The sequence below is a fragment of the Pinus tabuliformis genome, chromosome 5_2 (assembly GCF_031772625.1).
Source record: "Pinus tabuliformis cultivar Carrire ecotype Pingquan chromosome 5_2, CPIR1, whole genome shotgun sequence".
NCBI lineage: Eukaryota > Viridiplantae > Streptophyta > Pinopsida > Pinales > Pinaceae > Pinus > Pinus tabuliformis.
This window is the reverse complement of record NC_142306.1, coordinates 1,070,658,962-1,070,803,140: the sequence shown is the minus strand read 5'-3', so window position 1 is coordinate 1,070,803,140 and position 144,179 is coordinate 1,070,658,962. Positions and strand designations below refer to the sequence as shown.

Here is a 144,179-nt window from a genome sequence, read left to right as displayed (position 1 = left end):
GAAGGCAGCCCCTTTGATGCTTGTGAAGTCCTTGTGGGTAACGAGGTCTTCCTTTATTTCAGTTATAGAGTTAAAGGACCTTCTAGCTTGGGTTTGCTTGTGGAAGAATGAGGTATTCCTGTCTCCCGCTTTCAACCACAGACTACGGGATTTCTGTCTCCAATATTCTTCCTCTTGCAAGCAAGCTTTGTGAAAGCTTTGCTGCAGATTTCCTTCTTTGGCTATAGATTCCTCTGAGGGGGGCTCCTCTTCCATCTGCAGTTGGTGCTTCTCGAGGGAGGCATGGGCCATCTTCCTTTCATCAGCTGGATTGGGAAGAGATTTAGCCCATCTCTTCAAGACAGCCTTTACTCTTCTTAATTTTTCCTCCCACACAAAAAAAGGAGACCCTGTGACAGGCTGATTCCAACTTTCTTTAACCTTATCCATAAAGTTTGAATGCTTAATCCATAAAGGATTGAATTGAAAAGGGATGGGCCCAAAGTTTTTGTGCGCTGAGAGCTCCAACCTTATGGGTTTATGATCCGAAATACTGCATGGCAGAATGAGCATCCTAGCTTCTAAACCAAGGAGAAGATAGGAACTTTGAACAAGGAATCTATCTAATCTCGCAGCAATATGGCCAGGACCAATTCTTTTATTTGACCAAGTATACTTACCTTTCAAGGGTTTGATTTCAAGAAGATCCCAATCTTGCATGATGTCCTCCACCCATTCCCTCGTTGGATCCCTTACTAAGCTACCTCCTCACTTCTCGGAAGGGCTTAAAGTTATATTTAGATCGCCTGCAATGATAATATTTCCCAGAATTTCTTCCTCAACCATGAGTTTGATTGAGTCCCAACACTGCTTCTTCTCCCCTGCATTTACCAACACATAAACATTGAAAAGGCTAAAGGTCTCCCTTGTTTCTCGGCTTATGAATTGCATAAGTTGCCAGTGAGTGTTTTGTTTTCCATTGACCAATTCCAGCTTGGCTTCATTCCAGAGAGCTCCCAGCCCTCCCGATGCTCCTCGGGCTGAGACAGCTTGCCCTCCACTTTTCCTCCAAAGATTCCTGCTTACACAGAGGAAGATCTTCTCCTCCAATTTGGTCTCCTGGATCAGTAGGATATCTGGGGTCTCTATCCTAATCAAGCTTCACATAGCTTCTTCTTTTTGCTTACTCCCCAACCCCCTGCAATTCCAGGAGACAATATTCATTATTTACCTTTCTGAGATTGGGTGGCCCCTTTGAGGCCCTGTCCCTGACTTCTTGTAATCTTTGGTGTTTTTGCTAGAAGCTTCTCCAGCGTTGGTTGATTGCCTTGGAGCTTGTCTTTATATGTTTCTTGCTCTCTTTTTTCCATGTCAGATTTCCTTCCTCTTGTTGATCTGTAGGACAATGTTTGAGAGTTTCCTATTTCTCCTTCCTCCTCAGATTGTTTTGAATCTTGTTCTTTCTCTTCTATCTCTGTAGCCTTTCCCTTAGGGCTTGCTGCTGCACTCTCACCTTGCCTGGAATTTTCAATGACCTCTTCCTCATTTGCCTCCTTTTGCTGCTGTCCTGTTTCTTGCACTTCAACTGAGGTTGAGAAAAGGGGTTCAAATGCATTCTCTTGTGCCTTTGGATGTTGTCCTTGACTACTAGAAGGAGGCTGCTGCCCTTTTCCCTTTGTAACTCCAAAAGGGTTTGAGGGCTTGGGGTTAGTCCTTGTTCTTTTGACTTGCTTCCAACCTTCTTCCTTACCTTGCACCGCCTCTTCATTTTTGGTACAATTCTTGACGAAATGTCTGTATTCCTGACACTTGCGGCACTTGAATGGGAGTTGCTCGTAGTCAAGTTTTTGCACATGAGTCCAACTCCCTACATTTATCTTTATGGCCTCAGACAACCCCACTTCCAAATCCACTTCGACACATATCCTAGCGCAGTTGTATTGGTCCTTGGTACCTGCACGATCTATGAATTTTCCCAGCGCGTTGCCTATATGTTTAAGGGAATCCCAGTTCTAGCAGTGCACAAGAAGATTCAGAAGCCTTACCCACACTGGAACTGCCGACGGAATGTCTTCAGCTGGATCAAAGTTGGGAGTCCATCTATTCAAATAGAGACCTTGAGGGCCCATAAAATATGGCTCGTTCCTGAAGATTAGATCCTTGTCTTCTTTTGAAATAAACTCAAACAGAAAATAGCCTCGCCCTAGGAAGTACGAGGTGACACTTTGCTTGATTAATGGCCTCCAGTTCCTGCAGATCCAGGCTTCTGTGGCTTTGGGAGAAGGCCAAAGGCCAGTGAACTTTCCTACCAGGGCCCTCTCCACCAGTGACAAAGCTACCTTAATCGGTCCCTCTGGAGGAAGGGAAACCACCGAAATGTTTTCCAGTTTTTTGACAAACTTAGAAGCATTCGGTTTTTTCTTGACTGGCATCGAAGCCAGAAGGGTCTTGAACGCAACATCTTCAGCAGAAGGGGAGGACGGTCAGGAGATGGGAGGAGCCTGGGACGAGCCCAGCTCATCCATGGCGGAGGAGGCGCATCCCTAACGCGGCCAACGGCAACCCGTGAGCGCACGTAGAAGGTTGCAGAGCTCTTCTTACACAACAATTCGGTATAGTTCAATATTACTTAATTATGTATATTAAAATATTTTATCGATTTTTTTATTATTATTATGATTTTTTTAAAATACTATAATTAATTTTATATTAAGAGTTGAATGAATTATACACCTTTTATTCTTTTTATTAGGGAGTACTTGACATTTTTTTTTTTTTTTTTAACTTTCAATTATTTTTTATCTATTGGGAAATTGAATATTTTATTATATACAACATTAAAATATTTTATTTATACATGAAATTGATATCACCATCAATTAGTTAACATAGATCTTTAAATAGTTCATTAAATCACGTGTTGAAATATTTTTGAAAAGTATAAGGTTTAAACGATTTACTTATTTTTTATTATTTCTATTTTATTTTAATTGATATAAAATTATATGAACATTAAAATATTTTATTTATGATTAAGTGAATAAAATATTTTTATTATATTAAATTGTGATATCAACCATAAATTAAATCACTATGATAAAATTAAAATTATTAATATTTTAATATATATATATATATATTATTTATAAAAAAACATATCAACTATGAACACAAAGAAATCATACATTACCTTCATACTACATTTAAGGTTTTTAAAATGTTGTGATGTCTTTTACAATGTAAAATTTCACACGTTCAAACCAGCCAGCGTGGGCAAAAATTAGAAAAGGTTCTGAAAAAAAAGAGGGGAGAGAATCTAATTAAAAATTTTAAAAATATTTTTGATAAAATAATATTATAAAAAGTTATAATAGATTAATAAATAATTAATTAAAGCTTTTTATAACCTCTTATAACCATATTATTGAATATTATTATATATAATATTCTAAAATGGTTTAATCCTATTCATATAAATATTAAATAATTTTAGAGAGTCATAAACTAGATAATAGGTGGATTAACAAATAATAATATTATAAAAATATATACATAATATAATAATATTCTTTAGGGTAATAAAATTAGTAAGGAAAACTAATTAAAGAATTTAAAAATTATTTTGATAAAATAATATTATAAAACAAGTAGTTATAATAAGTTGATTTAATCAAATAATTAATTTTTGTTAAACTTTTTGTAACCCCTTATAACCTTATTAATGAATATTATTATATATAATATTCTAAAAATATTAATATTAAGGTTAAATCTTATTCATATCCTCAACTATAAAAATAATTTTAGAGAGTCATAAACTAATCAATATGTGGATTAACCAATAATAATATTATAAAAATATAAATAATATTTAAAAGAAATAATATTGTTTAGAAGAATAACGAATATTAAAATAATTAGTAATAATATTAAAAAGTAATAAAATTGAGAGAGAAAAAAAAATTAAAATAAATAAATAAATACATTTTTAGGAAGAAAGCGTAGGAATCTAGCATCTACTGATACTCCAGCCACCATCTCTATTTAAATTAACAGGTCTCTCTTCAATTTCTAAGGCCTCCCTGATACGATGATGAAAATGGTCAATCCTCGCAATGACCTTAGCCTCTTCAAATCAGATGCGATGATTGGTTTTTTCTGCATGCTCTGCCAAAGCAGAGGAGCAAGACCTTCCATGCTTGATGTTGGCAGCATGTTTACAAATCCTTTGGTTTATGGATCGACCGGTCTCACCAATATAAGGAGTTCCACACGAACAGGGAATGATGTAAACACCCTTCCCATCCTTGGGGTTAATTGGGTCCTTAACAGAACGAAGAGAACTCCAGATAGTGTTAAGGGGTCTAAAAGAAGAATGAATCTTATGTTTCCTCAAGATCCTAGCGATTTTATCTGTGATCCCTTGAATAAAAGGAAGATGAACACCAGAAGACCAATCCTTGGGGTCAATCTTACTCTTAGGACCTTTTTCAGTATTTAGAAAAGCTCTAAGACCTTGAGACCTACTATAACAATTCTTATTAAAAACTTTAAGGAGGTGGGTTTTCTCATCTTCAAGGTGATTTTCATTAGAACTTGCAACTCCCGAGTGGCTAAGGTGTTGAGAACACCTAGCTTTTGAGCAAGAAAATGATGGGAACTAGCATGGAGATATTGTTTTGTGTGAGTTTTCTTCTGAAAAACTTGATGAGAAAGAGAACTGTCATCTTCCTTTGAGATAAGAACATCAAGAAAAGGCAGGCTACCATCAACTTCAGAATCCATGGTGAACTTTATGTGACTCGATTAACTATTAAGGTGATGGTAAAACAGCTCCAACTTCTCTTTACCATGAGACCGGACAACACAAGTGTCATCCACAAACCTTTTCCAAAGTTTGGGTTGGTAAAGAGCCGAAGACAAGGCTTTGTATTCAAAATGCTCCATGAAGAGATTGGCTACAACGGGGGAAAGGGAAGAACCCATAGCCACACCGCAGGTTTTCTCATAGAATTCACCCTCGAAACTAAAGAAAGTAGAGGTGAGACAAATATTAACTAAAAAAGAAATATCGGGATCAGTGATGTAATTGATAACATCAATGGCCTCATTAATGGGGATATTAGTGAATAAGGAGACCACATCAAAACTCACCAACTAATCCTCAGGGTCAAATCTAAAATCCTTTAACTTGTTAATGAACGAAGATGAATCTTTAACAAGGGATTCAGACCAGCCAATGAGAGGTTTGAGCTTATTAGCAAGAAATTTCGCTAAAAGATAAGTAGGCCCACCAATGGTATTGACAATGAGGCAAAATGGGACCCTTCCTTATGGAACTTGGGGAGACCATAGATCCTGGGAGTAAGAGGGTTGCCTTCGATAAGCTTCTTGATAAGGGAGCTAACAGTGTTACTCAATTTTATGGCAAGAGAAACTATTTTGGAAATCTTTTTTAGGGGGTTTTTAGCAAGCTTTCTATAGCTTCCGCTATTACAAAGGTGATCTAACATCTTTTTCCAGTAGTCCTCCTTGTTAAGAATGATAGCTGCACCCCCTTTGTCAGCGTTTAGAAAAACAATGTCCTCGTTATTTTTCAGGGTTTTGAGAGCTTCAAAATCAGGCTTGTTAAGGTTGCTCCTAGGGGGTTTAACCTTTCTAAGGATCACCGCGCAATCCTGTCTAATAATAGCTTTAGTGGAATCAGATAAATCTCGAATCTCGAATTCAATGTCACAGATAATATCATTCACAAGAATTTTTCTAAGAGCTACAACAAAGTTTAAACCTTTTTCTAAAAGACTAAAAACATGGGAATCAAACGAGAAATTGGAAAGATTAACAGCCTTATTGCTTGAATAAGAAGGCTTTTTATCACTAGCACTATTTTATAAAGAAATAGAAGAAAGATTATTACTATCAATATTATTATAATTACTATTAAGTTCAAGGTTAATAGAATGGTTTTCATTATTATTGTTACTAATAAGTTCAAAAATTTTATTACTATTATGTTATAATTATTAAATTCATTATTATTATTAGTTTTATTATTATAGCAATAGTTATTAGAATTAACAAAGGAAGAAGTTTGAAAGGGAGTTGGAGAATTCGAAACCCCAATATTTGGGATCTCCAAGTCAACCCCCGATCGATAACTCAAAGGAGGCGAGGGAAGATTGGGAAAAACCAAGGGAAGATGATTTGAGTTGACTCAACTCCCGGATTTAACCAATATCTTTTACTTTCGTGATGTGATTAGAATTGCAATTAAAATAGCATAAAGGAACATAAATGCATGCTGTAAAGAAGAAGGAACATGACAATCATCAGCAACATAAAACTCAAGACGTTGATAACGGAGTTTGTCCAGGAGGGACTACATCTTCGGGCCCCAATGTCAAGATGGTGTAGGCCGCTGCATTAAGTGCTATCAATAGTGATGATGTACATAGGTGGTGACGTCGCTATCATATAAGGAAAATGCCTTCACGCAGGAGTGGCTCCAAGAGATGTTCCGCTGTAGGAACTCTCATTCAAAAAAGGACTCCTATCAGTATGAACTAATATCATGCATGATGATAATGAGCATCCCACCAACATGGCATAAAAGGGATCTCAATGCAAACATACATGGCGACACATGAGTATCCCATCAACATAACAACAAAGGGATCTCAAACAAAACATGATGAATCATGACAAAAAGTACATCCCACAGATGATTCCACATCACATCAAGCAAGAATCATGAAACAGGTAAGAAAACAAGATCCCACATCAAACATCAAACAGGGATCTATGCAACACAATGCATCTCTTAGCAAAAGAAGTACATGAACGCACTGCATATACCTCACATCCTAGGGCCATCTGAAGAAAAGGATGCCAAACTGTTGAAGCTGGCCATACCATCAATCTCACGGCATCAAATCTCATGGAAATGATTGCTCACCCATGAATGCTGACACCTGCACTTCACTTTGAAAAGTGGTTGAAAAATGAAATGATCAAATGGAAAATCTGAATGCACCATCAGATTTGTGCCATCGAATAGGGTAAAATCGACTGTCAAATTTCTGAATTCTGAGAACATGAAAATCTAGGGCTTAAGGAATCTTTTAGATTCCCCCTAGATTCCTCAAAGATTCCCTCCTCCGGGTCATCTGAAAATCTACTGCTCAGATCAAAATTATGACTGTGCCATCAGGTTCGTGTCGCTGAGAGGTGTAAGATTGACATAAAATTTGTCTAATTTGGACACTGGAAAATTTTTTACCTCCTGAGAATTTGGCTCAATCATGGTTTTGCCTGTGTTTCTCCAGGATCATGGTTCCACCTGCAAAAATTAATAAAATATTACATGTCTAAAAAATTGTGCCATGTTCTGCCTTCCTCCTCCTCGGCACACTGAGAAAATGAGGGTTTATATGAATGAACGGGCAGATTTTCCAAAGAAGTTGGTTGGCGTGCTGGCTAAGATAGGCAATTTGTTAAGGGTGGTTCCAGGTTCCAAACCCGCTCACACCTATTTTTAACATAGTTGTATTTTTTTTGTTTTCAAAATAAGGTGTGGTTATGATTTGACGTTTGGGGAACCGCGTTATGTTTTGGCGTGTTGTTTTAATGTTTGATTTGTATCAAGTTTGGGTTGGTTGGTTGGTTGGTGTATGCCACCATATGGGGCAGCCCGATGGGGGCTGGCCCACATGGGCCAGGCGGGTTCAATCCCCGCCGGATCCACTTTAATGAATATGCATATATGGTGGTTTCGATGGAGGTGGCAGGGGTCATGGCCTGCCACCCTTTATATATATATAGCCATTTTTTGAATTTCCGAAATTTGACCATAGGAGACATTTTAATGAGGCCACAATTTCATCTGGAAGTTGGCCGAAATCTGGTGGCTAGATTTCAGCGAAATTGTGCCTCCCTTAAACTTGCCAAGTCACCTGGTCAACCCTGAACTTTGACTGCCTCTAACTTTCACATACGAGATCGGTTTGACGAACTGTTCACACCGTTGTGATCAGGACGACGAGATCTCTGCTCTGGTATAGGTTTGAAAACATTATAATCACTTTGATTTTTGCCCCTTTCTGAGTCCTCTTGGACTTCTGCATGTGTCTGGTGCCACCTAGATCAATCCTCCCCACTAAGGAATAATCTGCAACTTCTTTGTACCTTGTCTGCATCACAAGCATCTTGAAAGTTCTCACTTCCATCTCCTTCACCTTTATTCTTCAGAACCTTAAGCGATGACTCGATACCTGCAACCTCTGCAACCTGTAGTACATTGTTTTGCAAATTACATGCTTGACTTACATGACCAACTAATGACCCAAGCATCCCATACTTGCCACGAGTTTATAACACATAATTGATGGTCAAGTTTACATCAAGATGGTGTTGGAAATAATACTGAGAGGCGGGGTGAATCAGTATTATCAAATCAATAAAAAAATTTCATTTCCATACTTAGATACATATACGCTACTTCAATTAAGGGAACCCGCGTGTATACGCAACTATGTCTAATGCAACTAGCGTATATCCAGAATACTTATGATTCAGTTAATCCATTAAATGTTGATCTTTAGTTAGTGCATCAAAACTTCATTAACCATATGTACAGTAAGCAGGTGCAGTAAAATAGAACAGATCATCACACACAAGAAGCACACATGAACACCATGATATAAGGTGGAAACCCAATGTGGGTGAAAACCACCTGCTGCAAGTCGTCTCTATCTTCTTTTAATAAGAAACTTCATTTTACAATAGTTCTGTACTGGTGCAGTCTTATACCAGTACGCAGGCTTCTACCTGCAGAGGGCTACAACCCTCTCTCGTTTTCTAGACTCTCCTAGATGGGAGCTACAACCCCCTTAGCTCTTGTACTAGCTGATCCATTTACTAGTACGTAGGTGCCTGCCTACTGAATGCTCCAATCTTCACTCGTTCTCTAGCTACTACTGGAAGGGAGCTACCACCCCCTTTGCTTTTGTACTAGCTGATGTACTAGTACGTAGGCGTTGGCCTACAATCTCCTTTCATCCTCCAGGGACCACATTTCATACATTTTCAGACTGGATACTCCTGAAGCACAACACTAAAATCTGAAGGCCACGTTTCATCCAATTTTCATACTGGACCCATCAATATCATGAAGCACAATAATCAATATTAGCATCATCAATCTCTGAATCACTGAAACACTGAAACCCAGTCAACAACACAATCACCAGAACCCAGAGCAGACAACAGAACTCTGCAATAACAATCAGACCCAACTGCAACTTCAAATATCATACTTCATAATGTATACACTACTACGATGAACCAAACTCGCGTACATACGCGCTTTCACCAAATCCAACCCGCGTACAGATCTATAAATATTCAACCATGACTTACAACTATTTCAGACTTAAGTTATACCCAATTCAGAACATTACATGTGTCAGTATACAGATCTAGAATACACATAATCAACCATATAGATATAGTTCATTTCAAACCATTTGATCTCATTCTATCCTTAGATCTTGTTCTCCATCAACCAGTGAAATCCCTCCTTAGCTCAGATCAAGTAATGCATCATAACCCAGATCCTGCATACTAGATCTCATATTACATCAGATATTCAAGACTTTCTGCTTCCCCTTGCCTAATGATCTTCTTCTCCTTTTATAGCCTTAGGCCTTACTCAATACCATGGTCCAAAACCATAACAAATCAATACCATGGACCCAATACTCGGGATCAACACTTCTGACGAGATACTATGGTCCAAAACCATAGCTTCAAATACCAAGGACTAAATACCACAGACCAAAAGTAAGTTCTCCCACATGTACGCGCCTTTCCATGCATGAATGTGCATGCATACGCATACGCGACTTTGGAATGTCTAACCCGCGTGTATACGCGACTTGGTCACGATGAACCCGCGTATATATATTTTTCCTTCATTCTTGTAGGCAAATCATCAATTCCTTGCTACTGACCTACTGCACTATGATCTGTCATCTGTGTGATTTGCCATCAAGGACAACACTTGTCTCATAATGCCAACAATCTCCCCCTTTGGACTTGATGGCAAAGCTAACTTGTCATACTCAGAACTGTCATCTGATTTCTTTGAGCTGTCCAGCATCCCATGCAGTCAGTCACATCTGATATTTTCTTCTGTAAATTCATCTAGTTACAAATAGGTGAGATGTTCTTCTATGAGTGGGTTGCCATCAAGTACAACACATGCATCATAATGCCAACAATCTCCCCCTTTGGACTTGATGGCAACAACACCAAACCACTCTCCCCCTTTGACATCAAGGGCAAAGGGCGAACCAAGATATTCTCTTTCCTTGATAATCATTCTGTTGTCCATACTCCCCCTGAGTACCTGCTGAAATCTCTGAATGAACTCCCCTTTTGTATATGCCAAGGTGTACCAATATGACCATGCTCCCTCTGAGTACATGCTGAAGTCTTTGCTCTGCTGAAGTGTGCCATTCATGCTCCCCCTGACTGTAAGCAAGGTCCGCAAAAAGATGTTCTACAAGAACATGACTCTATACATCATAAGTGACCTTCCTAGCACCAAAGATTCATACATACATCCATCTCCCAACCAAGTGGGGATATACCAAAATTGACTTATCTACCCAACCAAGTGGGGATACACCAAATGTTTACATATGACAAATAAGAACATTACATCATCCATCCCAGGCATAGTGGGGAAACCAACATAGGCCGTTACATGTCCTTGATAAGAAAAGATATACATGACATAGAGATGAAATGTTTAAAACAATTCTATGAGAGTCATCAGCAGCATCTGTCCATCATCATTCAGATTAGCTATCATTTTCTCCTTCTGCACCTATTCCACCTGAAATCAAACCAACATATACACGACTGTATCCACAGAAACAGGCGTATATACGTGGATCCTTCATAAAACTCACGTACAACCACTTCTAGATCAGCAACCTGTAAATGTCCTGTAACAAGGTATGTCTGCATATAGATATCAACTCATCATCATAAAATCATTATACCATTTGTGAAAAACACCATGGTCATCTCATCATCATCATGATCTACATGATCCAAGTATCATCACTTTGGGAACATCTGCATAAATCAAGGTAAGAACTCATCATCATCATGTCTCCAACAATGCAACTTTGAGTAATCATTCATGTATCCAGCACTACGTATCTTGAGCTCAAGATCATTTGTCAAGATTTCTTTATATCATCAACATCAACAATCCTCATCCACATGAGCGCGAAGAACTATAGGAATCCATGTAAACACCATATATGCATCATCAGAGAATCAACCACAAATCTGATCTGAACATCAACTATGTAGCCCCAAGAATCATATGAGATTTTGTCATGGATAACTCATAATCATAGCAAGATATATCATTTAGCCATATAAGTATCATCACCAAGGACTACTAACCATAATGCCAACAATGCATTATTCAAAACATAAACTCCCCTTGAACCTGTGCCATCTATTTACTACAAGATCTGATCATGCATATATCAGCAAGAAGTATCACGACATCATCATCATCAAGTTGGGATAAAAAACACTTCTAAACATATTATGAGTATCAAGACATTTCCACACATCATTAGCAGATTGTAACCATTATCAAACAGAGCAAATAGACTGAATCATGTCAGACCCTTTTTTTGACCCTGTCCCTTCTGCTTTTCCTCAGACTAACATATACGCGACTGTGCAGTGTCTAACTCGTGTATATACGCAACTTCCCTTTATGTAACTTGCATATGAGATTTAGGACACTGAAGTTTTACACTTTCAGCTCCCCCTGAGTCTGTTATGTCTGTATATGGTGTTGTGCCACATCTTTCTGACTGTACTTCCTTCTTCTTCCACATCGTCAAATGTGATGATGTTTTCTCCTTTTGGTGTGGTGCCCGTACCTTGCTCCTGCATTCATTTGCTATATGTCCAAGCTTGTTACATGCATAACATATCATATGTTTCATATTCCTCCTGTAGCAATTAGCAGCTTTGTGACCAAACATATTGCAAGAAAAACAATATCCATTAAAGTACTTGGAATGTGATGATATTTCTGCATGATGGTCTTGAACCACTCTTCTTCTGCATCTGGCTGCAACATGTCCAAGATTATGACATACATAACATTCAACCTTATTCGTTGGAGGAGTAAAATATTTTCTTTGAAGAATTTCTTTCCTTGGCTGTTGATGGGGTTGACCTCTCATCTCCTTGTTGAGCATTTCAGATTTTTCATTAGATTCCCCTGTCTTACTTTGTGAACTAGATTCTTCTTCAACAGATTCATGAAAACCAAGATCAGCTTTGATAGCAGGAGACCTTTGACTACTAAGAATATCATCCAATATCTTAGTACTATCTTGAAATCGTAAGAGCTTATCTTTTTCTTCTAATTTTTCTTTTAGAATATTTACCTCAACCTGGAGATGCTCTTCCTTTTCATGATATTGCTTCTTCATGTTTTCTTCAACATTTCTTCCTTCTTCCAACTGATGTCTTAGATCAAGAACTTCATTTTCTTATTTTTCGTGAGCTTGGAGTAGTTCTTTATTCTGCTTCTTTGATTCTTCAAGATCTTCCTTTAGTGAGAGGATCGTAGCTTCAAGCCGATCATAGTAACTGGATCTATCTCTGAGTTTCTTGATTGTTGTGCTTCTTTCATTTACTTCATTTCTTAATGATGTCACTTCATCCTGCAACTTTTGATATTTTTCCTTGAATAGTTTCCTTACCTTGTTACCTTCCTCTAATTGAGCTTTTAGTTTGGTAGCTATTTCTTTGAAGACGCATTCCCTTTTGTTCAATAGATCTTGTTGATCTCAAATTTTCTCTGTAAGACTTTTAAATGCTGCCTCTATTTGATATCTTTCTTGTTCACCCATAAGAGCAAATTCAGTTGTTTCACTATCACTTTCATCATTTTCACATGGATGGATAAATGTATCACCAGAGGATAACAATTCATACATGATAGATCTTGTTCATCTTCATTATGAAGTGATTCTGAATCTGAAGTGCTTCTTCCACATAATCCCCAATCGATGCTCCCACTGTCATGGTCTTTCTGAGATGTCTTCTTCTTCTTAGGTGCTTTCTTCTTGAGCTTCTTTCCCTTTGTTCTACGGATCTCCTTCAAGCGATCAAGCTTCAACCAAAGGACCTGCTCTGATACCAATTGTTGGAAATAATACTGAGAGGGGGGGTGAATCATTATTATCAAATCAATAAAACTTTTTCATTTCCATACTTAGATACATATACGCTACTTCAATTAAGGGAACCCGCGTGTATACGCAACTGTGTCTAATACAACTAGCGTATATCCAGAATACTTATGATTCAGTTAATCCATTAAATGTTGATCTTTAGTTAGTGCATTAGAACTTCATTAACCATATGTACAGTAAGCAGGTGCAGTAAAATAGAACAAATCATCACACACAAGAAGCACACATGAACACCATGATATAAGGTGGAAACCCAATGTGGGTGAAAACCACCTGCTACAAGTCGTCTCTATCTTCTTTTAATAAGAAACTTCATTTTACAATAGTTCTGTACTAGTGCAGTCTTATACCAGTACGCAAGCTTCTACCTGCAGAGGGCTACAACCCTCTCTCATTTTCCAGACTCTCCTGGATGGGAGCTACAACCCCCTTAGCTCTTGTACTATCTGATCCATTTACTAGTACGTAGGTGCCTGCCTACTGAATGCTCCAATCTTCACTCGTTCTCCAGCTCCTACTGGAAGGGAGCTACCACCCCCTTTACTCTTGTACTAGCTAATGTACTAGTACGTAGGCGCCGGCCTACAATCTCCTTTCATCCTCCAGGGACCACATTTCATACATTTTCAGATTGGATACTCCTGAAGCACAACACTATAATCTGAAGGCCACGTTTCATCCAATTTTCATACTGGACCCATCAATATCATGAAGCACAATAATCAATATTAACATCATCAATCTCTGAATCACTGAAACACTGAAACCCAGTCAACAACACAGTCACTAGAACACAAAGCTGACAACAGAACTCTGCAATAACAATCAGACCCAATTGCAACTTCAAATATCATACTTCATAATGTATACGCTACTACGGTGAACCAAACCCGCGTACATATGCGCTTTCACCAAATCCAACCCGCGTACAGATATATAAATATTCAATCATGACTTGCAGCTATTTCAGACTTAAGTTATACCCAGTTCAGAACATTACATGCGTCAGTATATAGATCTAGAATACGCATAATCAACCATATAGAGATAGTTCATTTCAAACCATTTGATATCGTTCTATCCTTAGATCTTGTTCTCCATCAACCGATGAGATCCCTCCTTAGCTCAGATCAAGTAATGCATCATAACCCATATCCTGTATACTGGATCTCATACTACATCAGATATTCAAGACTTTCTGCTTCCCCTTGCCTAATGATCTTCTTCTCCTTTTATAGTCTTAGGCCTTACTCAATACCATGGTCCAAAACCATAACAAATCAATACCATGGACCCAATACTTGGGATCAACACTTCTGACGAGATACTATGGTCCAAAACCATAGGTTCAAATACCAAGGACTAAATACCACGGACCAAAAGTAAGTTCTCCCACATGTATGTGCCTTTCCATGCATGAATGTGTGTGCATATGCATATGCGACTTTTGAATGTATAACCCGCGTGTATACGTGGCTTGGTCACGATGAACCCACGTATATATATATTTCCTTCATTCTTGTAGTCAGATCATCAATTCCTTGCTACTGACCTGCTGCACTATGATCTGTCATCTGTGTGATTTGCCATCAAGGACAACACTTGTCTCATAATGCCAACAGATGGACACAATACCCCAGTGATGAAAACAAGGCCAACATATCATTGTTGCTTCAACAAGTGATGGAAAACACATCATCACTGCAACACATGATTTACAACAATAAGGCCAAACAATATGTTTTGCTTTGACAAGTGATGGAAACACGACATCACTTTCACAGTTTATCATGCAACTCAAAATAAGACCAGACATCATTTTTTCTTAACAAGTGACGGAAAACACATCATCACTTTTTACATTTTAAAATGCAACAAATGATTTACAAAAGCACGACCATGACAAGCTAACATATCTAGAAACCATTTTTCACTTATCGTTGTGAATGGGCCATCCCCCTGTGGTAGTTTTACTTGTCAAATAGCTGCTTCACCTGGTTCATGCACCGAAACTTTGTCTTTAAGGCGCTGCTCTGGATGGAGCTCCCAACATGTGGCTCTTTGATGGCCACTTCTGTCTCAATGACTGCAATAGGTCTTCTTCCTCCAGATTTGCTTAACATGTTTCTTTACCTGCTGTTGAGAGGTTCTTTCACACCTCTTCCTTTTATGTGCTGCTATTCTTTTCCAACACTTAGAAAATGTATGGTTATGTAATCCACAAAAGGTACATGTTTTTCGATGCCATGTTTTATGTTCATCATTAACAACATGATTACAATCGAAATGAATATTCAAATATCGAAACTGGTTATACATTTCCTTGCTACCTCTGGTGTCATTATGGCGATGAGAGCTTGCCTCAGCTCTTTCCCCACAATGGACATTGCCATGGGATGATGGGAATGTGTTCCTATCATTCTTTTTCCTTGACAATTTCGACAATGTCTTGAAAGAATCTGACACCTTCGAGCATTCCCCTTCGGTGTATCCCAAGCCTGCAAATTGAGGTCTTTGCACAACCTCCAATGGTTGAGTTATGTCTTGGTTATCAACACCAAGTTATTTTCCCTCCTTGTACCTCATCCTGGTAAGGAGCCTCATGTTTGTCCCTGTAATCGGTATCTCCACATCTCCAACAGAAATCATACTATGTGAAGACGAAACCGAAAGGAAATCAACATCTTTTACCTCCTCTATCGATTTGGAAAGAACTGATGAGGGCTTCTCATCATCTGTTGTTGGTGGTTCGCTTGTTGTCTCGACGCATTCCCCAACTTCCTTTCTGACATACCCAAGTCCTGTCTGACGGGGTAATTATTCTACTTTGATGGGATTGACAATGCCTTGGCCTTTAATGCCCAAGCCTTTTCCTTCATACCCCATTCTCTTCAACAGTTTGGAGCCAATTCCTGTGGTCTGATTTTCAAAAACAACGAAATCATCATCAGGAAACATACATGAATTTGGAGAACTACTTTTTACCTCACATGGGTCACGTTGTAGCTTTTCCAAGGACTCGTCCTTAACTTGCAGCGGTCGTAGAAAACTTTGTTTTTCCTCTTTCTCTTCTTGTAGAAGCATCTTCAATTCAGCGTTCTTTGTTTGAAGATTATGTTTTTTGTGCTTTAGTTCTTCCAGGGCCTCTTCCATGGCTCGCAACTGAAGCTGCAATCGCTTATTTTCCTCTGTCTCTTTTTGTAGAGCTTCATACATTATTTCCAAACATTTGGAAATTTTGAGCATGGTCTCGTACATCGCTTTTTCATCCTCTATTATTGCACGTTCCATTGTTCATGCTTGCAATTCACATCCATGGTAAGGCCACTCTGATACCAAACTTGATCCAAGTTGACTCAAATCCTGGATTTAACCAAGATCTTTTACTTTCATGATGTGATTAGAATTACAATTAAAATAGCATAAAGGAACATAAATGCATGTAGTAAAGAAGAAGGAACATGACAATCATCAACAACATAAAACTCAACACATTGATAACATAGTTCGTCTAGGAGGGACTACGTCTCCGGGGCCCGATGTCAAGATGGTGTAGGCCGTTGCATTAAGTGTTTCCAATAGTGATGATGTACATAGGTGGTGATGTCGCTATCATATAAGGAAAATTCCCTCACGCAGGAGTGGCTCCAAGAGATGTTCCACTGCAGGAACTCTTATTCACAAAAGGACTCCTATCAGTATGACCTAAACTCATGCATGATGATAATGAGCATCCCGCCAACATGGCATAAAAGGGATCTCAACGCAAACATACATGGCGAAACATGAGTATCCCTTCAACATAACAACAAAGGGATCTCAAACAAAACATGATGAATCATGGCAACAAGTACATCCCATAGGTGATTATGCATCACATCAAGCAGGAATCATGAAACAAGAAAACAAGATCCCGCATCAAACATCAAACAGGGATCTATGGAGCACAATGCATCTCATAGCAAAATAAGTACATGAACGCACTGCATATACCTCACATCCTGGGGCCATCTGAAGAAAAGGATGTCAAACTGCTGAAGCTGGTTGTACCATCAATCTGGCAGCGTCGAATCTCATGGAAACGATTGCTCACGCATGAATGCTGACATCTGCACTCTACTTTGAAAAGTGGATGAAAAATGAAATAATCAAATGGAAAATCTGAAAGCGCCATCAGATTTGTGGCGTCGAATAGGGTAAAATCGATTGTCAAATTTCTGAATTCTGAGAACGTAAAAATCCGGGTTTAAGGAATCTTTTAGATTCCCCCTAGATTCCTCAAAGATTCCCTCCTTCGGGTCATCTGAAAATCTACTGCTCAGATCAAAATTTTTACTGTGCCATCAGGTTCATGTCGCTGAGAGGTGTAAGATCAACATAGAGTTTGTCTAATTTGGACATTGGCAAAATTTCGCCCTCTTGAGAATTTGGTTCAATCATGGTTCCACCTATGTTTCTCCAAGATCATGGTTCCACCTGCAAAAATTAATAAAAAATTACATGTCTCAAAAATCATGCCGCCTTTTGCTTTCCTCCTCCTCGACGCACTAAGAAAATGAGGTTTTATATGAATGTATGGGTAGATTTTCCAAAGAAGTTGGTTGGCACAATGGCTAAGATAGGCAATTTGTTAAGGGTGGTTCCAACTTCGAAACCCACTCACACCTATTTTTAACACAGCTGTATATTTTTTGTTTTAAAAATAAGGCGCGGTTATGATTTGACGTTTGGGGAACCGCGTTATGTTTTGGCGTGTTGTTTTAATGTTTGATTTGGATCAAGTCTGGGTTGGTTGGTTGGTGTACGCCACCATATGGGGCCGCTCGGTGGGGGTTGACCCACATGGACTGGGCGGGTTCAATCCCCGCCAGCTCCACCTTAATGAATATGCATATATGGTGGTTGCGATGGAGGTGGCGGGGTCATGGCCCGCCACCCTATATATATATATATATATATATATATATATATATATATATATATATATATATATATATATATATATATATATATATATATATATATATATATATATATATATATCTATAGCCATTTTTTTGAATTTTCAAAATTTGACCGTAGTAGAAATTTTAATGAGGCCACAATTTCGCCCAGAAGTTGGCCGGAATCTGGTGGCTGGATTTCGGCGAAATTGTGCCTTCCTTAATCTTGCCAAGACACTCGATCAACCCCGAACTTTGATTGCCTCTAACTTTTGCATACGAGCTCGGTTTGACGAACCATTCACACTGTTGCGATCAGGACAACAAGATCTATGCTCTGGTACTAGTTTGAAAACATTATGGTCACTTTGATTTTTGCCCCGTTCTGAGTCCTCTTGGACTTCTGCATGTGTCTAGTGCCACTTGGATCAGAAGATTAGGAGAGGCCAAGACAGAATTAGCAAGCGAGCAAGGAGAGGCCAACGAGGTAGGGGACGAGACTCCACTGCATCAATGAGAAGGGAAGGGAGGGGACCGAGAATCCACAGATGGAAGGAAAGAAAAATACAAGCACGAGGACTTAGACAAGCTGCAGGGAATGGAATTCATTCCAACAATGGGGCCGAACTGAAGGAGGAGCGAAGGCACGATGAAAAGGAGTCCGAAGAAGCCATCAAATCGCACGATTATATTTTGGTCGGGAGCAAACAACAAAGGAGAAGAGCAGGAGAAGACTGAAGAAGAGCATCGTTTGATGAACCTTCAGGAATTGAACCACGAAAATCTAGAGCAATGATCGCCTGTGCTGACAGATTCGGTTCTGATGGGGGCGCTGAGTTGGTAACCCAAGCATGAAGAGCAAAGATCTGATCTCTACTTAATCTGGTGATGGAGACCAGAAAGTTACCAGTTGGGTTGGAAGAGCAGATCGGAGAACTTCTAATACCCGAGGAATTGGACAGCTTGAGGAACTTAGAAGATTGCTTCCTCTTCCAAATATCCTCTAGACGCAGAGCCTTTAATGTCGAACATGCATCAATTCTTGCCCAAAGAGCAGCAAAAAATAAATTGGAGAGCTCCAAATGAAGAGCGAGAAGCTTTCTTGAGACAAGATCAAGGTTTTTTTCTTACCCGTGCAATCTCAGAACGAATTAAGGCTATGCTAGCAGATAATAATATACGATTGTTCCTGGAATTCTTAAGGTGATGCTTAATATTAGCGAACACAGGAACAAAAGAAGAGTCTCTACATCTCTTGAGGAACACCAGATCTGATTTCATCTTTGATACCTGCAAACGTGCCTTCTCGAAAAGATTAACCTTGATTACAATGGCCCTCCCGTGTAGGGTTGAAATTTTTGAATTAAGACTTATGTGATCCATAATAATTATAAAATCATCTTTCGGTAAAAATCACATAAGAGAAATTCTCGTCGACGCGTTTCGAACCAGTCAGTGTGGTTCATCTTCAGGACAAGATGAGGAACTAGATCCAGGCAATTGGAAATATTAACCATCTTGGATCTGGTTCCTCATCTGTCCTGAAGATGAACCACATTCGCTGGTTCGAAACACGTCGACAAGAATTTCTCTTATGTGATTTTTACTGAAAGATGTTGTTATAATTATTATGGATCACAAAAGTCTTAATTCAAAAATGAGATCTGATTATTCGAGATATTATTGAATTAAGGCTTCTGTAATCCATATCAAGTTTTTGAACATGGTTTTCGGACATAATCACATCAGAATTCATTTTTCGTCGCGTTTCGAACCAGCAAGTGTGGTTCATCATCTAGACAAGGTGAAGAACCAGATCATGGTTGAAATGGCTAGAAAGAAACAACTACTTTTGACCGAATGAAACAGCTACAATGGAATGGACCTCTCAGCTACAACCGACTAGACCAAGAACTGTGAGAAAGATTGATAAATAAATAATCCATTAAATAATTAATTAATTGTTAGAATTAGTCATTTTATTTAAAACTAAATAAATATCCTAAATAATAGTTAAGGGACGTTATGAATTCTTCAAATAAACTTATATTAGTATATGAATGACAATTTATTAATTAAATAACCAATTAGTTAATAAATTAGTTAATTTATTAATTAAGTTTATTTGTATATATATGTAAAAATATATTATATCCAATTATTAATTTAAAAATAGATTATATATATATTTTTTTAATTTACCAATGTTTATTAAATATATTTATTTTTTACTTGAATATAAGTTATACTTTGGGATAAATCAGGGTTACGTATAAATGTCTATTAATTAGGGTTAAACATTAATGACTAATAATGTCTACTTAGTTAAATTGTTTAAAACCATATTTATTCAAAAGGAATGTAACTAATTAAAAATTCAATAGCAAGAACCTATATTTAAATATTAACCTAATAAAAATATTACATTAAGCTATATTATCCAAAAAAAAAAAAAAACCTGTAAATCAATGGAAAAGGGAACAAAAACCAACTAGAAGTCAAAGGGATAAAACTAGATAGGAAAACACTCGAATCTATTCTTTTTATTGTAGAAACATTGAAATTAATACATTAGCCACTCTAGATAACCCCAATTGACACAAAAACTTAAATATATTCAATGTAATGAAATTATTACACAAAGCATGAAGTCAATAATTTGAAATCAATTTTATCCATTATATAAATGTTTAAGTGAATGCACTACAAGGAGAGGCCAACGAGGTAGGGGACGAGACTCCACTGCATCAATGAGAAGGGAAGGGAGGGGACCGAGAATCCACAGACGGAAGGGAAGAAAAATACAAGCACGAGGACTTATACAAGCTGCAGGGAATGGAATTCATTCCAACAATGGGGCCGAACTGAAGGAGGAGCGAAGGCACGATGAAAAGGAGTCCGAAGAAGCCATCAAATCGCACGATGATATTTTGGTCGGGAGCAAACAACAAAGGAGAAGAGCAGGAGAAGACTGAAGAAGAGCATCGTTTGATGAACCTTCAGGAATTGAACCACGAAAATCTAGAGCAATGATCGCCTGTGCTGACAGATTCGGTTCTGATGGGGGCGCTGAGTTGGTAACCCAAGCATGAAGAGCAAAGATCTGATCTCTACTTAATCTGGTGATGGAGACCAGAAAGTTACCAGCTGGGTTGGAAGAGCAGATCGGAGAAATTCTAATACCCGAGGAATTGGACAGCTTGAGGAACTTAGAAGATTGCTTTCTCTTCCAAATATCCTCTAGACGCAAAGCCTTTAATGTCGAACATGCATCAATTCTTGCCCAAAGAGCAGCAAAAAATAAATTGGAGAGCTCCAAATGAAGAGCGAGAAGCTTTCTTGAGACAAGATCAAGGTTTTTTTCTTACCCGTGCAATCTCAGAACGAATTAAGGCTATGCTAGCAGATAATAATATACGATTGTTCCTGGAATTCTTAAGGTGATGCTTAATATTAGCGAACACAGGAACAAAGGAAGAGTCTTTACATCTCTTGAGGAACACCAGATCTGATTTCATCTTTGATACCTGCAAACGTGCCTTCTCGAAAAGATTAACCTTGATTACAATGGCCCTCCCGTGTAGGGTTGAAATTTTTGAATTAAGACTTATGTGATCCATAATAATTATAAAATCATCTTTCGGTAAAAATCACATAAGAGAAATTCTCGTCGACGCGTTTCGAACCAGTCAGTGTGGTTCATCTTCAGGACAAGATGAGGAACTAGATCCAGGCAATTGGAAATATTAACCCTCCAAAATTTTCCTATGCTTTGATTTTGGATCCTTCCTTTCTGTTCAAATGAGCTTACCTTTTACTGTCGCCAAGTATTCATGGTTTGATTGAGACTTACCCCTTTCATCTGTGATTTTGTTTGCTTGTTTCTACACTTAGCTGATCTTTCTAAGTCACAAGCTAACCTCTTGGCTTGGCCTTGCAGCGATTAATGGCTTTCCTCCAGAAACTGCGCAATCCATGAGGGCAAGCTAGCCTTGATGAGTGGAATTGCGCAATCCAAACTGGCAGTTTTGCCTTGAGCTCAAAAACTGCACAATGCACTGAACTGGAAAGTTGCCCAGTTCCCCAGAATTGCATATTCTTTCTTGGAAATGTGCATGAAGAGTTTCCCGAAAAAGAAAAAATAAAAAATAAAAAAGCAATCCCTAGAAAGTAGGGATTCATCATTAATCTCCGGAAGGTGGCACAGTCCCTATTTTTAGAAATTTCTGCTAAGTGTCAGTGTTTCCATGATTTTAGGGATGCACATGATAAACCATGATCCTTCCAAATCTATTTAATAACGCTTGTACAGATCATTTGTACATTCGTTCTTGGAGCTCTAGCATTCCCGAGGAGATCAAGGAACCTTCGGTGGAGTTGTCATCACTTTTTCGAGTGATTTTTGCTTTTGTTGTCTTTTGCCACTTTTTCTGTCACTTTTTGTCATTTCACTTCTATGAGTGTTGTTTTTCTTGTTTTTCTTCGTGGTTGTTGACATTCTAACTTGTATTAGCTTGTAGAAGTGTTTTTTCGGTTTCTCGTTTTCCTTTCATAAGTGTCACATTGATTTTCTTGTTTTTGCACACTAGTGATAGTCGTTTCAGCGACTCTCCTCACACATTTATTTTTCCTTCCATTTGTTAAGTTTATGCACTTGATTCACATTTATTCATTTATACTTAGGTATATCTACACTCAAATTCACATCATCACCTAGATCTGTGTGTTTCCCACACTTCCACTAGGTAGATCCACACTTTCCTTGGCCTATTTTCACATTGCCCAACTGGGCATTGCGTAATCCAAAAGTTCAAGCTGAGGCTTGGCCTCTGATACTACAAAATGTGAAGTATAGGTTGAACCAACAACACATTGCGCAGTTCTAGGGCTCAATCAGCCCCATGGATATTGAGAATACATAATCCGTAGTCTCTCCCAGTCATTGCCCAGGCTGGATTGCACATTGCGCAGTCTCAAGCCTCAAGCTGCACCTTGGTTGTTGGAACTGTGCAATGCGTAGTTCCCACCGCTAATATCCCTCACTTTCCCAATAAAATTGCAAAATTTTCCTCACTAGTGAACTAGTTTTTTACCTGATCTTGCTGTAAAGATAGATTTGCAAGAGGATAATGTTTGCTTTCCATGAGTGTCTTTTCTGTCCCATAGGTACCATAGTTGTTGAGCACTTCTCTCCAGTAGTCATTGTTACCATGGAACCCAAGAGAACTGCTTCAAAAGATACCATTGAAAGCAGTATCAGGGAAGTAGTTGAGCAAACCCCAGTAAACTTGCAAGTATACTTAGGCACTCAACTGTATGTAGAAAATGACTCAGCTCTTACATTGCAGAAAGTAAATGATGTTTTTTCAGCAAAGGACTTCACAACAGATCTAGAGGGCCAACAGGTATACATTAATGTTCAGAGATCAAGGCTACACAGGGTTGCATACAGATATCTAGCCTTCCCATGTGAAAATGCCATTAGATGGATTGTATTGATGTGAAGACCATGACTTTGAGAAATTCCAGCGGATGGAGGCTTGTTACTTTTCTGGTAGTAGATTACCAATGTATGTATCATTTTCCTGAGCCAGAAACATGCATGGATTCACTCTTCTATGCCACCAATAACTATGTGGTCACAAGGGATGTTATTAAGAGTTGGGTGAAGGAGTCGTCAAATTTCTGAAAGACACCTGCCAACACATATAAGGCATGGTCTCTCAAGATGACCTATCAACTATTGATCGTCTTACCTTGCATAATCCATGGTCAGCGGAACAAAAAGACCTTTATGAAAGGGTGGGTAGTCCTTTTGAACTAGGTTGTGAACAATGGTAAGCCGCTCAACTAGTTAAATTGTTGGCTCCACAGTTAAGGATCCATGTAGGTAACACCCTAAATCCTCCCAAGGGAGGGAAAGCAAGATTCTATATGTTTGCATATTTACTGGATGCAATCTGTGCACATAACGCATTCCCTGGTATGAACTACAAGTCTAGTGAGGTAACGATTAGGGTTAGGTGTTATGGTGTTGTCAAGTTAGTTAACGAATTGAGTGGTTTGTTCCTCTCAATATATTTGGTAAGGTAGACAGTATATTGATCTAATAATCTAATTCGAAGGAAGCCAAACGATAATATTTAGGGGTAATATGGAGTTATAACATTTAATTCTTTGATTATGTCTTTGAATTCAAAGATGGAATATTACACTTGATTTTTGGCTAAGAATTAAGAGTTATGAACACTCACCCACTATGTCAAAAATTTCTCTGATCAGTCTCTTTACTTGAGAACAAGTGGATTGGTAAGTTAGATACTTTTCGTTACTATTTGTGTCTATGAATGTCGAAGTATTAAATATAGTTGAGAGATCGAGTTCATTGACATAAACATTTTTGAACAGAGAAGCATGGTAGTTTTGGAAACCTCATTTCCCTTCCTCTTTTCTGGTAACGTGAGTCTTGGTTTACAAATAGACTAGTTTGTCTAAATAGCGGCAGAATGGAAAGAAGACAACAATGAAAAAGTCCATGCTAAACTTCAAAAGAGTTTTTTGAGCAATCATCATTAGTGGCCCGCTAAGTTTTGGATCCAAAACAATCATCTTCCTACCACAAATTTGTACTCACGAAAATTAAAAGGGCAATGCCAAAATATATTTATATTATAATGTGTATATCACCATTCTCAATTATGAATCACCACTGGGAGTTCGTCTCTTGATTAATACAATGTTTATCATTGTGCAGAGCTTTATTTCTATAGAGCTTTCTGCACACAAAAAGCTCTGCACAAGAGGTATCATAATGAATCATTTTGTAGACAGTGAAACACAACAACTTGAAATTAATATTTCCATATGTTCTTTGTTTAGTCCTCCCTCACCTACGTGAAGGACCTACAACCGTGCCAATGCTGGCATCATTGGGTGGAGCAATAGCATAAAAATGTCAGTGATCAGAGCTCTCACCAACGGAATGAGAATTCAACTTTTTATTTTTAAATGAATTGTCAAGGATTGATAAATAGCAAAAATAAAACACCATTCACTAGGAGAATTATGTCCCATCAGATTTCCATAAGCCAACTAAAAATTTGAAATAAGATTACCAGAAAATTAGAAAATTATTTTTGAATTTACGAGAAAATAGGAATATTAAGCATTTTCTCAAAACTTTGGTTACAATTGCAATAAACTTGGGAAAAATGTTAAGAATCAACGCATGTCAACATGAAGAGAATGCTATAGTCCCACGGACTAATAACTTATTAAGATTTAGATGATTCATATGCTATTAAATTAACCAAAGTAACAAAATATAAAATATAACAAAATGTTCATATAAAAAGTATCTCAATGACCCTATTTTTGTACTTAATTGTAACTAGTGTTGTAGGGAAACTTAGGTTGTGCCACTCAAGTTATAAATTATGATCTGAGAAAAATTTCAAAAAAAAACTATAACCTACACTAATTACTGCTAAATTAATATAGTGGTCAATAGGCAAATCGAATCTTAAAGTCTTACTTTAGCAGTAATTAATAAATTTAGATGTGAAGTGGATAAATTACTTACTACTAACCACTAGTAAGCCTACACATTTACAGTTTTACTCCTACATAAGTGTCAAAGAAAACATAAATCATGGTGGAAAGTAACTCTTAGTAAATAATATATTTACATATTGTCCGTATCCATTTTTGATGCAAAGGCAAGTAACTGAGGATGAACCACATTAGATGGTTTGAAACCTCTACTATAACTTAATGATGTGATTAATCCAAAAGACAATCTCATAATCAATATGGATCACAAAAGTCTCTCATAATCAATAGGGGTCACAAAAGTCTAAGATCAAGAAGTAAATATGTTATTTACTTGAGTATGAACTATTTTCAAGGATTTTATTTTTGGATTGTTTTCTTGCAAAGCTTAAGAATAAAAAATACTACACAAATATCTAAGAATCATGCATGAATATTGCAACCTATGTGAGCTAGTTATCCACATGACATTATATTGTGCAAAGGCTGCAATAAGACCTTAAAATTATGGTCCAATCAAATGTTTGAAAAATAAATATTTATTTTTCAAAGTTAAACATTAAAAATTGTATTAGTTAGTGTTAAACTAGTAGTGATTAAAAGTTGTATTAGTTAATGTTAAACTAGCAGTAATCAATAGGCAAATGGAATTACTAAAATCTTACGTTAGAAAGAACTAGTAATACAAAAGTATATAATCTAGAGTTTCTATATACAATAACAAACTTTGAAAACGTTTATATTGTATTCACTAATTTAATCATTAATAATAAATTAATAAACACAATTTATATTGAAATTCACAGTTAAAAAAATTAAAATCCCAAACTATGATTATGTTCATAGTAATATCTGAACATATTCATAATAATATCTATTTTTATGATGGAATTTGTGAAAAAATAAAAGATAATACATATTTTGATCAGAAAATATTTTAACTAGACAAACTTACCAGCCATGATTCCCATAACCCAAATACCCCAAATAATACTGTGACTCTTACATGACTGTCCAACAATTGGAAGTTCTCTAAAATCTACCTAATTCCCCTGTGTTTGAAGTTACTTAAAGCCCCACTTCCCTTTTAATTGGTCACAATGTGTAAATGAGTAAGTCAGAATCACACTTCCATCCATTCTTTTCAGTACATACCTTTCCACTGTAACCAGACACGCAAACTTTTTCCCAATCCCGTTGTTATTGAATAATTTCTCCACTCTCACATCTCTGTCCATTTCTCCTGATCCATCCCTACCTTGATCAGCCCTCATTTTTGCAGTAATATGCCAGCTTAGCCTTACTCCCTTCAATTCTCCTCTTTCCCTCTCTAGTCCCTTGATCCAAACATTCCCATCTCTATCTCTACTTTCTTCAACTGCCTCTGATCCAGGTAGTGATGCTTCTTCCACCCTTATTGTTCTCTCGACAAATATGTCTTCCCCACCAGTGCTGATTTCAGTACTGTAAATCTCCTCCCAAAACTTTTCTAGATGCATTCTGTAGAAGGGAGTCTCCATCACCTGAATCTTGGGATCTTTAAATCTGTTGCCCATTTCATTTATGAAGATAAAGGGGCAGTACCATTCACCGACTGTGACAATGGGTGATCTTTTCTCTGAGAGCGGGAAATTGAAAGGAGGCAATTGTGCCCTCAAGGAAGTATTGTCGCCTCCAACACATGCAAGTCTGCGATGTGAACCGCGTAAATCTTTGGCTTCGATTCTCCAATCTCTCTCGCGAAGAAACTGGGGAGGGAAACCATCCGAAGTGATGCTCTTTGCATTGAATCGATTTGCCTCTGAAATTATCTGGATCTGTTGATACGGATTATTGGGTACCAAAGGTTCCGGATTAATATCGTTAATACAGGTACAGATGCATGTAACCATGTCTTCCTCTTTGGAGCAGGTTAACACCAATCTGCACACAAACAAAAAATGATTCTGATCAATTTCTCACCTGGGTTTGGGTGAGTTTGGGATTTATAAACATATGTGGGCTGGGCTTGGATGACTCTGTTCCAGTATCTATATATTTATTGCAGCCAATGGACAATTTAAATTCAAGACACAGACGTATGAAGAATTAAGAATTAATGGATGACCCCCACCCTAACTGTCGAGTACACCTCCCTTCTGTGCAGAAATTTAACCCATCTGAATGGAAACTACACCTCCCCTTTGTGCAGAAAATTAACCTTTATTGTAAAGAACAAAGTCTAATAATTAGCAAATATAGTTACCCTTTACCCATGCCTCCAGCTCGAACAACATAGTAGCGATTGGAGGAGATGTGTTGGCCTAGTACAGGAATAAAATACACTCGTGTCTCATCTTCACTGTCCATGATTTGCAAGCATCTATCTTGAGGCAAAGGCAACTTTCGCACCCGTCTCCGTCCCAGCCAATCCGTCTTCTCTTCTTCTACATCTCCCTGAAAGATTAAATATGCAGAGTGAGGACCTGGAGGCGGCAGGAATGGAACCTGCGTCTGTTGGGCCTGCCTGTAGGTCGCCAGTGAAATTGCTGCATACATGACTACGAGTATGAAGATGAAATGCTAATTGAATAACAGGTATGTCTTTAAAAATCAGGACGCTCCGGACCGTATTCCCGGAATTCGAGCAGTGAGGAATCCATATAATAAAGATTTGAGGGCTTTGAATTGTGGAAGCAATGAAACCCAACAAATCAAATTAACACAACAAATGTTGTCAAATAATGCAGCAGTGAGAAATCCATATAATAAAGATTTGACATTTGAGGGCGTTGAATTGTTCCAGATGACCCAGCACTAAACAAATGAATAGGAGGCGTAAAATGTATGCTTACGCTCATGAGGACGTGGATGATGTCATCTGAGCTCATAACGTGGATAATGATAAGCCAATACAGTTTGTCATTTTATGTTAAAGGTGTTATTTAAATGTTGTGATATCCTTGTAATCTCTTTCATTTTAATCATGGCTTTAGCATGTGTTTAGGGATCAAATACATTATATTTTGCAGTTGTCTATAACGCGACTTTTTGAAAGCTTTTCCGGCCGGTTTTTTTTTGTCGAAATCCGGCAGGAATTTATTGGAATCGAAGTTTGATAGCTAGTTTCTGCACAATGAAAGCGTCCCAGGGGTTTTTTTCAGGGTGCTGAATCCAAATATGCAGTTAAAAAACCATTTTAACTGCAACAAATCAAGATTTAACCTCAATTTCTTCCGTCGGATTCCGTCACCGGAATCTCCAAAAAGTCGCATTATAGACAACTCCTTATATTTTTATTAGAGTATAAAATTTGGAAAAAAATGGTAGTTTTTTCAATGGTTGAGGCAAGTTATATTAATTTGTTTATTTAGTAATTAATACATGGGCAGTTGTGGGATAATGTACTTGTTTCAATTTTATTTTGGGTATACACTATCCCGTGTATAATGTAGTTGTTTCAATTCTACGATGGGTAGCACTGTGGGATAATGTACTTGTTTCAATTTTATTTTGGGTATACATTATCCTGTGTATTTATAGCTGGGTTGTATTTTTTCTTTTTATATATATATATATATATTATAATTTTTTATTATTTAAATTGTATTTTTGAATGCTATATAGAATATATAACTTAAACTTGTAAGTCTATTGGATTTGAGGGCAATTTGACAAAAAAAAATGCCCATAAAAAGACCAAAATGTAAAATAGTGACATTAATTCAAACATTTTAACCATAAAAATTTATTTATTTTTAATTGTTATTATGCTATAGATAAAAAAAATTAAACAATATATAATATATACATAGTTAACATTAAAATATTTTACCTAATATGTGTATTGAGACATTTTAATTATGGACTACATTGTACATACTGGTTTTATTTGTTAGTAATATATTTTTAGGTATAGTTCAATATTACTTAATCATGTATATTAAAATATTTTATAGATTATTATTATTATTATTATGATTTTTTTTTAAATGCTATATATTAATTTTATATTAAGAATTGAATGAATTACACATCTTCATCTTATTATTTTTATTAGAGAGTATTTGACATTTTTATTTTATTTTATTTTTAACTTTCAATTATTATTTTTATTTGGAAATTGAATATTTTATTATATACAACATTAAAATATTCTCTTTATATATGAAATTGATATTACCACCAACCTAGGTCCATCTAACTTCGGATCTATCATGCGTCGAGAGGGATCAAATCCCTTGAGGTGCAAACCTTATTTTTGGAGTGTATAATGTTTGCACCTCGAGGGATAGGGATCAAATCCCTCGAGGTGCAAACATTATACATTCCAAAAAGAAGGTTTGCACCTCGAGGGATTTGATCCCCCTCGGTGCATGATATATATGGAGTTAGATGGATCTGGGTGGCTCTAGTTGAGGGAAACAATGACACATTTTTAGATTATCATTATTATGTGTATGTTTGAGATAATCTTCATTCTTTGAAATTTGCGTTCTGTTTTCTTTATTTGGCATGACTATATCATTATCTTTTTAAATTTTGTTTTTGTTGCTTACCTTGAATGGTTTGTATGTTTGTGCTTGGATTCTTTGAGTGGTTTGTGTGTTTATGTGTTTGGATTGGGATGGTAATGTTTGTGAATGTTACAGTTGTGTTATATTTCTGTATGTGTATGTGATTGTCTCTTAGAAATTAGTTGGTGATGAAGGAGGGAGACAATCTTGTCAATAGTTTGCAAGAGGATTGATACTGCACATTTATTTCATTTAATTTTAGGTATCACAACTTTTGATAATTAATTAATTCTAAATAGTGTCCCTCCAGGTATTACTAAATATATCTTGAAAAATAGTTTAAAAAAATTGTTGCATCAGGATTACTCTTGAAATAATTTGTTTCATTGTTAATGTTTGAAATAATTTCTTTCCTTCAACATATTTTGATGATATATATATATATATTTATATATATATTAGTCTATTGTTTGTTTTGCAAAAGTCAAGAAATAATGTAATTTTGATTTTTTTAATGAGTGGCCAGATTTACAAAACTTTTACCTTATTTGTTACTTTTTCCATCTTTTCATATTGATTATACGAAAATAATAGTTGAGATAGTGAACCATTCAATTCTTTAACTCAAACTATTGTAGTAAACATCATACCTTGTCTGTCTTGCTCTCCAATATTAATAGGTTGAATTACTATAATACAAAAGTCAATGAACATTATCAATCATTTTTTGGTGCTTACATTGAAATCAATGCACATTATTAATCTGATCACTTTAAGTTAATGTACCATCATACATTAAGTTACAGCAAATCAGAAATCATCATCTACAATGAAATGAATGCATCTAATGCACACAATCAAATAAGATTAGAAAACATCTACTTTGAAATCAATGAATCTAATGCAAGCAATCAAATAAGATTAGAAATCAACATCTATACTGAAATTAATGCATCTAGTGCAAGCAATAAAATACGCTTAGAAATCAACATCTACATTGAAATCAATGCATCTAGTGCAAGCAATCAAATAGGATTAGAAATCAACATCTACATTGAAATCAATACATCTAGTGCAAGCAATCAAATAGGATTAGAAATCACCATCTACATTGAATCAATGCATCTATTGGAAATAATCAAATAGAATTAGAAATCACCATCTACACCGAAATAAATACATCTAATGCAATCAATCAAATAAAATTAGAAATCACCATCTACACAGAAATCAATGCATCTAGTGCAAACAATCAAATAGGATTAGAAATCAACATCTACACTGAAATCAATGCATCTAGTGCAAACAATCAAACAAAATTAGAAAACATAAACAATGAAATAATTGCATCTAGTGCAAGAAATCAAATAGGATTAGAAATCAACATCTACACTAAAATCAATGCATCTAGTGCAAGCAATCAAATATTATTAGAAATCAACATCTGCATTGAAATCAATGCATCTTGTGTAAGAAATTAAATAGGATTAGAAATCACCATCTACCATGAAAACAATGCATTCAGTGCAAGAATTATTCTTCCCTCTCTCCCCCTCTATCTATATCTATATCTCCCTCTATCTCCCCTTCTTTGTCTCTCTATCTCACCCCCAAACATACACACTCTCTCTCCATCTCTTCTTTTTCACTACCTCTCTCTCTCTCTCTCCGAATTTCTCTTTTTATGTCTTTCTTCTTCCCTCCCTCTCTCCCATTCGAAATCCATCTCTTTGTCCTCCCTCTCTCCTCCTCTATCTCCATTTCTCTCCTACCTCCCTCTCTCTCCCCCCATCTCTCTCTCTCTCTCTCTCTCTCACCTTGTCACTATATCGCTCCCTCTCTCCTTCTCTCTCTCCCCCTCTCTCCTTCTCTCTCTCCACTTCTCTCCCCACTCTATCTTTGTGTCTCCCTCTATCTCTCTCCCTTACCCTTCTCTCCCTCTCTCACTCCTCTCCTCTCTCTCTTCATTCCTCCTCTCCCCTACCTTCATTTTATCTCCTTGAGTACAAGAAATCAAATAGGATTAGAAATCACCATCTACACTGAAATCAATGCATCTAGTGCAAGGAATTTTCTTCCTTCTCCCCCTCCATCTTGTTATCGGGAAATCTAGTGTCCACTTGGAGTTGCTAGTCCCACTAAGATGGGTAGCTATCTTAGAAACAAACAAACTAAAACTACTTTCGATTTCCTTTATGAGAAGTAGATAAGAGGGAACAAAGGATACCAACCTCTGTATTGCGCTTGGTTCCTTGCTTGGTTCCTCTCCCTTCTGACAGATCTTTGTCGCTTCCTTCCTTGCTTCAAAGAGCACCTGTAGAGTCAAAGCAGCATAACACTATCGAAGAACAGAGATCTACAATCATAAACAATATAGGACCAGATATATATTGACCACACAAATGCATGTATCATCAAACATACAAGAATGTGGAGGAAAACTCGAATAGCTTTATTAATAGAAAGAATAGCAAAGAGGATTACAACCTATTGTTTTAACCCAGCGTCATCCTCCCAGCATGAAAGCCCTTCTTCACCTCATGAAAAGCTTAGATCACCCAACACTATGATGTTCCACCAAGAAACCAACAACACTTCCTTACAAAATACAAGATTCCAGCCTTTGGATCTCTGTGCTGAGGGATCCATATATAGATGTTTGCAGGGGGTGAGTCAGCTTCTGGGATTTTGATTAGTGTCCTCTCTGATAGTTCTTGGTTCCACTTGGAGATTCATGATCTCTTACTCATCCCTGGGCGAATTCAGAGAGGCAAGTGTCATAGGAGAAGTTTCTGGAAGATTCCATGATCATCCACCTTGGAAACTGTCTCTGCCATTTGTCTACTCTCTCTCATCGCACCCTACAGAAGGGATTTCCAGTATGCATCGCACTTTTTTCACTGAGCTGGTGAGATGCATCGCACCCTTAGCACTGAGTAGTCTGTATGGTCTAGTTTTGACCAGTTTTGAGCAGTTTTCCATGGAGAACTTCTAGGAGATGATGTAATCAGCTGACCTTGTTCTTTTAGGGTGTGAAGCAACACTTTTAGGGACTTAGAAGCCCTTTGTTTATGGACATATATGCTTGGGGTTGCAGTGCCCAAAAATGAAGTTGCCCCCTAAAGCATGAGGTCATTATTCTTTTGATGTCGGGTGAAATGCTTTATCATGAGGATCCGAGGTTTTTCGAACTAGAAGGCGACCTGTAATAAGATACAATACAATACATTATCTTCATAATATTTTTCATGATCTAGCTGAGGCGAGCATTCCCATGCTCAGCTTTATAAATTCATTTTCATGTACATAGGACAGACAACCGTCTGTGTGGCAGACTGATGATTCGGATAGAGCCATCATCCTTTGATTCGGATGATCATCTGTTCGGCAATGATGTACATTTGATGTCTTTATTTCCCTGAATATATCGCAGCTCAGATGGATGAAACTAGATCCGGGGTCTTCAAAACTTGTTCAATCTTCGCCTGAAGTACAAGTCGATCCATGTGAAAGATGTTCTGGAGTCGAACATGGAAAGACATCACCTGATTACTAGCCAATGATGTAAGCTGTTAACAGGCGCGAGAGGAATCACCGATAATGATGATGACCCTCAAGGTATGACAGTACAATACACGTGGTGTGAAAATAGGACTTGGTGTCAAACACCACGTAAAATCTTTTAGTCGAAAGGCCGTTGATGTAAACCTGTCGCCGGAAGTGAGAAACTTGCCATTGAGGCATGCAAGCTTCAAAGTACTGAAAGGGTTGTTCCTAGGTCGACTTCTTGGATAATGATCTAATGTCGACAAGAAGCGACCTGTCGTAGGAGGGCCTTAATGAATCCCACATCTATGACACGGAACGGAGAAAATGATTTTTTGGAGGTGAAAACGATCTGATGATACAAGGTTCAGGGTGGCGGTCATGAAAGAATGGAGCGTGAATGTATTGCAGCGGATGAGACACAGGTGAATTCTCTGAGCAACTTCTCTTGAACATACTGGCGACATTGAAATGGATTGGTAGTGTTAACCCCAAAGATGGATGGTGCAATGGACCAAGGGTAATATGACCGGCGAACGAAATAACCCAACCCGACTTAGACATGGAGTGAAAGTGTCATGTTCAAGAGCGACTTGCTACCAACAAAGCTTCTTCAAGTTTTCTTCCCAATTTTTCCCTAGTCATTGCTGACCAGTACCTCCTTATTTTTATCAAGCTTGAGGAGGATAACATATGCTTGTTCTATAATTCGCCCTTCGGGCGAACCCGTCGCTATGTTTTAACGAGCCTAGCGACAGTGAAACTCGTTCTTGTCTATATGGACAAGTTTGTCGCTATTGATTTTAACGAGTTTAATGACAATGATAACTCAGTTCTTTTTCAATTTTAGAGAGTCTGAAAAGGGACGGAAAGGAAACTCCAATAATCATTTTTCGTCATATAATCCCTTAAGTCCGAAAAAGTATAAAATAATACGAAAGGGATGAATTTTCGATAGTTTTAATGAGCCGAACAAGACAAGCGCTCGATCTTTTTGTGTAATAATCCCTCGGGTCCAAAAAGATTAAAATCTAGAGGAGGGATAGCACTTCTGGTAGCTTTAACAAGCTGGAGAGGCCAATCACTCGGCAATCTTTTCATATTTTACGAGTCAGATGAAAAGAGCTTAAAGGAGACTCATTTTTTGAGGAACGAGTGATAATTTCGGGTAGCAGCTGATTCCAGGTAAGGTTTGGAATTTTCCAATCACGGCAGTGTCACAAGGATGGCTAACAAGATCATTCGTCGCAGATGTTCCTCAAAAGGGTAAATAATCAAATGGAGGCGTATGATCGGCTAAAACAAAGTGGAGGTGATGATGAGAACACGACCAAGGCTCAAAAGTTGATGATAATGCATTCACAATGGTTATTTACCGAGGATTGGTTCATTTTTTAATGAGCTTAAACTCTGGGGGAAACATTTGCTCTTTGCTTAGGTTTAATTTTTTAACGAGCTTGAACTTCACATAAAAACTGCTTGTGATAATGGTCATTGATTATTTGATTCACCGTTAACACTTTGTTCCTTTAATGGTTGTACTACCTGTTCAATTGCTTCATCAAACCAATTTGAAAAATGAGTTAAAACACTAATACCTTACTCAAATTACGTGAAAAGTAATTTAAAAGTGGTTTTTACCTCTCATTTTACCATTTCATTTGAACTTTGGTTTGTTGGAGCTTTGGAGGTGCTTTCCCCCTTGATTTTCACTATCTGATTCTGGGAGATTCTATGGACAATTCTCGGCGCCGTCTGGACCAGGTAAGAGCTAAACCTGAGCTCTTCAGTTGCATTCCTTCCTTTTTGAATTCTGAGCATGTTTCCCTGTTTTTCTAAGCCCATGGGGTTTGAAAAATTCACCTTGGCTCCATCGCACCCTTCCTATATTGAAAGGTGCAATGCATACTGCCCTGGCCATTGGCCAGTTAGTATGCATCTCACCCAATACACTGCTAGGGTGCGATGGGCACAAGGAGGGAAACTTTTGCACTGATTTCTCATGGAATTTTTGCCTGTTTTTTGCCAAATCAGGACCCTGACTCTTCTCTTGTTTGTTTTTCAGAGATTCATCGGAGAAAAATGGATGTTACATGGCGAGAATGCGAGCATGAAGAAGATGACATGGTTGCCTTACATGATCAGGGCACGGTAACTGCACTGCGGAACTGTGGTTTGCTCAAGTTTTTTCGCATCTCTAGCATGAGGCAACAAATCAACTTGTTGCAATATTTTCTCGATGCCTGGGATTCTACCAACCAGGTGTTCTAGATCATAGGCAAATCCATCCCCTTGACTGTCGTGGACATCTATTTTTTGACAAGTTTATTGAGGCGTGGTGCCCCTCTCTCATTATCAGGTTACGCCCATGGGGGCGAATCCGTGAGAGATTATATTTGCCGGTACTGCAGAGAGGGATCTTAGCCAAGTAGGGATGGCAAGATCAATATCCGAGATGTCATTGATCGATCCTTGAGGACCATCCTGTTCACTTTTGCTAGACTGGCTGGTAGTGCGGCTCTTCACTTGGCTAACAGATCCTACATGCAGTACGCCTTGGAATGCCTCGAACCGAAGGTGTTCAACTGGTGTGATGTAGTACTCCCTGTGATAAAAGAACAACTAACCAAGGTGAAAAACGAAAGATCCAAGAACTTTGGATATGGTTCTATTTTGACTGCTTTTGCCTTGGAAAAGATTCCACTGATGTAGCTGCAATACATTTCACTTGGTTTACCTCCACCGACTGAGCCACGGATGCAGAGATGGGTTGACCTTATGGCCCGACATGCTGGTCAGTCCCAGGTTTCTTTCTCCGATGCCTTCTTTGAGTGGTTCAACTGTTAGGATATGGTTTATGTCGAGTGTCCATATGCCGGTATGGATTTCCGGGGTGACCCGGATTTGGTGCTGCTGGCTGGTGAGCAGTGGGGTGCTATAGGTAGAATATCTGACCATATCTCTGTTTATTGTTTTCATAATGTTCTTATGCTTTCTTTTATCAAGACTAATCAAAACTCATGTGCTCATGCAGACATTGGACCAGTTCGACCAGCAGTACGCCTGAGAGCACTAGCTGCCGTTCTAGCGGGAGAGGCCGTGGGGAGGGCTATCCTTCGCGACCTTGATGTGGTCGAGACACTTTCAGCATTGCAGTATTAGGTCGAGGGTCTCACTCTTGGTATTCCGGATGTGAGGACCAACGAGTTGCCTCTGAGGTTGCAGTGCTACACTACTGGCGAGCCGAGTCGATGGACTAGGCTTTTATGCATGATTGCCCAGGCGGTGACTTGTTATCACCAGCATCATTAGACTAGGGTGCCCCCTAGCATTTTGAGTTTTGGGTCATTTGACTGATTTTGTCTTGGTTATAGAACATTATGTATAAACCATAAACAGTTATATATATTTTTGATTTTCGGAGCTTTACTTTGGTTAAGTTACATGATCCTGATGCAAATATTGATGAAATGCTTCTTTTTATAAATGTCACAAATGTCTATCTAACACATAATTTGCCAATGAGTCTATTAATGTGTTTAAATTTCTAGAAATATGTTGATATTGAATAGAATCGAACTGTCTTTCCAAAATCCTGACCCTTAGGAACATGCGATAGATAGCTGGATTCCGTACGGAGTAGATACCAGTGAGTTGTAGAATGACGAGTTGTGAGTCTAGCCTGACGATAAGTCGACGTATGCCATGCGTGATGGCATCAGAGAGGAATTCTATCAACGCGCTGTATTCAACAATGTTGTTCGTTGGCTGACCAATACATACCCCTTTGAAACTCACTAACTCGCTGCTCGGATCAAAGATGGCCCAGGCCGCAGAAGATAGGTTCCACGAACTACGACTCGCTCCGTCGGCATATCCAACAAATGATTCCAACAGGTTTGACATCTACAACAAATGCAAAAAGTGGATTACATAACCAAAACAATTACCCTTAGCGAAAACAAAAATGTAACAAAAGCATAGGGGTTACTACGTTGAGTCAAGCATAGTAACGCTTAAGATACAACACGTTGCGGGGTTGCGCCAGTGGAATCCCATCATAATCCACTAACTCGTAGGCTCCTTTTTCTAATACATGCTTAACAATATAGGGGCCCATCCATAAGGATTTGAACTTACCTGCTCCCAACTTATCGGGCTCCTGGTCGTAAAGTAAGACCAGGTCACCTTCTGAGAAGACACAGGGTTTGACATTCTTGTCGAACTGTGACTTGACTTGTTTCTTATGGGCTTCGTTAGCCAAAGCGGCATCACGACGGGTTTCATACAATTGGATTAGTTCCAAGAAACGAGCCTCCTCTTCTGAAGTTCCGGGGAGAAGGTCGACTGCGAGCTTGGAGGACGAGATTTCACACTGAACTGGTAAGATCGCTTCCAGGCCATACACCAGTTGAAAGGGTGTGAACCCGGTTGCATTTCTCACGAATGTCGATATGCCCACAAGGTCGAGTACAAGATCAGGTGCCAACTCCGTTTATGGACTCCAATCATCCTTCGCAGCATGCGCTTTAGGACCTTGTTGATTGCCTCAACTTGTCCGTTAGCTTGCGGATAATACAGAGTAGAGCTGTTGTGGGACAATCCTAATTTGGAAGCCAACTCAACCATCATGTGATTGCGAAAATGCGATCCATGATCTGTGACTATGGCCTGTGGAACGCCGAATCTGGAGACTACATGATTGAAAAAGAAAAGAGTAGCAGTTTCCCCGCTGTTGTTTAATGTAGGCATCGCCTCGGCCCATTTGGTAAAATAGTCTACCGCGACTATGATATACCCATGCCCCCCGGTCGAGGTGGGGTTACATGTCATGAAATCTATTCCCCATTTGGTGAACGGCCCAACAACAACTACTGGTTGCAGAGGTGCGGGTGGTATTCTGGTTTTGTGATCAAAGATTTGACAGGCATGGCAACTTCTGACTGCGGTTATGCAATCTTTAAACATTGTTGGCTAGAAGTATCTTGCTCGTAAAATATTTTGAGCCGTAGCGTAACCAGATTGATGCCCCCCACACACGCTTGAATGACAATCATTCAAGACTTTCTCGGCCTCCTCATGGGCGAGGCACCTCCGCAGAACTGTATCGATACCAAGACGGTAAAGCATATCACCGACGATCATGTAGTCTTTTGCTTGGTATCGGATACGTCGTTGTTATGAGCGGGAGATATTAGACCTATATGTTTGGGTTTGGAGATAGATTATTATATCTCCATACCATGGATTTCTTGAAGATATCAGAAACAACGATTCGTCTACGATTGCTTCTCCGGATGTGGCATCGTTGGACGACGATGGGAGATCACATAGTAACTCCGCAAAAACCAGGGCTTTCTTTGATTTGGATTTTATGGATTCCAGATCAAACTCTTGTAAAATCGCTATCCATTTTGAATATTTTCCCCCAAGCAACTGTCACGACAATATATAAGTCATGGGGTTGCAATTTGACAAAATGGTAGTTTTTCGAAAGAGGACATAGTGTCGAAATCTCTGTATCGCTTGAACAGCTATGAGAGCTAGCTTTTCAACGTATGAGTACTTGCTTCCCATATCATTTAAGTTTCGGCTTAAATAGTAAATAGGATGTTCAATTCCATTGTCTTCTTGAACTAAAACCATTGCTATGGTCGTATTTGCTGCAGCCAGATACAGGTTAAAGTCTTTTTGATAATGAGGAGCATACATTAATGATGCTTTTATTAGGGATTCCTTTAAAGAATCAAAGGAAGCTTACGCAACCTGATCCCAGATGAAGTGTACTTCTTTTTTCAATAGACGGGTATAACCTTTAGCAAGTTCGGCGTAATTTGGAATGAAGCTCCTCAAAAAGTTTGCTTTCCCTTGGAGTTTCTAAATCTGAAGCAAATTTGAAGGTGGAGGCAAATCAATGATTGCCTGAACCTTACATGGGTCGAGACGAATCCCATCCTTTGAGACCACAAAGCCAAGTAAACGACCAGACAAAAAACACATTTGTGTGGATTGAGTCGTATCTTGTAGTGTCGGCAATGTAGAAATATTGCTCTCAAATGCTACGAATGATTGGTTTGCTTTCGCAAATAAGCCGGAAGATCATTGAGATACGGTTGAACGATGTTCTTGATGTCATGGAAGGAATAATTCATTTCCCTCTAAAATGTTGCCCCTATGTTCTTTAAACCAAAGGGTAGCTTGCGATATACGAATATGCCCGATGGACAAATAAATGCAGTCTTTGACTGGTCCTGTGGGCAGATATTTATTTGATTATACCTAGAAAATCCATCCATAAATGAAAAGATTTCACATTTGGCGCATTCATCAATTATCTGGTCAATGAAGGGTGTAGGGTAGTTGTCTTTTGGACAAGCTTGATTTACATCCCTATAATCGACGCACACTCTAATCGTTCCTTGCTTTTTCATTACAGGAAAAATATTCGATATCCAATCGGTTAGAGGAATAGGGTAAATAAAACCAGCATGGAGAAGTTTTTCAACTTCTGCCTTGATGGCAGCGGCTTTCTTGGGGTGCACCTGCTGGAGCCGTTGTCGTATCGATTTGACATCTAGATACATCTTAATTTTGTGTTCAACTATGCTCGAGTCAATGCCTTGCATTTCATCGTACGACCAAGCAAAGACATCTCTGAACTCACGAAAAAGAGCGTAATATATTTCCAGTTCTGAAGAAGAACAAGATTTGCCAACATGAATATTCTCTACAACATCTGTTTTGGTCGAGATATTTATGGCAATAGTCTCTTCAATATTGGATAGGTTTCGCTCGGAATCCACCGTATTTACAGTATTCGATAGAAAATCAAAAACTGAGGGATGATCAAGGTCACTGGAACTATCTTCCTTACAATCCGGAAGATGGGAACGATGGTGGTAATCTTCCCATGGTGCCTTGTCAATCATCATTGACTGAACAATTCCTTTGTCTGTAGAATGTACTTGCGACCAAGGATCTGAAGGGCTGCCATTCCTTAGACCTATCTATCCAAGCGCTTGATGAGTGTTGATTTGGTTTTGCCTCCCATGCCGAAAACATTGATTGCTACAATATTTCTATTGGGCTTGGAGGCAATACCTGTAGATGATCCATGCTAATATCGTTTTCAGACATCTTTTGAATAGAAGATATCATATTGCAGGTTCCCATCGTGGCCACTTCTACCAGATTGTTTGGAGGCGGTAGGGCAAAAGTCCCCATCAATGTAGGGTCTTTTAGTAGGCTTACTCCGATATTTTGAAGCGAATGAGGGCTTCCGTGGATCATCGGAATGCTTCTCGTAACTTGTGAACTGTTGGGGAGAAATGTTTGTTGGTCGACAATTGTAATTCCTCCTTGGAAGGGAAATGCAATCTTCCTGAAGTAGGTCGACACAACGATAGCCATAGCATATATCCAGGGCCGTCCTAGTAGGATGTTGTAGTCGAGGTTTCCGTCGATAACTTCAACATCAATTTCTACTATTTTGCCCCCCAGTTCGAATTGCAAGTTACTCAAAATCCTGTATGGGGTGTATGTTTGTCCATCAAAAGCTTTTAATGTCATCGACGATCACGACAAGGGTGGAGATCCTAAAGTTTTCCAGCAACTCATCGACATAATACATGTAGATGCCCCCTCATCAATAATTGTTCGATAAACAGTTTTGTTGAGGGATTTCACTTGAATAAGGAAATCTAGTTGAGCTGGTAACTAAGGGTCATATCCTTTGTGATTAAAGGCCACAAGATTGGAATCTGTTGGGTCAATCCCACCTATCACTGATAATAAAGCCTGCTTTTGGGAGGGGCAATTTTGTAGTACCTCAAGTGTTGACATAGCGGACGGCGATTGGGCCAGATCCTCCTCTATATTATAATACTGTGCTGCTCTGGCACGAGGATTAAATGTCGATTTGTGTACTACTCTCTTCGGCGGTTTTATTGTTAGCTCAGGAATGATGGGTGGCACAACTTCGGTCGAAGTTGTTGTCGAAATACTAGGTTGATCATTATCCTTGTTGTTCGACAGCTGTGGATTCCCGTAATCTTTATTCCTTGTCGATATCAAAGCATCATTTTGCTGCTTCGAAACAGACAACATTAGCACTTGGGACAGGGAAGCATTGTCACTAGCAACTAGATTTGTTCCTGGATTCGGAAATGGATCAGTCAATACCGTCGAGGTTTTTGAACTCTTCAAGAATTTTCTAAGCTCAGCTTTATGTGGAAAATCTTTCGTCCAATGATCCTCATCACATATAAAGCATGGATGACTTGGTTTCCTATCTCCAGAAGGGTTTGCAGAATATTTTTCAGGAGACGACTCCTCCTGTTTCTTCTTCTTCCCTTTCTTTTTCTTCTTGCCTCCTGGTTGCTTCGGTTCTTTGCCTTTGTCAGTCAACACGGCATTTACCTCCGAGGCGAGAAGTTCCTCATTTGCATTTTGACTTGAAACCGTACGAGCCTTCTTTGATGTAGCCTTTACGATTTTCGTGCTAGTCGTACCTATCACGCCATCGTCGACATGAGAGTCTTTGTTCGATTTAGGAGGGGGAGGAACGGAAAATTCCGGTCTAGGAGCATCAGGGATTTTATCGTAGAGCGTGCCAGACTGAGTATAGATCAAGTCTAGATATTGCGCACGAGCAATGACTTGTTCTTCAATGACGACTCCTCCCTTTGCCACATCTTCTGTAATAGAAGGTAACAATGAATTAATAAACCATTCAACTAGCAGCTGATCAGGGACATATGTTTTCACCATTCTACGACGTCGTCGCCACTCATGAATATGATTGGATATGTGAGTGGCCATCGTTTGTTTGAAATTGGTAAGAAGCTCTGTTCCTGTTTCGTACCTTATGGGTAACTGAAAATGGGTTAAAAATTTTGTGGCTAGGGCACTGAAGTTATCGAATGAAGCTCTTGGAAATTTGATATACCATTTTGCTGCCGGACCAGTTAACGTTCTCTGAAAAAGGCGAAGCCTGATTGAATCATCATTGAGAGTGTTGGATGAACACCACAGATGAAAGGTCATCACATGATTCGACGGGTCCTCACCTGGATTTCCATTAAATTTAGGAATATCTGACAGAAGTTTATGCAGAATCGCCGGCCACCAAGGGGAGTAAGCAATTGGATCGTTCGTTAGCCGATTTAGATCCGGTAACTCTAAAGTCGCCACAAAGGGCAACTGTTGATTCAGGTTCGGTGAAGCATACCTAGGATAAGATGGAATTTCCTGAGCAGGTCTTTGCATACCAGCATAATGCATTTGAAGCTGGTAACTCTGGTAGGGTTGATGGTCATAACCATTATGATATGATTGATGTTGACCGTTTTGAATATACGGCTGCCCATTACTTGCAAATATTTGTTGCTCAGATCCTCGGTAAGCTTGTTGGAATTGCGGTTGTTGATATTGCACCAGCCATGGTTGTGAAGCCATGTGCTGTTGTCCAATACTGGCTGTTTGACCAAGATGAGGGGTAATGGTACTCGTTTGAGCTTGGGTCATTCTAGTTAAGGAACCACTAGTCGGTGATTGCGGTTGCGTCGCAAAGACAAGAGGCTGTTGTATTACGACCTAAGAAACTTGAGGTTGGCATACAACAGGCAACGCTTTTACTTGCAACACCGTCACAATAGCCGGCGTAGTGGGGATATTTGACATAGGTAGACTTTGTTGCATTGAGTATACAACTCTTGGTTGTTGAGGTAGTATTGGCACCCAACTGCTATATGCAATTCCAGTGTAACCTGAATTCTGTTGTGAACTATCGTATGGTTGTTCTCCCGGAGGAGACAATGAAAGGGTATACTGCCCCCCATACGGCGGTAATCTGGTGCTCAAAGGAATGATTTGCCTTTGGGGACCGGACTACCCAAATTGACACTGCGAAGGATCAATTTGCTAAGACTCAACATAAGAGATTCCAGATATTACTCTGGACGAACAAACGGGAACAGAACATACTGTCGAAACAGCCCCTGGATGGACTCCATCCAGCGATTGAGAGCTAGTTGGGATAGATGGTACGCCGGCGAACATTGTTGGAGTAGCAGCAGGAGGTTCTGCTGCCGCTGTGTTAGATGACACAGTCCTAGATGTCGACGGTTGTTCAGACATATTTAGTCTATCCAAAAGATTTCCCATCAATTCTACAGGAAATTCTGATGACAGGAGACTAACTTCTGATGAAGAAGGATATAGGGTGATCCCAGCTCCAAATCGCGATGGAGCGCTAGATGGAGGATCCTCCATAATCTCTTCTATGGCAATCAATCCAAGTGGAAGAGGTAGACCGTCGGGTCCGTAAAATATTTCCGGTGCCGAAGAAGGTATAGGTTCTGCAGCGACAGATGTTTGGCGAGTAACACCTTCTGAATCAGCTGTAGATGGAGTCGGTTCAGGAATAGAAGTGTTTACCATCACACTATGATCAGTTGTAATGTCCTTTTGTGGCTGCGGAACTTCTTCTATGGAGGTAGGGATACCAGAAATGTTTGGAGTAACCGGAGTCTCTGAGGATGTCGGAACACTTGTTCCAACCAAACCAGGGGACTTCGAACTGGTTAAATGAGTTCACTTTGTCCGGAATAGTTTCGTTTCCGGAGTCAAAGACGGTTGACTCATAAGTCTCCGCGACCGACGAGGTTTTGATTGACTTTCTTCCACGATTGTAGATTACTCGATCAACTCAAAATAAAAGGGGAAAAATGATTCCGAATTAAATGAATTTTAGACGCTTTGACACAACTTGCTTTTTCAATTTTTAAGAGTCGAGAAAAAGCAAAAGATGACTCTAGTCGCCTTCGATTTTTAATGAGCCTGAAGTGACAAGTGCTCAGATGGACCTTTTCCTTTAAGGAGTATGAACAGGAACGAAAGAGACTACTTTGGAAATCTAGACAGAGGGATTACCAAACCAATCGCAAAACTGCAGAATACTTTTTACGGTACGGCAGTCAATCTTCCCGAATGCTGTGTTCAGTGCATTGCGATCAATAGGGCGGCAGACACGGCTTCCTAAGGATAAAGGATATAGTCTATTGTGGTCTCCCAATATATACTCGACGGTATGTGGGAGCACAAGTCCATACTGGCACTTGTCGTCTCAAAGAGGAGGAATCACCCAACCAGCAATGAAAGTGATAGTTACGAGGCTTTACGACACCGGGATACGTATCTAGCCCAGACTTCTAAATGTTGTGCGTTAGGTTCCAAAGCGTTTTTATGTTCATTGAATTTATTTTACAGTTGATCTTTCTTAATAAATTTTCCTTTCAAGTTCACCACGTGATGTAGATATATAATTCCTAAAATGCAATCTAAGATGATAAACAATCATTTAATCTTCTTTTTGCAATGAAAATCCTAGCTACTAAGGAAAGAGAAATGAGATTCTTTCAACATAGAGCATAGAGCACACACTAGATGCACTGTCCTAAATCAAACCAACAAGCAGTCTAAATGCAAATGCACATGCATGTATTTGTTTTTCGCTTTCTTAATGTGTGAATGACAAAAAGAATGCTGAGTACAAATCTGAATTATATTTTCAAAGTGACAGTACTAACAAATTTCTTTTCAAAAATGAAAAGGAGATAATGACGACACTTTGCGATTTTGAATTGAAAACTGCTTTCGACACTTGAAAAACTACTAATTCAAATCAAATACAAGAGTAAGAGTATAATCGACCATCAAGAACAATAGGATTCTCTTCTTTGACTGAAAATGACACTTGCGACACTTCCAAATCAAGAGACGACAGTTCGATTACGCTACTTCTTTGTAAAAGAGAACTGTAAATGGCGCACAATACATAAAAACATTCACAATTATTTGCACGATGGAGGCGGAATAATGGAAAGGAAGGGAGTTTCCACAGTGGTATACTGATCACAGACAGCAAAAATCCTGAATAGAGCTAAAGAGAGTGAAGAAAAACCAAAATCTGAAGGAAAAATTAGCCTTTTCTGATCATCGCATCTGTAACACAGGGAAACAGGGATGCATCTCACCTACTGCACACGGGAGGTGCGATGCATCCACATTTCCTTGAAGAGAGGGTGTGATGGTACAGGGACGAGACTTTTACTTGGTCTTTGGTCACAGTTTGCAGCTTAGTTCAAGGATTTAGGCCGAGCAAATGATAGTCAGTAAATAGAAATCACAGGGGTTGATCTAATGAGGTTACTAGAGCCACCACTAGGGCAATTAGGATGTTTGCAAATCGATTGTTTAGTTTATAAACAAAACCCGGAGATGGACTAAAGCAGCATTGATCTCCTTTGCACTTGCATAGAAAATGTTGTTCGAAGGCTAGCCGGCTTAACTTCAGGCTCCGTCTGTAGTTTATAAAGCAAACAAATATAGACAAGCAAACAAGCTATTCACTCCCCAGCGGAGTCGCCATTTTGTTATCGGGAAATCTAGTGTCCACTCGGAGCTGCTATTCCCACTAAGATGGGTAGCTATCTTAGAAACAGACAAACTCAAACTAATTTCGCTTTCCTTTATGAGAAGTAGATAAGAGGGGAACAAAGGATACCAACCTCTGTCTTGCGCTTGGTTCCTTGTTTGGTTCCTCTCCCTTTTGACAGATCTTTGCCGCTTCCTTCCTTGCTTCAAAGAGCACCTGTAGAGTCAAAGCAGCATAACACTATCAAAGAACAGAGATCTACAGTCATAAACAATATAGGACCAGATATATATTGACCACACAAATGCATGTACCATCAAACATACAAGAATGTGGAGGAAAACTCGAATAGCTTTATTAATAGAAATAATAGCAAAGAGGATTACAACCTATTTTTTTGACCCAGCGTCATCCTCCCAACATGAAAGCCCTTCTTCACCTCATGAAAAGCTTAGGTCACCCAACACTATGATGTTCCACCAAGAAACTAACAGCACTTCCTTACAAAATTCGAGATTCCAGCCTCTGGATCTCTGTGATGAGGGATCCATATATAGATGTTTGCAGGGGGGTGAGTCAGCTTCTGGGATTTTGATTAGTGTCCTCTCTCTGATAGTTCTTGGTTCCACTTGGAGATTCATGATCTCTTACTCATCCCTGGACGAATTTAGAGAGGCAAGTGTCATAGGAGAAGTTTCTGGAAGATTCCATGATCATCCACCTTGCAAACTGTCTCTGCCATTTGTCTACTCTCACTCATCACACCCTATAGAAGGGCTTTCCAGTATGCATCACACTTTTTGCACTGAGCAGGTGAGATGCATCGCACCCTTAGCACTGAGCAGTCTGTATGGTCCAGTTTTGACCAGTTTTGAGCAGTTTTCCATGGAGAACTTCTGGGAGATGATGTAATCAGCTGACCTTGTTCTTTTAGGGTGTGAAGCAACACTTTTAGGGACTTAGAAGCGCTTGGTTTATGGACATATATGCTTGGGGTTGCAGTGCCCAAAAATGTCTATAAAACATCTATATCTATATCTCCTTCTATCTATCCTTCTTTATCTCTCTATCTCACCCCCTCCAAACACACATGACTTCTCTCTCCATATATATCTATCTCTCCCTCTCTTTATATCTCTCTTATTCCCTCTATTCACCTTATATATATATATATATATATATATATATATATGTCTCTGTCTCTCTTTTGTCTCTCTATATCACCCCTAAAACATACACGCTCTTTCTCCATATTTATCTACCTCTCCCTCCCTCTTCTTATCTCTCTCTCTTCCCCTTCTCTCCATCTCTCTCCTTTCTATCTCTCCTCCCTCCTGCTCTCCTCTCTCCCTCTCTCTCCATCCCCTTTATCACTCCCTCTCTCTCTCTCTCTCCACTTTTGTCTATTTATGTATTTCTTCTTACCTCCCTATTTCTCTCCCTTCTTCTCTCCTTATCTCTCTCACATCCTCACTCTCTTGCTTCCTCTCTCTCCCTTTCTTCTCCCACCTCCCTTTGTCTATCCCCATCATCTCTATGTTTTTATCTTTCTCCCTCTCTCTCTCTGCCCTCCAACTCTATCAATATCTCTCCTTCTCTCCCCCTCTTCTATCTATCTCTCCTTCTTTATCTCTCTATCTCAACCCCAAACATATACACTCTCTCTCCATCTCTCCCTTGTCACTCCCTCTGTCTCTCTCCACATTTCTCTCTCTATGTGTTTCTTCTTCCCTCCCTCTCTTTCCTTCAAATTCCATTTCTCTATCCCTCCTCTCCTCCTCTCTCTCAAGTTCTATCTCATCCTTCCTCTCTCCCTTTATCTCCCTTCCTCTCACTCCATCTATCTCTCCACCTCTATCACTCTATGTCTTTGTTCATATCTGCCATAGATATCTAGAGTTAATATATATCATGATATATTATTATGTATTATAATATAACAAATTTAATACTATATTAAATTTAATATTGTATTAATCTTAAGTTGTTAAAATTATAATATTAATATTAGATTTAATGCTATTTTTTACATGGAATGATAACAAAATTTTCAAATATTACAACTTTGACCTGGAAATATTTATGCCTTTAGAGATTTTAATATATCCACAGAATATGGAAAAGAATATGGTTTTCCTTATAAAGATTCATTTTGCAAATATTTAATTAAAAGAAATATTAAAAGATTTTGGAGCAAGGTTTTTGATTTTTGTGTTGAATTAACCCTTTTACTTTATTTTAAGAAATGGTATTGACTTTAGTAAAGAGTAAAGATGTTTAAAATTTTACTTGATTTGGAATTTTATTGTGGTAAATTTTTTTGTTGAAGGTAAATTTATGATCCATTCAAATTCAATGTATATGATAAAATAATTATTAAAGACATAAGATAATTGTATCGTAGTTTTTTTCATTGATTTATCACATAAAAAAAACTACAATAGAATTATCTTATGTGTTTAATAGTTATTTTATCATATATGTTGAATTTGAATAAAAAAATAAATAACTACATAAAATATTTATTTTTTTTGCCCACATGAACAAAATTTCAACTTTGATGATGGACAAACATCCTTACACATTATATTGTTGTGTAGAATGCACCGCTCAATCAAAATAAATATTAAGTTTGGAGTAGGATTTTTGATTCTTTATGTTGAATTAACCTTTTTCCTTTGATTTAAGAGATGGTATTTGACCTTAATAAATCTAAGTAAAGATGTTTAATATTTTACCTAATTTGAAATTTTAATGTTGTAAATTTTTTTGTTAAATGTAAATTTATGATCCATTCATATTCACGTATATGATAAAAAAAAACTATTAAATGTATGAGATAATTTTTTTATTATACATTCAAATTATATAGTTATATTTTAATAATTAATCATAGTCCATTAATAAGATTAAAAAGTTATATATAATTTAAGATTCAAGCTAATGTTTTGGCCGACATTAGTAAAAAACATATTTTATTATTTTTGAGGACGTGGCATACTTACACATCGGGGTCATACTGGGTTGTAGAATGTGCCTCTCAAACAATAAATTAGTTAAGATAGATCTTCAAATAGTTTATTTAAATCATGTGTTGACATATTTTTAAAAAGTATAAAGTTTAAATATTTTACTCATTTTTTATTATTTTTAATTACTTTTTTGAAGTTGATATGAAATTATATTAAATCATATGAACATTAAAATATTTTATTTATAATTAAGAATGAGTGAAACATGTTGTTGGCTTGGTGGGGCCTGACCGAAGTTCGGAAGTGTTTTAGCCAAACAAATCCCGCACTACCGGCCCTTTCGGCAACAATTCGCAAGTGCGGACTGAAGTCTCACCCGAGGTAGTATGGGAGGGTGCTAGAACCAGGTTTTTGCACCCTAGGGATGTCTTGATGAGGACTGGAGGAGTCACAAACCAATCTGCGCACTCACACTACGCTGCATAGCTATCTGGCCCTCACGTAGCTCTGCGACAAGGCACTTCCTAAATTCCTTATTATTATTGCAGTTATTATAGATCTGATCTAATTCTTAATCAAGCCTGTAATAATTATAACTAGCACGTGCAACCATAAATCTTAAATATATGCATAAAACCATAACATAAGAATAGACATACAGATATGCACAATAATTCAGAAACACTTATCTTTATTAATCTTCTATTTTAGTACAATCCAATTCTGCCCTACGCACTCAGCTACAGGGGTCCATGCACACAGCTGTGGACTCTACCAGGCCTCTGCGCACACAGCTGCAGAGCCTCCTCTAACTACTACCAACCCAAACTCGGACTTACAGACTCAGAGCAATCTTGCCTTACAAACCCATACACTTTTGATCTTATCTGGAATTACCAAAAAAAACTATCTCTACCCTTAGAACCTCGCTCTGTTTATACATTCCCATGGTCCACAAACCATGGGTAGGCCGACATATTCTATATTAACTTTACATTATTTTCGAGCAGACAACCCTTTGACTTGACTCATTACAATTCGCGCTCCGCACACTTCGTGGAGCTTTTACAATATCAATACCCAAAATTGTGGGCTTTAAGCTCCAAAACCATTATGCGGGGGATTCACTGCCCAACAGGCCCCCAACACAATCATCATGACTCATCCTGAGTCACTCGGCTGGTGCAGTGATCTTTGCACGGAGGTCATCCAACCACTTTTGTGCTTCGCTTACATCCACAACACATTCTTCTGCCATCTGCTATACCCATTTTACGCGAGCCTCCAATGCATCATTATCAGTTTCACTTGCTTGTTTGAGTTCATATACTTCCTACATGTGTGCTAGCTTTCCTTCAATGTTGGCGGTGATCGCGAGTGCCTCATCAAGCCAAGGCTGGATGCGCTCTTTAAACACTGCTTCTTTCTGGCGAGTGGCATCGACTTGTGCCTTGAGAGCCTGGGCCTCCCTCATCTTGGCCAATCACTGAGTAATGGCAACCATCTGTGCGGTCCCCTGAACATTATCATAGGCCTGCTGCAACTCCCATGCTTCTGTCTCTAACCGCTGTAATGTTGGGTCTTCTTGTAGTGAAGTGACCGTGATAAGTGACTGATCTAACAAGCTGGTGCACTCCTACATGGCACGTGCTATTGCTTCTCGTCCAGATTGAATAGCGCGTTGCCGCTGCTCTCTGACCTCTGGTGGTTTAGAGGGTTGCACCTTCAGTCTCAGCTCCGTGATCTGCAATTCTAGGTCCAGCTGGATCCTTGTTGCTTCCTCCACCTCGCAGATTCCATTGGCCAATTTGTGGATCTGTATACCCACTAGTAAGTCTGCTGTAATCTCAAGTTCGGGGACACGACGGCATGCTTCCTCAATGATCTGCTCCAACTGCTGAGTCTGAGCTACCGCTTCGCCACGTTGGAGGCTCAACTACTCAATATTGATCCACTGTTCACTGAGCATCTGTACTGCACGTCCTTCCCTAGCACAGAGTTCTGTCGTGGCTCCATCCTGCAACTGGTATAATATATCACGCGGAAGGGCGGCCAAGTTTAGTCCAAGGCCCTTGAGCCAGCCTACCGCAGCTCTGTCTTCCATGTTATCCGCTGTCAGTGCCCCCTCCAGCAGCATGACGACATTAGCCATTTTGGCTTGTAGCAACTGCTCAGTTGATGATGTACCTGTGGTCTCATGGGTGGCGACCATTCCCTACGGTGGGGCTCACACGTGAAGATCCGTGGTGGCCTTCGTTGCCTCCCGAGACGCTCACACTTTTGCAGCTAGTTGTTCATTCTATTTCCGCTGGGCTAGACGCTTGGCAGCAACCTTTTTGCTTCTGGATCTTTATTTCGTCGCGCACTACCACATCTGGTGTGCGCCATTTTAGTGGCCATGTATCGACCACTGTGAAAACAATGTCATCTATGGCGATGAAGGGGAGTGTGGTCCACTTATGCTCTGGATCCCTGCGTGCCGTGATATATACATTGTGCATATATGCTTTAAAGTCTGCAAAGTTCTTCAGACTATCGTATACTGAGGCAGACATGCGTGGTTGTTTATTGATCCATATTGATATGCTTGCCTTCATTAGCATCTAGGAGATCTTGGTTTCTCTAATTCGTGTAGCATCCTTCGTTGCCCACAACGATGCGTACTTTTTTGCCTCTGACTAGTCCTGGTCAAGGGGAGGAAACTGACTATCCTCAGGTAATTCGCTGGTAACCAATAGGATGGATAAGAGCAACCATGTGCAGTGGAAGCTCTTACCCTGTTCTTGGGCCTCCATGTAGTTTGTCAGAAACTTGTCGTAGAGGAATTGCGCCCAGTTGAACTGTACTCATTCTGCGCATTGCTCGACTAGTGCAATGACTGTGGTTGGTACCTCATCGCCCCTGCATTTTCTCATCACCTTTCCTGCCAATAACTGGATAGCTACGCGGACCCCTTTTGTCTGAATACTAGTAATAACATACCCCCTCTGCTTCTTTTCCAGCTTGTATTTCTTTTTCATAGCCTCCGCAAGCATCAAGTCCCCACCGGTGCTGGAAATTTCCATGGGGTTCCTCCCTGAACAGGGAAGCCGAGAAATCCTATGAATGAGCTTTGTTGTGATGGGAATGGGCTCCTCCAACCACAAGTACCCATCATGCACCAGGAAAAGTAGTTGTTTTATAACAAATATCGTAATTGGGGGTCGATGGAAGTGGGGAATTGATAGGAGATGGAGTAGCCCGGCCTTCTCCACCCCATGCATCCATGCTCGTGGTTGCAGAGTGGCAACCGCCCCTTCCGTGCTTTGTTCCATCATCTTGCTAGTTTCTAATGTGGGAACTTCTCAGTATCCACGAGGTCCCAGTCTTCAAACTTTATAGTGGGCATGCGTTCTACAGTTGTACCTTCAAATAGAACCCCTTCAGGGAGGAACGGGGTGTTGAGTGTGCTTGTCACAGTGTCCAAATCTTTAGGGACCTTTACCCTCCCTTTCTGCAGAGGGATGTACTTGGGTAGCTTTCCTGTGGCGCTTACTGGCTGGATGTCTTCTTCTATCTCTTCCTCTGGTTCCATTTCTTCGACATAGGTTGGAGGGTCCTCTTCCTTATCGTCGCTTTCAATATTAGCCGTTTTACCCTCCTCTTCCATCGACAGTTTGTTGAACCGGGGATTTCTGTAGGTTTTAACCCCATACAGAAATTACCTGCATACAAATTCTAAAACACAGAAAATAAACAATGCGAGAGCATAACACATAAAACACATATACACAGAGATTTTCCCACTGGATCCCAAAGCCGGGACTACCAGCTTGATTTTTCATTATATTCCTTTCAATGTTACAATACATATTTATACATGCCGAAGCATCCAATACCATGGACCTAAAACCATCGTGTCCAAAACAATGGACCGAAAACCATAGGTAGGTTCACCCAACCTAATATAGGGTCCAATTGAATATAACACAACCCAACAATTTTGTGGAGACATGCAGACTGGTCCTACTGCCTGTGGGTCCTTTTTGGGCCTCAACGTTTGGGGTGATTTAGGGATTTTTGGTGTATCACCCACTGGCGGTGTAGAACTCTGGGCAACTCCCCTGGTTGTTGTCATTATTCTGATCAGGGACTCCTGTATATCCTTTGGCAATGCTTCAAACCACGGACTTGCTTTTACAGTTTCCAAGTTCAACAGGTTCCTGCTCGTTTGATAACGCCACCATTTAAACCTGCCAAGGGTTGGTTGGTGATGGGCCACCTGTTCTTTATGTGCCTCTTTGAATTCAAATTCTACCGTTCCCCCCTTTCATGGCTCATTAATGTGATTTTGGTGGTAGATCATTTCAACCCTAGTTCTGATCTTGTCATGAAAAACATCTGCAATGGTCACCTTCCATCCTATCCACGCGGCAGTGTAGTCCCTTGTACACAGATGCGTTCTGTGCTTCATACTGATTTTGTGCGCCACGTCCGGCCCGCGCAACTCCTGTACAGACTGCTTTATAGTCCTGTGCCCTCTTCCAACTTCTTGGAGTGCTGAGACTAGGCTTCCTGCGGATAGTCAGGTGGTCTCACCCCAGGTGCGGGATTTCAATTTTCCTACTAGCCCGGGCTACGGGCACCTTTCGAGTACCTTTGTATCTAGTAGCACATCGCGCTCTTCTGTGTATGGTATGCTCCCCTGTTTAGTAAGGTGCAGTCGCAGCTATGATAGCAGGGTCGCAGCTCGTTCCAATGCAGTAGTAGGGTCGACCAGGCCTGATCCCCTTATTCTTAGATTCACGCGGTCCGCTTGTGCGACTCTAGTTTTCAGTTTGTAGATTTATTCGTCCAATATCACGCTTTTCCTCCTCAGTCGTGCCCCTTCTTCATCGATTTCGCGAAGTTTGCAGTTCCCGCGCCAAATGGCTTCCTATAACTGCCGTATTTCCTTACTTAGGTCCCTGCATCCAGTCCGAGCTGCTGGGGTTGTGGTCGGGGGACTTCTCTTCGTCTTCCTGGTTTCATCTTGTCTGATCGTTGATAGGCTCATCTTTGCACACCTCTTTTTGCGTATGGTCCTATAGTTGCATCATACCCTTGGTATGCGTAGATTCCAAGTGGTTTGTTTTATCCGGCGAACTCTGTTCAGGATCCCGCATGTTTTTCCCACTGCCCCATCGCGAATGGCTGGCGGAATGCGTCGCCTTTCCTGCTGTCGCGTCGGATTCTGATTTTTTATTCATAGTTGGGGAGATGACTGCACAACATATGGCTACATCCCTCGCTATAGGTGGGTGCCCAATCTACTTCGTCCTTGCTGCCCAAATCACGTTCGACACTGGGGACCTCCAAACTGTACATGCAGTCGCCTTCTACATTCGTGGTAGTTCCACCTAGTCTTCTGAGGTGTACTCCACCCTTGTGTAGTTGTCATGCGTAGCGCCCCTTTTTGCACACCGTGCCACTTCTGCATCATTATTGTATTTCTAGAGTGGTCTACGAATTCCTTCCCGTTTGTTGCACCATCATCTGCTAGCAGTTTCCTTGCTTCGGTTGTCATGCGTCACAGTGATCTAATCATCATATTACAATTTAGCATTGTTACTTCATGCAATCGGTTCTGCCATTGCTCTATTTCTTCATCTGAATCCAACATGCAGGAACTGTCGCACTCCCATGAGATTCTCCCATCCACTGTCGGATTCACCCGATCTTGGTCTTGCGTCGTTATCCGGTAGATGCAGTCTAGTTCATCGTCACTGTCCTCATCGCGCAAAGGTTCAATGTAGCGTGCTCCTTCGGCTGGGTCCAGCGGAACTATTACACAGACTGTCTTTTTCTCGAATATCATCTTCCGTCTTTTTAAGTTGATGATCCCATTCATGTCCGTGGCCCAGCCTATTCCTAGCAACACAGGGTACAGATTACTTTCATCAACAATTTCTATTACCTCAGAGTCCGTTTGTGTACTTACGCCTTCAATGTCCACTGTCACCTCTTGCAACCTTCCCATGGGTAAGATCCTTTTTTGGTTTGCCATCCATAATTGAATAGGAGACCACTGCAGCGCGGGCCTGCCCATGCGTTCCCACATCTGTTTTGGTATCATATTCGCATCTGATCCCAAGCCCAGGATAACCTAATCCATCTCATACTCACCAATTTGTGCCATCAATTGCATTTCCCGCCTGGTGCATAAAGCATGCTTTCCAAGTTTCCGGACTACACGTGGCTCACTTGACCCTGCGCACCTAGTGATCAGCTCTTGTAATCCCTTAACTACTTTATTGTCACGTAGCAGCTTCATACATGTCTCTAAAAAGGTAGTAAGCATAGAAGGATCCATTCCCGGCTTAGGTTGATCCTTACTACCTAAAGTAGAGGCCTCCGTCAAGCTCTACTTAGCTTCCTTAAACGTTTCCTTTACGTATTCCAACTCAAACGCAAGTTATTTTGTAGGAGCCTCGTGAACCCATGAATCTTCTTCGGGATGCTTCTTGTTGTCTTCCCCTGTAGTCGTGTCACTTCTGAATACCATGTTTATGCTAGGGTCTTCTTCACGAGGTTCAACCCTCATCATTTGGATGTTATGGGTCTGAGTAGGCTGTAGTACCCCTTTCTCACGCATCTGAGCGATTAGCGTAGGACAGTCTACCATCTCGTGATCAAACTGCTCATAATATGGACAAGATATTCTAGTCATGTTCGTACAGTCATGCGCGTAGTGCCCAGGTCCTTCACAATTGTAGTAGATTAATTGTCCACGCCCTCGTCTGGGTCCCATTCCCCCTCATCCTTGTCCTTGTCCCTAGAACCCACCGCGCACTATTGTAGCGGTTGGATCCTGACCTCACGCCTCAGTTTGCATCCTGTAGGCAGGTGTTCGATCCATCAACAATTCATAACTCCGACAGTTTTGTTCATCGTGGCCCACCGATCTACAAAAATTGCAAAATAGCTGTTGGAGGGCCTGTGTAAACTTCTGCAATAGATGACAGTTGTCCATCGTGTGCTTCCCCCCCACCTGACAGATCACGCACCAGAGCGCGGGCACTGCACTTGGCCCTGCTTGCGCCTCTGGTCTCAACGACATTGGCCCCTCCCTCACCAAATAGTTCGCGAATATCGGGCAATGATCCTTATCGTGGCCCTGGCCTTTACATTTTATACACCACACTTCTTCGTGTGCTTCTAGCCGGGGTGCCCTATCCTGTTTCAAACTATACATCTCCAAGCATAGGTTTTGTAGTTGTGCGTGGATCTGTTGGACTCCCAATCCAGGATCCTGTATCGGGGTTTCGCGCAACCTCATTGCTATTTCCAATGCTTCTGCCTGGGTTGAAAGCTTCTGCTGCGATAGTGCCATCCTTAAATGTGGTGTCAAAGATGTCACAAACCACGCATGGTGCTGTGCATCCATCAACGTCATGTTAGCCTCATAGATCATGCTCTTCAGTCTCTGATCCAGATCCTAGGGGGTTTTGCCCAAGAGCATCATGATCTCCTTGAATCCGATGATTGACTGCGTCTTTGATTTCGGCCAGCTAAATTCTTTGTTTGATGCAATCTGGATTTCCACTATTCCGGCATTCGGATGATCATTCGACTGCTTGATATACCAAGTCAGCATGCGATCCTATAGCACACTTACCAAGGTGGCCTTCTTAATGTTATCATCCGTAACTCTGTGCACTTTCCATACTACTCTTACTACGAACCAAAACTGATTGGGATCTTCACTCCCTACCCATCTGAATACAAGTAACTTGATTGTGCTCGCCATGCTAAACCACTGGTTTGGTGGAGGCAGTGTGGGCGAAGATGGAGGTGAAGGAGGTGATGCGAGTGGTGGTGTTAGCGGAGATGATAGTTGTGGAATGCGTTGCCTTATCAAACTGACTGCACTCCTTGGAGAAGCCCGAGCGCGTTCTTCCTCTCTTTCTTGCGCGGGTGAAATTAGGGGATTGTTTCCTAAGCCTTCGATACCTTGGTAGATTCTTCCACTCTGTGTTGCTCCAAACATTAATGTAGTTGCATAACCCTCTTTTCACATAACAACATCTTAATCAAGGTATTCAGGGATTTAACGTACCTACCTCGTGGTCCCTTGAGAAAACACCGCTCAGCTTCGCTGTAGCTCATAGTTGTCTCTATCACAAACTCAGTGATAAACCCTCCTACTATTCAATCCAGCCAATGATCTTCAGCCCACGCAATCTTATCTTCAGATGCCTCTAGCCTACACAACAACTCTGGAGTTGACACTACGGGTCGTTCAAGCTTGCACCTTCCTTGGCTGTCTGCTAGCCTTGTAATCCAATCATAAAGCTTTGAAGAGAAAGACTCGAAGGAGATCTCGTGAACTTCTGTATATACATAGCAATCCAACCACCTCTTCTCAGATATCTGCGGGGTTTTGTTTTCCTGCACCATGAACTCGTGAAGCTTCTGATCCAACCAATCTTCAATCTCTTTCTTCGTAGGGTTCTAATGTTCCGACATCAGACATCCCTTAGGCATATCCCAGTCTCGGCAACAGAACCATTTGTTGGCTTGTTGGGGCCTGACCCAGGTTTTTAAGTCTTTTAGCCAAACAAATCCCACACTACCAGCCCTTTAGGCAACAATCCGTAAGGGCGGACTGAAGTCTCACTCAAGGTAGTATGGGAGGGTACTGGAACTAGGTTTCCGCACCCTAGGGATGTCTTGATGAGGTCTGGAGGGGTTGCGAACCGATCTGCGCACTTGCGCTATGCTGCACAATTGTCTAGCCCTCCCGTAGCTCTGCGACGAGGCACTTCCTAGATTCCTTATTATTATTGCGGTTATTATAGATTTGATCTAATTCTTAATCAAGCCTTCAATAATTATAACCAGTGCGTGCAACCATAAATCTTAAAGATATGCATAAAACCATAACATAAGAATAGACATATCGATCTACACCATAATTCAGAAACACTTATCTTTATTAATCTTCTGTTTCGGTACAATTCAATTCCGCCCTGCGCACTCAGCTGCAGGTGTCCGTGCACATAGCTGCGGACTCTACCAGGCCTTTGCACACACAGCTGCAGAGCCTCCTCTAACTACTACCAACCTAGACTTAGACTTACAGACTTAGAGAAATCTTTCCTTACAAACCCATACACTTTTGATCTTATCCGGAATTACCAAAAAAAACTATCTCTACCCTTAGAGCCTCGCTCTATTTATACATTCCCATGGTCTGCAGACCATGGATAGGCCGTGTTACACAGTAATTTTTCACTGCCTTCATCCCAGTCTTCCCACTGTGTCATGAGTCCAAAACCATTCATGCTCATGCTCTCTGATGTTGCCAAATGACCCACTTTGCCAAAGTTTTTGCATCATTGCGTTTGTTTTCCAAATAAACGCGCCGATGAGCGCTCCAAAACAGACCATATGCGCTGCCATCGCGGAAGTACACGTGATTCCCGCGATGGTCGAAATTCATGTGCCAGCACAACTATTTCTTATATTTTCCCACGATGACATGACCTTCTCCGTTATGCAGTAGCGATGTCAGCGCGTCAGACCAGTTATGTACCCGCGATGATCCAGTTTGGGCGAGTTTGTTCTAACAGTCGGCCTTCCAGATAACTCCAGACCTGGTTGTTGGCCTTGTTTATGTCGCCCTCCCTTCTCTGGCATGGCTGTTCCGTCATTTGTGCTACCTTCCTTGGAGATAAGCTCATCTTCCCACCATTCATGGAGACTCCTCCTATTTAAGCTTTCACCATTGCTATGAGCTGCTAGTTTTGGAATTCTTAGTCTTTGGAGTGTTGCTGATAGTATTGTGAGCTTGATAGGTAGCTGGTGTGACAAGTGTGGGATAGTTTGAGAGCTTGAGGAAGGTTGTGAAGTGCTTTTGATCTTGTGTGAAACTTGTAAGTGAGAGAGACTTGTATTGGGAGATCCATCTTCAAGGGTGAATGCTTGAGGAACATGCTGGCTGGACCCTCCTGAGAAGGCTTGTGACATCAAGACCTGGGTTGTAAGCTTACTCTATTTCATATTTAATACAATCAATGATGTTTTCCTATATCTCGTATGCAATGTACTAGTAGCTCAAGATTTCTTGACTTTATGGGTAAATAGTTCTTTGTTGTATCCGGTTATGTGCTTTGTTGTATTTCCTTGCTTTGTTTCAGGTTGATTACTCATTAGGAGAAGAAAGCGGAAGATGGAGCATCGCAACGGAACTTCATCAACCACCGGTTGAGGCAGGCCTCTAACTTGAACTATTTAAGGAGAATTGTTGTTGGTTTGTCCTTGTTTGTGACTAGACCCATGCTAGGGCTAGAGGGGTTGCCTCTGTCCGTAAAGAGAACACTTTCTTGCTTCACAAATTGGCGACTCCACTGGGGAGCTGGCCTTTGTCCTTTTCTTGTTCACTCTTGCCTTGATTTTTTGTTTCGGTCTCTTTTCAAAATTTTGGGGATTAGTTGTCTGTTTCTAGGTTTCCTGGCTTGGTCTAGGAGATGCTTTATTTGTTTAAAGATTGACTGTTTTGGTTTGGGAGTTTTTGGCTCGACTGTGGCTGTTTTTGAACATCATCGCGCCTTTGAATTTAACAGTCGCGCTGTCATCGTGCCACCCTTTTTGTAATTTCTTGTCCATCGCGTTATTACACCTAACAGTCATGACGGTTCTGTAAATCGGACCATCGCGGAAAAGGCGTGTACTTCCGCGCTGACATCGCATTGTTGCTGCGTGTCGTTCTTTATCAGCACTTTGTTGCTGTGTATTACCCGCGCTGATTGCTGTAGAATTGAATTTCTTCAATTCTCCCTCCTGAATCTGTCAATCTTGCTAACCCCTGCTGTTCTCACTTGGTTGATGACTTGTTTTTCACTGTCTAGAGGTTGAAGCACTCTCTTGTGAGTTTTGTTGAGCGAATCTTGCCTTTTTGCTTTGTGACCTAGTTTTATTGTTTTGTTGAAGCCTCGAAAATCGGGTCGACAACAAGGGGGATACCCGCCGGTCTGGACCTTGGTTGGCAGCTCCTTATCCGTTTGGTATAGCGGGTCCGACTGGGGATAATGGGACCAGTTTCCCAATCTATGAGTGTGTGTGTGTAGAATTTGATGTTGCTGATCTAATAGTTCCTATCTAAGCTATTCTAATTCAAACTTTTAATCTAATTCTATACTATTGTAATCTAATAAACAACACATCTAAATCTATACTAACCCGGGATGTAATTCTTCTATTATGCGATCTAAAGAGATTTCAAATAACAACTGGTAATAAAGATCATTCAGCGATTATAAGAAAGGAAATCAATCAAGATGAACCACTTCGCATAAAAAGTTAGGCGAAACAGTTGTGAACAGCATATCGCATAATGAGCTATTCATACATTAGGCATAAATAAATAGCTATCACCGTACAAAAGTGCCAAATGATAACTCAAGCATTCATGCAATAATATATAAACAACTAAAAACTATATATTACTTTAACATATAAGCAGAAATGGTCAAGAGATAAAAGTACCATTTATGACTGGTCCTACTCATAAGCTTCAAGCAACAATGATTTATCTCTCCTTGCTCTAACATCCACTAAGAGTACAGAAGTGCAACATCAGTAGCAGATATCAGATGCAAACATCAACAAATCTTGATCCATTCATTCACCAAAACCTCCTCTGAGGGTGCAAAAGTGCATGTTCTGAGGACAAGTTTTTGATAAATTTCTGGACCCTTCTCTAAATGCATGAGAAGGGTTTAAATACTACTAACTAAATAACTTAATTACACATATTCAGGATACGTTTTAAATGACCGCCCTTTTTCTAAGTAAAACTATTTCTAAAAATTAAATCTAATATCTAACTATTTTTGCATTTGCTCCTTAATGTTGCGAGCATTCAATATTTGCTTGGGTAGAGTCGGCTGACTGTCTTCCGCTTTTGGTTGGGCTAAGCAAACAGAAATGGTAAGAGCTGGCACCATCTTTTCAACAAAATTGATGATATACTCGAGAAGTCATCCTCTGACTATGTGGATTTACTGTGTCTGCCTAGTAATAATCCAAGTTCTACTTGGTTAATCCTCGAATTGCTTCCGCCTTTGCTTTCTTGCGTTTTCCGGGCTTACAAGTAACTGAGTAGTTAGAGGCTTTGCTTTTTGAGCAATTTTCTCAGCGATGCGCGATTAGCGCCCGATTAGCGCTAGGCGCTAATCGCGCATCGGAAACTGCCTCCGTTCTTTGATCCGGGCCTCTCTGATGCGTTTTTCGCCTTTAGCGCATTTTCCTTCACCGGGTATAAGCTTCAAAATTTTGTAAACATACTGCTTTCGTGAGCTTCTGACCTTGAGCGTTAAACCGCTTGTTGATATCAGCATTGTTCAACTACTCATTCAAACATGGTTATGAATGAAAGATCTGTAATGGATATCCTCAGCAGTGTTCTGTGAATCTGCAGCTCTGTTGCATGCGGTATCCGTTTATGAGGGCATCTCTTCTCTGTCTCTGAGCATTGGAACTTTACCCTTTTCTTTCACAGCTTCCTACACATTGCTTTGTGTTGCTTCTGTTTTTAGTTCCTGTAGTTCACACATGAAGAGAGAGTAATGATAATAAAAATCGACAAGAAAGCTTTAAGCTCTACGGATGTACAAAAACATGCCACTTGACGTAGACTGACTCTTCGAAAAACACAAAACCGTCTTTCATTAACAACTGGCGTATCATTCATTAATTATCATTAAAGCGCGTATCCAGTTCTTGTTTTATGGAAAGCTTTTCTTGAATGTTGAGTCGGCGAAAATCTGCGATGGAATGTTTCTGCGATTTGCATCGCAGCATCGCAGTGTTGCAATATCGCATTATCGCAAATTTCATTAAGATGTGTTATCGCAGGGATGCTCGATCGCGCTATCGCAAAATCGCGGATCGCAGTATCGCGCTATCGCAAGATCGCAGATCGTTACAATCGTTAAATGGTTGTGTGTTTTTTAATGCGACATTGCGATATGCGATATCGTATATCGGATATCGACAATCTTTTAAAGGTTTTCCAATGTGAGCGTTTCTTAATGCATGCAATGTGATGGAATTCACGTCGCACTCTCGTAGTTTATCATTTTTACTCATAAGGAAATGTCCTATCATTCTTTGCATGATGCGATGTTTTCTTAAGGAGTAAAATACATGAGCCTTAATTGAATTTTTTGAATTTTTACTAAGGGTCCCCACTTACCTAGTGTTATTACTAAATAAGGAGGGGGGTTGTTGGTGGCCACAACAATTAGCGATTCACTTGGAAGAACCAGTTATCTCTGTTTTTCTATTGAATTTTTCAAACTTCCAAAACAGAAATTTTTTTCAGAAAATTAAACTTTGTTATGGAAAGATAAAGTACGTTATTCTCTAAACTATCAATGATATTTTGTTTCAACCTTTCTACTTTAATTATTTGCTTCCTCAGGCTAGTCCTTGTATTTACATCAACCATTACTTGGTTTTGTAAAGATAAAACAAAGTCCCCTCTGTAAACCAGTTTTAAATATGCTCATTTGTCGTAGGTAGAGCCTCTGCTGCCAGCAAGCGTTTATAGCCTCGACAGGGTTACCTGTTACCCAGCAATGATCCTGTATCCTACTTAAGGTGGCCTACAACTTTTAAAGAAAAATCCATATCCACACTTATTGCTTTGATTTTCTTTTTATTCTTAAAGAACAATGTCTTGGTGTGGTAGCCAAATTATGACACAGTCATTCACTTGATTTATAACTTTGCTGAACAAGCTGGCTCGTGATGAGACCCCTTGTCTTTTGATTGCAACAATCTTGAGTCATTGCCCTGTTGTGGTGTACAGTATTGGCAAAGTCAGCAAGTTATAATATCTGTGATAATGATAAGCCGGCTCGTGATGAGACCTCTTATTCTTCAAGATAAAGTGTTTCCTTGGGTTATTCCTCTGAAAGTTGTGATTTCCTTAGCAGGGAGGAAGTCATTGTTTCCTTAAGATAGCTCTGGATGACAATAATAGAGTTTTTGGAAACAGCTGTTCTATAGAGAATCTTTATTTTGTTATTGATACCTTTCATTGTACTGAGATAAAACAATTTCTTCACTAAAGGTTGCTTTCATCAAATTTTTTTGAAGTTGAGACTAGTATCATATCTAGGCTAAAGTTTTTAACTGTATCTATCAATAATAAAGATCAGTTTTCCAAAAGATTTGCTATTTATACAAGCGAAAAGTTCAAAATCTGAAAGAGAATTGGTGTCTTTTTCGTAAATGCCTAATGTAACCACTCACAACTGGTTTTATTATGAAAAAGAAAAATAACTATTCTACAAAAATAGAAGAATAATCTTCTATGGAAAATATTTTTTGAGAATTTGTCCATTAACAGGCAAAGGATCCCTCTTACCTGCTAAATCTTGTAACACAAACGTTGATGGACCTATGACTTCTATAATCTGAAAAGGACCAAGCCACATCCTTTGAAATTTTGTATGTTTGCCCTTTTCTTCATGAGCCTTGTCCCACTTTAAAACTAAATCTCCCATCTGAAAGTCTTTTCTGGTCATTATGTTCGAATCAAAAGAGGATTTTACTAGTGCTTGATGATGAGCATGCGTTTTCCTAGCTTGTTCTTGTTGTTCTTCTAATTTAATTATTTCCATTTGTCTTAGCTGTAGGGAGGAAGTAGGTACTTCATCAATGTATTGTACTAAAGACAAAGAGGGAATTGCTAAGTGAGTTGGAAGAACCATTTCTTTCCCATAAACTAAATTAAAGGGAGAAGTGCCGATAGAAGCTTTTTGCGTTATCCGATCTGCCCATAAAGCATATATCAAAGCCTTGTGCCAATTTTTATGATTTTGATCAATTGTTCTTTTAATAATCTTGATTAGGTTTTTATTTGTTGACTCAGCTAACCCATTACCTTGTGGCTAGTAATTGGCTGAATATTTAAGTTTGAATCCTCTTTTAAGTGCAAATTCAGTCATTGCATTTCCAGAAAAGTATGATGCATTATCAAACATTAAAGTGGATGGCAATCCAAACCTGGTGATTATAAATTGATCTATGAACTCATGATATTTTCAGAATTAGCTGTCTTGAGTGGAACTGCTTCTACCCACTTAGTAAAATAATCTGTTGCCGTGAGGATGTATCTATGCTACTTAGAAGAGTGAGGAACGATCTCACCTATTATGTCCAAGCCCCACTGACTGAAAGGTTGCTCGATGTGTACCGGATGTAGTGGTAGGGACGGCTTCTTTTGTCTTCCAGCAGTAGTCTGGCAGACTTGACATCTTCTCACGTAACTGTGCGAGTCTTTAAACAACGTGGGCTAGTAATATCCTGCGCGTAAGATTTTATGTGCAGTAGCATCTCCAGCATAATTTCCGCCTGCTGGCCCATCGTGGAGTTCCTGCAAAACTTTTTCAGCTTTAGCTTTCTCAAGACACCTAAGAAGAACAGAATCATAATTTTTTCTAAAAAGAATATCATTTACGAGCTGATATTGTTTGGCTTTCGGCCTTAGAGCTCTTTTCTTAGTATGATCAAGGTGTGAAGGAGCATACCCGTTCTTAAGATAATAAATGACATCAGCATATAATGATTCTACATCGTTTAGGCTTACCTCACACATTTGTACCTCTTCAGATGGAATTTCAGAAATTTGCGATGCTCCAGCCGGCATTTTGTAGAAGCCTTGACCTCTTACAATGTTTGTTGGTGTGATCTCAATGTCATGTTCCTGTAAGGCAGTAACCCAATTGGCCCTTTTCTCACCCACATCTTTCTGTACTAGAAGATTCCTTACCGCTGGAAACGGTACTATGATCTTAGTACGGGTTTTAAGTAAGAAAGGTCTGAAGTATTTGACCGCTTTGAAAACAGCATAAGCCTGTTTCTCCACGTCTGAATAATTTAGTTCAGCACCCTGCAAATTTGAGCTAAAAAACGCAATTGGAGCTTCTGCTTTTTCTTGAGTTGCTTGAGTTAGAATCGCAGCATATGACTTATCTGAGGCAAATGTGTATAAAATAAAAGGCTCTGAAAAATTCGGAGTTGCTAAAGATGGAGCATTAATAAAAGCTTGTTTGATCAGGTTGAATGCTTCATGTTCATCTTGACCCCATTTAAAATTTGAATTCTTTTTAATCATGGTTTGCAAAGGAGACACGATTCGTGAAAAATGTGGAACGAATCTCTTTACAAAATTGATCTGACCAAGGAAAGATTGCATGGCCTTTTTGTTATGAGGTAGGGATATTTCAGAAATTTCTTTGATTCTGTCGGGATCAATGTCAATACCGGATTTTGACACTATGAATCCTAGAAGTTTCCCTTCACTTAGTGCCAAAAAAGATTTCTTTGGGTTAAGTGAAATTCCATACCTTAAACACCGTTGAAAGATTTGTTTTAGGTCTCTGAGATGGTCGTTTCGCTTCTTTGAGTACACTGTTATATCATCCAAATAAATTACTACAGATTTATTGACTAAACCTTTGAATGCGATGTCCATGGCTCTCTGAAATGTGGCACCAACATTAATCAAACCAAATGGCATCTTTCGATATGCGTATGTGCCCCATTTAGTTCTGAATGTGGTTTTCAGTTGATCATTAGGATGTACCAACACTTGATTGTATCCTGAAAATCCGTCCAAGAAAGACATTAATTCTGAGCCCGCCACTGCCTGCAGTATCTGTTCCATAGGTGGTAGAGGAAAATTCTCTTTTTGACAGCCTTTGTTAAGGTTCTGAAAGTCAATGCAAATCCTAATATCTCCGTTTTTCTTTCTAACGGGTACCATATTGGAGACCCATTTGGAATGTCTGACATGAAAGATTATCCTGGCTTTCAATAACTTATTGAGCTAAGTTTTTATCTGATTTTCTAAATTGGGGTGGATCTTTCTCAGCTTTTGTTGGACAGGTTTTTCATTATCGATCATGGGAATAGTATGCTGGATGATGGAAGTGTCGTATGTTTTCAGCTCATCATAATTCCAGGCAAAAACGTTTTTATATTGTCTCAAAAGACGAATATACGCTAGTTTCTCTTCAGGGGCTAGGCCGAGGCCTAGATTAATGTTTTGTGGTTTAGCATCGGTCCCTAGGTTTACTAATTCGTAGTTCAGAGTTGAGCTTTGGAGTTTTGAATTGGTAGACCTTTTAAATCGATCTTTCAAATCATACAAGTCTTCTAACTTGACCACCGACTTAGGTATAGCATTATTAGTGCTATTTTGTTGCAATTGTTGATCGTGCTGGTCTTCGTCAATTATTTGATTGGAGTAGGATCCTTCAGACGTGAGGAAATTTACGATATCAGGATCGTCATTGAATACTCTCCAATTTGTGATGTTGTCAGGAATGGATGGTCTAAAGATTAATTCTATTGAGAATCTATCTGGACTAAAATCTTCGGACGGAATAAGCTTAGAAGCTACGTTAGCCAAAAGGTCTGCACTTGCGTTTTGGAGTCTGGGGATTGAAGAAATATTAAACGCTATGAAATGCTCAGTCAGATCTTGTACTAAGGATTGATAATGTTTTAAATGACCTGATAAGCAATGTATAGTGTTACGTACCTGTTTAACCACAATCTCAGAGTCTCCAAAAACTTGAAGATACTTGACGTCTAACCCGATTGCTTTGTACAGGCCTTGAACCAAAGCCTCGTATTCTGCTGTATTGTTTGTGCAATCGAATTCGAGTTTGCATGTGAGCATGATTTTATCTCCTTCTGGACTAATCAGAACGCATCCTGCTCCTGCTCCTTCGTTAGATCTAGAACCATCAAAAAATAATTTCCAAAACAAAGATTTATTTACAGGTTTATCTAAAAAATTGATACATTTCGAACTATCTGTTCGAGAAAAATTTTCGACTTGGGATAGAACAGAGCATTCTAAATAGGGTGACGCGTGAGAATTGAAATTTCCGAGGAAAGAATCTACCAAGTAATTGCCAATAATGCTGCTGTTATACGCTACTGGTTCATTTTCTCCCTCTAACTCCGTTACTATTTACTTCTGGTGTAGCTCTCGTTCAACTTTTATTTGATTTGGTTTACCGTTGTAGGGCAACCACATGTGCGACCAGTCGATTGCGAAGTATCCATGGAGTTTCTCTGACCAATCCCTGCTAAGAATTAAGCCATAGAATTCTGGGATATCGGCAACTAGAATGTCAATACCCTGGCATACCTTTGGGTTGGATGACAACCTTATGGTTACTTGATTTAGTTCGCCAATCACTTTGACTTGAGATCGATCTAGCTAAACTATGCGCACTGCGGATTTTTGTGGTTGAACATTTAACTTGGCACATATAGATTTGGGTAAAATATTCTATGAAGCACAAGAATCTACCAAACAATTGTGCACATTTTTATTGAAGATTTCATAAGTAAGGAGAAATGGGGGAGTGTGAGATCTTGATCTTCCTCCAATTAGGGCGATGTCATTTGGATCAATCTTATTGATCGCGTTAGTTGGAGGTCTTCCCATGTTATGGGAAGCTTGAGAAAGTACAGCGGCAGGCAAAGGTGCAATTGGCACGGCATGTAATTATTTCATCATTATCTTCTGTTGATGTTTCAACTTGCTCAGTTCGTAAAGGGTAATGTTAGCCCTAGTCTTCTTCATGTCTTCAATAATATTGTACTCCATTTCATCCGACACTATTAGTGTTTTAGATGGGGTCGTTTCATCTGTTTGGACTGGGTTGGTTTGAGTCGCTTTAGATGTCGTTTTCTTTGTTGCGACTTTATCCTTGGTTGCAGAGCTTGCGCTCTTCAGCTTAGGGGTAGTTTGGGGAGGATCAAGCTGATTTTTACTTCGTGTGCTAACCGGAAATACTTCTTGATCTTCTTCTTGTGGGAGGATGAAATCCCACATTCCTTGTAATTCCACAACTTCTTCGTCATCAGTCTGCCCTTCAGTGTCAATTTCCTCTTCCTCTTCCTTGGATTCAACATTTGAAATGGCATTGGGTGGCTTTGAATCTGTTGAAGGACCTCTTTTAAAAGCTCTGTAGGGCTTTTTTGAAGAAGTTTCTGCTACTTGCTTTTTTATGTCGACCATTTCATTGGACATGGTCTTTAGAACTTTCTGTAATCCTTCCAAATCAAATGGATCTTTTTCTTGTTTCTTCTTTGAGTCTTCCTTGAAGGTGACTTTTTTGGATTTACGTTCCTCTATCGCGGATCTCTTTTCCAGGGCTATGATTTGTTTCTCTACTGCTATCGCCTCTTTCATGTTATCAGCTAAGGTTATTTTATTGGCCCTGTCCACGAAGATTGCTATGTTCAATGGTAGAGCGGTAATATACCATTCACATTGTACTTCTTCGCTGGGCTGGGAAGCAGTAGGAATTTTGTTGAACCGTAAATTGAAATCCTTGATAGGCTCTCTAGTTTCGGCTTTAATATTGGATAGGTCATTGATTAACGTTGCCGTAGACTTGTCATCACCAAACTTGGTTAGGAATTGGTCCTGGAAGATGTCCCAACTTGTGATGGATCCGGAGGGTAATGAAAAGTACCATGACCCGGCTGTTCCTTGCAGTGTATAAGGAAAAAGCCGAACAACAACATCTTCATTAGTAACCCCATTGAGATTAATGGAAAGCATGAAGTTGTTTATGTGCTCTTCTGCTAGCATGCCTGCCTCGGGATTGAATTTAGGCAGCCATTTCTCAGGATGGGCCGGTATTTGACTCAAGGGTGCAGGCATTAAGACTGCCCCAGCGTTGTTCCATGGAGACTGGGCCATTGTTGAACTGCTAACAGAGGAAAGTGCAGAAGATGATCCCTGCGACTGGGAGGATGAGGATACTACGATTATAGATGATTGAAGAGGGGTTGTGGGGGTTCCGGTAGACGGATGGACGATGATCTGGAGTGGTGGAGTGGATGGTTGACTTCGCGGTGAAGTAGTTGAGATGGACGATGTTGACGAAGCTGGACGCCAAACTTTTCACTCTTTAGCCTGGTCAGGGGATGAGCAGGGTTGTACTGCGAAGTCACGCTGCCTTGAGATTTATCAGACCTCTGAGGAGAAATGGAAATCGCTGAAGTTTGTGAATCAGGGATTCGACTTCAGGAAGTTCTACAGTAGATTGTTCTAAAATATCAGGGTGTGTAGCAGCAGTTGATACTCGAGCGACTTCTGACTCTGGATTTAAATGTAATGGAGAAGTCGGGGGAGATGATGAGGGCGATTTACTCTCAGAATGGTATTCAAATTTGGATTTACTTGCCATTCATAGTTTTGGCCCTCCTTCTAGCGCCAAATATGTTGAAGCCTCGAAAATCGGGTTGACAACAAGGGGGATACCCGCCCGGTCCGGACCTTGGTTGGCAGCTCCTTATCCGTTTGGTATAGCAGGTCCGACTGGGGATAATGGGACCAGTTTCCCAATCTATGAGTGTGTGTGTGTAGAATTTGATGTTGCTGATCTAACAGTTCCTATCTAAGCTATTCTAATTCAAACTTTTAATCTAATTCTATACTATTGTAATCTAATAAACATCACATCTAAATCTATACTAACCCGGGATGTAATTCTTCTATTATGCAATCTAAAGAGATTTCAAATAACAACTGGTAATAAAGATCATTCAGCGATTATAAGAAAGGAAATCAATCAAGATGAATCACTTCACATAAAAAGTTAGACGAAACAGTTGTGAACAGCATATCGCATAATGAGCTATTCATACATTAGGCATAAATAAATAGCTATCACCGTACAAAAGTGCCAAATGATAACTCAAGCATTCATGCAATAATACATAAACAACTAAAAACTGTATATTACTTTAACATATAAGCAGAAATGGTCAAGAGATAAAAGTACCATTTATGACTGGTCCTACTCATAAGCTTCAAGCAACAATGATTGATCTCTCCTTGCTCTAACATCCACTAAGAGTACAGAAGTGCAACATCAGTAGCAGATATCAGATGCAAACATCAACAAATCTTGATCCATTCATTCACCAAAACCTCCTTTGAGGGTGCAAAAGTGCATGTTTTGAGGACAAGTTTTTGATAAATTTCTGGACCCTTCTCTAAATGCATGAGAAGGGTTTAAATACTACTAACTAAATAACTTAATTACACAGATTCAGGATATGGTTTAAATGACCGCCCTTTTTCTAAGCAAAACTATTTCTAAAAATTAAATCTAATATCTAACTATTTCTACATTTGCTCCTTAATGTTGCGAGCATTCAATATTTGCCTAGGTAGAGTCGGCTGACTGTCTTCCGCTTTTGGTTGGGCTAAGCAAACATAAATGGTAAGAGCTGGCACCATATTTTCAGCAAAATTGATAATATACTCGAGAGTCATCCTCTGACTATGTGGATTTACTGTGTCTGCCTAGTAATAATCCAAGTTCCACTTGGTTAATCCTCAAATTGCTTCTTCCTTTGCTTTCTTGCGTTTTTCGGGCTTACAAGTAACTGAGCAGTTAGAGGTTTTTCTTTTTGAGCAATTTTCTCAGCGATGCGTGATTAGCGCTAGGCGCTAATCGCGCACCAGAAACTGCCTCCGTTCTTTGATCCGAGCCTCTTTGATGCATTTTTCGCCTTTAGCGCCTTTTCCTTCACCGGGTATAAGCTTCAAAATTTTGTAAACATATTGCTTTCATGAGCTTCTGACCTCGAGCGTTAAACCGCCTATTGATATCAGCATTATTCAACTACTCATTCAAACATGGCTGTGAATGAAAGATCTGTAATGGATAGCTTAGCAGCATTCTGTGAATCTGCGGCTCTGTTGCATGCGGTATCCGTTTATGAGGGCATCTCTTCTCTGTCTCTGAGCATTGGAACTTTACCCTTTTCTTTCACGGCTTCCTGCACATTGCTTTGTGTTGCTTCTATTTTTTAGTTCTTGTAGTTCACACATGAGGAGAGAGTAATGATAATAAAAATCGACAAGAAAGCTTTAAGCTCTACGGATGTACAAAAACAAACCACCTGACGTAAACTGACTCTTCGAAAAACACAAAACCGTCTTTCATTAACAACTGGCGTATCATTCATTAATTATCATTAAAGCGCGTATCCGGTTCTTGGTTTATGGAAAGCTTTTCTTGAATGTTGAGCCAGGGAAAATCTGCGATGGAATGTTTCTGCGATTCGCATCACAGCATCGCAGTGTCGCATTATCGCAAATTTCATTAAGATGTGTTATCGCAGGGATGCTCGATCGCGCTATCGCAAAATCGTGGATCGCAGTATCGCGCTATCGCAAGATCGGAGATCGTTACAATCGTTAAATGGTTATGTGTTTTTTAATGCGACATTGCGATATGCGATATCGCATATCGAATATTGGTAATTTTTTAAAGGTTTTCCAATGTGAGCATTTCCTAATGCATGCGATGTGATGGAATTCGCGTCACACTCTCATAGTTTATCATTTTTACTCATAAGGAAATGTCCTATCATTCTTTGCGCGATGCGATGTTTTCTTAAGGAGTAAAATACATGAGCCTTAATTGAATTTTTTGAATTTTTACTAAGGGTCCCCACTTACCTAGTGTTATTACTAAATAAGGAGGGGGGTTGTTGGTGGCCACAACATGTTCCAAGTTTGCTGGATCAGCTTTGCTTGGTTGCTTGTTTGCAAAGATTCGTTTGCTACTTTCTGTTGGTTTGATTGAGCCTTCCCCTTTGCTTACTTTTGGTTGATTATCTAGTGATCGTTGTTGAACCAATCTTGGCATTGTTTTGATTTCTCTTCACTACCCGGAAATAGATTACAATTGTTTGGGGTCAACCAGTTTTCCACATTTGTTTGTTGCTTACTGGTTTCTTTAGATTAAAGACATCAAAATCAAAAATTGCATCCCATTTAGCATGCGAAAGTGAAAGAAAATTTGCATTTCAAGTTGCATATTGAAAAGCGAATGTTTAGATCTCTCATTAGTAGTATCCATGCATTTTAGGAATTGATGTCTACTTGCATTGAGTGACTGTGTGTTGCCTTGGTCTTCTTGGTTTGGTAATGATCTCTCTACCCTCCCGTAGGTAGGCGTTCATCGAAGAAAAGGATACTTCATTCATTTTAGTTGCATCCTAGGCTTTGAAATATACATACGGTAAGGCCTGAAAACTGAAACATAATCCAAGATCAACGTTAAAATGAACTGCATAAATCTAATAACGCATTGGAACATAATGCACACATTTAGAGGTCTAGGCTAGAGACGTGCTCCAGCGTCGTTAAACCTAGTCACTTTTGTTTCACTCAAGGTTGGGTGATTCCTCCTTCCGTGACTCAATAGTGGTCTAGTACGGATTTGAGCTCCCATGTACCATCGAGTATATGGGGAGACCCCACTAGGTTATCATCCTTTATCCATAGGAAGGCGTGTCTGCCGCCTTACAAGCTGTAACGCACCGAACACAGCATTCGGGAAGATTGACTGCCGTACGGAAAGTCCTTGGTTTTCGTATGACTGCCAAGGTGTATATGCAGTTTTACGGATTTGTTTGGTAAACCTTTTGCCTAGTTCTCCAGAGTAGTCACTTTCGTTCCTTTTCGGACTCTCTAAAAAAAAAGGTCCATCTAAGCACTTGTCACTTCAGGCTCATTAAATATTCGAAGGCGACTAGAGTCATCTTTTGTCCTTTTCTCGACTCTTTAAAAATGAAAAGGTCAAGTTTTGTTCCTGTGTCTTAAAATTTATTCGGCCACGATTCACATTTACCCGGTTAGATCTTGTTTGCGTTAGCTTGAGTAGGGTTCTTTCTCGTTAGTTTGCCTAGGATCTTTTGAAGTTGTCATCCTGGCGGAATCACCGATCCCGTCTCCCGTTCCAAGTGACCAAGGGTCTCCTTCCTCTGTTGCTCCTGAGGTACTGGTTGTGAGTGATACTCTCCCTGTTATTCCGAGTATCCAACCGATTAACTCTCGCGCTCCAGACGACGAGGCTTACGAAATTCACTGGAACCCCGTTTGGGAGCCTTCTGAAGAAGATATCCCTCCTACTCCCCCTGGTGTCTTGGTTCCAATGTCTTCTTCTGATATGGAGGACATATCCCCTGTCACAAGTGAAGAATTCGTTGCGATGAGCGGTGAAATTCCCACCGCAATGGAAACTACACCTTTTCCTAGCACCCCTCTTGGTGTTATGTTGCCTTTACGCTATAAGGCGTTAAGGGATGTTATGTATTCTAGGACTCCCTCTATGAGTTCTATATGGTCACACGCCATCACTCCGACCTCGGAGTCCTTTATTCCTCAAATTCACAATGTGTCTGTCACTTCCGTCCCGACTATTCCAACTGTTTGTGTGGCGTCTTCAACCCCCGTTGTCGGTGTTGTTACTGCATCCTCAGTTGTGACCACTGCTACTGGGCCTTCCTCAGGGTCAGCTTATAGTGGCCCATCGGCATCCGTACCCGGAGTTGTTAATCCTGCGGTAAATGCCTCACCTTCTTCTGGTTCCATTCCAGCAGGGGGGGCATACGATCAGTATTTACAAGCTGTCTAGCATCCGAGCTCACAAGGTCCGTTCCATTACTACGATCCCGTAGGATATCACCTTTATCTTGTCGAATCCTTGCCATCTCAGCCTACCGTTGAGGTCTCGGTTCCATTATCAGTTTCTTGGGGCACCACCACTTATCATGGTGGCCAAGTATCGCCTGCACATCTTCAAGGACCGCCTAATCAAGGCCAACCGTCTTATGTGCAAACCTCTCAAGGGCAGCAGTATTACGGGTAGTCTTATCCAGGGCAACCTGGGGGCCCACAAGGACAACCCTTTCAGGGACAACCTTCAGCCTCTGGTGGTCCATCTTTTACCTATTTTGCTCAACCTTCTGGTAATCCGGGACAAATTTACATGCAACAAGGTCAACCTGGTGTCCAGCAAGGTCATCCTTTTGGCAAGCTGGTCAACCTTACGTTCAGCAAGGCCAACCCACTGCCCAGTATGGTCAAGCATCTGGGCAAGCTGGTCAACCTTACGTTCAGCAAGGCCAACCCACTGTCCAGTATGGTCAAGCATCTGGGCAGGTCGGTCAGCCTCAAATCCAATCAGGTCAACCAACTGTCCAGTCCGCTCAGCCATCCGGTCTGTCAGGACAACCCTCAGTTGTGCAAGGACAGCCCAACACCCAGCAAGCTCATCCTTCTGGGCAGATGGGCCAATCTCAATCTCAACTAGGTCAACCTTCTGGCCAGATGGCTCAGCCTCAACTCTCTCAAGGACATCCTTCTGGGCCTGCCCAACCGGGCACTCAAATGATCATTGCTTCTCAAGCTCAACTCGGTTTTCAGCCTTAGGCTGGGCCCGAGATCCAATTCGGTCTTCAGATGCAGGTTGGATTTCAATCCCAACCAGCCTATCAAACGCAACCTGCTTCTCAGGCTTAGTTTGGAGCCTAGCCGCCTTATGGTTTCCAGCAATCCCAAGGGAAAACTCAATTTGCCCCGTACCAAAATTATCAACAAATGCAGGTGAATCCTTATCAGAATTACCAGCAACAGTATGTTGCTCCTGTAGGTCAAGTTGGTAATCAATGGGGTGCTGGGGGGCAAATCCAGGGTCAACCATCCAATTATGGCTATAACCCCTACGGGCAAAATCCCTACGGACAAAACCCTTCAGGGCCAAATCCGTCTGGACAAAATTAATGGGGGCAACCAACAACTGGTTGGAACCCTGGTGCTACCCCTTACTCGCGGCCACAGATGTCCTTCAATCCTCAGTTATCTTTCTTAGCAACATTTGAACTGCCAGATGTGTCCAAATTGACTAATGATCCTATCCTTCATAATCCATTATGGCCACCAGTTCCAACCAAGATTCCCGGTGATTGTCCCAAATTCGATGGCAAAGTTGGAGAAGACCCCCAAGCCCACGTTATGACTTATCATCTTTGGTGTTCGTCAAATTCGTGGCTTGACGATTCAGTCCGGCTCCGCCTTTTTCAAAGGACTCTCACTGGCTCTACTGCTAAGTGGTATATTGAGCTAGCCCGCGGATCAAGATTTTAACTCGTTGGCAATGGCATTTTTAACTCATTTTCAGTTGCCAATCCGGTATGAGATGGAAACGCATCTCCTCACGTCTCTTAAACAGGATATGGCCACGCACATCTCCGATCATATACATGAATGGAGACAGCGTCGTCGTTTGATTAAGTTTTGGATTCCTAATTAGCTCCTGACCGATTGGTTTACAACCTCCTTTGTCCCCGCAATCGCACGGGACATCACTATGGGGGCATGTGTAACTGAAGAGCAGGCTATTGCGCGTGCTCAGTACCTTGACTTGGTTTATTCCTAGTCCGGTACCCTATATGATTATTTGCCTGATGCCCCGAGGCCCGGAACTTCCAAAGCTCTGCCAAAGCCATCTGTTGACGGTGTCATTGGATCTGTAAATCCGTCCTCTAAGAAATCTTCCGCAAACCCTGGGAAGCAAAAGTCGAATGCTTCGAACGAAAATAATTCTCAGGCTGTGTCTAATTCTGGTAATACTTTCGAGGTCAACGTCGTCCAGTCCACCACGGCGGACAAAGCCTCGAAAGGAAAGAAGAAAGGAAAAGGAAAGAATAAAGCGGATCAACCTAAGCAGGATTCCCTAAACCTCCACTCGAGGAAGGCACCAAACGCAAGCCCAAGTACCCTTGTCTTATCTATGACGAGGATCACTATACCAAGGACTGCTCGAGGCGGTCTGAAGTTAGTCATTTGTTGAAAGGTGCTCTCGGGACTCCTGCTGTGCTCAAAGAGCCTTTTCCCTCACAGCAAACGCAAATGGTGGCTGACCCATCTCAACCCTCTTCTTCCTTTGGTTCTCAAGTATTTATGGCTGGGACGATCCCCGTCCACATCAGTACTCGGGCAAAAGAGTATCCGTCGCCTGCCGGGAAAGAGCCTGAGGTCCCCTCTAGCACTCCTTCATCTAGTTCTAGTCCACTCCATATCGAGAGACCCAGCACTAAGACGCCCATCCGACCCCCTCCAAAAGGTGTACTCTGGAAGTCTTCTTACAACCCTAATGCTCGTGTTGCCTAGCACTACAACATCATTGAGGATTTAGCTCAGGCTCCGTCTGCTATGTCCGCCTTAGAAGTACTCTAGAGCTGCCCCTCATAGAGGAAGTCCTTGCTGTCAGCCATCGGTGGCATAGACCCGGCCGACTCGGATCTGATTACTTTTGACCTGGAAAGCCATACACCGAGACTGCCTCACTAAATCGCCTATCTCATACAGGTCATTATCAATTCTAAAATGATTCATCGTATAGTCATTGATGAAGGTGCTTCAACTTGCATCATGTCTGTTGCCTGTTGGAAGGCTATTGGTTCTCCAACGCTGAGCCAGTCTCCTACAACCTTGGAAGCCTTTGATGGGAGAGAGTCTCGCCCTTATGGTATACTCCAACGTTTGCCCATTTCTTTGGAAGGGAAGACGGTCGAAGTGGAAGTTGAAGTTGTTGATGCTAATCTTACCTACAACCTCCTCCTCGGACGTAGCTGGACATACGCCATGCAAGCCGTGGCCTCGTCTCTTTTTCGTGTCATTTGTTTCCCTCATCAGGCGAAGATTGTCACCGTAGACCAGCTCTCCTTCTTCACCTCCTCTTCCGAAGGCAACGTGCCTTTTGTGGAGCATACCTCCAAACCATATGAGAGTGTGGGAGCTGGACTTTTTAAAGATCCTGCCCTGATGGGTGTTTTTTCACTCCCACCTCCTAACGTCGCTCCTATTAATATGATTTCCGTTCGCTCTGATCCATGGGTTCTTCCCCCTGCTGATCAGATAGAATCTTGGGGCGATAAGATGCCGTTGAGTCCTGCCGAGCTCAACTACATCGAAATCGTTGCCGCATCAGCTCCTCTTTCCGAACTTTCTCCTTCGAGCAGGGCTCCCGACTCGTACGCTCATTCCCCTTGGCTTGGAGATGACACTTCTTCAGATCCTTTAAAGGAAACATTTCTTTCCGATGAAGCCATTATCGAGACCATGTCTCTCGAGGAACCTCCTTGGTCTGATCATCACCATCGTTCCTCGTTTCTCCTTGCCCATCGGGAAATGCTTACCTGTCTCGAGCGGTTTGCTCCTTGTCTCCCATCTCAACCCCTTCAAACACCCATTCAAGTTTATCAAGTGTCCTCTAAAGGAAATATGGGAAACATCACGCAGACTCAACCCATCGACATCTCTGTGAAACCAGGGATTGTCGAGCATATTCATATTGGAGTCACTTGTACTCTGGAGGAAATTTAGCTCTATACCGATCTTTTTCGCGAATTTCGTGATGTCTTTGCTTGGTCCTACGAAGAAATGCCCGGCATTGACCCTAGCATAGTGGTGCATGAGATACCTACGTATCCGGGTGCTAAGCCTATTCGCCAACGTCTACGCCCCGTGCACCCCCGAAAGGCTGCAGCCATTAAAGCGGAAGTTGAAAAGCTTCTTAAGGCTGGTTTTATTTACCCCATCCCACTCACAGATTGGGTCTCCAATATCGTCCCTGTGAATAAAAAACAGGGTACCATTCGAGTCTGTGTTGATTACCGTGACATTAACCGGGCCTGTCCTAAAGATAACTTCCCCACACCCTTCATTGATCAGCTCATTGATGAGTGTGCTGGAAGCGAAATGTATTCATTCATGGATGATTTTTCTGGGTATAACCAAATCAATATTGCACCCGTCGATCAGCACAACACTGCCTTTATCTGTCCGTGGGGGACTTTCGCCTACAAAAAGCTCCCTTTCGGTTTGAAGAACGCCGGTGCTACCTTCCAACGTGCAATGTTCTATGCTTTCCATGACATCCGTCACATTGTACAACCGTACCTGGATGATCTACCAGCTCATTCAGTCAAATTCCAGGACCACCCAACTCATCTTCGCGAAATATTTCTCCGTTGTCGACACTACCGCATCAGGCTTAATCCTCACAAGTGTGTCTTCTGCGTTGAGTCAGGCAGACTGCTCAGGTTTATCGTCTCCCGAGAGGGCATCCGTTTGGATCCCCTTAAAGTCGAGGCTATTCTGAATCTTCCTCCCCCTGCTTCTTTGCAGCAATTGCAGAGCTTGCAGGGCAAAGCAAATTTTTTAAGACGATTCATTCCGAACTATGTCGAAGTGGCTAAAGGCTTTACACGGTTATTAAAGCGAGATACCCCTTTTCATTGGGATGTCGTCGCTCAAGAGTCCTTCGAGCGTCTCAAGGGTCTCCTTGTTTCTGCTCCATTGTTGTGTCCTCCGAATTATCATCGTGACTATACTCTGTATTTGGCCGCTGCCGATACCACTATCGGCATGGTTCTCGTTCAAGATGACGATGATGACACTGAGCATGTCATATATTACCTCAGCCGTAATCTTTTAGATACAGAAACTCGATATGCTTACGTCGAGAAGTTGGCATTGGCCGCCGTTTGTGTCATCCAATGTTTCCGCCATTATATCTTGTTGTGTACTACGACCGTGGTTTCTGATTGCAACCCGATGACGTACATTTTGTCACGACAGTTGCTGGGGGGAAGTACTCGAAGTGGATCGTTATCCTCCAAGAGTTTGACTTGGAATTCACCACTGCCAAGTCTAAGAAATCCCTTGTCTTTGCTGAGTAACTTTGCTCTTTGCCATCTCCTATCGTGCCCTCTCGGTCAGAGGACCATATTCCGGACGAAACTCTGTTCCTAATTAGCACCCTCGATCCCTGGTACGGGGATATCATTGTATATCTGCAGACGTCCTCCTTTCGTCCCGCTGTGTCCAAGGATGCTCAGCGACGGATCCGTCATCAGTCTCAGCCCTACCGTATCATTGGGGACACCCTGTACCGTCTCGGCGCCGACTCCGTTCTCCGCCGATGTCTAACTTTCGAGGAAGCTGAGCGAGTTTTGAATGACTGCCATTCTGGTGCCTATGGTGGTCACATGTCCGGATATGCTACTGCTCAAAAAATCCTCCACGTCGATTATTTCTGGCCCTCCATCTTTAAGGATTTCATTCTTGCCATCCACTCCTGTCACGAGTGCCAGATATACCAGCGGAAGATGCGTGCGCCTCCCGCTCCATTGCACCCTGTTGTCACCGTCGGCCCTTTTGCAAAATGGGGCATTGATTATACGACCTGTAACCCTCGCTCGGCCGGGGGGCATGGGTATATTATCGTTGCCGTCGATTACTTCACCAAATGGGCCGAGGCGATGCCCACATTAACTGAAGACGGTCACACAACGACGCAATTTTTGTTCAACCATGTTATTTCACGGTGCGGAGTCCCTCAGGCCATCGCCACGGATCACGGGAAGCATTTCCGTAATCACATGATGACCGAGCTAGCAACCCAGCTAGGCTTACGGCATGATAGTTCGACTCCATACTATCCTTAGGCCAATGGCCAAGTTGAAGCCGTCAACAAGGTTCTGGTTACGATGCTTCAACGTACCGTTGGCATGCATAAGTCTAACTGGCACTTGATGTTGTTCCCCGCCTTGTGGGCCTACCGAACCTCTGTGAAGGATGCCACCGATTTCACTCCATTTCAATTAGTTTACGGACTGGAGGCTACCCTTCCAATCGAGTGCGAGATCCCTTCGTTGAAGTTGGCCGTCGAATTACTTCCCAACACTACTCCAGTAGAAGAACGCCTTCTTTACCTAGAACGGCTGGACAAGACCCGTCGGCTAGCCTCTCTAGCTATCAAAGCACAGAAGAAGAGAGTGAAAACTCACTTCGATCATACTGTCCATCCTCGTTCTTTTGTTGAGGGAGATTTAGTCCTGCTATATGATCAAGCGAATGATAAGCTGGGGTTAGGCAAACTCGAGCCCATGTGGTTGGGGCCTTATATTGTAAAGAGAGTTTTGCAGAAAGGGGCCTACGAGCTAATTGACTACGAAGGGAATCCTCTCGATAAGCCCCGAAACGGGCTGTACTTGAAAAAGTACTATGCGTGAATTCCATGCACTTCGGTTTGTACATATGTGTGTTTTAGCAGGTGTGTTGTGTGTGTGTGTTTTCATGTTTTTGTCTTGGTGTGAAGGCGTGATTGCCCACTTATTGTGTCCTTTGCTTCTTGTGCAGATGTCTGGTGCACCTTACGTTGGTTTCGCTGATGGTGCCTACCGCAGCACCCGCAATTTGTCTTCTGCGGCGTGGGTGATCTACGATCCTCACGGTGAGTTGATAGATCTTCAAGGTGTGTGTTTAGGTTGTACCACAAACAATGTCGCTGAATATAGTGCTGTGATTGAATTACTGGCCGAGGCGATTAATCTCAGTATTCGTACATTGGTTGTGAACCTGGACTCTCAACTTGTCGTCCACCAGCTCAATGGGTGATATTCCGTCAGAGACCATCGCATTTTAAGGTTGTATTTACGTGTTAAATTGTTAGAGAGGAATTTTGATTTCATTACATATCAGCATATTCCACGACGATTGAACACATTAACTGATGCATTGGCTAATCATGTATTAGACAGACATTTGCGTAACATGTAATCAAAACATCATACAAGAAAGCATATAAAGCACAATAATAGACCATAGGAATATGTATGTATATATATATCATGTGGCACACCGAGGCGCTCAAAAATAAGTGTACATGTCTAAATAGAGTCTGCGTTCTCTGTACATCTGAGACACATGTCTCTCAAAAAATCACCAGCAGGAAATAAAAACCTAGGTGTCTACTGCGGCGAGTTGTGCTCCCTATAGTGCACAGCTGCTCGTGCCACCCGCCTCAACAGGCGGTGCATCCTGGGTTCCACTCCTACTGTGTGGATCTGGGACGCTCTGGGGACCTCCTCGATCCCCATGTAATCTGGAATCCCTGCTAGCAGGCCCTCAAGGTTCTGGATCACTGTCTCCATCGTGTCATCTTCCGGAGGAGCCAGGGCTAGAGCTCCAACGCCCTACGCGTCCCTCCGTGCCTCTGGAGCCAGTCCAAGGGGTCTCACTGGTCCTACATCTGCATACCATAGCGTTCGTCATTAGGACATGTACATGAAAAAATAAAAAACATCATAAAAAAAAATAAAAAAAAAATCAAAAAATGTGATCAAGTGTCTTACCGCCGTCATCCCACTGCTCTCCAGCAGGCAGCTGCATGTCAGGATCTCCGCGGAAATCCATGCCGGCATACGGCCAATCCTCCACGAAGATCGTCTGTCGCTCCAACCACTCTCGGAAAAATGTCCCCCATGCCACTGGTCGTTCGCCACCTCCTCGTGGCATGACATGAGCCCATCGCGTGGCCCTCGTCTCACGTGGCCTGGGTGCATCCAAAGCCATGTCTTGCAACTGCAGTGCCGGCACCCGCTCCAGCATGAGTGGGACTAAGATCGATCTATAACCAAACTGTTTCGTCTCTCCTCGACGACAGTTGATCAGTTGCCTCTTCATGCTTGCCGTTACTGCCTCTGCCCAGTTAAACATGGTGGGATTTAGACATTCGAGGGCCAGTCGGAGATGGGTCTTCAAGCCTCATGTTGGGCTTGGGAGCCCACTACTCGTGTCACCATGAAGAGCATAGCACGAAGGATTATGTCCTCCACCGTTGGGATTGCCACCTTCCCACTCCTTGACTTGCGTGCCTGTGGGCACACTTGAGCCATCAGCATATCTAAGGTATCACCCCCGGGTCGCTGCCCCTCCAGAATGGGCCTCTCACCTCGACGAGACAGCCCAGTCAAAAAATAGATGTCTGTAGAATCGAACTCGATATCCCGGCCTCGGATGATAAATTTCCCATCTGTGGGATTCCAGGCCCTGATCAGTAGCTCCAATAGGTCAGGTTGTGCCCATAAGCGTGGAGTTAGGAAAAATTTGAGTAATCCACATCCCCGCAATGCGTTTCGGCACCCCGCATCGGCAAAAGCCTCTATATCATTGTTATCATGCACGCATTCTTGCCAGACAAACACCATTATGACCCTGCATGACGAAAAATTCCATTAGCGCCTTGTTTACAAAGTTTTAAACGTGAATTTTATTAAAAAATTGTCGCACGGCATCATCGCGTCTGTTTCTAAAACAAACGCGATGATAATGGGCGCCTGTGTTATTTTTCTCGAGTCATTGCGGAAGTACATCACTTTTCCGCGATGATCCGGGCCTGGTCTGCGTAAATTTTTATCGGTCATCGTGGACCTGATAGCAAAACCGGTGCTGACCGAGAGCCGAATGCAGATTAAAAATCCGCCCAAATTCACACATCCCACCATCAAATGTAGCAAAAAAGACATTAAATCAGAGCGCAGGGCAATGTGTGTCTACCTGGAACTGGTTTCGAGACGAATGATGCACATACGGGGCCGAATTTCGTTCGCCAACCTCAATGCTCCAAGTTGCTCCACAGTGGTTGAATGGTAACAATGGTAAAAAATTATGGTTTAACCTCCCTATTCATGGTAATTTTGTGAAATTAAATATTACATTTCATAAATGTGGGTTTTTCTCATGGTTTTTGCTATATGCATGGTCACAATATGGTTTTTAACTATGTCCTTATACACATTGTTCATATTATCTTGGACGGGTTTACGTGTGCAGTGTTCTTTGTGCAGGGTCTCAGATAGTGGAATTACGACAGTTTTATATGCACTTGATCCCGAAAAGTCGTCTTTAAGCTCTTTTCCAACTTGAAACATGAAAAGATGGCCAAGTTTCCCTCTTGACTCGTTAAAAGAAACGAGAGGCGATCACCTTTAAGCTCTTTTTTCGACCGTTTAAACATAAAAAGATCGCTGGTTTTTTGTCGTTTCAGGCTCGTTATTGGTTACGAAATGACGTGCTTCTGACCGATTTTTTACTTTTTTGGGTCGAAGTTACTACTTACAAAAAGTACTCCTCGATCATAACGGTTAGGCGGTTCTCTCGAGTATTGTTTTATACTTTTTCGGGCTCGAGAGACACAACTCTACGAAAAAGGACCCCCCTGGAGTTTTCTTTTCCGTGTCTTTTTCAAACTCTCTAAACATGAAAAAGACTCCAAGTTTCACCTATGTCGAACTCGTTAAACCCTGACGACATTGGACTCGTCACCATGACGAGACTCGAGCTTCTCCTTCCTAGGGCTCGTTAAACTATTACTAGGATGGACTCGACAACAGGTTTATCATTGATTGTCTATGGCAGCTAGTCACTCTTGAACATCGACACTTTTGCTTCTTGTCAGGTTGGGACATCCATTCATCGTCATTTGGCCTTCCGCGGGTTTGGGTTATCATTCTAGCCTCATTTCATGTGATTCATGCCGTCTCCTTCATGCCTCTGATCCATCGGTGCCTGAATGCTGCCACACCCCCTTCCGGAGTTGTGTCGCCGATATGTTCAAGAGTATAATCCCTCTGTAGTTTACACCCTCGCCTTCTCCTCTGGTACTCTGCTCCACCATCTACCACTTGTTCCTTATCTTGTGTCATTGATGGGGGAAACATTATGGCCCTCCTGCGACGGGTCGTCTCCTGTCGACATCAGCTCATTATCCAGGAGATTGACCTAGAGATCCCCTTTGGTACCTTAGAGCTTGCATGCCTCAATGGAAAGTTCTTCGCACCTGACGGTCGACTTTCATCATTGGTCATCGATTGGGTGATTCCACGAGTGTTCGACTTCAGCTCCTTTTTCACACTTAGTGGATTGTGCTAGATAGTACTTTGAGAGCCATCGGCATTATTGGTGGTTTCTCTCGCGCTTGTTAATGGTTTTCATCATTGACCGATAATCAAGCGATATTCTATCATGCTCGACCTCAACACCTCTATTCGCATGTTAGGATTTGTACTATGATCGGATGGGTTCAAGACCCCAAACTCAGCTTACACATGTTCGGGCTGCGTGGATTGGTTTTATGATTACATGACTCATTTATGGATGGCTGCGACCATACCTGAGTCTTCATGGATGGCTGCAACCATACCTTTATTATCATCATGGTCTCATTAGCTGGGTGGCTGCATCCATACCACAGACCTATTTCGTATGTCTTTTGGATGGCTGCGCCCATGCCTAGACTACATGTAATTCATTATCAGAGATATCAGTTGTACTTGCAGGTTCTTCCAGATGGTGTTCTAGTTCAGTCAGTTTCGTAAAGCATTTCACCCCTCCCACTCTCTCGGGCTTCATACTTTAGGGGGCATCTGTTACACAGTAATTTGTCACTGCCTTCATCCCAGTCTTCCTACTGTGTCATGAGTCCAAAATCATTCATGCTCATGCTCTCTGATGTTGCCAAATGACCCACTTTGCCAAATTTTCTGCATCATCGCGTCTGTTTTCCAAATAAACGCGCTGATGAGCGCTCCAAAATAGACCATATGCGCTGCAATCGTGGAAGTACACGTGATTCCCGCAATGGTCGAAATTCATGTGCCAGCGCAACTGTTGCTTGTATTTTCCCGCGATGACATGACCTTCTCCGTTATGTAGTAGCGATGTCAGCGCGTCAGACCAGTTATGTACCTGCGATGATCCAGTTTGGGCGAGTTTGTTCTAACAGTCGGCCTTCCAGATAACTCCAGACCTGGTTGTTGGCCTTGTTTATGTCGCCCTCCCTTCTCTGGCATGGCTATTCCGTCATTTGTGCTACCTTCCTTGGAGATAAGCTCAGCTTCCCACCATTCATGGAGACTCCTTCTCCTATTTAAGCTTTCACCATTGCTATGGGCTACTAGTTTTGGAATTCTTAGTCTTTGGAGTGTTGCTGATAGTATTGTGAGCTTGATAGGTAGCTGGTGTGACAAGTGTGGGATAGTTTGAGAGCTTGAGGAAGGTTGTGAAGTGCCTTTGATCTTGTGTGAAACTTGTGAGTGAGAGAGACTTGTATTGGGAGATCCATCTTCAAGGGTGAATGCTTGAGGAACGTGCTGGCTGGACCCTCCTGAGAAGGCTTGTGACGTCAAGACCTCGGTTGTAAGCTTACTCTATTTCATATTTAATACAATCAATGATGTTTTCCTATATCTCGTATGCAATGTACTAGATAGCTCATGATTTCTTGACTTTATGGGTAAATAGTTATGTGTTGTATCCGGTTATGTGCTTTGTTGTATTTCCTTACTTTGTTTCAGGTTGATTACTCATTAGGAGAAGAAAGCGGAAGCTGGAGCAGCTCAACGGAACTTCATCGACCACCGGTTGAGGTAGGCCTCTAACTTGAACTATTTAAGGAGAATTTTTGTTGGTTTGTCCTTGTTTGTGACTAGACCCACTCTAGGGCTAGAGGGGTTGCCTCTGTCCGCAGAGGGAACTCTTTCCTGCTTCACAGGCCAACATATTCTATATTAACTTTAAATTATTTTCGGGCGGACAACCCTTTGACCTGACTCATTAAAGTTCGTGCTCCGTGCACTTCGCGGAGCTTTTACAATATCAATACCCAAAATTGTGGGCTTTAAGCCCCAAAACCATTACGCGGGGGATCCGCTTCCCAACACATGTTTATCATATTAGATTGTAATATCAACAATAAATTAAATCACCATAATATAATTAATATTATTGATATTTTTAATTAAAATTAATTATCTATCTATTCATTTTTGTTTTTATTATCTATATATATATATATATATATCCGCTTGACACATAGACAAATCATACATCACCTTCATATTACATTAGCGCTTTTAAAATGCTGTGATGTTTTTCCTAATTTATTTCATAAGTTTATATTAAATTAGAATTATTTGTAATTTGATATGAGCCTTTTACGATGTCAAATTGGACTTGTCTTGACCAAGGAAGAGGATCAAGTATGATTTGAAAAGAGAAAGCACTAAGAAATGGAAAGTTGATCCTTTGAACAAAAGAGCTATTCAAGATGAACAAGAGAGGAGAGAAGTAGAAGAAGAGGAGAAGAGGAAACAAGATGAGTTTATTAGAAAGAAACATAAAGAAGAATAGGAAAGGAGAAGAATAGAAGAGGAACAACAAAGGCAGTCTCAAGAGGAAGAAACAACACAGAGAGTGGAGGAAGAACAATTGAATTAGGAGATAGAAGAAGAGTTGGAGGAAGAGGATATCATCCAAACTATGAATGATGAAGCAGGTTCTCCACAAGAACCCCTACTCACAAGTGGTCATATTCCATTTAGAGAAATGGGAACCACACCTCAACCTGAGAATATATTCATGGATGTGTGCAATGCCAAGTTTAATCAACAAAAGAAGAGGATCGTGCAAAAAAGACAAAGATACTTTTTAAATGATCCTACAGAGAAGGTGATAACTGCTAATACCAGAAGCAATCCCAGAGTAACCATGGCGACAAATGTTGCTTTTTCCACAATAACAAAAGACACCTCAACCTGAGAATATATTCATGGATGTGTGCAATGCCAAGTTTAATCAACAAAAGAAGAGGATCGTGCAAAAAAGACAAAGATACTTTTTAAATGATCCTACAGAGAAGGTGATAACTGCTAATACCAGAAGCAATCCCAGAGTAACCATGGCGACAAATGTTGCTTTTCCACAATAACGAAAGACAACTCTGAATATTTGTTGAATGAGAATTCTAGATTAAGGAGAGAAATTATTGCAGTGAAGCAACAGGAGGAAAACCTTGCGACAAAGAATCAACAATTATCTTCACACAACTACAACACCGCAGAATGACATTCATCCATGCAGGTGGAACCAAGTCCAATGGAGGACACCATGGCACAATTATACAATGAAATGATAGTTCTACAACAAGTGGTGGCTCATCTTGTTGGAATTCATAAGAAAGCACAAGAAGTGGTAAAATTCCCAAAAGTGGCAAACATTGCGATTAACCAACTTCAGGAGTGGGCTTCCAAGTATCCAAATGCTCCACAACATTTGGAAAGAAGACAAGATTGTCGCTTAGATAGACAAATTTCAATTGAGACTCCACCATCGGAACTACATGCATCTTGGAGAGCAATCGATTATGTCTATTGCTTCTTATAATCGATTGCACAATGCTTTTGAGTCTCTAGGACAGAAACATGGGATGCCCTCAATAGGATCGCTTGAAGAAATCATAAGCAGTGAAATCATTATCTAGGAGACAAGGAAATACATAAAACAAATCAAGCAAGCATTGAAACATGAAGGATTGGAGATAACCAGAGAAATGATTATACAATATGCCATCGCGCCAGTCGAATCTCACATGAAACTTTCATGGCTATGGAATAATGTACAGTTAAGGTCCAAAACCATATTGATGGAGGCACTAGAGGTGAAGATGCATTACGCAGGGGACTTTTTAGTTCAGGTCAAAGTCATCTCAACGGAGTCTAGAGCATGGCACACATACATAAAAAATGAGCTCCATGAGAAAGCAAAATATTTGTCAATTTGATAAGACTTTGTCCTATTATCAGTTTTGTCTTATATAGTTATTGTCTCATATGTAATTTGTCTTTTGTAATAAATGGTATGTAATGAATTCCAAGTGGAATGTGGATGCCACATATGGAATGTAAAGAGTCGTGTATATAATATGAAAAGTTGTAGGAGTCGATGAGTCATGAGGAAGCTCACAGGTCATTGTCATTAGTTATAAATAAATCCTCATAACACAAGCTAAGGGCTTGGATTCATGGAGTGTTTCCTTGGCTTCTCTTGTCGTATATAGCAAATAGATCATTCTTTGGAGAAGCAAGTTGTGGCTTCATGTTCCACTACTAGATCTACTGTTTCATCTATGCAAAAATGTACTTGGGATCTTTCATTCATAATTAGAAGCTCTATGAGCCGACACATCTTCATACATGTATCATAGATATAGTAGGAATATTGTTGTTATGTTTGTGGTATATGTTGCTTTAATTACATACTAAGTTTAATGAAATAATTTGTTGCTTACCTATGGTTATCATTGAGTAAGTGATATTATGCTTCGATGATTGTTGCTTATTATGTGGATTAATCTGCAAGTAACCAGAGGCTCGTTTTCCCTTAATTGTGAAAGTTCCCCCAAAGCCTACATACTTGCTACCCAAAGAGGTGTTGTGATCTCTTGTGTGTGTGTAACCAAGGCATATCTTTGAAACCTTCCCAACAGTTCCTAGACCGTATAGCCAAATGTGACTCCTACACCAAATGGAGTGAGGTATAATTGGAAATTCACATCGGGGAGATCCCCTTACATGTTGGCAACATCCAACTCTGTTAACAGATCCAAACAATGATTTGTTGTATTTGGAAACATCAAATAAGAGCATGAAGTTGTGGAATATGCTAGAGTCCAAGTGTATCGAGACTATCGAAACCCACACAGATTCCATCAATATTGTCATTGTTTTAGTAATTTAATTTTAAATTAGTGATGTGTATAGATCCTTGTACAGAAGTTCATTGTGTGGAAGAGCTTCACACAATATTTTTGGTAGTGACCACCACCAATGTTTCGCATAATCAACTTTTTGTAGGAACCACACCAAACTTCCGCTCCACTCAATAACCTTCCACACAACACTAATCTAAATTAAATACTTGATATACATAAAGCATATTATGCCGATAGAATTAGCTCCCGGGAAGTTTCCTGGAGTTGTTCACAATTCTGATTTATTGAATGTAGAGAGCTTGGTATAGTTTGGATGTGAATTTTCTTCTAGACGCATGACAAACTCACCTTACATATAAATAATTATAATTTGGAGCAACCTTTGCAGTCGATTGTCTCATTTGTTCCATTATCCAATAACTTTTACACGTATTCCTTCAAATCCATGCAAAATACTATAAATGTGAAAGAACAATTTAACTTGGTTCAAAATCGTATACTATAAATAGATACCAGAAAGCTCGTTCATGACAGTGTAATAAAAACCCCATATTTTTGTTAACGTGACATTCTCCGAGGCACGCATCGAGTTTTACAAAACTTCCCATGTGGAAAGTACCACTTCACTTTTAGATATATTCTAATCTTGCATGGGCTTCAAATTCTAGAGATTATGGTGTTGGAAGAAAGAATAATCATATATAACATAATTTCATGTTAAATATGTTACTAAATAAAAACGTAAGAATGTTTCGAGAGAAAAATAAAAGTGAATTGAAGAAACAAATAATGGTAGTTTGGGTTTTTGGATGCGAAGTTGAAAATTGAATCATTTGAGTATAGTTTTATGTCGACCTACGTTCAATTCTTACTCACAGAATGGTTTGTAGCCTCAAAATTATACCAATGGACAAGTATTTTTCTTTAACTCTTAATGGAATAAATTATATTCGCATTTTCAACGCAAAGCTATGATGACATGAAAGGCAAGTTTTTAATTTTATATATCCTGCCATAACGATCCGAGAAGTATAGTAAGATTGCTTCCGCACAATCATCTTGTTAATCTACATTGACATGGGAAAAAAGATAAAAATCAGACTTGAATTGAAAAAGGAGGAGTTACAGCTCACAGGTGAGTACTGCATCTCGAGACTGCACTCAAACAAAGAGAACTCTCTCCGTACACTCTACATTCATCAAATGAGCAATTACATCATTAAGTACATTACTAGAGATCAGGAAGTTGCAACCAAACTCCTAAACTCTAGGAACAAATCCTAAACTAAGGAGATACGTTACAACTTGTGTAACCATTTCTCCATTAATACAAAATAATATTAATTATTTTCAACTCCCCCCCTTAATGGAGAAAGGATTATCCTGAACTCCTAGCATCCCTCTAAATAATTCAAACTTTACATACCCAAGAGGCTTAGTAAAAATATCAACCATGTTATCACAAGTTTTACAATATTCAACACATATCTCTTTTGATTGTAGTTTCTCTCGATGAAACAGAGCTACAATGCTCTACTTTTTGCTGCTCCATGCTATGACCCTGGATCCAATGCTGAATAAGTAACCTGTGATAGATCTTTGATCATCCAAGTTACCTGCCCAATCAGAATCTGAAAAACCTGCTAGAATAACATCAGAAGTGTCAGTGTACAAAATGCCATAATTACTAGTACCACTAAGATACCTCAACACACTTTTTGCTGTGACCCAGTGACTTTTGAGTGGTTTTGACATGAACTGGCTCAACACACTAACAGAATATGCCAAATCTGGTCTAGTTGTAGTCAGATATATCAAATTGCCAACTAGTTGTCTGTACATGGTTGCATCCACCTCTTTAGTACCGTCGTCACTGTTCAACTTTAAGTTCTGTTGTAATGGTGTTGTTACTGATCTGCACTGCTCCATTCTGAACCTTTCCAGCAAGATTTTGGCATACTTCCCTTGAGTAAGAAAGGTTTGTCCAGAGTCTTTCCATCTCATACACTTGTGACATCTGATTTCTTTGATTAGATTGTTAGCATTCCCTGTTATGATCATATCATCTACATACAAAGAAATCAAAATAATTTGCCTCTGTTTATTAAACTTGGTATACATATTTGGATCATTCAAGCTCCTATGAAAGCCATGCTGTACAAAAAATGAGTCAATTTTCTCATACCACGACCTGGGTGCCTATTTTAAACCATAAAGTACCTTTTTCAATTTACACACAAGATGTTCCTGCCCCTTTTTCACAAAACCTTCAGGCTGTACTAAATAAATTTCTTCCTTCAAGTCACCATTCAGAAATGCAGACTTAACATCTAGCTGGTGTAGTTGCCATTTGTGTTTTGTTGCTAAGGAAATTAACATTCTAATGGTGTTTAATTTCGCTATAGGAGCAAAGGTGTCATCGAAATCTATTCCCTCTTGCTGTGAGTAACCCTTTGCTACCAATCTAGCTTTAAGTTTCTCTATACTCCCATCTGCATTTATTTTTGGTTTATACAGCCATTTGCATCCTATGGGGGTTTTACCTTCAGGAAATTCAACCAAATCCCAAGTATTGTTTCTATTTATTGATTCTATTTCCTCATACATTGCAGCCCTCCATGCATCAGATTTACTTGCTTCCTCATAATTTGCAGGTTCTACAATGTTTAAAAACTTTGACATTAATGCATAGTCTTTTAATTTAGAAGGTAATCGAGTATTCCTATGTTATGAAACCAGCTTAAGAAAAGATAGAAAAGATAGATCAACGCCTTAGAATTCAGCCTCTTCGAGGGGGAAACCTCCTTTACATTACATGAATGAACAATTCTTGGATGATTCAAATGACAAAACCTCCTTTCTATATATAGGAGTCTAAGGAGTCACAATATAATCCAGCCGACCTAACAATAATAATATAAAGCCACAAAAATAACAATAGAGGGATTCTATGGGGCACAAAAATAACAACATGGGGGTAATAGGGGCACAACAATATAAATAAGGGGTATAACTACAATAGTAATGGGGTAATCACCAGTATTATAGGGACCCAACATGCCCCTCTCCTTCAAAAAAGTGTTGTCCTCAACGCTTGAGTAGTTATCGATACTTCTACATAAAATTCTCATCCTCCCATGTGGAATCTTCAGCGGATAAGTTCTTCCACTTGATAAGATACTCTGAAATTGATCGATTTCGTAGCTGTCGAGTTCTTGTTTCTGTGACTGCTTCCGGTTCCAATATAATTTTTCCTTCCTCGTCAAGTTCTCGCAATATTGTTTGAACTGGGAGCTTGTCGCCTATAACCTTCTTTAAACATGAAACATGGAAAACTGGGTGCAATCGAGAAGCTGCAGGAAGCTCCAATTTGTATGCCATAGTACCAATCTTTTGCAACACCTTGTACGGACCATAATACTTTGGTGATAATTTATTATCCTTCTTAGCTTGCTTTAGGGACATTTGCTTATATGGTTGTAGCCGTAGGAATACCCAATCACCTACATCAAAACTTCTTTCACTGTGATGTTGATCTGCCTGTTGTTTCATTCTATTTTGTGCCAACACGAGGTTATCCTTTAAGAGTTGGAGGACTTGTTGTTGATGTTCGATGTGATGTTCCACTGCCTGAACCTTAGAATTTTCTCTTAAATATGATGTGATGGATGGTGGTTGATACCCATAAAGTGCCATAAATGGGGTCATTTTTGTTGTTGTATGGAAGGAAGTGTTATACCACCATTCAGCCAGAGGCAACCATTTGACCCATTGTGTCTGTTTATCAGATACAAAGCAACGAAGATATCCTTCCAAACATTTGTTTACTATCTCAGTTTGCCCATCAGATTGAGGATGATAAGATGAGCTATGAGCTAACTGAGTACCAAGACAAGAAAATAATTCTGTCCAAAAATTTCCAGTGAAAATGGGATCTCTGTCACTTACAATAATCTTTGGGTTTCCATGTAGCTTTTGAATTGTTTCCATAAATGCAGTAGAAACTGTACTGGCTTTAAATGGATGTGATAATGCACAAAAGTGTGCATACTTGGTAAGTCTGTCAACTACCACCATGATGACACTCTTTCCCTCAGACTTGGGTAAACCTGTGATAAAATCCATTGAAACCTCCTCCCAACGTTGGCTTGGAATGGATAAAGGTTGTAATAGACCCGGTGTCTTAATTGTTTCAACTTTATTTTGTTGGCAAACCAAACATTCCGCCACAAACTTTTGAATATCTGATTTAAGGCCATCCCAAAAAAATTCCTTCTTAACCCTGTGGTAAGTTTTTAAAAATCCTGAGTGCCCTCCTAAGGGAGAAGTGTGCAATTCCATAAGAATCTTTTGTTTTAGCTGGGAATTCTTACAGAGGTATAAGCGATCTTTGTACCATAACGAATCATTTTACCAGCTAAATGTATCAGACGTACTGGAATCTTGTTGTAGCTTTCGAATAAGTGCCCACACTTCTTCATCATTCTTCCATTCCTCCCTTGCTTCGTTTATCCAATCTGGTTGGATAATAGAAATGGTGCACAACAATGCTTCCACATCCTCATCCTTTCTTGAGAGTGCATCTGCCACCACATTTTGCTTCCCTTTTTTGTAGATGATTTCAAAGTCATAACCCAACATCTTTGTGACCCACTTTTGTTGCTCTTCAGAGGATAATCTTTGTTCTAAAAAGTATTTAAGGCTATCATGATCCATTTTTACCTTGAAGTGTCTTCCCATTAGGTAGGGTCGCCATTTCTTAAGTGCATGGAGTATTGCCAACATTTCCTTCTCATAAATAGCTTTGCTTAAAAACTTTCCCTTGATTGGACGACTTTCAAAAGCAATGGGTCTTTCATCTTGCATTAGAACAGCACCAATTCCATTTCCTGAAGCATCACATTCCACAATAAAGGTTTTTGTGAAGTCCGGTGTAGCTAAGACCGGTGCTTGGCACATTGCCTCTTTAAGATGTTCAAAGGCCTTTGTTGCTTCCGAAGTCCATGAAAATGCATCTTTCTTCAATAATGTTGTTAGAGGTGCTGCTATTCTCCCATAATTCTTAACAAACTTGCGATAATACCCTGTCAACCCAAGAAATCCTCGCAGATGCTTTATGGATGTGGGGATTTTCCATTCCTTAATGGCTTTAATTTTGCTAGGGTCTACCTTAACTCCTTCATGAGATACAATATGACCCAAATATTCCACCTCCTGGACTCCAAAGAAACATTTGGATCTTTTTGCATATAATTGTTTCTCCTCCAATAGTTGTAGCACCTTGTCAACATGTTCAACATGATCCTTCCAAGACTTGTTGTAGATTAGTATATCATCAAAAAATACTAACACAAATTTTCTAAGGAATGGTTTGAAAATTGAATTCATCAAACCTTGAAATGTTGAAGGTGCATTGGTAAGGCCAAAAGGCATGACCAAAAATTCATAATGACCCTCATGAGTTCTAAATGCTGTTTTCAGAATGTCTTCAATCTTCATTCTGATTTGATGATATCCTGAACGAAGATCCAACTTGGTGAAGTAAATTGATCCATGCAATTCATCCAGTAATTCATCAATGACAGGAATGGGGAACTTATCTTTAATAGTGAGCTTGTTGAGCTCCCTATAATCCGGACACATGCGCCATGATCCATCCTTCTTGTGCACCAATACTACTGGAGCAGAGAAAGAACTTTGACTTGGTTGAATTATACCAGCCTCTAGCATTTCTGCAACCATACGTTCAATTTCACTTTTTTGGACATAAGGATATCTGTACGGCCTGATGTTTGGAGGAACACTTCCTGGAATCAGATGAATAGCATGATCATGATCACGCATAGGTGGGAGACCTTTGGGAGTCTCAAATACCTTGGAATGATTGTCCAGGACTTTTTGGAGATCTGGAGAAATAGATGATTCCAATGTGGAAACATCTAGCGAACATAATTGTGCAATTACACCTCTTTGCTCCTTTTTTAGAAGCTTTGTCATACCATTAGAGCTGATTATCTTTCTTGGTTTCCCTGCAATACCCCTTAATTCAACTTCCTTTCCTTCCGTAGAAAATTTGATGAAAAGTTCTTGAAAATTAAAAGCTATTGTACCCAAGGATTGTAGCCATTGGACTCCTAGTACAACATCAGCACCTCCCATTGGAATGGAAAGCATTGGGCTAGTCAATACATATTCTCCCATGGATAGCTTGATATTATGGCACCTTCCAGAGCAATTTATTGTTCCTCCATTTGCAATCATCACTTGACACTCTGGTGCTGGATATAGGAAGCAATTCAATTCTTTTGCTACCCTACAATGAATAAAATTGTGGGTGCTTCCTGAATCAATCAACACTATTACCTTTTTCTTCTTGATTTGTCCTTCTATCTTGATGGTTTGAGGAGTGGTAATTCCTGCCAATGCATTACAAGATATGGTCGGATTTATTTGTTCTTCATCTAGGCTTTGTTCCTGGAATATATCTTCTTCTTTTGACCTTTCTTGCTCCTTTTCTTCTTCCTCTTCACAATCTATGTAGAATAATTTCTTCTCAGCACACTTATGACCTTTAGTGTATTTGCTATCACAACTGTAACAAAGCCCTTTTGCTCTTTTTTCTCCAATTGTTGTGGTGTCAACCTTATAGGTTGTGGAAGACTAGGGGCAACAACACTTCCGTCTTTATAGTTGTGAGTGGTATGCTTCCTGGTTGCCATAATTTTGCTTTCCATTTTTCTTGCTAACCTGAATGCCTTCTCTAATGAATCAGGTTCCCAAAGGCGAACATCATGTTGGATATTATCCTTTAAAGACCCTATGAACACATCAATCCTATGCTCCTCTGGAATATCTTTTACCCTTATGTTCAATTTTTGGAACTCCTCAATGTGCTCCATTACTGAACCCTTTTGTTTGAGACTTATCAATTGGCTAAAAAAAGTGTTGCTTTTTGTATCTTCATAATGTGCTATCAATTCTTCCGTAAAAATTGCCCAAGTGATAAATTTTTTACGAGAACAAAGCCATTGATACCATACAAACTGATTTGGTTCCAAATATACAGTTGCCATACGTACCTTTTGTGTGTTTTGCACATTATTGAGATCGAAGAACTGCTCCATCTGTAATATCCATGTGACGGGATCCTTGCCATCAAACTTCCTCATATCGAATTTTGGAATATGGTGGGTCTTCGATCCAACATTAGAGTCTATGGAATCATGATTAACATTACTTTTGTTCACATCATGAGTTTCCTTTACAACCTTTTCACCATTAGTAAGTATTTCTTGTAGAAAATTTGTCAAATCTGTCTTCAAATCTGCCATGTCTCTCTTCAAATATGTCTTCGAATCATCCATCTTAGCTTCCATGCCCTTTATCTTAGATTCCACACCATTTATCTTAGATTCCACGCCATTTATCTTAGATTCCACGCGATTTATCTTAGCTTCTGTTAGTTTTTGTGAGCGTGACATTTGTTGCACTTGTTCTTGTAATATTGATATATCATGTAGCATTTCTTCCTCCTCTTCATGAGTCATGCTAGAGCTTTCAGGTTCCTTACTAGGTGTTTGCATTTTCTTTCCTCGGGGCATCAGTTACTGATAATAATGCTTTACTATGCCCTTTGAATTCCGTTAAACCAAGCTTATGCAAAAATTTAAAAAAAACCTACACACATTTTTTCACTTTATAGAAGCCTGATATTGAATCTGATGTATCTCTGTAATTTCGGATCATCCAGTTCTGAAATTGTGATCTGTAGTATCCTTTTGTGTCCTCTTTCCAATGCCACAAGTCTGACCCAAATTGGATTCTCCAAGGAAGAGTTATGTAAAATATCCCACATTGACTTGCTTCTAGACTAGTTCAGTAGAGCGAACTTGTACGACGTGCCATGAGTCACTGTTTCAACCTTTGGATCTGAAACATGAACAAAAGAAAATACAGTCCGTTCTCTTTCTGTAACTTCTTACGAAATTTCAATCCGATCCCTAGAGAGAAAGTTATGACGATTTTCCCCAGGTCACCTATTTTGAATGTAATTCAGGAGTCTGCAAAAAGACCAAATTCCTCAGATCATATCTCCACAAATATTGCACCAAAAGCTTTGAAATTTGGACCCAAGGTTCAGCACGATTTATTCTCAAATGGGTTTTTTTTGCGACTTCTGAAACATCACAGAAAAAAAGTTATAGCGAAAATTCCACGATGACCTGTTTGGAGCAGCGAAACCCTAGAATCCAAAGCTCTGATACCAAATGTTATGAAACTAGCTCAAGAAAAGATAGAAAAGATAGATCAACGCCTTAGAATTCAGCCTCTTCGAGGGGGAAACCTCCTTTACATTACATGAATGAACAATTCTTGGATGATTCAAATGACAAAACCTCCTTTCTATATATAGGAGTCTAAGGAGTCACAATATAATCCAGCTGACCTAACAATAATAATATAAAGCCACAAAAATAACAATAGAGGGATTCTATGGGGCACAGAAATAACAACATGGGGGTAATAGGGGCACAACAATATAAATAAGGGGTATAACTACAATAGTAATGGGGTAATCACTAGTATTATAGGGACCCAACATCCTACTTGATCTCCTTGGTAGGGGACTTACCTCAAATCTGTCTATTTTAGCCTTTTCTGGGCTTGCATTATTGATTACATTTCCTGTTACTTCTTCTTCTTGTTTCTGGTCCTGCTCTTCATCTTCCTTACTGTTTTCTTCCATTAGAAATGGAATGTGCCAATCACTGTTAGAGTCATCCTTTCCTTCTTCAACCTGATCTAGTTCTAACATTGTAAATTCCCCAGGATTCCCAAGATTGAAAGGACCAACATGTTCGCCCTCCATAAATCGCATAAGGTCTTCAACCAGATCAGAAACAAACTGGAAGCTCTGTGTCTGTTTCCCATTTCCAAAGACTGTCAAAGGCTCCTTGCGCAAAGCCTGAGCAACAAAATTACTTACAACCCGACCATGATCACGGCACATTCGCGGACCGTATGTATTGAAGATTTGAGCAATCCGAACCTCAACATTTGCTCCCCTGTGATAATCCATAGTCAGAGTTTCGGTTGTTCTCTTACCCTCATCATAGCAACTGCGGACTTCGATGGGATTAACATTGCCCCAGTAAGCTTCAGTTTGAGGATGTTTAAGAGGATCTCCATAAACCTCACTAGTACTTGTAAGCAGAAAACGTGCCCCAACACGCTTGGCAAGTCTGGATATGTTCAAGATTCCCACATCATTGGTTTTGATAGTCTTCACAGGATTGTGTTTGTAATGCACAGGGGAAGCGCTAATTTATCAGAATATATAAATCCACTATATAGATAGGTAGATCTCGATCCTGTTTATGAGAAGGAAAATGACAACGAATCGGATCTAGTCCGATTTTTTTTATCTTCTTTTATGGGCGAACGACGGGAATTGAACCCGCGCGTGGTGGATTCACAATCCACTGCCTTGGTCCACTTGGCTACGTCCGCAAATCCGAAACAAGCTACTCCTGAGAGGAATAAATGAATTCCAAATACTTTTGGCAAATCTAAACAACGTTTTCCCGTACGTTCATCACAGAATATGTCCAGGATCGATCGAGATTGATCCGATACCAGATGATCAAACCTATAAACTATTTTTATTTTTTTTTATCGCTAGTTCTTCGAAAAATTCGAGAGTTCTCTCGAATATCATATGTTCCAAGCAATCCATGACCAATTAAATCATCGTAACGAAGTTTATCCCTCCCTATTAGGCAGAATGCCTTCCGCCGTGGGTTATCAGCCAACTCTTAGCACGGAAATGGGTTCTTTGCAAGAGAGAATTACTTCCACAAAAAAGGGGCAAGCCAAATGGTAGATTTGATCAACCTCCAACAATAAGGGTTCCACAACATCATGCCTTATCCGTTCAAACCTCGAATTGCCAAAATGATGCAAAACATTCTCCTTCCTTCCTGTGAAGAAATTGTCGACAACAATAACACTGTCACCTCTTGCCATGAGCCTGTCAAGTAGATGACTGCCAACAAAGCCAGCTCCACCCGTCACGACAACTCGTAGGGACTTTCTCTTCAAACCTAGGGGCACTTTAGCCCCCGAATTCACCATCGAACCTGAATGATACTGAGCAAACCGAGAAATAGGCATCTCATAAACAACCCGATGAGGTTTGTCGGGCACAAACCTTCCATTTTCATTAACATTAGAAGCCAAAAAACCAGGCTGAAGGATAAAGAAAGTCGATGCGATGGCGATTCCTATCAAAATAAACAGCAGCCGCTGCTCCCTGAGCAAATAATCTACTGGCCTGATAATAGACCACGTCTTTTCTGGCTTAAGAGAGTACTCATCACTGTTATTCATATTGGACTGATAAAATTTCTGATCCTCTGATGAATAAGTCTTCAATGAGCACCATCGGGCAAGTCCAATCTGCTGCCACCAAACAGATCAAGAACTCCAATGCACCACCACCGGGCAAATCTGATCTGCTACCACCGAGCAGATTAGGAACTCCAATGCGCCACCACCGGGCAAGTCCGATCTGCTGTGACCGAACAGAACAGGAACTCCAATGCGCCACCACCGGGCAAGTCCGATCTGCTGCCACCGAACAGATCAGGAACTCCAATGCACCACCACCGGGCAAATCCGATCTGCTACCACTGAACAGATCAGGAACTCCAATGCGCCACCACCGGGCAAGTCCGATCTGCTGCCACCGAACAGATCAGGAACTCCAATGCGCCACCACCGGGCAAGTCCGATCTGCTGCCACCGAGTAGATCAGGAACTCCAATGCACCACCATCGGGCAAGTCCGATCTGCTACCACCGAACAGATCAAAAATTTCAAAGTGCCACCACCGGGCAAGGTCGATCTGCAAAAATTGCAGATTTTCCACAGAGAAAGAGGCTGGCACTTCTCGACAGCGAAATACCCGCGCTGAAAACAAAATCGATGCGTCTCCCGAAATTGGCGCAATTAAGGCTTGATTTTCCGCGCCAATAGCACTTTCTGGCGCGCTGGCGCTACTATCTCTCTCAAAACCGCGCCAAATGGCACGACTGTTCCTTAATAAAACACGCCAACACTTCGTTCCGCTCAAAAATGGCGCGACTGTTCGAGACGAAACTGCACCAACCCTATTTTCCGCTCAGAGATGATCAGTCATCTGAGACCTGTCTTCAGGTGTTACTGCAGTCCACCTGATTCTACGAATGCTTTTGTACACTCCACCGCCACTACAGTTCTATAATCAATGATGCATCCTGAAAAAATAAAATTAAGGCTATCCCTACTCTGTGCTCCGATACCAAGATAAAAATCAGACTTGAATTGAAAAAGAAGGAATTACAGCTCACAGGTGAGTACTGCACCTGGAGACTGCACTCAAACAAAGAGAACTCTCTCCGTACACTCTACATTCATCAAATGAGCAATTACATCATTAAGTACATTACTAGAGATCAGGAAGTTGCAACCAAACTCCTAATACAAAATAATATTAATTATTTTCAACTAAAAAGATTATATAACCATGTGACATGCGTATGTTAAGTGCATGCTTATTTGTTTGAAAAAATATTGGGAGACAAGTGACAGGAAAAAAAAATATAAGAGGGAGGGAGGGAGACTAAGTCGAAGAACAACAAAATAAAAACATAGCATAAATACTTTCTTTGGTTTTGGAAATACAAGATGTGACCTCAAAGCCCACTACAAAGATATTAGATAAGAGTGCCAGTGTTGTGACGATCTTGAAGAATTTCTTTTAGTGGAGGAATTGTAGAAATTAGGATGTATATTTGCAAGTGCTCATGAAATTTTAATCAAGATCATAAGACATAAACCTACTTTACTGCTTTGCAGACATTAATTCACAACTTAGAACAAAAATCTCAGACATACAAGAAGAAATATCACACATGAAGCAAGTATTTTTATCTAGGGAATAGAGATGTATTACAATTGCTTTGCTCAACTGAGCACACTCTACAAGTGCATAGCCTATTTCTCTGCTCACTAAAGGCCTCTGACCCGAACTTAGTCAAATTTTGCCTCTGCTTGAGCTTCTATTTTATTGCGTTGTTCCTTGAGGAATTACGCCCTTATTATTTAGGAAATTCCTCAAATTGAATTGCACAATTCCTTATGTTGATCATCTAACTGCATGCAACACCTGTATACTCAAGACTAGTCTACAATGTAGAAATTCCTTGTAGATTCAAATTGCTTATGTAATATGCAAAAACAAAAAACTTGAATCTTCTCTACTTATTAGCAAAATCTAAGGTACTCTAGGGAAGTCCTGTATAAATTTGTTGCATGATCTTCAAGGCTCCATGGTGCAAATGACCAAGTCTCATATGTCATAATCCACCAATCTCTCGTCTTTGCAAACTTCTCTGCTTTTGTGCTCAAAGAAGCATAGTCTTCTACATCCAATTTGCAGAGGTTCTTCACCCAAACCCCAATCCACTTCACTTGTCCCATGGTGATATGTCTAAGGAAAGCCTTTCCTTTGCTAAATATCACATCGTTGCCACGGTCTTCCAACATTAAAACTGAAACTAAATTCTTTGTCAGACCCGAAGCATACATGACATCTTTTAATGTGAAAGGAGAACCAAACTCCCTCTGAAAAGTAACTATACCAATACCTGTCACACTATACCTTCCATCATCTCCCATCTCGATGTGCATCTGAAGGTCTTTCTTCTCCAAGTCATTGAAAAATTCTTTGTTTCCCATCATATGGAATGAGGCTCCACTATCCTGATACGACACACTACCCATCAACAATGTCACCATGCATGCGATGAGTGTAAAATCCAACTCGAATTATGAAGCTAGAGCTTCACTTGCCGCTCCTCTTGAGGGATTTTTGACTACCTTCTTGTGCAGACAATTCGTGGCATAATGTCCCAACTCATGACAGTGAAAATATTTAATCTTCGAGAAGTCTTTCTTCTTACTCACCTGACCAGAATATCCTTTGGATTTGGATTTCTCCCCTTTCCCTTTTTTTCCTTTCCAGCCAAGCCATAGTTCTCCTCATCATCATGCTTGGATGAAGTTCCATCTCTGGTGTTCTGCCTTATCTTTTCTTGCACCAAGTCAGATAACAATCACTCCTAATTTGGTAGCTTCTCCCTCCCATTTACCGAATCTTGGTAGCTTTACCAACTCTTGGGAAGGCCTAGAAGTGCTAGGCTTACCAAATCATCTTAAAAAACTATAATACCAACACTCCAAAGTTCATCCCGATATTGGGTGAACCTGCTCAAGTATTGTGGTATTGTGTCGCCCTTCTCCATCTTGATCTTCTGAAGCTTGTCCTTCAGTGCCAACTTCCTATGGTCATCGTTGTTCTGAAACAAGTCTATCAAAACTTTCCACATCACATATGCGGTATCCTTCCCGTGGATATTCGAGACAATATGATCTCAAACTCCTTCTAGTATGATCCTCCTCTTCTTTTCCACACATTTCTTCCACTCTGCCAGATCTTGAGCATTAGTTGTTGGAAGCTTAGAAATATCATTGTTTATGAATTCCTTCAGCTTGTTATTTCCCAATACTGTCTCCATCAATTCCTTCCAAGCAATATAATTTGAGCTACCCTCAAGGAAATACCCGATTCTCAATCCATAAAACGACATCCTGTTGAATCTGAAGAATGATATTACAAATTCGATTTACCTGCAAAGACAAACTCAAATTTTTTTCTTCTACTGTGATTCCTTCTCTAATACCATGTATAAATTCCTTGTATATTCAAACTACTTATGTAATATGCTAAAACAAAAGACTTTAATCTACTCTACTCATTAGCAGAAACAATTAATCAATCGAGAAATCACAACATGAACATCAAACAAGATTTAATCACATATGCTCATAGATTTATTTAAGGGGAAAGCTTTCTTCTCAAAACCCCTTCCTATTTGTATTGCATTAGATCATAAAAATAGAGAAGAAATATAATGCTTGTTCAAGCCTGAATAATCTCTGCACAAGTATAATCTATCTCACTGCTTCACAAGATGGCTCTAGCCAATACTTAGCCGATGTTGCTGCCTACCAAGCTCCTATTTCCTTGCATAGTTTCCTTGGGAATTATCCCCCTATTAATTAGGGAAATTCCCAATTAGATTTGTGCAATCCCTATAGGCCCTTCTTTGATTGCATGCACCACTAGTATAACTTGGAAAACTATACAATTGATAGTACACTTCCCTTGAACTCCAATCTCAACTGGGTAACTCAAATTTCATGCATGCGTGAGTTAATTATGTTTGATTTGTCAGCTAACTAGTTGAACACATGAAGTTGCACCCCATTGCTAGACCTCCTACTAGTTCCTCCAAAAATTGGAACTAGTTTAACTGACTTTAACTCAGTTTCACTGAATTAAACTATTACAACTCAAATTAAACTCAACCTAGGCTCCTAAAATTTATGAACCACTATACATGACTCAAGTTAGTCCCTCAACTCAAATTAGTTGAGCCAACTAAGTGAATTTAACTTAGTTAACACATTATTGTGGTCTGATAATGTGGAATTACAATTTTCTCCTAATTTAATTCAAGGGAAAATTAAATCAGGATTTTCTTGTTGCCATTTTCAACATACAACTGATGTTACACTGCCTTGGAATATCCGCCTCAACTGGGTAACTTTAATTCTCTGCATACACTAGTTATTTTTGGATGATTGATTAGTTAATTGGATGATCATTGAGTTTGACTTAATTCCCACTGCACAACTTGACCCTCCACTAGTTCCTCCGAAAGTTGGAACTAGTTTAACTGAAAACAACTTGAGATAACTGACCTTGATTGTTATAAATTAGTAATCACGCACGCAAAAATGAACTCTAAATCCTCCAACTTGAATTTATTGAGTAAACTGGGTGACACAAGCCATGTCACACAAGTTAACATGATCCAAGCTGTCTGTTGATGTGGAAATTCAAATTTTGTCAATTTAATCAAGGCAAAACCAAATTGAGAATTTCTTGCTGCATTTTTCAACACTCCCTATCAGTAAGAAAGGGATTATCAACCACCCCTATCCTTCACCTATGGAACTCAAACTTCCCTCTTGATAAAGCCTTTTTCAAAATGTCAGCATCTTGTTCCTCTGTTAGAATGTACTGCAACAAGATTATTTGCCTTTGCACACAATCCTGCAAATGGTGACACGAGATATCTGTATGCTTGGATCAGTCGTGAAAACAAGATTTTTTAGAGAGCTTGATGCAACTCTAATTATCATAGTAGATCATAGTTGGATCCATAATCTGACCAAACAATCCTACAAGTACCTTTCTCATCAAGATGCTTGACTGACAGCCATGTATTATGATTCTGCTGAGCTAAGTGCCACATATATTTTCTTCCTACTATACCAAGAAACCACTGAGGACCCAACACTGAAAATTCCACCTGATGTACTCTTTTGTTCTGATGGAATCCCCACCCAATCTGCATCTATGAAGCCACATAATTTCACTGCCTATGTCCATCTGTGCCATAGTCCAAATTGGGTAGTTCATTTGAGGTATCGTAGAACAGGCTTAGCTTCCTTCCAAAATCATTTGGTTGGCCTAACCATAGCTTGGCTCAGCTGGCTGATTGCATAACACATATCCGGTCATGTGTTCACAAGATAAATTAGTGAACCCACCAACTGTCGGTAAACATTACCATGCCCTTCCTTACCTGAAGTGACATCCTCTTTCCTCCAGTTGGTCACTAGAGGTGTCTCCATGGGTTTGAAACTATCCATACAAAACCTCTGAATTACCTCGTTGGCATACTTTCCCTGAGAGACAAACAGTTCCCCATTGCCTTGCCATACTTCCAATATGAGGAAGTAGTGCATGAGACCCATGTCTTTCATTTCAAACTCTCTTGCAAGGTCCTCCTTTCAAGATTTGATCAGTTGCTCATCCCCAGTTAAAATCAAATCATCAACATATAAGACAATAATAAAAAAATTACCTTCTACTAAAATGTGTTAGAGGTTTACATCTGCTTTAATTTTGGTGAAGTCCAAATCGGTGAGATAGTTATCGATCCGGGTGTACCAAGCACAAGGTGCTTGCTTGAGACCGTACAATGCTTTCTTGAGTCTGCATACATGAGACTCTCGATCAAAAGTCTCAAAGCCTTCTCTTTGCTCAATATACAACAACTCCTCAATAACTCCATTGAGGAATGTTGTTTTTACATCCACCTGGTGGATCTTCCACTCCATGTGTGCAACCAAAACGAGAATTGATCTGATGGAACAGTACCTTGCTACAGAAGCAAAGGTCTCCTCATAATCAATTCCCTCAACTTGAGAGTATCCCTTGGACACAAATGTGGCCTTGTACTTTTACATGTTTCCTTCTATTGCATGCTTTACCTTGAAGATCCATCTTGAACCCACAACTAATTTATCTGCTGGTCTTGGGACCACTTCCCAAACACTATTCTTTATAATGGATTCGTATTCCTCCACCATTGCATCAACCCATACATATTTCTCTACTACTCCATTAAAAGAGGATGGCTCAGTTTCTACAAGATCAACCATTAGAGCCGATGTAGCTAGTGTACCAATCTGGTGACCTTCTTTGCCTATGCAGAATTAAAGGAGCACCCACATTCTCCCTCACATCCTACACAAGTCTATCAGCTTCCTTCGTCCTTTTCTTGCCTTCTCTGGTTGGTTCTTCTTGAGTGGTTGTCTCCACTCTATGCTCCTCAATTTGTGGTTGCTCCACAACTTCCTGAGGCTCTTCCTTTGGAGCTAAAATATCCTCTTCTGGTGGGATCTGAAGCTCCCTCTCAAGAGAGCACCACATTGCTTTATCTTCATCAAACTTTACATCCCTTCGCACAACTTTCATTCTGAGGGATGACAAGTACACACGGTAGTTGTGGGGAGTTTATGTGTAACCCACAAATACCCCCAATTCTGTTGTCAACTCTAGCTTCTTCCTTGATTCTTTGGAGACATGGCAGTAAATAGAGGCTCCAAAAATCCTGAAGTGTGACACATTCGACTTTCTCCCTGAAAAAGCCTCCTCCGATGTAATCATGCCCATAATTCGATGAGGACTCTGGTTCTACAAATAGCCTGTTGTGTTGCGTGCCTCAACCCACAAATGCAAAGGTAGGCCTTGGACATGTAACATCACCCTCGTTTCTCCCACAATGCTATGTTTATTTCTCTCAGCCACCCCATTCTACTATGGGTTGTCGGGTGTTGTTAACTCTCATCGAATGCTTTCTTTTGCACATGGAATTTTAAATTCTTTCGACACGTGCTCACCTCCATTATCACCCCTGAGAGCCTTCACCTTCTTGCATGTTTCTTTCTCAAGCAGTGCCTTGAATTTTACAAAATTAGAGAATGTCTCATTTGTCTTTCACGTGAAGAAGATCCAGTACTTCTGTCAGAAGTCATCAATAAAAATGAAAAATTATTTGTGCCTGGCAGTGGAGGATATCGAGAAAGGTCCACAAACATCAGAGTGGATCCATTCCAAGTCTGCATGTGCTTTGTTGTCCTGATCATGGAATGTGGATTTTGTGTACTTCCCTAAAGTACATCCTTTGCATACATCTTGCTGCTCAAGTGCTCCTTTAGGGAGGCTTGTGGTTCTCTGTTGCATGATCTTCAAAGCACCATGATGCAAATGGCCAATTCTTCTATGTGAAAGTACACTGACATCGCGACTCTGCAACTTTTTTGCCTTTCTTCTCAATGCAACACAATCCTACACATTTAGCTTGTATAGATTCTACACACCAACTTCGATCTGCTTCACCTATCCCGTGGTCATGTGTCTCAAGAATTCATTTCCTTTGCTAAAGACCACATCATAACCAAGGTCTTCGAAAATTGCAACAAAGATGAGATTTTTCTTTAGGCCTAGAATAAACATGGCATCCTTAAGCCTGAGGGGGGAGCATGACTCCCTCTGAAAGGTGACTGTACCAATCCCAGTGGCATTATACCTTCCATAATCCCCCATATCGACGTGCATCTACAAATAGTTTTCTTCCAGGTCACTGGAAAGGTATTTACACCCTGTCATGTGGAACGATGCACCTGATTCCAAGTACCACACGCTCCCCATCACTGTGTTGCCCATGCATTAAATGAGGGTAAAGTCAAGCTTGAACTATGAAGCCAAAGCTTCCCCTGCTACTCCTCTTGAGGTCTTCTTGTTTGTCTTCTTCCGTCAACACTTCGTGGCATAGTTCCCAAATTCATGAAAATGGAAGCATTTAAATTTTGACAAATATTTCTTCTTGCCCCCTTGATTGGATTCTGGTTTGGATTGGGATTTCTTCCATTTTCCCTTCTTTTCTTTTCCATCCAATGCAAATTTTTCTTCGTTTTTGCCCTTGGATGAAGTCCCATCTCTGGTATTCCACCTTATTTCCTCCTGTACCAAATCAGACCAGAAGCACTCCCAATACAGTAGTTTCTCCCTCCCGTTCACAGAATCTTGATAGCTACGCCATCTCTTGGGAAGGCCCAAAAGGGCTAGGCTTATTAAGTCATCTTTAGGGACAGTAACACCGACCCGCCCAATTCATCACAACATTATGTGAACCTACTTAGATACTGCGGTACAGTGTCATTCTTTTGCATCTTGATACTTTGAAGTTTATTCTTGGCATCACCTTCATGTGGTCACTACTATTCTTGAACAATTATGTCAGTGCTTTCCAAATCGCGAATGAAATTTATTTTCCGTGGATATTCGAGACACTATGATCTCATACTCCCTTCAATATTATTCTCCTCACTTTGGCTACATCTTTCTTCCACTGTGCAAGGTCCTGGACATCAGCTAGTGGTGGTCTTGGAATAACTGGCTTGACATATTCAAGCAATCCATTGTCATCCAATATTGCCTCCATGTGGTCCTTCCATGAAAAAAAACTTGAGTTTCCTTCCAAGGCATACTGTAGCCTTAGTCCATGGAAGGCCATCTTCTCAGCTTTGAAGAAATCCTGCTACACTGATCTTCAAGTTCGAACCTCTGAGAAACAACTTTGAATATCCTACCCTAATGTGAATCCATCTTTTATACCATGTAGAAATTAGGCTATAGATTTGCAGTTGCTCATGAAATTTTAATCAAGATCATAAGACACAAACCTACTCTACTGATTTGCAGACATTAATTGACAACTTAGAACATAAATCTCAGACATGCAAGAAGAAATACCACACATGCAACAAGTATTTTTATCGGGGGAAAGGAATCTTCTAAAAAACCCAATGCTTGCTTGCAGTATTAAAATGAATAGAGATGTATTACAATTGCTTTGCTCAACTGAGCACACCCTACCAGTGCATAACCTATCTCTCTACACACTAAAGGCCTCTAACCCAGACTTAGTCAAATTTTGCCTCTGCTTGAACTCCTATTTCCTTGCAATGTTCCTTGAGGAATTAGGCCCCTATTATTTAGGAAATTCTTGAAATTGAATTTCACAATTCCTTAAGTTGATCATCTGATTGCTTGCAACAACTGTACACTCAAGACTAGTTTATAACTGATGTTGCACTGCCTTGGAATCTCCACCTCAACTGGGTAACTCAAATTCTTTGCATGGACTAGCTATTTTGGGCTAATTCATCAGTTAACTGGATGATCATTGAGTTTGATTGAAGTCCCACTGCACAACTTGACCCTCCACTAGTTCCTCCAATAGTTGGAACTAGTTTAACTGAAAACAATCTGAGATAAATGACCTTGATTACTACAAATTAACAATCACACATGTAGAACTGATCTCTAACTCCTCCAACTTGAATTTACTAAGTAATCTGGGTGACACAAGCCATGCCACACAAGTTGACAACTTCCAAGTTGTCTACTGATGTGGAAATTCAAATTTTCTCAATTTAATCAAGGCAAAATCAAATTGAGAATTTCTTGCTGCATTTTTAATTAGGAATGCGAAGCAGCTGACAACATTTTCTACCTGATCTTCTGCTATCGGATAAGACACAAGATCATTAAGTTCAATTAGTTGAAAGAAAGATTTTCGACATTACAAGGAGAGTGGTCCTATCATCCATTTGAACATGTTGATACAAATTCTAGTATTGAATCCACCAGGTACCATTGCCGCCTTCGATCTCAGGATATGCCATATGAGCCACCATCAGCCATTCGAGCTACCACTATATGTATGTGATAGATGTGTTGCCTTAGTGATGCGATACCTTAGCTATGAATGCGATGCGATGCTTCAAATTTTAGATGCAAATCCAATCATTGCAATGACACAAGCCACTGGTGTGTGTAAACAAGAGATACCATAACATAATGTATGCAAGCTTCAAAATCCTCATAAATATATGAACCGAGCCACCGTAGTTGTAATGAACCACATATAAATTAAGTGCGAGTTTGAGATACAAATCACATAGGACTGTCAAGCCATAATAATAGGAATAAACATGTGAGGATATATATTACTTATGCCACCATCACAGGTCCCTGTAGATGTTTGTGTTTTGATAATTTAATTTTAGATTAGTGTTGTGTTGAAGTTCATTGTGCGGAGGTCTTTGTGTGAAAGTTCATTGTGCGAAGGACCTCCGCACAAAAAACTTTTTGTTGGGACCACCACTAATCTTCCGCACAAGGGCCTCTGCACAATGAAATTTTTGTAGGGACCACCACCAATCTTCCTCTCCGCACAAGAAAATCTCTATACAAAAAGTTTCTGCTAAGGCAAAAAACAAAAGAAACACAATTTATTCCTCTCTTCAAACGATTTGCAAATATAGTCGACGATTTTTTTCGGGGTTACAAACTCTTGGCCTTGTGAGAGGAGTATATTGAAAAATTCGTTACAATGTAATAATAAAGCCCCTTGTTACAATGCAATTTTCTAAGATTGGTTTGGATGTTTTCTTCCCTAGACCTGCATCCAAAATAAGGGTCATGAGAAGGACTCGATGAGTATTGAATTCCCTCCATTATACAACCTAATTTCCTATTAAATGATCGTTGTTGCCCTACACCATACCCGCATCTGTGCAATAATAAAGCCGCTTGTTACAATGCAATTTTTTAGGATTAGTTTGGATGTTTTCTTCCCCGGAAGGCATCCAAATAAGGGTCATGATAGGCAGTCAATGAGTATTGATTGCCTTCCATTGTACAACCTAATTTCCTACTAAATGGTCGCCATTAATGCGTAAGGAATACACTTAAATAAAGCCTCATGTAATAATAAGTAATAATAATAAAGACCCACTTGGATCTTCCATGAATTTTAATTTACTAGGTTATTTATTATATGCACATGCCGCACACTGTAAGGGAAGACCAAACTCTCATGACAAACTATAAGGTTATAACGAAATGCCATTTTTAACACCAATGTGTTAGCTATCATCTACAGTTTACTTAGAATGAGAGTTATTGATATTATAATGCCATGTGAACAATTTTAAAAATGGGAGGGGCTAGTTCCCTACAAAAGTATTATGGGCTCTCTTTTTTACATATATTAGTATAAATACGTGTCAGAACATGCTGACAGCGGTCACATCGAACCAAATATCAAATTCCGGCATTGGGGTCTCCATGGAGTATAATACGCTGCAGCCGCAACTCTGCAAAACTCGATCGCAGTCGAGAGACATGCAAACGAACCGCCCCGACTGCATGCGCTCACGCGCATAATGCCATCTGAAAAACTATGATACAAATGATGTACAATGTAATATATATGATCTGGCAGCCATTAATTTGGTATTATAATTTATTGCTATTAAAGGATAGCAAATCTGATTCCCGTAATCACTAAATCCTTCGCCAGAGAACTCACGCATTATTATATTTTCATGCAGGCGAAACTACAAGTACAGTGAGGTAACAATTAGAGTTAGGGTTTATTGTGTTGTCAAGTTAGTAAACGAACTGAGTGGTTTGTAATATGGAGTTATAACATCTAATTCTTTGATTATGCCTTTGAATTGAAAGATGAAATATACACTTGATTTTTGGCTAGGAATTAAGAGTTATGAACGCTCACCCACTATTTCAAAAATTTCTCTGATCAATCTCTTTACTGGAGAACAAGTGGACTGGTAAGTTACATACTTTTCGTTACTATTTGTGTCTATGAGTTTAGAGGTATTAAATAGAGTTGAGAGATCGAGTTCGTTGACGTAAACATTTTTGGTTTTGGAAACCTCGTTTCTCTTCCTCGTTTATGGTAATGTGAAGCTTGGTTTACAGATACTGGTTTGTCTAAACCCCGCTCACCTTCAAAAGAGTTGTTTGTGATAAAAATCCAATGTTGTGTATTAAATAAAATAAAATCCACTACGAAAGAGAGTTTGAACCAGGAGAGTTTGGCTCTGCAGAATGCTCTCTGTTGTTCATGTACATCACACATTATATAGTAATCACAGATTTAGGGAAGTTAGAACCATAACTTAAAAAATAGAAATTAATTCCTATTCTGAGGTCTAGTGAATCAACTCATTATTCTAAGATATTCTCCATTATCTCTAACAGTTTGAGCAATTAACGTTAGCGGCTAGCTAATCTTCCTGCTGCCAAAAGAGATTTATATTATAATGTGTATATCACCATTCTCAGTTAGGAATCACCATAGAGAGTTTGTATCTTGATTAATACCGTATTTATCAATGTGCGGAGCTTTGTTTGCGTAGAGCTTTATATGTATAGAAAGCTCTGCACCAGGTATCATAATGAATCATTTTGTAAATAGTGAAAATATAGTAACGTGAAATTAATATTTTTATATATTTTTTTTTTTTTGGGTTTTACTTGAAAGACTTACAACCGTGTCAGTGCGACATCATTGGGTAGAGTAGTAGCATAATAATGTCAGTGATCAAAGCACTCACCAACAGAATGACCACTCATATTTTTATTTTTAAATGAATTGTCAAGGACTTACAAATAACTAAAATAAAACACAATTTGGGGAAAAATCTTAAGAATCAACACATGTCAACATGAAGAGAACGCTATAGTCCCAGGAACTAGTAACTTATTAAGATTTAGATTATTCATATTTTTTTTAATTAACCAAAGAAACAAAATATAAAATATAAAAAGAATCTCAATGACCCTATTTTTGTACTTAATTGTAACTAGTGTTGTAGGGCAGCGTAGGTTGTGCCATTCAAGTTATAAATTATGCTCTGAGAAAAATTGTATAACAAACTATAACCTACACTAATCACTACTAAATTAATATAGTGGTCAATAGGCAAATCAAAACTTAAAGTCTTACTTTAGCAGGAATTAATAAATTTAGATGTGAAGTGGATAAATTAATTTCTTGCCTAGGCACAAGGACTTGCATAAAATTTGGTGAATACTTACTACTTAGTACTAACCACTAGTAAACCTACATTTTTATAGTTTTACTCCTAAAGTGTTGAAAAAAACATAAATAATGGTGGAAAATAACTATTAGTAAATATATATATTTACATCTTATTCGTATCCAATTTTTATGCAAAGACAAGTAACTGAGGATGCCATTTTTTATGCGAAGGCAAGTAACTGAGGATGAACCACATTAGATGGTGTGAAACATTGACCATAACTTGATGTGATTAATCCGAAAGACAATTTCATAATCAATATGGATCACAAACGTCTAAGATCAAGCAATAAATATGTTATTCACTTGAGTGTGAACTATTTTCAATGATTTTATTTTTGGATTGTTTTCTTGCAAAGCTTAAGAATAAAAAATACTACACAAATATCTACAAATCATGCATGAATATTACAACCATGTATGTGAAATAGTTATCCACATGACATTATATTGTGCAAAGGCTGCAATAAGACTTTCAAGTTATGGTCCAATCAAATCAAATATTTAAAAAATAATTTTTTAATAATATTGAAAAATAAATATTTCTTTTTCAAAGTTAAACATTATAAGATGTATTAGTTAATGTTGAACCAATGGTGATCAATATGCCAATGGAATTATTAAAATCTTAACTTAAAAAAACTAAAAACACAAAAATATATAACCTAAAATTTCTATATGCAATAACGAACTTTGAAATTTTTTTTATTGTATTCACTAATTTAATAATAAACACAACTTATATTGAAATTCACAATTAAAAAAATTAAAATCCCAAACTATGAATCTATTTTTATCATGAAATTTGTAAAAAAATAATACATATTTTGATCAGAAAATGTTTTAACTAGACAGACTTACCCGCCATGATTGCCATAACCAAATACCCAAAATAATATTCTAACCAAATACCCAAAATAATATTCTGTGACTCTCACATGACTGTCCAACAATGGGAAGTTCTCTGAAATCTCCCTAATTCCCCGGTGTTTGAAGTTACTTAAACGCCCACTTCCCTTTTAATTGGTCACAATGTGTAAACGAATAAGTCAGAATCACACTTCCATCCATTCTTTTCAATACATACCTTTCCACTATAACTAGACACACAAACTTTCTCCCAATCCCGTTGTTCTTGAATAATTTCTCCACTCTCACATCTCTGTCCATTTCTCCTGATGCATCCCTACCTTGATCAGCCCTCATTTTTGCAATAATATGCCAGCTTAGCCTTACTCCCTTCAATTCTCCTCTTTCCCTCTCTAGTCCCTTGATCCAAACATTCCCATCTCTATCTCTACTTTCTTCAACTGCCTCTGATCCAGATAGTGATCCTTCTTCCGCCCTTATTGTTCTCTCCACAAATATGTCTTCCCCACCAGTGCTGATTTCAGTACTGTAAATCTCCTCCCAAAACTGTTCTAGATGCATTCTGTAGAAGGGAGTCCTCAGTCTCCATCACCTGAATCTTGGGATCTTTAAATCTGTTGCCCATTTCATTTATGAAGATAAAGGGGCAGTACCATTCACCGACTGTCACAATTGGTGACCTTTTCTCTGAGAGCGGGAAATTGAAAGGGGGCAATTGTGCCCTCAAGGAAGTATTGTTGCCTCCAACACATGCAAGTCTGCCATGTGAACCGCTTAATTCTTTGGCTTCCATTCTCCAATCTCTCTCGCGAAGAAACTGGGGAGGGAAACCATCCGAAGTGATGCTCTTTGCATTGAATCGATTTGCCTCTGCAATTATCTGGATCTGTTGATACGGATTATTGGGTTCCAAAGGTCCCGGATTAATGTCGTCAATACAGGTACAGATGCATGTAACCATGTCTTCCTCTTTGGAGCAGGTTAACACCAATCTGTACACAAACAAAAAAATGATTGTGATCAATTTCTCACCTGGGTTTGGATGAGTTTGGGATTTATAAACAAATGTGAGCTGGGCTTGGATGACTCTGTTCCAGTATCTAGATATTTATTGTAGCCAATGGACAATTTAAATTCAATACACAGATATATGAAGAATTAAGAATTAATGGATGACACCCACCCTAACTGTAGAGTGCAGCTCCCTTCTGTGCAGAAATTTAACCCATCTGAATGGAAACTACACCAACCCTTTGTGCAGAAAATTAACCTTTATTGTAAAGAACAGAGTCTAAAAATTAGCAAATATAGTTACCCTTTATACATGCCTCCAGCTAGAACAACATAGTAGCGATGGGAAGAGATGGGTTGGCCTAGAACAGGAATAAAATACGCTTGTGTCTCATTTTCACTGCCCATGACTTTCAAGCATCTATCTTGAGGCAAAGGTAATTTTAGCACCCGTCTCCTTCCATGCCGGTCCGTCTTCTCTTCTTCATCATCTCCCTGAAAGATTAAATATGCAGAGTGAGGACCTGGAGGCGGTAGGAATGGAACCTGCGTCTGTTGGGCCTGCCTGTAGGTCGCCAGTGAAATTGCTGCATACATGACTATGAGTATGAAGATGAAATGCTATTTGAATAACAGGTTTGTCTTTAAAAATCAGGACGCTCTGGACCGTATTCCTGGAACTCAAGCAGTGAGGAATCCATATAATAAAGATTTGAGGGCTTTGAATTGTGGAAGCAATGAAACCCAACAAATCAATTAACACAACAAATGTTGTCAAACCAGCAATGCAGCAGTGAGTAATCCATATAATAAAGATTTGAGATTTGAGGGCGTTGAATTGTCCCAGATGACCCTGCACTAAACAAATGAATAGGAGGCGTAAGATGATGATGGAAGGCACATTTAAAAATGTATGCTTACATTCATGATGACGTGGATGATGTCATCTGAGCTCATGACGTGGATATTGATAAGCCAATACAGTATGTCATTTTAGGTTAAAGGTGTTATTTAAATGTTGTGATATCCATGTAATCTCTTTCATTTTAATCCTGGATTTAGCATGTGTTTAGAGATCAAATATATTATATTTTTATCTTTATTAGAGTATAAAATTTGGAGAAAAAATTGTAGTTTTTTCAATGGTTGAGGCAAGGCATATTAACCTGTTTATCTAGTTATTAATACATACATGATGCAGTTGTGGGATAATGTATTTGTTGCAATTATATGGTGGGTAGTAGAGTGGGATTAGTGTGGTATACATTATTTTACTTATTTATAATTAGATAAACTGGTAAATATTGGTTGTCAATTGTTGATAGATTATATATATATAATATGTGTATTTTTTATTGTTTAAATTGTATTTTTGAATGCTATATAAAGTATATAGCTTAAATTCGTAATTCCAAAAAAATTTTGTTGGATTTGAAGGTAATTTGACAAAAAAAATATGCCCATAAAAAAATGCAAAATGTAAAATATTAACACTAATTCAAACATTTTAACCATAATTTTTTTTTCAATTGTTTTATATGCTATATACATAAAATATAAATTAAACAATATATAATATATACATAATTAACATTAAAATATTTTACATAATATGTGCATTGAAACATTTTATTTATGGAGTACATTGTTCAGATTGGTTTTATTTGTTAGTAATATATTTTTAGGTATAGTTCAATATTACTTAATAATGTATATTAAAATATTTTATCCATTTTTTTATTATTATTAGGATTTTTTTTAAATGCTATATATTAATTTTGATAATTAAGAATTGAATTAATTACACATCTTCATCTTATTCTTTTTATTGATGATGATGATGATGGTGGTGGTTAACGTTCACTGAGACCAAATTGGTCTATCAGACCTATAATTTTCTTAGTTCTTAATGGTTTGGCTTCTCGTCTTTCTTGGCGAGATTAGTGTTGTAGCTTCTTTTTTTCTCCGTGGTCTTCCAACTTCCTTTATCTTGCATCTCCTTCATCTCTTCTTGGGACATTGGTGTCTTAGCTTCACGATTTGTTGTGTTCGTCCTTTTGAGGATAGTCAGAGAAGAAGTTTGGTCTGGGAGATCTACTTTGCTGTTAAATGAAGATTTATTTTGTGCGGTATTCAAATCCTCATAACTGTTGATGCTTGAGAGGTTGTTGAGTTCACTTTTTTGCTGTTGCGCTGGGCTTTCCCCTTGCTTGTCTTGAGAGTTGTTTCTTTCTTGCCCAATTTTTTGCGATTTAAGTTTTTTGGAGAGTATTCTCCCTTGATGACAATGTAATGTTCTTTTTGTGCTCCTTCCCACCATCTAGATCTGTGGTGATTCTTTCTAGCAGAATTTTTTTGGGAGGCTTTTGGGCAATTTTTTGCCAGATGGCCTGTCTCAAAGCAGTACTGACATCTGAAGAGGACACTTTCATAATCGAGTTTCTGGTTCCACACATAGTCTTTACTTGTTAGGTTTATTTCAACTGGGAATCTGGTGCTGAAGTCCATTTCCACACATATGCATGCATAGGTGGTTCTGGCATATTCCTTTGTTTTTGAGCACCTAGAGTAAAATTTCCCAATTGCATTTCCAATGGCTTTTAGCAAGGAGAAATTCTAGAGATGCAAGGGTAGGTTTGGAAATCTCATCCAAACTGGTGCTAAGGTTATGACTGTTGTTGAGGGATTGAATGATGGGTTCCATGGCTTCATGAATAGGCCTGAGTTTTCCCTAAACCAAGGGTCGGAATTTAGAATACATTGTTTGCTTTCAGGGTTTTCAAAATCTACTATAAATAAACCCCTAGCACAGGGGTAGATATTAATTTCATCAGAAATGGAAAGCTTCCATACCTCCAAGATCCAGCTGTGGAGAGTTGTCAGCCGTGGTCAAAAACCCTTGAACCGATAGATTAGAGCACTTTCAGAAAACTTCAAAGCCTCATCGAGTGAGACCTAGACCACCTGGATAGTGGGAGCTAGGGCTTCACTGACGTTATGGGCAAGAGCTTGCCCCCCAAATGCGGACGACATTGAGCCAACAACTATCTTCGCGACGCTCGGAGTCATCTGGATCAAGGCCGATAGATGATTCCCAAGCTTATGTATGCCCCTGTGGAAGGATGAAAAGCCTCACGGACACACAGCGTCTGACTTGACCTGGATCTACAGACAAACCCTACAACAACAAACAATTCTCAACCATTAGGGAGTACTTGACATTTTTTATTTTATTTTATTTTTAACTTTCAATTACTTTTTATTTATTGGGAAATTGAATATTTTATTATAGTCAACATTAAAATATTTTCTTTTTATATGAAATTGATATTACCGTAAATTAGCTAACAAAAATCTTTATGTAGTTCATTTAAATCATGTATTGAAATATTTTTGAAAAATAAGTTTAAACATTTTACTCATTCTTTTTTATTATTTTTATTTTTTTAAATTGATATAAAATTATATTAAGTTATCTAAACATTAAATATTTTGTTTATAATTAAAAATGAATAATTTTTTTATTATTATATTAAATTATGATATCAATAATTAATCAAATCACTATAATAAAATTAAAATTATTAATATTTTAAATATTTTAAATTAAAATTTTATATATATAATATTATTTTATTTTTTTATTTAAAAAAAACCATATCACTTTCACCTTCACCTTCACCTTCACCTTCACCTTCACCTTCACCTCCGCCATGAACACAACTCTGAACACACAGAAATTATACATCACCTTCATACTACATTTAGCGTTTTTAAAATGCTGTGATGTCTTTTACGATGTAAAATTAGAATTATTTTTACTTTGGTACGAGTCTTTTACGACGTAAAATTTGCCACGAGACTTGCATGAAATTTTGTTTTTTTCAAGTTTGATAGATTTGCATTAAGCAAAGGCTAATATGCGATTTGATTATTTGGGATATTCTTTAGATGTGCAATGAATATGAATTTATATATTTATATATGTTTTAATTATATAATTATTTAAAATTTATAATATAAAATATAACAAGGTTTTATAGTTGGTGTTTTTTGCAGTTTAATTTAATTATTAAATTTTGAAAGGTATAAATTAATTGTTATATTTGAACAAGAGTTATATGGTAGATATTTTCACTTAGTTTAAATATATTTAAGTTAGAGTAAAAAAAATAAAGACATATATGGGAATCAAAATCTTAAAATCATACTTTCAATCCAAAAGTCTACTTTATTATGAAAAAATATATTAGAAAACGATAAAAATATATTGTTATCTTGCATTGGAAATCTCACTTAGTTTAAATATATTTAAGTTAGAGTAAAAAAAAAAAGACATATATTGGAATTAAAATCTTAAAATCATACTTTCAATCCAAAAGTGTATCTACTTTATTATGAAAAAATATATTAGAAAACTATAAAAATATATTGTTATCTTGCATTGGAAATCTACAAATATAAATACAAATATATATATATATATATATAAAGGGCATGTGAATCTTTAGGGCCTAAAGATGTGAAGAACTTTAAAGGGCATGCACATGCCCACTAACAAGATGTTGCCTTTTGCTATGGAGGATCAAGCTCAAGAGAGGGCATTTTCCCTTATGAAAAGGCTCCTTGGGCCTTACTTTCCAATTTAAAACGAGCAACCATAGAACTTCCAAAGTGTTTGATTTGAAAACTTCAACACTTCTGGAAACAGGGAATAAATTATAACCTGATGAATTCAAAGAAACAAAGCTTAGACTTTTCAACACGAAATGCACCCGAACAATACACAGAAAAATTCGTTAAAAGAATTACTCCCTGTATTTGATTTGAAGACTTAACACTTCTCGGAACACGAAATAATGTTCGATCTTACATCCACCATTATAAGTGACCAAAAAATGTAATTGTATTAATAAAAAATTGCCATAGAAGGGTCCAAGATTGATTGATTTAGATAAAGGAATACACAAAACTATGGGTTATTGTTAGAAATTGAGATCTAGAGCACAGAGTGTAATTGCACACAACACAAATCACTTCTTCAATATTTTATTCATCACAATAATTACAAATATATAGAACATATTACACGGACTATGACACATCTAGATCATGATTCCAACTTACAACATAGGAATCAATAGCTTCTAGACTGATGCATAGGGACTCACAATGACAACTACATATGACATGGAAGCATTGCTTCCAATAGTTATCTCGATTGAAAATATGATAGCTCTCATGAAGGGTTCTTTATGCTCTTCATTATAAAAAATGGTTACGTTTTCTTTGCACAGGAAAAAGCATCTTTGAAATATCGTTATCGCTAACAATTTTTATCTAAAATCTAGAACGGTTGCATTAAAAGGAGCTATGTGGGGGTGGTTCATGGTTGTATGTTTCGTTGTAACTACTCCATCTGTTGTCAATTCCATAAACTTGGTGATGTATAAAAATGTAGATATATTGTCACAAATACGTTCCTTAATGTTACCGTAAATACTTTGTGTGTAGTTTCTGCATTTTATTTACTTCTATACTCTAAACATTGAAGGGCTTTATACTCTCTATAATATTATTTCTTTCGATGCATAGCAGACCACACAATTTTTTTTCTAGGGAAAAAGGTGTGGCTGGAGAGTGGATCAGCGGATGTGATAAAGTGACGACATTAATTTGCAACTATAAACTGAGTATTTAAATGAATAGAAAGTATATGTAGCAAGGAACTTATGAAATAATAAAGATGTTGCTTATGCAGTACTTGTTTGTTCATTGTAAATTAGCAGTTCATTGAAAGCTATTTCTTTTTCATGAGATTCTTATGTTCATTTTCTATGATGAAATAGTTTGGCCGGCCATAGAATACAGTTATTGAATTTCTTTGGTTGAACAATGTCGAAGATGAGCACATTGGATCGAGGTCACAATGTCTTTACAACTCAATATTTGATCATTCGAGGTCACAGTGTCTTTCCAGCTCGATATTTTAGTTATAGTTAAAATGCTTAAAGGATCGTATGTAAGATCTGATATATCTTTTTCCGATTAGATAAACTTAATCATTTACTTTCATTTTCCAGATCTCGAGTATATCATTTACCTTTCTTACTAGCTTAATAATAAAGAAATCACATGGATAATTTGAACCACAAGTCACTTGACAATTCATTTAAATGAAATGGACTTTTATTATTCTTTACAAAGATTGATAGATGCGAACTACTAGTTACTACAATATACTATGAAAAAAAACAAAAGGAGCACGACATAAACTATGATAAACATGTACATACCCGACGTCTAAAACATTGTGGAGGATCGTGTTTATGACGCTCTGTGTAGGCTTTGACGTGGACAACATGGGACTGAATTGCACAAACACAAAGTATTGCATCTTTGCATAAATATTTGGAAGCATGTACCCTGATATTTACAAAACCCATTCCAAAATCAACCCTCTGTGTCAAAAACCCTCTGTGCCATCGTTAACGCATGCCTCCTGAACATCACACACAACATCCTGCTCGACTATGTTATGAACAAAAAATATTTTCATGACCTTATCCTGCATTCATTTGCAAAAGAATGGGGCTTATGAGAAATTATCCCGCATAGAGAAAACAAAGTGCCTTCTAAGATATGAAAATGGTGTCAATAAATGGGAATAGGAACACCAATCACCTTTTATCTCTTTATCGTTGATGAGGGCCAATGCCAGCATTGTCTTGCAAAGACCCCCATCCCTTGCATGCCAACAACGGACACCTCACTTTGGAGCAGTGTCCGCTTCAAATTTCAAGCATTTTTATCTAGCCCCACTGCAAAATCCGACACTCCCAACCCATTATAATTACAAGAAACTTCAACAAAAGCACCCTCAAACATATTATCTGCACCCATTTGTTGAAGCATCATCGCATTTTGCTGTGGATCATTCGTAAGCTTTGAAATGTGTCTAAAGATGGTTTCATTGGTCTTGCTCTCATCCATTGACCCCAACTCGTACTGTAGACGAATATTCATCAGCTTTGCTATGAGATTCTTCACCTCAAGGAAGATGTTGATGGGCATCTAATACCGTAGGAAATTAGAGATCTCCTTTTCCAACTGCCGGATTTGAAATCCATATCTGAGGCTATGAAAAATTTGAAACATCTAGTATTTTCCCACTTCTTCAGCAATTCTTCGCCCCTCATGAGGGTCTTCAGGAACTTCTCATAAGTGAGATTTTGCTCATTTTTGGGCTTTCGCAGATTCGACAAACACAATAGTTGAAATTCCTCTTTAAGGCCTTGAGTAGCTGTTATAGACATATTTGGGCACATCAACCCCAAAATTATATGTCGATAAACTAGGGCTCATCAACCCCTAAAAGAGTTGCTTCATACCCTAAAGAAACCAAGTCATCCAAATACATCATTCCTCATAAGCTCCACTTCAAAAATCATCCAAAAAGAGCCTAAATTGGACCATACTGACTGCTCCACTGATAAACTGTGATGCATACTGACTAGTACACTGTCAAAGTGCGATGCATACTATTTAGGCCTTCTATAGGGTGCGATGGGCGAGGTTGGACAAGTTTCCGGGACAGTTTGTGAGTTAGTTGCTCATAGAATCTTCTAGAAAGTTCTCCTGTGACACTTGCCTCTTTGAATTCGCCCAAGGATGAACAAGGGAACTAGGAAACCATCTCCAATTCCCCTCTCTTGTGGAACTAATTCAACAAGTGGAAGGACACTCATCAAATCCCATGGACGACTCACACCATTTCAAACATCTATAAAAGGATCTCCCATCCAAGAGATCATAAGGCTGAATCGTTGTGAATTGCAAGTAAGTGTTGTTCGTTTGTGATCGAGGAGAGAGCATTGTATTCTTGTTGGTGTGATCTTGCTAGTTCATGAGGTGAAGAAGGATTGATATTGGGAGGATGGTGTTGGATTAGACAACTGGGTTGTAATTCTCCTTATTATTAATAAAGTTCTTCAGGATTTTTCCCACTTGATTGTGTAATTGTGAATGCTTTCATTTGTTCATTATATATTTGATTCTGTAATGTTTATGTTGTAATAGATCATGATGCTTTGACAGTTCTTTGTTGCTGTACTTGTGCAGGAACTCTCCAAGCGTGTTAAGTACGGGGAGGAGTTGCTGGGTTTGTTAAAGGAGAGAGAGATCAGGCAAGGGATCAAGCGAAAGTTCCAGGTTGGCTTCTACTATCTTTCTCTTATCTGTTACACATAGGAAAGATCATTGAGTTGCTTTAAACTGTTGTTTCTAGGGTAGCTGCCAAACCTAGAGGGTCAGTTGTTCAACAAGACACTAATTTTCCCAGAAACAAATTGGTGACTCCACTGGGGAGACCAGAAGTTTGTTTGTTTTATGTTCAATTTTATAAACTATAGACAGAATCTGAAGCCAGCCAGGTAGCTTTCGAACTGCTCTTGCTCTGCAATTGCATAGTAGATAAATGCTACTTCAGTCTATCTCTAGTTTAGTTTATGAATTAAACATTTGACTTGCAAGCACATCTAGATGCCCTTTTGGTAGCTCAGTAACCTCTTAGGACATTCCTTCATACTTTGCTTATCATTGTTCATCAAAACCAACCTTGATTCATTGAAAACAACTCCACATTTGAGCCAAAACCACTTTCAGTTGCGCTCCCTGGACCATCGCACTGTCTCCCACTGTGACTCAGTATGCATCTCACCTCCCGAGTGCAGAAAGTGCGATGCATCTAAATTTTTGTGAAGCCCAGGTGCGATGATTGACTGAACTCATTGTTCCCATCTAGGACTTGAGAGTTTTGACCTGTTTTCAGTTTTGTTTAGTTGTTTTGCTGCATATGAACCATGTCTCTTCATTGAAGCTTGCTTGCATCATTCAGATCAGCCTCAATTCACATTAGGATTAGTGAATTTTTTTGTGTATTTGTTCCTCATTTACAATCCTTTGTCGAAAAGTGTTTTAGTCGATTTGTCGCTTCAAAACAAAAAGTGTCGCAAAGTGTCATTTTTTGTTGAAAAGAGAAATGTCGTAAATTATTCCTTCCCTTGATAATCGATTAAACTTTTCTTTATGCATTTGATTTGATTTGTTTACATTCAAAGTGTCAAAAGAATTTTTTTTCAAACTTGAAAGTGTCGTTCGGAGTCTTCCTTTCCCTTTGTGAAGAAAAATTGTCGAAAATGTCATTTTGAGTGAAATATTTCAGATCTTTGCTGCATTTAGTTTTCCTTTTTGCATCTTTCACATTAAGGAAGGCGAAAAACAAGTACATGCATTTGCATTTAGCATTTTATTATTTGTGTGCGAAAAGATGATTTAAGGAAATGCACTAGTGTGTGCTCTTTGCTCTTTGCTTAAAAGCACTGTTATCTTCTTTCCCTAGTAGCTAGGATTTTCATTGTTTAATTAAACAAAACATTGTTTATCATTATAGATTGCATCTTAGGAATTTCAGATCATCATTACGCGGTGAACCATTGAAAGGAAAACTCTAAGAAAGATCAACTTTAAAATGAACCTCAATGAATCTAACAACGCTTTGGAATTTAACACAACACATTTAGAGGTCTAGGCTAGAGACGTGTTCCGGTGTCGTTAAAACTAGTGGCTATCGTTTTCATTAAAGGTTGGGTGATTCCTCCTCCTTGATACGACAAGTGCTAGCATGGATTTGTGCTCCCCGTACTGTCGCGTATATATTTGGAGACCCCAGTAGGCTTAAATTATTTATCCATAGGAAACCGAGTTTGCCGCCTTATTGATCGCAATGCACTGAACACAACATTCGACAAGATTGATTGCCATACATAAGTCCTTGGTAATTTCTCTTTAATTTATCACCAAGGTGTATATTGCAGTTTTGCGATTGGTTTGGTAAACCCTTTGTCTAGATTCTCTAGAGTAGTCACTTTCGTTCCTTTTCGACTCTCTAAAAGAAAAGGTCCATTTGAGCACTTGTCCTTTCAGGCTCATTAAAAATCGAAGGAGACTAGAGCCATATTTAGTTTTTTATCGACTCTTTAAAACTGAAAAAACAAAGTTGTGTCCAAACGTCATTAAAATTAATTGAATTCAGAATAACATCATTTTCCCTTAGTTAATTTTGAGTTGATCAAGTAATCTGCAATCGTGGAAGAAAGTGAATCAAAATTCCGTCGTTCGCGGAGATTAGCGAGTCAACCGTCTTTGCCTTTGGAAGCACAGCCAATTCAGACAAAGTGGTCTCATTTAACTGAGTCTAGTTCATATGGGTTATTTGTAACTTTTGTTTCAACATCATCAGAGACTCCAGTTACTCCAATTATTCCTGGTACATCGCAATTACCAGAGTACATTAGAACTGATCCTAGTGTAACGGTAAACACTTCTGAACTTGAAACAACTCCATCTAGAGTTGGTCCGGAACCCATCCCAGTTCAAACCAAGGTTACACTTGAACCAGGAGTTGTTCAAGAACCTCCCATTGAGATTGAAGTTCATTTACCTGAACATCTAGACTTTGAGTTCCAGTATCCAGAAGTTGTCACCCCTCCAACATCTGTCACTACAGAAACTATACCTTCTTCGGCCCCAGAAATATTTTATGGACCTGACAGTCTACCTCTTCCACCTGGTCTGATTGCTATAAAGGAGATAGTAGAGGATCCTCCATCTGACACCCCGTTTCATTTTGGAACTGGGATTAATTTGTATCCTGCTACTCCTCAGTTTGCTTCCTTTAATCCTGCTTCATCGCGAGTTCCTGTCGAATCGTTAGGAGAGATTTTGGACAAGTTAACCATGTCTGAACAACCATCAACATCTAGGAATGTATCATTTGATGCAGCTGTGGCAGAATCTTCTGCTGCTACTCCTTCGGTGTTTTCTGGTACACCTGAGTCACACCTATACGGTGCACCATCTGTTCTAGTTGGTTACCAATCACTAGTTGGAACCCACTCAGGGGTTGCTTCAGCACCATGGTCTCCCATTTATTCGTCCGGATTTCAATCTGGTTTTTCTCACATGGAAACTCAGCAATTTGATCCTGCATACCAGTATCAATTTGGGCAAACTAGTTATCAAAGGCCGATGTATCCTTGAAACACTGGAATGTCGCCATATGGAGAACAATATGCTTACTCACCATTTCCTCCTTTTTCTGGGAGACCACCATATGAGAGTGGTGGGCCCCAGTATTGTAGCAATAATGCTACAACTCTTGGAACTCCCTTCTTTAATTTTATCAACCCGGTAGTTCGTAACAAACTTGGAAGCGACGGTGCTGTATGCACAAGTACTAGCTCTTGCCGCAGCTGTCACTTGGTCAGCTGGCACAAGTCCGCTAGGGGCTCAAGCCAACTTCTATGAGCTCTTAGAAGAAGCTTTTTAACTGATGGACGAAAGCTAACTCAAAGGAAGCTAATCTACTTGCGGAAAGAAACTGAAAGCCAAAAAGAAATACAAACCATAGCAAACCCTAATTCTACCAACTAGTCCTACTGATGCAAAAATGAGAATGCAAACTACGAGAAGAGATGCCATTACTTCTAGGAAGGTAAAATGCATGTGTCTAAGTTATCACTATCTGAAGAAAACATCTTTTTGTATTTTTGATTAAGTTATTAGAATTATCATGCATGTGCTTTTAACTGGCTTTTCACTGTGCAGGGATGGATCAAGGAGGAGAAATGCTTGGAAAAGGTTGGGAAGAATTGGAGAGGGTCTAAGGGATCCCTATCATCCTTTCAGAGAGTTTCACAAAGTCAAGATGCCATGCAACCGTGTTTATGAACTTCTACAGGAAGGCTGCAGGGGTTTCTACAGGAAGTTCTGTAATTCTTCTACAGGATGTTTCGTGATTGGGTTTTTGACTGATAGGTGAGTGGAAGAGAATGCATGAATGGGTAGGGAGGTAGGGTAGGGGCCTGGAATGACCCAATGACTGAGGGATGAGGTGATGAGAGGGTGTGGAAGTCTAGCTTGCATCAAAGAAGGTTTAGGCAATGGAAAAGCAAGAAGGTAGGGTTGCGTGGCAAAAGAGCAGATGGGAGATGAGGAAACAGACTTGGTGATGGAGGAGCTGATCTGGACGAGGCTCAGATGAACGAGGAGGTGATGAAGGTGCCCTGCATAGTGTTTACCTGATCAAACCAACTACGTCTTGCATACAATCAAAATATCAGATGATCTATCTAACAGTTTAATAAAATCAGTGAACAGCAACCCTCTTCATGACAAGAATCACGTACAACATGTGAACAAAACATTATCAAAGAGATATAAACGCATGACTAACTCCTACCAATCTATCCTAAACATAAAAAGCTACTTTAACCATCAAAAGCAACCTAAGTAACAAAGCATGAATTAAATCTAAAGAGCAGATTTTATTTTAAGAACGCAGCAAACACATAAAGATAAACAAAGGAGGTACTGGGCGCTTGAGATGGGCCCAACCCCAAGAGCTACAGCCTCCTAAGAGAAATTTAGAGCTGGTGCAAAGCTGGATTCATCTTTATTGATCAAGAAATGAAGAGTTACATCAAAACTGTCCACAAGGAGAGCTTGAGAATGAGCTGAAAGCAAAGCTAATCTCTTGCATAAAAATTGAACTACAAACTAGCTACAACAAGACTACGAAATGACTATCTACCAACTACTATCTACTGGCTAACTAGCTAACATCCACTGGCTAACCAAAATGAGGCCCTAAGACTTCTTATTTATAGAAATTGAGGACCCAACAGTCCTCCTAAACTTTAGGGACTCGGCTGCCCAAAACTTGTAGTTAACAGCAGTCCTACTTGACTTGCTTGGCTGCCCTTGTGCTAATTGATTCGGTGGCCCTTGAACTCCGAGCTGATGGTGGAGAATTCGAGGTAAGGGCCCATAAATGAAGGGGACACCTTCCTACAAATCCTCTCCCTTGTTCTCCCACGAATTTGGCTGCCAAGTGCTCATTAAGACCTTCAATTTTGTCTCCAAATTGACCAAAAAGGCTACACAAAGCACACATTAGACTTGTTGGCATAATGACTAATCCAATTCACTCTATTAGCATAAATATAATTAAAAACATGCAATAAACTAATGAGAATGGTGGATTAAGTCAAATTAGGAGGTTGAATGAGCCCAAATAATTATCCATTTTTGGGGCTCATCATCACCCCCCTACTGAAAGTGTTGCTCATCCTCTGAGAAACCAATCTCTCTCCTCATCTTTGATGGCCCTGGTGGCCTCCTTGTCATGCCAAGATTCTGAAGTGATGTCCTCTTTTCTGTCATGAAACCATGCTTCTTTGCTTCTTCCCACAACATGTTCCTTTTCCTAGTGAATTCTCAGCCTTGGTATGATTGTGCAAGTATATTCAATCTGATGGCGGCAATGGTGGTGAAAGGATATGAAACCAGTGGAGGATGGAAGAAAAGAGTGGTTGCATGCCTCCTCAACAGACTTCAAGCTTCCAATCCCTCTCCATAATTGATTCTGGCCTGCCCAAAGGCTTCTACAGGATGTTTCTGTTAAAAATACAGAACTTCCTGTTCCTGTAGCTTCCTGTAGAACTGTCTCAGCTTCCTGTAGAACTGTCTTTGAGTCCATCATCTTGATTTGCTCTCTCTAGGTGAAGGTTTTTAGCTTCCTCATTCACAGATGATGGATCTCTTTGAAGGAGACTCTTCCTTTTGTTTAGCTGTGGTGTCCTCAATTGTAATTGGCTCCTCTGACTGTGGCTAGGGTCTGCCAGCTTTTATCCACATGCTCCTTCTTGCCTTAAAGTACATGGAAGGCTCCCTTTTTTGCTTCCCTTTTTGCTTTGGAGATGTGCTTAGGGCATCTAGCACTGCTACCGCCTCCCTGGCCAAAATCTCAGGCGATTTCTCCCTTTGCTGCTCCGTTTCCAGACTTCCTGTAGAAAGTCCTGTGTCAACTGTTTTCTGGCTTCCTGTAGAAAGTGTCTTCACTGTTTTGGTCTGCGTGGCTGGGGGTGTCTTCCCTTTTAATTTTGGTGTGGTTGCCTTGGTTTTGTCTTCACTTGTTTGGACTTTTTCAGTCCTCTCTGCCCTGCTTTGCAATTGTTTCTTCCGGGGTGTTTGTGTCTTTATCTCACCTGCAGCTTTGGCCTCAACAACTTGTCCTGTTTCTTTCTTTTCCTGTGGCTTCTCCTGTGATTTTTCCTATGATGGTCTTCCCTAGGTTTTCTTACCCTTAGCTTTCTTCCCCTCTATTTTCCTCTCTGCCTCGATGTGCTCCGGGTCCTTGCTGCTGGATGAGGTGAACTCTTCGGCCAGAGTCTGGATGTCATCACCCTTGGACATATTGTGGAAAAACTCCCAAGAAATAGGGACAATATAAGTATGGAGAGCATCTTCTACAAGGAGCTTGATAAGCCCATGATGGGCCAGCTGGTCTGGTGTTTCCTCCTTCAGTTTCGTGCTACACTTAACCAATCACTATATGAGGAAGTATGTAATGCTCAATTTTTGTTTTGAGGGCAAATCCATCGTGTGCCTGAGCTCTGTTAACAAGCGGAAGTGATAACCATACACAATGCTTAATCGCCCTTCACAGGTAATATATTTCATAATTTGAAGGCCGAATTCACCCCAAAATGGTTGTAGGCTAGCTCTCTGGACCCCATTTTTATCCTCTGAATACTGCTCTTCTGGTAGGAAGAATTCCTTTTTGGCTTTTTTTTTTTGGCCCAACTTCCTTTCCTCCTTATCCCAGGGCATCTCCAATGGCAATCCAGTGATCCGGCTAATGAGTTCACAGGTAAATAGTCCTACCACCTCAGGAGTTTCCCTCAACTTCTTGGAGTCTGAGGGTTCCTTTCTGATAAACCCTCCAGGCATGGTGAAAACACCCTATTTTTGGCTTGATCTTTGGTTAAGGTGGAAATTCGGATGTGATTTTTCTTCTTGGTTCTTATGACAGAGTTTCATCACTGTGTAGATCTCTCCTCTCACCACTTCTCGGGTTATAATACTGCTGTTGCCCCAAAACTCGACTGATCAACAAGAATTAAGCTCTCACAGACATAGTGCAGAGCTAATTTTTACACCAACCATGTAACAGTTGCAAAACAGAGATTGGATATGTGCACAGGTGAGTGTTACAATGGTTTATCGCTTCCAACAGAGGAATTTCTTAATAGGAACTGTGGAAGAGAATTTGACGCAGAACCAATTGAAACATTCCGTGTAACACACAGGAAAACTGCTATTCTGGATTCACAGGAAGACTTGTTCCATATTTTCTTATTCAAAAACAACTTTAATTCGCCACCTTTCAGATGTATCATGCATGGAAGAGTGTTTTTTCCAATCCTACCTCTCTCAGAATTCCAAATTCGATGAAGAAAAGTCCGGGCTTCTCTGGTCCAGAATGTTGTGCCATACTTCCTGTAGAAGACCCCACCCGTTTCCTGTAGAATGTTATTCTGCCTTTGAGTGAGCCCGATACACTAGAGAAATTCGAACCAGGCTGGAAAGCTTAGTGGAGGGCGATAGGTTAACCGAATGTGGGAGCAGAGGACACATACTTCGGCTAAGAATGTTGCAAGCGCAAATTAATCAGCGGATGGTGAGAGCCAGCCGAGCCTGTTTTTCAATTACAGCGTGATTCGTGGTGAGGAAGTGAAGTGGCCAGGCATACGTGGCCACATGCAGACTGCAGTTCTATCATGAACTGCATGTTCTCTTCTGGATCAGTTGCACTAGAGTTCAAACGGCCAACACTTCCTGTTTGTTTTTTTTTTTTAATTTTCACGTGAGTCACTTGTCCACATGTACTGCGTGACTGCCGGCTGAGTGCTAGAGAAGAAAATCAGCTTAACCTTGCTAATTCGTGGCTTAATCCCACCATTCCATTAACTCATGCCATTTTTAAATTAAATTTGTGCAATAGAAGAACGAGTTTTAGTCACATACCTCGAAGTCGAATGGCTGCTTGTGAAGCTTTTTGCTGCTGCATGCTCATGTTTTGCTGCTGCATGCTTGGATCCTTTGGTTGCATGAGGGCTTGGCTGATGATTTTTTATTTCTTTTCCTTGTGCAGGTGTCCTCTGACCAGATCTAAGCTGCATGCATTTGTTTCCACGTTCAAATCTGCACCTTCAAGCTGCTGCTGCTGCGATGTCACAGAACCAGAACTTGTTTTCGCCATTTCTCCCAAACGGTAAAGCGGATTGATCTGAAACTTGCTGAGCATGTTTCTATCATCATGATGCATCTCCCATAGCAAAATCATGATCAATGGATGCACGGATTTCAAGAAAAATGGAAAATGGCTGAAGATTTCAGAGATCGATTTCTCGGAAACCGTGCATCGGAATCGGCTGAAACTGCTTGGGTAGGTTACCATCACTCATATGCATATCTCCATGAAACAGGTTTTGAAACGGATGCACAGTTATGGAGAAAATGCAAAAATGGCTGATGGTGATGGAGGCTGATTTCTTGGAAACTGTGCACCGGAATTGGCTGAAACTGCTCAAGCATGTTGCCATCACCCTTGTACAATTCCCCATAAAACGGTTTGTCAAATGGATGCATGGTTTTCAAGTTATGGAAAAAACAAATTTTGTTCTAGGTATTTTTGCTTCAAGGCCTTTTGCAAGTGTTTGCATGGAAGGAAAAACTGAGCTTGGGCTGTGATGCAGGTATGGAGATGATGGAGGAGGAGTTGGAAGATTGCATGAGGGCTTCTGAACCCTTGAGGAAGCTACCATGTTTGCCAAACCACTTTTTGAAATCCATGTCTAGTTTCCCACAATTTCTATAGGAAGTTCCTGTAGAAGCACAATGAGAAGCACAATGAGGTGGAAAAAATGATGGAGAAAGGCAAGGGATGGACACACAAGTGCTTGTAGGCCTAATCAACAGATTCCCACCATCAGATTCCATTTTAAACTTGAATTTGGTTCGTCCAAAGGTTCTACAGGATGTTTCCTGTAGAAATACAGAGCTTCCTGTAGAAGGCACAAGAAAAATTCCTTTGACCTTGATTTGAGTGCTCCTCCTGTCATGAAACGTCCTTCTTGCAACCTGCAATTAGCCAATGGAAATTAGTTTTATTTTTATTTTTATTTTTCTCTTTTTTTTTGAAAAACAACTAGGGCGCCTCATGGAGGTTTTCACCCTAATTGCCTGCCCTGAGCGCCTCCAAGGGAGGTTTTCACCCAGAGATCTTATTCTCTTTTCTCTTTTTTTTTCCAACCCATTGACTGCCTCATGGAGGTTTTCAATCAATGAGCCAATCTGAGGCGCCTCCGAAGAGGTTTTCACCTTAGATTTTTATTTTCTTCTTATTTTCATTTTTTTCTTTTTCTTTTTTCTCTTTTTTTCTTTTTGTTTTTCTTTTTTCTACCCTACCCTACTTGAAAAACAAAACCGTTCTCAAGTATAAGAATACTTCCAATGGAGCCATGTGCACATCGAGATTAGAGACAAAATGATGTGGAGGCTCGAAATGCATGCTTGGATAGGTATCCAGATCTCAGGGACCAAATGATCTGACCTTGAAGGGATCAAACATAGTTGAGGAAGAGAGTACTGTTGCAACTTAGTGACTGTCTGGAACCATGTCTCAATATAGCTTTGATATCCTTGGTCCTTTTGCTGATCTGGATCATTCTTCATGTCACCTTCTATCATGACTTTCTCATCTTCCTCCTTTTGCTGATCTGGATCATTCTTCATGTCACTTTCTATCATGACTTTCTCATCTTCCTCCTTTTGCTGATCTTTCTCTTGAATACATGGAAGATTTGATGGTAACCATGAGGAAACTCTCTCGATCTTTGATTCTGATCTATTCTCTTCATCAAGTGCAGCCCATGGTTCTTTGATCTCCTCTTTTGAATCTTGTTTTTCCTTTGGTCCTTCAATGTTGTCAATATAATCTCTGTTTTGCAACACTCTTCCTGAGCTTTGGTGAACATCATTGAGCTCAAAAGGAGTCATTTGCACATGTTGTGCCTCAGCTTTGCAATTGGGTTGAGCTACTCCATTGTATGGCTTTGGAAATGGTATGGGTAGTTGAGTGGATGTGTGAAATTGAGATGGAGATGGATGGCATTGTGGTTGGGTAGGCATTTGGGGTTGCCTTGGTGGAGGAGGAGGCGATGGTTGTGGATGAGCAGGTGGTGGAGGAAAATGAGCGGGATGAGAGTTGTACTGGGGCCTCCACTCCTGATAAGGTGCATTCCACTGAGGCTGTGGCTGAGCATAAGAGTGAAATGAATGAGCAACTGGTTGGGCATAATATGGATCTGGGAAGGAACAAGGAGGAGGTGTGAACCAGGAAGGATGAGTAGGGGGACCCCAAGAAGGCATGAAAGTGGCTTGATAGGGGTCATAATAGGTCTCGGGTGTCCCTTGCAGTTCCTGCTGGTAAGATCTAGGTCCATGCGGCCAACTTTGGCTCATGTAATAGAGTGATTCAGTGGCTCCTTTGGCTCTCTGATATGCAGCTTTGAATCTGGGTAAGGAAGGGCACTGATCTGTAGGATGATATTCTTCACAGACAAAACACACTTCTATGGAGTACAATGGACATTCATTCCTAGGATGCTTTCTAGTGCACCTAGGACAAAAAATGACCAAAGCCCTCTTGGCTTCCTCTTGCTTATGTTGGATCCGCAAGGTATCCAGTTGCATGGCAAGAAATTGCCTCATATCACTCTTGAAATCTTTGATCTGATCTTCAAATTCGTCTTTGGACAAGGGACTGCTCCCAACATTTCTGCTTGTAGCCATTTGCTCCAGAGGAACGTTTCCTTCTTATTCTCCCCTAGAGGTTCTTTAAATATGCCTTGATGTCCACCCAGGGGTTCTTCTTAGTCACAGCCATCGAAGAAGAGAGAAGGTTGGCTGTGTGAAGTAAAGGGGGGTGTTGTGAAAATATTTTTCTAACTTATCTCTACTCCTACCAGGCATGAAAGGAAATCTTGTTTGGTTGATTTTTGCTTTTTTCTACTTCTACCTGCAAAACTGAAATAGATTGAACTGCAACTAACTATCTTGCTAAAATGAAAATGCGGAATTGAAATGAAAGCAGGAAAGAACTAATCTACTTTGCTCAAATGGAATTGCAGGAATGGAAATGCTAGTCTACGCTTGCAGAATTGAAATGCTAATCTATGCTTGAAAAATTGAAATTGCGGAATTGAAATGCTAATCTATGAAAGCAGGAAATGCTAATCTACTTTTGCATAAACGAAATTGCATAATGGAAATGAAATAAACTACTTAGCAGAAGATTGTAGTGGAAAATAGAAGAAAAGCGACAATCACCAATACTCTGACGCTTCCCCGGCAGCGGCGCCAAAAATATGGTGGGCCCCAGTATTGTAGCAATAATGCTACAACTCCTGGAACTCCCTTCTTTAATTTTATCAACCCGGTAGTTCGTAACAAACTTGGAAGCGACGGTGTTGTATGCACAAGTACTAGCTCTTGCCGCAGCTGTCACTTGGTCAGCTGGCACAAGTCCGCTAGGGGCTCAAGCCAACTTCTATGAGCTCTTAGAAGAAGCTTTTTAACTGATGGACGAAAGCTAACTCAAAGGAAGCTAATCTACTTGCGGAAAGAAACTGAAAGCCAAAAAGAAATACAAACCCTAGCAAACCCTAGCAAACCCTAATTCTACCAACTAGTCCTACTGATGCAAAAATGAGAATGCAAACTACGAGAAGAGATGCCATTACTTCTAGGAAGGTAAAATGCATGTGTCTAAGTTATCACTATCTGAAGAAAAAATCTTTTTGTATTTTTGATTAAGTTATTAGAATTATCATGCATGTGCTTTTAACTAGCTTTTCAATGTGCAGGGATGGATCAAGGAGGAGAAATGCTTGGAAAAGGTTGGGAAGACTCGGAGAGGGTCTAAGGGATCCCTATCGTCCTTTTAGAGAGTTTCACAAAGTCAGGATGCCATGCAACCGTGTTTATGAACTTCTACAGGAAGTCTGCAGGGGTTTCTACAGGAAGTTCTGTAATTCTTCTACAGGATGTTTCGTGATTGGGTTTTTGACTGATAGGTGAGTGGAAGAGAATGCATGAATGGGTAGGGAGGTAGGGTAGGGGCCTGGAATGACCCAATGACTGAGGGATGAGGTGATGAGAGGGTGTGGAAGTCTAGCTTGCATCAAAGAAGGTTTAGGCAATGGAAAAGCAAGAAGGTAGGGTTACGTGGCAAAAGAGCAGATGGGAGATGAGGAAACAGACTTGGTGATGGAGGAGCTGATCTGGACGAGGCTCAGATGAACGAGGAGGTGATGAAGGTGCCTTGCATAGTGTTTACCTGATCAAACCAACTACGTCTTGCATACAATCAAAATATCAGATGATCTATCTAACAGTTTAATGAAATCAGTGAACAGCAACCCTCTTCATGACAAGAATCACGTACAGCATGTGAACAAAACATTATCAAAGAGATATAAACGCATGACTAACTCCTACCAATCTATCCTAAACATAAAAATCTACTTTAACCATCAAAAGCAACCTAAGTAACAAAGCACGAATTAAATCTAAAGAGCAGATTTTATTTTAAGAACGCAGCAAACACATAAAGATAAACAAAGGAGGTACTGGGCGCTTGAGATGGGCCCAACCCCAAGAGCTATAGCCTCCTAAGAGAAATTTAGAGCTGGTGCAAAGCTGGATTCATCTTTATTGATCAAGAAATGAAGAGTTACATCAAAACTGTCCACAAGGAGAGCTTGAGAATGAGCTGAAAGCAAAGCTAATCTCTTGCATAAAAATCGAACTACAAACTAGCTACAACAAGACTACGAAATGACTATCTACCAGCTACTATCTACTAGCTAACTAGCTAACATCCACTGGATAACCAAAATGAGGCCCTAAGCCTTCTTATTTATACAAATTGAGGACCCAACAGTCCTCCTAAACTTTAGGGACTCGGCTGCCCAAAACTTGTAGTTAACAGCAGTCCTACTTGACTTGCTTGGCTGCCCTTGTGCTAATTGATTCGGTGGCCCTTGAACTCCGAGCTGATGGTGGAGAATTCGAGGTAAGGGCCCATAAATGAAGGGGACACCTTCCTACAAATCCTCTCCCTTGTTCTCCCACGAATTTGGCTGCCAAGTGCTCATTAAGACCTTCAATTTTGTCTCCAAATTGACCAAAAAGGCTACACAAAGCACACATTAGACTTGTTGGCATAATGACTAACCCAATTCACTCTATTAGCATAAATATAATTAAAAAAATGCAATAAACTAATGAGAATGGTGGATTAAGTCAAATTAGGAGGTTGAATGAGCCAAAATAATTATCCATTTTTGGGGCTCATCAAAGAGTTTCCAAAAATATTCAGGTCAAACTAGAATTACATCTAGTGGTTGGATACCCACACTGCCAGATCAACCAAGGGTTGTATATCCAACACAATCGCTCCAACCTGTGTCGAATATTCCCACTACACCTACTGTTATGACTGTGCCGCAATCACAAGCACAACTTGTTGTATCTCAACCTCAACTTGTTCCTTCTTCCTCGCAACCTCAGGTTTCAAGGCAAGGGGCTCAAGTCTCTCAGGTTTTGTACAATATACACTTGTTTCTGGGGCTCAATCACAACCTCAAGTTAGTATTCCATTATCTGGAATGACTTAAGCGCAAACGTGTATAGTTAATCCGCAACTTGGTCAATCTTCCGGTATTGGGAAACAACAAATGGTCCAACAACCGTGGCTGGCGCAATATCAAAAACCGCAATTCCAGCAGTCCCAACCCTAGTTTGGACTTGGTTCCCAAGCTCAGACTGGATTTGGTCAATATCAAACATATCAAGGATCTAGGCAACAAGGCTTTGCCGATTATAGATAACCATATTTCCAAACTGGTTATCAACAACCACCTTATACTGGTTATATCCAACGACCTTATCAAGGTTATCATTAACAGATGCCTTATGTTGGTATGCAAAGACCTATTGCTCAAGCATTCCATCTTATCCTGGGTATGCTCCACCCAACCTGAATCAATAGTTTCCGTTTGTAGCAACTCTAGAACTACCAGATTTGAACTGGCTAACAAATGATCCAATTGATTACGCCCCTTGGTGGTCGGCGATTCCGCATAAACTACAATTTGACATTCCAAAGTTCAATGGAAATCTAGGAGAAGACCCATCGAATCACATAATGACTTTTCATTTGTGTTGCTCATCTAACACTTTGAATTATGATTCGATTAGACTTCGCCTTTTCCAGAGAATGCTAACTGGTCCAACAACAAAATGGTATATTGAATTGCCTAGAGCTTCTTTTGATAACTTCACCATTCTTTCCACTACCTTTCTAACCCACTTTCAGTTACCCATCAGGTACAAAACTGGAACAAAACTTCTTACCAACTTTAAACAAACTACTTCCACTCACATATCTGATCATATCCATGAGTGGTTTCATCGTCGTCGAATGGTAAAGACGTATGTTCCTGATCAACTTTTAGCTGAGTGGTTTATTAAGTCCTTATTGCCATCTATCATTGAGGATGTGGCGAAAGGAGGAGTTGTCACAGAAGAGCAAGTCATTGCTCGTGCCCAATATTTAGATCTGATTTATACACAATCAGGCACACTCTATGACAAAATTCCTGACGCTCCTAGACCAGCTTTACCGTTCCACCCCCTCCAAAATCAAGTAGGGACTCTCATGCTGGTGATGGCATGATCGGTTCCTCGAGCACACAAATGGTGAGAGGACCATCTGGGCAAGCTCTTGATATTTCTAGTCAAAATGCAAATTCATTTGAAAATATTCCTGCCTATGAGATTAATGTCGTGTCATCTGACAAGGGAAAAAATCAAAAGCAACCAGGAGGCAAGAAGAAGGGGAAAAATAATAAGAAGAAACAGGAGAATTCTAATCCTGAAAAATCTGAAACCCCTACTGCGGCAAGGAAACCACCTCGTTATCCATGTTTGATATGCAACGAGGAGCATTTCACGAGAGATTGTCCACATCAATCTGAGGTTGCTAAACTTTTGAAGAATTCAAATACCTCAGCAGTGTTGATAGACCCGTTTCTGAACCCAGAAACACATATGGTTGCCACTGATAATGCTTCCACATCCCAAGTGCTTATGCTATCCATCGCAAACAAGCAAAATGATGTTTTGGTATCGACAAGGAATAAAGATTACGGGAATCTGTCATCATCGAACAACCAGGCTACTGATCAACCTAGTTCTTCGACTACGACTTCACCGGAAGTTGTTCCACTGATTATTCCTGAATTAAAAATTAAGCCACCAAAGGGAGTTGTACATAAATTGACATTTAATCCTTGTGCTCGAGTAGCCCAAAATTATAATATAGTGGAGGATCTGGCTCAATCGCCTTCCGCTATGTCGACACTTGAGGTATTGCAACATTGTCCCTCCCAAAAGTAAGCTTTGTTATCAACAATAGGTGGGATCAATCCTACAGATTCCAATCTTGTGGTATTTAATCATACAGGATATACACCACAGTTACCAACACAACTAGCTTTCCTTATACAGGTAAAATCCCTCAACAAAAATGTTCATCGAACAATCATTGATGAGGGGGCATCTACCTGTATTATGTCAATGAGTTGCTGGAAAGCTCTAGGTTCACCACCCTTGTCAAGATCACCAACAACACTAAAAGCTTTTGATGGAAGAATGTACACTTTGTACGGGATTTTAAGTAGCTTGCAAGTAGAAATAGGGGGAAAAATAGTAGATATTGAAGTCAAGGTTGTTGATGGACTCCTTGATTACAATATTTTACTAGGAAGACCTTGGGTTTATGCTATGGCTGCGGTTGTGTCCACATACTTTTGAACGATTGCATTTCCCTTCAAAGGTGGAATAACAGTCATCGACCAACTAGATTTTTTTGTTAATAGTTCATAAGCTATTGGAAGCATTCCATTGACACATGGACATTCACAATCGCTTCATAATTGTTGAGAATGCAACAAGATGATGGAGCTTATTGGAAAGAAGTTGCCTTCACTAAGTAAGCCTGCAAGCTATTTTTGGCGCAAAGTCTATTTTTAGACTATGTCTATTTTTAGACATATGGATCATGGTCTATGAGTTGCAGGATGCTATTTGTGGATGATTGGTCATGTTGGTAAAAATATATGGACTTCTATTTTTAGACATATGGGCGGATTCTATTTTTAGATTGCCAGGCCAAAAATAGAATAGTCGAATATTATTAGCTCATAATAATATTTGGACTATAAACATTATCCTATCCTCTTGGAGCACTTCAGTTTGAGCTATAGATGTGGCACATGCAACTGTCAGAAGGAAATACACTTTTCTTGTGGGTCAGTTGAGCTATTGCATGCAGGACTTCACTTAGAACTCATGTGGTTGAGTTTTGGTGGAGTTGATGGAGTTGTGTTTAGTTTGACTTGGTTAAACTAGTTATATTTAGTCTAACTGCAAATAGACTAGTGATGAGTGATGTGAATTAATTGTTAAATTAATTCACTAATTATTAACTCATAAAGCAACTAAAGAATACATCAGTTAACTCAGTGCATGGATAGTTCAGTGGAGACAGGTGTTAGAGGTTGAGATTGCTATCAGTTGTGACTATAGTTGTGCATGAGATTTGCACATGCATGGATGGAGATTTCCCATGAGGCTTGCGTAGTATAACCAAAGGAATTCAAATTCACAGAGTGATTGATTCTCTTGCAGGATTGCGTAGTGGAGGCAGGCAAACAGTGGAAAAGATTTGAGGCATCAGATCTGAGCTAGTTTGTGTGTAACAGGTGGAGATAGTACTGAGTACTTGTGAGGAGTATTGTACTATGTATTGTTACATGTTCTCTATCATTATAATATACATATAGTGTGGGTTTTTCAGCTGTATGCTTTCCCTGGGTTACATACTGTGTTAATGTGTGCATGCGATTGATGTTTCATTGTTTTTAATGCTGCTAAATTGATGTTCAACGTAGAGGAGGTTATGTATTATGCATGTATTCCGCAATAGTGTATAATCAGGATAATATTTGTGAATAAGTGTCATATTATTCAAATTTCTACATGGTATCAGAGTAGTTGATCATCAGATCTATTATTCAAAAAGTGTTTACATTTTATTTCTTCAGGCAGAGTCTGTAATCGGGCCAGGTAGCCTCTGGATTCATCCTTCTTTTGGAAGGTGAGATATCTGGTAAAAGCCCATACAGTCAATCTCTATACGAGAAATAATTTGTTCTCACGAATTCTAGATCAGAGGCGGTTGAGTTTTGAGCTGGTGGAATTCGAATTTGTAGCAGTGTTTTCTTTGTATCAACGTGGCAATGTCTTTCAACGGATTGCGATTGGAGTATGCTCTTGAGGGCAGCTCGGATTATATTGCATGGAAGGACAGGATGGAGGTGGTGTTATATGATAATGGACTGAAGGATTTCATAGAGGCTGAGGTCCCAAAGCCTACTGATACTGCGCAAGTTGATGCTTGGCAAAAGAAGACAACAAAGTGTCGAAGGATTTTGTTGGAGGGCGTGAAGGATCACATTGTATCTAGCCTGCATGGAAAGGCTTCTCCATACTTGATGTGGAAAGCGTTGACAGATCTATTCCAAAGCAAGAGCGATCAGAGGAAGCTGGCGCTCAAGGATAAACTCAGAAACATTAAATGCGAGAAGGGAGACAGTATGCCCAAGTATCTCACAAAGTTCACTCAGTGCAGGGATGAGCTGGGAAGTGTGGGGGTGACTGTCAATGATGAGGACTTGGTGAGCTTTGCTCTCCTTGGTCTTCCAAAAAGTTGGCATTCCTATCAGGACTCTGTCAATGGTCGGGAGAAATTGCCAGGATGGGAGGGACTTTGGTCAGATCTTGTGCGGGAGGAGATCAGGTGGAATACCAGGGACGAATCTTCATCAAAGGGACCTGATGAAGAAAATTTCACTTTAGCTGCCAAAGCAAAGAAGGGGAAGAACAAGAAAGTTTCTCATTCCGGTGCGAAAGGCAAGAAGCAGGACATGTCCAAGGTGAAGTGCTTTCACTGTCACCAGCACGGACACTATGCCACTAATTGTCCGCAGAAGAAGAAAAACAAGCAAGCTGCTGGATCTGCAGCAGGAGAGGCCTTAGCCTCGCAGTTTGAGCTTGATTTTTCATTGATCGCATGATTGGTATCAAGTGTGATGGGATCGGTGTGGTTCTTTGACGGTGGTGCGTCTTTTCACATGACAGGAGATCGAGATTTGTTTTCTAATCTAGAGGAGAAAGATCTTGGAGTGCACATCGAGATAGGCGATGATGGTAGATACAGTGCGACCGGTATCGGTACCATTTCCTTTGAGAAGGAGTCTGGTAAACCCTTCGTATTGAAGGAAGTGATGCATGTTCCAGGATTGAAGAAGAATCTTATCTCTGTGGCGATGTTAGAAGACAAGGGATATGATGTTGTTTTCAGCGAGGGAAAGGCTTTCCTGCACAGTAAGACAACTAGAGAAACCCGGAAGATAGGGGTTCGAGTCAGGAACCTTTATTAGTTGCATGTAGATGGTTGCGCAGCAATGGCATGCAAGGCAGAAGGATTGGTGAGCCGGGATGATGGCGAGCTGTGGTAGAGGAGATTGGGTCACCTTCACCATGGAGCCTTGAAGATACTACAACAGATCACTACTAGGCTTCCTAAAGGCACTCTTGCATAGTCAGATTAGTGCAAGGGGTGTACTTTGGGAAAGGTTGTGAAAGCCACCTTTCACAAGAAGGATAGTCACGCCATGACGATCCTTGAGAGAATTCACATAGACGTGTGTGGACCTTTCTCAGTAGCTTCGACAACAAAGCACAGGTATTATGTGATCTTTGTTGATGATTTCTCTCGAAAGTGCTGGATCTTCTTCATGTAGAAGAAGAGCGAGACATACTCAAAGTTATGTGAGTTCAAAGCACTGGTCGAGAAGGAGTCAGGGAAGAAGGTGAAGGCTCTTGGGAGCGACAATGGTGGTGAATACATCTCTAGCGAGTTCAAGGATTTCTGCAACGCAGAAGGGATTCAAAGAGAGCTCATAGCTCCCCATAACCCACAGCAGAACAGGGTTGCTGAGTGGAAGAACAGAACGATCGTGGGTGCTACACAGGCGATGTTGCATGATCAGGGCCTACCCCTTCACTTGTGGGCGGAAGCATGCAATACTGCAGTATATGTGCAGAACCGTTGTCCTCACAGGATACTTGGCATGAGTACACCTGAGGAGGCTTATTCTGGTAAGAGGCCTGATATTTCTCATTTGAGGATTTTTGGTACTAATGTTTACATGCATGTGAAAAAGGATGCCAGGAAGTAGCTGGAGCTGACCGCAGAGGTTGGGATATTTGTGGGGTACACTGATACGCCCCACAACTATCGTGTGTATTTGCCAAACAGTGGCAAGACTGTTGTGCGACGGGATATAAAATTTTAGGAGGAGAAAGCCATGAAGTGTTCGCTTGAGAGGGATCCACACTTGCATGCAGATGAGGAGCTATTAGTTCCTAAGGATGAGCTTCAGGACGTGGATCAGCCATAGGATGAAGTTCATGGAGTGGAAGAGACCACTCATGCAGCGCCAACCATCAGAGGGCGAAAGCTCTTGACAGAAGCTGAGCGACTGGCTCAAGATGCAGAGAAGGTTGTAGGACCACCTACAAATCAACGTAGACAGAGACAGCCACCTGATCGGTACACTGGATACATGGCTCTTGTGAGCAAATGTGTTGTGACTGAGCCATCCTCTTTCGAGGAAGTTGTGGAGGACCCCGCATGGGTAGATGCCATGGTGGAAGAGTATGATTCGATTGTTAGAAATAATGCATGGGAGATTGTCCCAAGATCGGAAGGGAAATCAGTGGTGGGTTCGAGATGGATCTACAAAGTTAAGTAGGTAGCTGACGGGAGTGTGGAGAAGTACAAGGCAAGATTTGTTGCCCGAGGCTTTTCACAGATAGAGGGGATAGATTATGAGGAGACCTTTGCACCTGTCACAATGTATTCTTCCATACAGACGATTCTTGCTCTCTTAGCACAGATGGGGTGGCACATTCATCAGATGGATGTGAAGACTGCGTTCCTTAATAGAGTCATTGAGGAGGAGGTGTACATAGAGAAACCCGAAGGTTTCGAGATCTTCAGCAGCGAGTCACATGTGTGCAGGCTCAAGAGAGCGCTGTATGGGTTGAACAAGCACCATGTGCTTGGTACACACAGATAGACAGTTATTTCACTAGACTTGGATTCTCCAAGAGTGAGGCGGATCCTAACCTATACCAGATTGTGGTGGAGGGTAAGTTGCTTATCATTGTACTTTATGTAGATGATTTGATTCTAACAGGTGATGAGCTGTTGATACTTTCATGACAGGATGATCTTGCTAAGGAGTTTGAGATGAAGGACTTGGGCCTCCTTCATTATTTCCTGGGATTGGAAATTTGGCAGCGCAGTGATGGACTATTTGTTTCTCAGGGTAAGTATGCTCGGGAGATATTGGAGAAGTTCAAAATGCATGGCTGCAACCCTGTTGATACTCCTCTTCCTGGAGGTTGGAGGAAGGAGGATGCTACTTCAGTGGAAGTAGTGGATGCCACTGTTTATCGACAGTTGGTGGGGTCGCTTATGTATCTGGTCAATACACGACCCGATATATGCTATGCTGTTAACCAACTTTCACAAGCTATGGTTAAGCCAACCAAGCTCTTATGGAAGGCGAGCAAGCAAGTATTGCGTTATTTGAGAGGCGCATCGGGATATGGATTGTGGTACAGACAGGAGGATGGGGTGAAGCTATGTGGCTTCACGAATGCAGATTGGGCAGGGAGCCAAATGGACAGAAATAGCACATCTGGAGGGGTCTTTAGTATCGGGTCGACATCAGTTTCTTGGTACAGCAGGAAGCAGAGATCCGTGGCACTCAGTTTAGTAGAGGCCGAGTATATGGCAAAAAGTTTGGCTGCATGCGAGGCTATATGGATGAGGAAGATCCTGGTCGGGTTGTTCGGTTCTCACTTGGAGCCTACAGTGATTTATTGTGATAACCAGAGTTGCATTAAACTCTTAGCTAATCCAGTATTTCATGATAGATGCAAGCACATTGACATCAGGTACCATCATATCAGAGATTGTGTGTAGCGGAGAGTCATGTTACTTTCATACATTCCAACGGAGGATCAGGATGCTGATATCTTGACGAAGGCGCTCACCAGGAGTAAATTCGAGTACCACCGAGGTAGGATAGGGGTTGCTGATAATCCATATCTTGTTGAGAGGAAGTGTTGAGAATGCAACAAGATGATGGAGCTTAGTGGAAAGAAGTCGCCTTCACTAAGTGGGCCCGCAGGCTATTTTTGGCGCAAAGTCTATTTTTAGACTATGTCTATTTTTAGACATATGGATCATGGTCTATGAGTTGCAGGATGCTATCTGTGGATGATTGGTCATGTTGGTAAAAATAGATGGACTTCTATTTTTAGACATATGGGCGGATTCTATTTTTAGACTGTCAGGCTAAAAATAGAACAGTTGAATATTATTAGCTCATAATAATATTTGGACTATAAACATTATCTTATCCTCTTGGAGCACTTCAATTTGAGCTACAGATGTGGCACATGCACCTGTCAGAAGGAAATACACTTTTCTTGTGGGTCAGTTGAGCTATTGCATGCAGGACTTCAATTAGAACTCATGTGGTTGAGTTTTGGTGGAGTTGATGGAGTTGTGCTGAGTTTGACTTGGTTAAACTAGTTGTATTTAGTCTAACTGCAAATAGACTAGTGATGAGTGATGTGAATTAATTGTTAAATTAATTCACTAATTATTAACTCATAAAGCAACTAAAGAATACATCAGTTAACTCAGTGCATGGACAGTTCAGTGGAGACAGGTGTTAGAGGTTGAGATTGCTATTAGTTGTGCATGAGATTTTCACATGCATTGATGGAGATTTCCCATGAGGTTTGCGTAGTATAACCAAAGGAATTCAAATTCACAGAGTGATTGATTCTCTTGCAGGATTGTGCAGTGGAGGCAGGCAAACAGTGGAGGAGATTTGAGGCATCAGATCTGAGCTAGTTTGTGTGTAACAGGTGGAGATAGTACTGAGTACTTGTGAGGAGTATTGTACTATGTATTGTTACATGTTCTCTATCATTATAATATACAGATAGTATGGGGTTTTCAGCTGTATGCTTTCCCTGGGTTACATACTGTGTTAATGTGCACATGCGATTGATGTTTCATTGTTTTTAATGCTGCTAAATTGATGATCAACATAGAGGAGGTTATGTATTATGCATGTATTCCTCAATAGTGTATAATCAGGATAATCTC

General features: G+C 39.9%; 3 protein-coding genes across 3 annotated transcripts; all 3 read right to left on the bottom strand.

Moving 5' to 3' along the window:
* Positions 1-26,822: 26,822 nt before the first annotated feature.
* LOC149162930 (uncharacterized) lies at positions 26,823-28,560 on the bottom strand. The gene is made up of 2 exons (XM_089435844.1): positions 28,026-28,560; positions 26,823-27,703 (listed from the first exon to the last, which is right to left on the bottom strand). Exons 1-2 carry the CDS (start codon positions 28,316-28,318, stop codon positions 26,845-26,847), a joined length of 1,152 nt encoding a protein of 383 aa, XP_089291970.1. The 5' UTR covers positions 28,319-28,560; the 3' UTR covers positions 26,823-26,844.
* Positions 28,561-52,558: 23,998 nt separating this feature from the next.
* LOC149162929 (UDP-glucuronic acid decarboxylase 4-like) lies at positions 52,559-98,868 on the bottom strand. The gene is made up of 4 exons (XM_089435311.1): positions 98,368-98,868; positions 97,135-97,822; positions 74,110-74,300; positions 52,559-52,904 (listed from the first exon to the last, which is right to left on the bottom strand). Exons 1-4 carry the CDS (start codon positions 98,673-98,675, stop codon positions 52,559-52,561), a joined length of 1,533 nt encoding a protein of 510 aa, XP_089291437.1. The 5' UTR covers positions 98,676-98,868.
* A 14,465-nt stretch (positions 98,869-113,333) lies between these two features.
* On the bottom strand, positions 113,334-114,674 carry LOC149162928 (uncharacterized). Its single transcript, XM_089435310.1, has 2 exons — positions 114,129-114,674; positions 113,334-113,805 (listed from the first exon to the last, which is right to left on the bottom strand). The coding sequence occupies exons 1-2, from the start codon at positions 114,419-114,421 to the stop codon at positions 113,334-113,336; spliced, it is 765 nt and encodes a 254-aa protein (XP_089291436.1). The 5' UTR covers positions 114,422-114,674.
* Between the last annotated feature and the right edge of the window lie 29,505 nt (positions 114,675-144,179).

Excerpts from the sequence above, each read along its gene's own strand:
- LOC149162929 (XM_089435311.1), bottom strand. The coding sequence starts at position 98,675 with ATGCCTATTTCTCGGTTTGCTCAGTATCATTCAGGTTCGATGGTGAAT. Across the intron at positions 74,301-97,134 it reads CTAAAATAGACAGATTTGAG|TTGGTTGACCTGATTGGATT; the intron begins GTAAGTCCCCTA and ends CGGACTGGACAG. Across the intron at positions 52,905-74,109 it reads ATGACCTTGCTGGACACCAG|AAATCCCCGGTTCAACAAAC; the intron begins GTTGACCTTGTT and ends TAAAACCTACAG.
- LOC149162928 (XM_089435310.1), bottom strand. The coding sequence starts at position 114,421 with ATGTATGCAGCAATTTCACTGGCGACCTACAGGCAGGCCCAACAGACG. Across the intron at positions 113,806-114,128 it reads GCTGGAGGCATGTATAAAGG|ATTGGTGTTAACCTGCTCCA; the intron begins GTAACTATATTT and ends GTTTGTGTACAG.
- LOC149162930 (XM_089435844.1), bottom strand. The coding sequence starts at position 28,318 with ATGTATGCAGCAATTTCACTGGCGACCTACAGGCAGGCCCAACAGACG. Across the intron at positions 27,704-28,025 it reads GCTGGAGGCATGGGTAAAGG|ATTGGTGTTAACCTGCTCCA; the intron begins GTAACTATATTT and ends GTTTGTGTGCAG.